Below are 138841 nucleotides of genomic sequence, written 5' to 3' on the forward strand. Positions count from 1 at the left end.
CGCAAAAGCTGTAAATACAGCAGGTTCTATTTCATCAAGGCACTGGTGAGTAGTGTGACTCACTGCCTCAAAATGAATTAGCACCTTCAGCTTATCTTGGATGTTTTCCTTGAAACCCAAGATGTGATTTAATGCTTAGAGAAGTCTGTTTTCCACACTCTGTGCTGATCACTTCAAAACATAAGGAAGTCATGTGGGACTGTGTGGAAAAGGAAATGAAAAGCGTCTGCACTTACGGGAAGGGAATACGAGTGGGCCTTGGATCCTCCTCACCATCTCTCTCATCCCCAGCCCTCATGCACAAGCCAATTGCATTTTTTCACGATGAAACAGTGCTGTGAAACTATTTTGCTTCTTTACAATTGTATTTTTCCCTCTCCAAAAGCAGTAATTCAATGAACTGCGTGATGAATTATTGTTGTAATATTATTTCCAACATCCAGTCTGGTCTCTGAATTGTTCCATGATTCGTCTTCTCCTAAAAATAAGCCCTTAAATCCAATTTGAAATTAACGGTACGATGGCAGCTGCAAGCTGGTGTGGCATTAATTTTGGAACAAAACGGGGAGAAAATAAAAGACAAACTGAGTTAAAAACAGCCAGTTGAGAAAACTGCAATAATTAGCTGAATTCTGAACATTTTTCTCCTGTTATAGAGAGAAAGAATTATGCATCGAGTTTTCTCTGCTTTTTATCATTGTTTTGGGAATATACGTGAACAGCAGAGTCTAAGCATAGAAGAGTTTTCCAAGAACCATCCCAGAGCCTCCTGCGAATAATGTTCCTTCCAGCCACAGACAAGCTTGGCAGAGAGCACGGGGCGTTTCCAATGCTGGTTTTCATCCAAGCCCCACGTCTGTGCTCATTTAAAAATGGAGAGATTTCGGCATACACGTCAGTGCTGGCATGGGACACATAGCCCTGCAAACTCCATCCACCTGAGTCTTCTTCCCACGTGTTGCCAATGGCCCTGACACTGAGTGCTGGGCATGCTCCCACGGAGACGCTGAATGAAACTGAACGTGACTTCTCCTGCCAGCAGGCACCTCAAGGCACAGCGACTACTGGGGATGGTGCTATTGTACAGGTGGTAATCTGCTCATGAAGAGATCTATTGACATAGTTTTACCAGCTGCTAAAAAATATGCCTGCAGAATCACTTATTCTTATCCCTCCATGGGAACAATGCTTATTCTGCATGTAGTAGGGTGTTTTTTTTCAGCCCCGCTATGTTGGTTGGGAGGGCGGAAATGAGAACTAGAACATGCTAACTGATACGGGTCGTATGGAGGAGCTGGAGAAGATTTATGACAGCCACGCTCCTCCCGTCCCGGAAGCTGTCTCATCATGATCAGCAGACAGACAGTTTTCCTTCCAAAGGATTTGTACAGCAAAGCTTTTCAGTGGGATTGAGCCCTGTGGGTGGATTTCCCTGGGGATGAGGAAGATGCCTCATCTCCTCCACCTATCTCTGTTTCTGCTCATTTCCAGCTGAGCCTCTGAGCCCAGCATGAGAGATTTTCCCACTCTGACCCCCAAAAATCCTCTCCCTTGGCTGCCAATACAACTATGACTGAGTCCCACTGAATCATGTGCTGCTCCAGGTTTTGTGGCTTTTGTGGGACAAGGATGCTGAGGTTAGCCCCAGACAGTATTAGCTGTCTTGGGTCACACTTGCTGTTTCTAAAAAAAAGTTTGATTTGTCTGTGGTCAGGTGGCCTTAGCAGAGAAATCTTTGTCTTAGGACAGCTGCACTGCAGATGGCAAGGATGGAAATCAGCAGTGTGCCTGGGGCACTGTTCCCAAACCCTGCAACCCTCCCTGCTGCATGACACCATGAAATGTGAGCCCAGCTAAGTTCCCTTATACAAATGAGAGCCAAGGTAATGAAGCACACCAGCAAGGAGGCTGAAGTCACTCAGGGATGCACAAAGATGCTTGAAGAATGAACCCTAGTAGTGGCCTTGGAAAAGGAAATATGTGTTTGTGCAACCAGAACAGCCTCCCTTAGTCAAGAGGAGAGATGATAGCTCTCTTTCACCAGAACCCACTGGCCAGCATCCCAGCTCCAGGCCTTGAACATCACCCCGAAACTACAAGAAAGCAGCTCAGCAGACGGGGCAACATCAGTCACTATAGCTCCTGACCAAAGCAGCTCATCAGCAGAGCCCTTAGGATTGCAAAGCTCAGCAGTACCAACCCAGAGGTGCACCAACGACTTGGAAAACTACATGGGTTACAACAACAGCCTCCTGTAGAATCACAGCACACTCACCTATTCTGGTGGGGAAGATGTCCTCGTTGTTAATGAGCATCTCAATCCAGTCCATCAGCATACACATGTACTGTGGGGCTGAGAGCTTGGTTGGCTTCTTGTACTTGCTATCGTCCTGCCACCTGTACTCATACTTGAGCCCACCCGACATGATAGGGCAGCTCTTCTCCGTGCAGTACTCCGACATGGTGCCGTAGATGAGGTTGATGCGGTTGAAGAAGTCCACCACGTGCACAGCTATCCAGTCATTGATGCTCTCGCCAGGAGGCAGCTGTACCACAGCTTTTAGGTCCAGCCCTGATTTGAGGGAGGCCTGAGCCTTCTTGTACAGCTCGAAGCGCTGTGTGCCAGGCTCAAACTTCTTCCGGGGACGGAAGGTTTTGTCTTTGTTGAAAACTTGCTTCAGACACAATGCCATCATGGGTTGGGCCAGCCAGTGTGAGGGCACCAGGGTTAGCACTGAGGATCTTCAAGGTTGGAGGTATCTGAGAGGAGGAAACAAATTTTTGTCATCTGTACACCTGAACCGAGATGAGATAGCACAGGGATGCTGGGAGCCAGCTTCTTATCTCCAGGGCTTTTGTCCAGAACTACTGCAATGAAGTACAATGAAGTATGATATCAACAGCATTCACCTACCTGCGGCCCTTTCCTTCCTGGCAAAGGAGCTGTGCCTCTTCCCCACAAAAATAGCCCCAGTGCCATAGGGACAACACTGTGACTGCAGCTGGCTGCTGGTTCACACAGCCCCAGCACCCGGATCAATGGGAAAAGGGGGGATTCTTGTTGTTGTTTTGCCTGTGTGTTTGTTCAGAAGAACAAAACCCACAGCCAAAGAAGGGAAACAGCGTCCAAGCACACCAGGGCCAGGATGTGACACAATGCACGGGAGCCTGTGCTGCCAGCATTCCCCATGGCGCTCCGATCCCACAGCACCCCGGGAACAGGGGATGTGACCTGGAAGTCACTGCTCAGCAGTGCTGAGTTCATCCCTTCCTGAGGCTGCCAGTGCGGATGAGGTCTGCAGCAATTCCCTTTTTTCCTTCCTGAAGCTCCGGTGGAAATCCCATGTGCTTGGACAGGCTGAAACGTGCAGTGCCCTGTGCCCCTCTGCAGCATTAATAATGGGAGAGCAAGGCCACAGTGAGCTCAATGCCCCACCAAAGTCTGGGGAGGCAAAAGACCCCAGGCAGCCTCCCCCAGGGAGGAGGAGTTAAAGCAAAAAAGAAGAAAAAGGTTCACAGAAAGGGGAAGTGATTTACCCAAAGTCACGAGTGGGAGGGAACGGTGTCCAAGTGAAGCTTGGATGCGTGTTCATCATTAAAAAGGCATCTCTTAGCCAAAAGCTGCTCTATGAACTCTGCTTTGTGAACTCAGTCCCAAGCCAAAACCAAATCCTGTTTTATCCAGCAGAGATCAGCCAACCACCTTGCTGGAGGAGCCTGGGTTCCCCCCGGAGTCCCTCCAGGACACAGGAGCTGTTCTGTGGGACTTTCCACATGGCAGCAGGGGAGAGCCCTGACAGGTGCCAGCAGAGGCCAGTGGGGACAAGCCACAGCCTTCCCCACAAGTACAGTGATGTGTTACCACCATCACAGAGCTTAGGAGAACAACTAAGTTATCCCTGCATTAGGCTGGACGGATGCTTTGGAACATCAATGAAACATCAATTAAAAAAAAATCAAAACACAGAGTAAGAAGCCTGCTAAACACCTGCCAGATGTTTTCCTACTCTGCATCTGTTCGCTGTTCCCAGGAATAAGAGAGCAGTACCCAGTGCTGCCCAAATGCAGAGCAGACCCATCCCTGGGCTAGCTGCAGCTAGGCACAGCTGGATAATGAGTGGTTTTGCTCTTGGGATCCTTGCCAGCTTCGCTACTGAATTACTGAGCCATTTAAAGGCCTCGTGAATCCTTACTGGAATCAGGGAGAAAAATGTACTCCAGAAATTCAATTTAACGCAAAGCCAAGAACACATCCTGGGATTTACAACCAAAAGGAGCAGGCGGAGGCACCATGCCAGGAACCAGATTCTTTCCTAACCTCTCTCCAAAGCTCCCACTGCACAGGGTCTGATGGGCAGGAAAATCCACTTGAGGCACAGGGAGCTGCAGGAGGCCAGGAGTGGGGCTTTCAGGGTACAGTCCTGCAATAGGAACACTGGAGCAAGCTGAGGCAGCAGCTCCTGCTGTACGCTGGCACGCATCCCACTGCCGAGGGGCCTGGGTGGGTACCTGCAGCTCCCACCTTCCGTTCCCATGTGCAAAATCAAAGCTCCCCCCCAAGCAGCCCTGGCATGGCTGCAGCCTGCTTTGCAATGCTGCCTTTCCCATAGCAGGGAGGTGCTGGCACCCACCGCCATGCACTAAGGGCTCAGGGAGCCAAGTCTGCACAGGGTTAAACTGTGGGGCTGAGCTGCTGCAGGATGGCAGCAGGCAGGGACATGTGAAATCCTGATTTCCTAGATGGCTGGCAGGTCTGGGGGAGAAAGGAAATGAACTAGATAGGAGGGAAGTGAGTTCACGGTCAAAGGCAGCTGCTAGTTCCAAATCTGAGGAGGATTCTGTTTCTTTCGTTTAAGGGGTTGTTTTATTTTTTTTAAATCATTTGAAATCCACACAACGCTGCCAAACAAAGGCTTTGTTTTAAATTAAGAACAACACTGAACGGTCTGTTTAGAAACTAGCAAAACAAAAGGGGGGAAAAAAAGCAAAGCAGGGAGAGGAGCTTCCTCTGCCTACCACAATCAGTCCCACCAGTCTGAGCAAAGCCACCGGGTCAGACCTGCCTTTGTGACCCCAAATTGGTTTCAATGTGAAAAGCAGTGGGGAGGAGTGGTTGGGGCAGTGCTGAGCTCTGGGCTACAGCAGAGATAGTGCCACACTCTCTGCCTCAGTTTCCCCAGTTTCAGAAGTAATTTCTCCCTGCCGAAGGGCCCCCTGATATTAAGGGCTACAAAAGCCAAGAGTTGGCTTCAGGGGAGAGAAAGTACTTTGTGAGTGCCCCTAGTGATTATTACTGACCAGGGTCAGTGCTAACAAGGAGAAAGGCACTGACACAGCACCTCCAGCTGGCAGTGGGTCCGATGCCCAAGCCAGCCCTGGATCTGGCCCGAGACGCTTACACACTTGCACAAACATCTGCCCTGGAACCGCAGGGGCTGTCAGCAAAGTGCTGTGAGCCGTTCAGGGGAGCACGAGAAGGACTCGGCTCAGCACCATGCAGCAAAGCTGTGGTTCAAAGCTGCCCACCCCACACATCCCACTGTGCTTCCCCAGGCGTTCCCCCAGAGGCTGGACTCCCCCTTGGTGCTGTGGGGGATTGCCTTCTCTGCTCTGCGGGCAGTCCCTCTTGCCACGTCCCTGCATGGCGAGCCTGGCGTCGAGGCAGTGAGCCAGAGCCCTGAGACAGACAGACAGCCTCCAGCTGCCTGCTGGCTAGGGGCTCTGCTGGCTTTTCACTGCAGAGAAGTCCTTTTTCACAGAACTATTAAGGTTGGAAAAGACCTCTAAGATCATCTAGTTCAATCATCATCCCATCACCACCATGCCCACTAAACCATGTGCTTAAAAGTCAATTTCCAGCTTGTCCTGGAGAAGCTGTGCAAGTGGGGCTTCTCAGTGGTGGCCTTGCAGAAATGCCCCACAGCCCAACCCTGCCTCCCTTGAACATCCCTCACAATGCAGGTGACACAACCCTGAGATCCAGCCTGGGGCTGATGGCATGTGATGGCCCAGTCTGGTTTTAGAGGCAGAGAGGTTGGTTTTAAGGGTTTAAATGCAGGAAGAAGATGCTGAGGGCATGGCTTCAGAGCTCTGGCCCCTCTTCCTTTCCTCACGCTTCCTGCTGGAGCCAAGTCCCAGCTGGGCTGGCCATGAGAAACGGGGGTTCTTGGCAGCCAATCCCAAATATAACCCAAACGATAGAACATTCCAGGAAACAAGCCAAGATGAGATGCTGGGAGAGGGATCGAGGGCCAGCACGCCAGACAGTGGGACTGCAGACTCCCACCAGCCCCAACACAGAGTTAATTCGTGTGCTTCTGATATACTCGTGAAGGGCCAGAAGCATCTTCTGGGAAAGCCCCTAGCATCCATTTCTGGAGGGACCAACTCCCAAAGGAGGCTGTTGCTCCCCATGCTGTTGCTTCTCCCAGCACTGCTGACACTCGGAAATCCCCACCTCATGCAAATCAGACCCAGCACAATTTCAGTAAGAGGACACAAAGCCCTCTCATCCAATCCCCCCCATTTTCCAAACCACAGCCAATCAAAGTCTCATCTCTCCAGTGGTGGGACACCCAGCACACTTTGGAGGTGATGCTGTTTGGGGTACCTTGTTCTTAGTGCTGGAGTTTTGCTGCTGCCAACAGGGACTTGCTTGTAGCCAAGGTAAGTCCTGAGGGTGGTCACTCCATCATCAGAGCCGCAATCCCAAGTGCCGGAACTCCAGGAAGACGATTTGAAGGACACAAGCCAGCTGCTGGAAGTGCATCCCCACAGCTTTCTCTGCCCAAAACTTCCTGCCCTCCACTAGACAATGGCAAAGCCACCTCCAGGACTGCCGCCAGCCCTGGGATGATAGTTAACCAGCCAAAACCCTGGGCTCCCTGCTCAATTCCAGCTATCTATGCTAACCCTCAGCTGCAAACCGGGATCCCTCAGCACTTATATGCTCGCAGACAAACTGGAACACCCACAAAACGGGGAAGAGCTCCTGCAAGCACCCATTTTGCTTCTCTGGGGTTTACCCAACCTGCACTAAAAGCATCCCAGGAGCATCTTTAGGAATGCAGGAAACACAGCACCAGCTGGGACACCGATGCTACTCCTTTTTCCAGCCCCAGCACTCACCTCATCCTCAGCACGCCTGGCTGCCAGCACACAATCCCGCTGCACTTTCTGCACTTACTGAGGGGAAAAAAAAAAAAAAAAAGGAAAGAAAAAACATTCAAAATAAAAGCCCAGAATCCGGCAGGACGCCCTGCAGCACAGAGAGCAGCCGCACGCTGACTGAGGTTTTGGTTGCAGAAAGCGGGGGCTGAGGGTTTTTCTCCCGCCAGTGATGTCACATCCTGACCCTGCCGGAGCCACAGCTGTCCCTGGGACACGCCGGCAGGCTGCCCTCCTGCAGCCGGGCACACGCTGATATGTGCACGTTCGTGTGAATTACACATCCCTCTCAACTTGGCACGTTGCAGGGTTGAGCGCCAGGATGGGTTGGATGCCTTCCAAAGGGGGGAAAAAAAAAAAAAAGAGAGAGAGAGAGAAAAAGAAAGAGAAAGGAAAAATGAAAACAAAAAGAAAAATCAACAACAAAAAAACTATTTCAGTCCACAGAGAAAACTGACTTTGGTCAGGCTATGAAGCATGTCATTGGCATGGGGCTGCAGCACCCCTTCCCTGTAGCGTGGGTTCTCAACCACAGATCTGACTTGGAGTCATGAGGATCAGAGCCAGCCTTTAAAAAGCAAGTCACCTGCAGACATCCCCGGTCACCAGCAGGACACGGCTAAGGGCAGCTCAGGGCTGGGTGGCAGCTGGAGACACAGTGAGGATGTGTTGGGTTCACCCATGGTTGTGATTCAGTCTAGCTAGGGGCATGGAACTGGCATCCATTGCAGCATGAGTTTGTGCAGAAAAGGTGACATTTGAAGGTGAAACAGGAGGTTATGACCTTAAGTTGCACAAGAGAAGGTTAAGGTTGTGTATTAGGAACAATTTCTTCTCCAAGATACACTGGCACAGGTTGCCCAGGAAGGTGGTGGGGTCACCATGGAATGTAGCACTGAAGGACATGGTCAGTGGGCATGGTGGGGTGGGTTGGGGTTGGACTGAGTGATCTTAAAGGTCTCTTCCATCCTCAGTGATTCTGTGATTCCTCCCCAAGGACACGGTGAACACCGGAGTCCACCCTTGCCCCCAAGTGATACAGAGAACCATAACACGGAACATCCCAGGAGCTTTTGACTGAGAGGCTGGGACAGATGTCTGCAGAGCAGATAAAGCTCCAAGGGCTTTGCGATGGACAGCACAGATCCCACAGGGAACCCACAACCACGATTTGCATCCAAGTGAAACAGAGACAGAGCCAAAACACTGGTAGGCAGGCAGCAGCCAAAGGAGAGGGGCCAGGGACACAGCCCATCTTTCTGAAGGGGCATTTGTCTGCTGCAGAGGAAGGAAGAGGGCGGCCTGGCCCCGCTCATGCAGGCAGGTGCACTGCTGAATTTATCAGGGGGAAGGAAGCGGGGAAGGAAGTGGGCCCGGAGTGCTGGTGGCTCCAGGAGGCCGGCACTGCAGCAGGGCTTCATGCCAGGACACAGCTGCACAGCAGCAGGGCGCTGTGCCTCCAAAAGATGTCACAAGCGTGGCACCAGGCCGTTCACGTGTCTCCCTGGAGCCTTCCCTTCTTGAGGCTGCACAGCCCCAGCCCTCAGCATGCCCTCGTGGGGCAGGTGTTCCATCCTGCTTATCGTTTTTGTGGTCCTCCTCTGGATACACTCCAAGCGATCCATGTTTCTCCCACACTGAGGAAAGCTATTGCTGAGTTTACTCTAGCCTTGCACCCTTGCCAAGGCAGCTCACGTAGGATGCAAGGCTGGGGGAACCTCCAGTGTAACTCAGTACAGCCCATCACATTCTCAGTGCTAGCCCATACAGGAGAAGCCTGTCCATCTTGGCATTTTTCACTACCAAACTGATTGTTTCAACAAAGCTCTGAGAAGACGGGCTTTGTAAACTGTGTGCTGGTAGCTCAGAATGAGGAAACATCTTCCCTCTAGTGGTTGAAACTGACTGTGCAGAACACAGCCACACTAACATTCATTTTCACCAGCTCTTAGGCTAAGCATAGGTCATAAATGCACTTTTCAATAGCAGAGTTCACGGCTTCCTGGAGAATAAACAGGGATAATGCTTCCAGGAGGGGCTGCATCAAGCTGTTCTCAGCAGAAGACCTGGAAATACCACCAGGAGGTTGTGCAGCATTCAGCCTTCAGCTATCTTCGTGCCACTGCACACACACACCTGCCTGCCTCTTGGCTTCTCTGCTGGTTGGGGACACATGACACAACACTGGGTCATCAGCTGCATGCCAAGTGGTTTAACCCTGACACAAGGAGGGAATGTGTTGTGGTGTACACATCAAATCTCAAGAAAATATCCAAAGAAAAAGGGAGCCCTTGCTCCCTTCATTGGAATCAGTTGATTGATTCCGCCTCTTCTAGGGCCACAAAAGGCACTTGCCCCATCCTCCTGGCAGAATAACTGCAAGTGGTATGATGAGCTTTGCCTTTTCAAATAGGGTCTTATTTAACAACACTCCCAGTACACGCAATGCTTCCCCTTCTGTATTTTGCCAGGATAGTCTTAAATCCTCAGAGAAATACTGAGCTTGTGACTAATAAATTGAAAAAAAAAAAAACCAACACTCAAATTAAAGGTAGTGACTGCTTCCAGCCTTGATCTAGAGACTTCAGTCTTTTCAGCTCACAGGCAGCTTGGGTGTAGATCTGAAATCCTAGAATTTCACTCCTGTTGCCAATTACTCATCCAGGGATGTTAGATTAAACCTATATTAAAAATGAATCCAGCATCTTTGACTTCTTCAAAGCAGGAATTGAATAATTAATCAAAATTGTCATTATTTCAGCTAAGATAAAATGATAAAAGGCGCATGAATGCTGTAAAACAGAAGTAAAAATGCTGTTCAATAAAGGTGATGTGCTGTTCAGGTTAACAGCCCTATCCACACTTCCCATGCTATGCAGACTCTCACAGATCCAACCCAAGCAGAAACCACAAGAGTGCAATAGCAGGGAGCAGCACCGCCTACTCAAAGCACAGCCCTCTTCTAGAAGCCTCCTTTATTTCCCTGAATGGACAACAGTTCACCTCAACACGTACAGGTCACTGCCAGAACAGACCTCAATGATGAAACCTCGCTATCTATCTTCAGCACTCAGGTGAGCATTGCTCACATCCAAAGAATGGGCTGGGAACACATGGCATGACAGGTCTTTGCAGCTACACTAGCAAACACATTGTGTAACTCAGCTAACTCATCAAACCTGTATTGGGTCACAGTTAAGGACAGCCCCAAAAGTTACTCTTCTTCTGACAGACAGACAAGTGGCTTATCTTCTGTGCCTCTGCTTCTTTGGCAAAGGAGGATGCACTGGCTGCCTCTGCTGGGGATGAAAGCAAGAGAAGCTCAAAGCACAAATGCTTTGGGATCTTTCTGTTGAAAGCAGGTTTAAAAAAACCTACCCTGCTGCAGCCCACAAAGCCAGGTTCCTACAAACACTGCTATGTTAAAGCAGCTGCACATATTCACACCAGTTGTCATTTAGCAACTGGGTGGTGGTGGCTCTCTTATTATGCCATTTCCTCATAGATAGCGGCTTTCCTGATATGGGGATAGGAGCTATTTTTTTTTTTTGTCTCTTTAAATACCATTTGTAGAGTTGGCTGAGTAGATACCAGCCTAAGAAAAATCACTCCAAAAAAGCATGTGGTAGTTCCTCTTCACTACTCAAAAATATGCAGAAATAAAAACATGTTTTCCTGTTCCTCAAGCAAAATATCTCTAAGAAACCCAACAAGATGAAATGAATATATCAATTAAGAAGCAAAACACTCGCAGAACAAATCCAAGGCACTTTGTTCTTCATTCCTGAAAAAGGCACGGGCCTCGGCACACATCTGCACAAGGAACCTCACACACAAAGTAACAATGAGGAGTCTGTTTTAGACCATCAGACCTATTCTTTTTTCTTGATAGACAAGTCTGTATAAATTCCTCACAAATTAAAAGCACTAGACCATGCAATTATAATGGCAGAGGGCATTTTAAATGCATTTACAGAGAAGAAACATTGTTTGCTCTCTCTCTTGATGTCTACACACTTCATTACATAGCTGCCCTTTTGACATTTCAGATTTCAAAATAAAATACAGCATGCAGCATAAGTCAGAGATGAGAGAATAGCTCATTCTGACAAAGTTACGCCAAAGTGCAGTGCTTCAGTCCACCAATTAGTTACCACTGCCCAAATGACCCAAGTCCTCATCTTGCATCAGTGCCAGACCCACTTGATGACCACAGTCCCAGCATGTTGCCAGATCCCTTTTGTAGCCAACTCAAATTCACAAAACAAGAGATGAGAAGCATCCCAGATGAGAACCACCCCCCCCTGCCTGCTGCTGGCTCCTTCACTCGCATGGTCAGGCTCTAAGACTTGTCAGAAACCTGATTAGGTCTCAGTGCCTTTCCAAGGCCGCTGTGCTCCAGCTTTGCTATAACTGACATGTATTTAAATTCACTGGATCTGTGGTTGAAGGTCTCCACTAATTCATAGGTCTCAGAACAATCCGTTGCATAGAAGAGCTGCACCTGATTCGCTAAGCACTGGGCTTCATGGACCACCTGCAAATTAAAATGAAGAATTTGTCACTGCTGAGTTTTGTCGTTTCCCATTGAAAAAGAGTCTTTAAGGGCAGAAAGGCTGCAGTCCTACTCACTGTCTTCACAAATCATCTCACCCCTGCTCCTGACCTACTTAGACCCTTGAGCACTGTGCCTACAAACGAGCCTCCTGCAGAACCTATACCTCAGAGGACAAACATGCACCCACCCTTCATGGCCCTTACCCACTATAAGGCAGCAGAGATCCAAAGCCTTGTCTTTCTCTTCTTACAGCTGATTTACTTTGCAAAATTTGATTGCCCACTAAGACACAACAGGGCAAATGTATTATCACATAGTTTCAGAAATGATGTAAGTGGGTCAAATTAGAGATAGGGTGCTTTGGTTATCATCTTGTTCTACCACTCTAATCTCTAGAGCCATACTATTACAGATATGCAAATAAAAGTACACCCACACATAGGGGAAAGAGCAGAGGCACCCAGGAACTCAATGCAAAGCTCTGGAGACTCTCGCTTTGACTAGTTCTACTAAGCTTCAGAACACTGATTTAACTTGTTGGCAGGTGGCGACCACTTCCATTTGCTTCCATTAACAAGATCAGAAATATTTCTGAATTTTCTTAATGTTTCACAAAAATAAACTATAACAACCAGCGTAAGAAAAAATAATGTATGAAGCGCAAATACCAGACAGCCAAAGATTGCTGATTTCCTTCTAAGTTCCCCTAGATCACTAAACAGTTTAGGTTAAAGAAATCTAGTACTATTTGAGAAAGGATCTTTTTAAGACTCTAATTTGTTTTCAGTTCATAGAAACATAGGACCATTAAAGGCCATCTGATCTAACTCCCCTGCAAAGAACAGGGACACCTACAGCTCCATCAGGTGCTCAGAGCCCTGCCCAGCCTCACCTTGAGTGTGGCCAGGGATGGAGCATCCATTACATCTCTGGGCAACTACAGAACAAGCAGTATAAAATGAGGGAAGTCAATGAGCATTTTTCTCTTACCAAGAACTTGGAGTCCATTTCTGCAGTCATTAGTACTATTCCTTTCTCCTCCTGCAACTCAGGATAATGGTACAAGACCAACTGGCTAGGAGCAGCTTCACCTTGGGTCTGAAGGGAGGAAAGAAACCTGTTGGTATCCCATAAAAAACTTCAGCTTTACTGCACATTTTTGGGCTTGATTATAAAACTTTTGAGTATTAGCTGCTATGGAGATGTCATTTTTCAAGGCTTAAGAGTCAGTTCTAATTATTTCTGGCACTTACTGAAAACAAGCAATTTGAAGAGTTTGAGTTTTTCTTAACCAAAGACTACATTTAATATAATCTGCAATTTCTAGGAAGACATTGCATTTCATAGCATCTACTGGTATTCTAAACAGTTTGTGCAGACAACTCTGAAATACTTGCTTCATCTTTCTGTTCTGATACTGCTCAATTTCTACTTGATTTTTTCTTAGAAGAAAGAGACACTTAGTACCTTAAATTTACTGAATACCCATAATTAAGAGCAGTTTTTCACTGATAACTGTTTTCAAGTTAAGCTAGACAACGCATTCATCAAATTATTCAGTAAAAATGATATATATTTCTGGACCCCAAGCCACCTTTGTCTTGTTATAGTAACTACTCACCTGAATGTTTATCAGAGAAGTAAAGTGAAGTTCTGTTCCTGACCACTGCCCCACAAAGAACTCATAGCCTTCTTTTCTTGGCAAAGCATACAGAAACTGCAGAGAAGGGATAAAAAATAAGACTCCTTTTCATAGAACAAAATAAGTCCCAATGTCATACTGGCCTTCAACATAAACTCTTAAGAGAGAGCTACAGCAGAAAATCACTAACATTGAGACATATTGTTATCAGTATTACACGAGACAAAGGAAAGGGCTATAGAGAACATTCACACTGACCTGTCAGCTTGCTTCTAAAAAATTAACAGTACTAGAAATGGTCACAAATAAGATGGGGAACATTCAGAGTTGCCAATTCTGTACAGTTACCTTATTACCTGTTCCAGAACAAGAGGCAAGCATTTTCTCTTTGAGACTTACAGTCTGCTTGGTCCAAGAGGTAGGGACTTGCTCATTTTCCCACACCAAGAGGAAGGACAGTGTAGGAGCAGGAAACAAGCAGGATACTTGAATAAAAGCCAACAGACTGTATAGAAACGCACTCAAAACTGTAACTAACTTCCTAAGTTCCACATAGCTCAGGAATCCAGACATATTTGATCTTGGCAAACAGAACACACAGTACCAAGCCATCAATCTGATGAAGTTTCTCAATCAGACCTACGGTGTCACAAAGCCTAGCTATCCTTTGATTCAGCGAAGCAGTGAAGGATTTAATTTCTAGCTTAGCAAATGCAATCTGCACAAAGTCCATGCTTCACTGCACAAATTACTGAAAAAAGTACTTTCAGCAGAAAACAATACCAATCCAGCAGTACATGGTACAAAACTGAAGAAACATTATCTTGTTAGCTGTTCCTATCCTTTGCAGTTCAACTTCTTCAATGCAACAGGAATTCTCTAATTGAGGCTTACAAGATACCTACCAGCCCCCATGAGAAGCAGTGAACTCTAATCTCAGGAATCCTCAGTATTTTATGCATTGTTGTGCTGTCATACACACACGGCACAATCCACTGAATATTTACTCTGTATGTAACAAAGGATTCAACTACACCCAACTCCCCACTTCCTTCTCTTGTCACAACCCTTGACTTACAATGCTCCATAAAGGAAATTACACAGAACATCATTATTTATTGTAGCTCTCCCTTGAAGTTATTTCTACTTTTATTTACTGCCAGCAAGCAAATATAAGATGAAACAGGAACAATTCACATCAACTGTGAGACAAGAAAACTCACGTTCTCTATGTAGATGCAATCTAATGCCATGGTGACATGTAGCTACAGCTAACAGTTCTTCCAGATTAAAACACAGGCACTTTAAATATTAAGGAAAGATACAGAAGAACATCAATGAAGCTGCCCTACACAAAACTGCATGGAAGAGGTTTATCCACAAGACACCAATTAGTAGAAACCAGATGCATGCTGCTATTTTTACAGTAAGAGTGGTGAGGCACTGGCATAGGTTGCCCTGAGAGGTGGTGGAAGCATTCAAGGTCAGGCTGGACTGGGCTCTGAGCACCTGATGGAGCTGTGGGTGTCCCTGTTCACTGTAGGGGAGTTGGATTAAAAGGCCTTTAAACGTTCCTTCCAACTTACACAATTCCATGATTCTATGAAATCATTCCTTGGGAGATTCTGTGCTCACATTTCTGAACTCTACACCTCTTTTTCAATCTAGACACCTGACACTTGGATCAACTGTTCAGTACATCTGAATAGCCACTGCTTTTATCTGAACACTGTGACAAGCTGCACGCCTGCATTTTACTTATTGAGCCAATACGATACATACGAACAAAGGAGGGTCAAAAGTTTATGAATCAGGCTTTAGACAGGAGAAATGCATTACAACTATACATCACCACACTGTGGATCTCTGCCAGACGTACCGATGGACATTTCTGGGCTCTCTTCCATATTAAATCAAACTTCTCTGCCTTTTGGGAAAGAGAAAGATTATTTTTTCATAATACAGCTGTGGACGTAGTTGCAACTCAGTATCATTTCATTAAACTTTACAGAGCACAACTCCCCAACTTCCAACTACAGCAAGTCTCACTGTGGAAACAGTTAACACCAAATGCACAGAAAATTACACGAGTGCTTCATTACCTAAATGTTACTGGCACCCTACTTGAACAATACTGTCTCCAAGAGGCAGCAGGAAACTTCTTGGATTCACAGCTCTATTTCAGTGGAAGCAGGAGGCCATGCTTTAGGCTCACATTGTGCCCTTTTTAGCAAGTGTGGCATCAACAGTTGAGCAAGATGATGCATTCCAGGCCCCGAATGATGGATTTTACATTACTATTTTCAAGTACTAAAATGCAGGATGCTTATTTAAATATTCATTGCTTCAGTTTGTATTAAAACCACAAACATACTTGGTTTGATGAAACCCAGCCGTCTCATTCACACGTCTTCTGTGCTCCCCCAAATCTTTTGCCAGCTCTCTTCCTACCAGCATCTTGTGTTAATACCTACTCTAAGGTGTTGAGGAAAGAAAACACATGCTACCCATCAATACAAAATTCCTCCATCTGCGCTCTTGAGCGCTTCAGAATTACGTGACGCCTTTCTTCAAGCCAACAAAAAAACTTCTGGCAGAAGACATAGCTTTTTCCCCCTCAATAACCCCACAGACTAATTCCCTTTGTGCCTACAATATGCTTTGCATTATAGATTAAAAAAGCTCACTCCCAGAGCTTCTCTAAAGCAGCACAACAAGGAACAGTGACCCCACTCATGAAGGCCTACACCACCTTAAGTCTATCCCCAAACTGAAACCAACCAACAAACAAACACAACAAGATTTCAGGTTAATGCAGAATAAGAGCAATTAACAGCTGGTAAAGTTATCAGGAATAAGAAATACGATCTTATCACAGGAAGCACCACACATTCTCAATGAACAACAGCACTGCCAGTAACTTTAACAGCATGCAACTGTCATAATTAAGTACAAGTTTATTAGACAAGCACTTTAACACTGCCTTGTTAAAAGTACAAGTCTGTGCTGAAGGGAAGAAAGCAAAGAGAAGAGAAATCTTGAGAAAAAAATTATATGAAAATACAAATGCTACCAAAAAGGATGCTACAGCCTAGCAAAAAAATGTTGGTTACTGTAAAGAAAGAAGCTTGGAAATTCAGACCAGGTGTGCAGAAAGAAGTATGAGCTTTGACAACAACCTTCAGGAGAGGAAAATATTAAGATAAACGTTTTCAGAAACAAAGGCCTTTATTCAATGAAAGCAATAACTCTTCCTGGCAAGAAAGTTTTACTTGAAACCTCATTTTCTTTCGCTGAGTTACTACTTACAGGAATAACAGCATAAACCGTATCTTTTGCAGAAAAGTACTGATTCCAAATCTGTAAGAAACAAAGGAAATCATCTACAATTAAAAAGCAGATATGTTAAATGCTTTAAAAAGAACTGCATTTGTCAACTAAGCTTTGTTAGCATTCTGAGGGGTCATTTTGCAGCCAAGTCTGACCGACAACATCGTAAGTGTGGAACAGAAATATAACCAGATAAAAGGGAACAGTGCAAATAAAAAAGACAGTAGGGAGAATAACTTGATTCACACTGTTCTTAAAACAAATGCACCCTCCTCCTTCTAACCCTAACCACCTTTAGTCTGAGTACAAATGTCCTGCATGACAAAAAACACAAGTGAAGTTAGAAGATGGCCAAAGCTTTGCTTATATTCCTGCAAAACAGACACAGCATAAGCCATACGAGCTACTGCCACGATTCCCCTCTCACAGGGGCTTGTTGATTCCACCTAAACAGCTCCACATTAAATAGCTGCTATCAGTTGCAGCAGTGATACGTTCTGAGCGATCAAACACATGGTAGGTCACCTCATATATATATGTACATATATACACACACATACATACATGTGTGCTTAATATCATTATTAAGCACAGGTGTGGAGCAAACTCCATGCCATTTAAATCCATTACCTGCTTTATTTCCTCTGCTGATTTCTCTTTCACCATCTCAACGTTAAGAATTGAATCAAGTGTCTGCAAGACAAAGCATATGGCATCTGGCACAGTGACAGTTCTCTGATTCAAGTGAGATTTCAGAATGAATGGATGCAATTACAGAGAACAAAATGAAGCAAGAGCGACTTAATTCAATTTGCAATCTTAGTTCTCTGAATTGCCATAGAAACTACTAAACTTAAGCAGTAACATGCTGGTTAAGTTGGATTCACACTGAAGCACAACTTAAGAGATTCTGTCAGGACAAAGAATATGCTTCACTCCAGTTCTGCAGATCTCCAAAGCACTGGAAAAATGAGCTGCAGCCTCTCCCCTTCACCCATCTCACACGTGCTCTGCTGGCAGCTTTACAAAGAAAGTTTGCCAAAATACAAGAAAGTTAAAGAGAATAAAACCATACTCCTGTCCCTCTTCTGGCTGAACTTTGGAAATATATTTGAAGTCTGAAGAGGTAGCTTAACCCTTCTGATTTATTACTGGGAGCTTTGATACTCCTTGGCTAGCAGGAACGTGCAGGACGTCAGAGAGAAAGGATGGGATAATAAAAACAGACTGCCAGGAGTTTTAAGACTTGAACACAATCCCAGTAGTAAATGAATCCCACTAGTAAATGAACATCTGCTGATGAAGTGCAGCATAAGGAAGATTAGTTGTACCTCAAATCTCTTGGCTAAAGCACTGGTGGTAACAATGTGCCAAATTAACATCTACCCTTCACTTGCTAGCACCTGGGTTCATTGTCCTTACCTTATCTCGTGTGAATCCTTCCTTTGACGTCCTTGTACTCAGGCCTTCTGCCTAGAAAACATTATTCTTTAATTTTCTTCCAGCTGCAGTACCACTTATTTGCTCTGCCTGCCATGCATATCATGTCTGCTGACATCTTCTGAGTATGAGCTCAACTTCAAGATGCTCACAGATTGCTGCAGTGCATTTTACTGCAATAGACTGCTGATTTGTTACTGCTTATTGAAGCAATAAGAACAACAATGTGAATTATGAATTAGGTGATCAGGAAAGATTTGTTAAGGCAAAGTATTATTCATTTTGGATCCAATATTACTGAACTGTTGTTGTTTTCGTTTGCATTGTTAAGGTAGGAAAAGACATCTAAGATCATCCAGTTCAACCCCATGCCACCCTGCCCACAGACCGTGTCCCTCAGTGCCACATCTGGAACACCTCCAGGGACAGTGACCCCACCACCTCCCTGGGCATCCTGTGCCAGTGCATCACTGCTCTGAGAAGAAATTGTTCCTAATATCCAACCCAAACCTCTGCTGGTGCAACTCTCTCAAGCCTCCTCTTTTCCAGACTGAACAATCCCATTCCCTCAGCTGCTCCCCATAACATTAGTACTCCAGACCCCTGACAGCTCCACTACCTTTCTGTGCAAGCTGATGTCTGATCTAGCCAAACTAATCTGGAACTAATTAAACACCTAAAAAAGCTCTCAAGCTCAGAAACTACAGCCTAAAAAACCAGCAGAATAACACTGGAATGATATTCTTAGTCATTAGAGAGCAAGATGTGGGGCTCCTTTCCAGCAGGAATGCTGCGTTTGTAGCTTTGTGTTGATCCTACATCAATAACAAAGGTATGGAATCACAGAATCGTTATGGCTGGAGATCACCTGGGTTGATCCAAGAGTCAATCACCTGAGATCACTTGGTCCAACTGCCCGCCTACCACCAAACCACATTCCTTAGTGCTACATCTATGTGTTCTTGAACACCTCCATGGACCTCCATGTGACTCCACCTCCCCGGCTGTGCTGGATGATCTCACGGCCTTTTCCAGCCTTAACGATGCGCTCGCTGATTCTATCAATTACAAGGAAAATCGGCCTTGCCTTTTCTTCCATGCGTCTGACAAACTCTGATTGCTTCGAATACCCCACGGGCTGCTTTTTCACTTCATTTCTTTTTTCCATCCGGGATTCAAACACATCCGGACTGGACCTGAATCAGATAAGAGACCATTAACAGCGCCAAGCGACCGACCCCTTTCTGCCAGCCCCATTCCCTCCCTCCCCAACCTGCGCAGCTCCTGGATCTTATGACGGTATTTCCCGTAGAAGGGATTCTCCTCCAGCACCTCCTCCCCCGATCCCGTCACCCTCCGGCACTGCGGGGCCGTCGCCCCCCGGCACGGCGGGGCCAGCAGCCCGAGCGGGCGCAGCGCGGCGCGGCTCCGCAGCGCGATCCCCAGCCCCCAGCCCTGCCCCAGCGGCCCCGCCATGGCGCCGCCGCCGCCGCTCCCGCTCCGCCCGCAGCAGCGCTCCGCCCGCCCCCGGCGCCCCGCCGTTCCGTTCCGCTGCCGAATGAGCGAGAGAGGCCGACGCTACGAATGAGCTTTTATTGAGATAAAGTTACATGAGAAAAGCGTGTGGTGTTCGGGAGCTACAAGCCAGCTCGCGCGGACCCGGGAAGCCGTCGTACGTTAGTGAAACGAGTACAGCACAGCAGCGAGCCTTGGGTAAACTGAAAGTACAAAGCGGTCCCTATGCAGGAGTCACTAAAAAATAAAACAACAACAACACAAGGTGGAAATGACACCGAGCATCAGAGCACGGGAGTGGCACGGCGCTCCCGCTGCAGCCTGGCACGGCCATCCCACGGCACAGCACGGCTGCAGCCCAATGGCAGTGCTTGTGGCCACCCAGGAGCCTCCAACGTGAGGTCACCCTGCTTGTCCCCACAGTCTCAAATCAGCCTCACAGTGCTCACTGCTGCCGTGATCTCACTGATCTCTCCAACCTTAATGATTCTCTGATTTCACCTCTTGGTTTCCGGGCATCTCCCCTACGACTTGCTGCCATCCACTGAAGTGGATGTTCTTCCTACAGACACATCCCACCATATCCTCACAGATCTGGACAAATGCATTCACCATCCCTCACCTGCGCCCTCTGCCACGAGCACACAACAGCATAGGAAGCACATGGGATTGAGATCAGAGGCACAGCAGGGATCACAGCAGCGCTCCAAGGCTGCAACAAAGAGCTACCAGCAAGCCTAGGCCAAACAGAAGCTACTGCTGCACTCCTACGTGGTCATATTTTGTTAAACTCAAAGCACAAGTCCATCCTACGTGGCAGCAACAACAGCAACCAGCCGCACTCTGGACATGCATCTCAAGCAGCACCACAGACAGCTGTGCCTTTATGCCAACTGGTTACCAACGGAGCTCCTTGGCTGCATACAGAGGACACTGCTATCTCATGCTATTCTCAACAAGCTCTAGCTGACAACTTCACTATTGCTGTTGAAAAGCCTTCAGAAAGTAAAGCATACAGTAACAAAACACCAGTAGGTTCACGTGGCAATACAATAATTCCTTAAATTTTAAGGTAAATTTCGTACAAATTATACTTTCAAAAATATTTTGCAAACTCTGGCATATGGCTATGATACAGTATGTACAAATAAAATACCAGAATGGTTACATTTTATTGCTAGGGTTTTATTATTATTATTTGGTTAAGGAATTATACGGAAGTGTATAAAAGGGTGCAGGAAGCAGCAAGAAGCAAATATTGGCTTCTTGGCCTCTTAAAGCCAAGGTTGGTTGGATTTGTTCTGAGATACTGCGCTTTAAAACGTCACATCAAAAGCATCTCCTTACTGGGTCTGCATTACCCAAATAGGAGAGAAGAGCAACAGTGAGAGAAGCCTAGGCAATGGGTAAAAGGGTTTCATTTTGCACATTCCTCCACTGATACATACTTCCAGAATACAATTATTCACACAACTATAAACATCCAGCCCAAAGTTACATGAAATTCAACAGCTATGAACTGACTTCCACATAAACTGATGTTTCGGTGAGGTGGGTACATTCAATTCACTAATCATGCAAAAAAACAACTCCCAACAAGATTAGTGATATTGTGAGCAGAATCATCTGATTTGGCCCTGATCTGGCCTGCAAGATAAGATGACACCTCCTGCAAAAGTATTTTGTCATGTTCCAGCAGATTACAAACATGCTTGGTGTTTAGATCCACTAGCATAAACACAACTTTAAGTTCCTCTGTACCAAGGAAACCTCACTCACAAAGCACCTGTCAGTAGAGACCCACTGATGCAACCACCTGCCCTGCCTTTTAAATCCTCCTGAAGAGAAGACAAAGGTTAAAGTACCAAGAAGCAATCACATGCATGTTAACCAGGAAAAAAAACCAACAAAAACAAATTCTACTTTAGCCTTCCCCACCTGCTCACAATCCTACTGACAAGGAACTTTACTCAGGGCACTTCATCAGTGACCTCAACAACAGTGGGTGGAAGAAGCCAGCAGCATCAGCAAACCTGATCACAAGGTCTGAAGTATTCAGTCAGCGTGACTCAGCACACCTCTGCACAGAGAGCAGGGTTAGAGCTATTGGGCTGCTACTCAGCAGGCTGCATTGTAAGCTTTTTACTTCTTCAGTATCTGTTCTTCAGTCGCTTTTTTCTTTTTCAAACCAGTTAGACTCATCTTAGAAAATGTAATCTGGATGCAGTACAGCAAAGCTAAAAGAATGCTGAAGTGAAAACCCAAGCACTTGGTAGGTAATTGCTCCTGTAGGCTCACGATATAAAAACACATTCAACTCTTCCCTCTGAAAGTAAGTCTTGCTATAGATGTGCATGGTTCCTCTCTCCTTCCATCCTCTGCCTAACTTCAAACTCATCCATGGATATACTTAGTTAAAACTAGAATTCAGCTGAAGTTCTCAACCACTCCTTTTAGGCTCGAGTCTCTCATTATAAACAGTTTACTGCCAACACAACCCCTGACACTAACTTCTCCTTAAATATGCATAATTTAAGCTATTTCAGATATTTACAAGCAGAAAAAGCCCATCTTTACAAGACAGACTTCTTTCTGCTTTACGTAAAGTGCAGCTCTCTAACTTAAGGCAAATTTCAGTGAAATATAAAACCATAGTTTTATTTTTGTATGTACACATTTTAAATTAAAAACAAGAACTCCCTCGGAAAGAAAGACCAGCAAGTGCTTCTAAACAAGTTTGGGAATTTTCTGATTGTAATACAGTCCCAATATTATGCCATATTGACATCTAAACCTGTAAATTTCTTTTCAATAAATGCAAACGAAAAAAAGAGATGTCATTGTGTACACTCCAAAGGTCAATAAAACACTGGGAAAGTGCAGTTTTTTCATGTCCTGTAGTTTCCTTTAGCTACAGCAGTGTTCCTCAATATCACATTCCTAAACCTCTATCCTATACACCCAAAGCTAATCTCAGTTCTTCTAATGAGTATTTCTCATCACCATCTGTGTCAAACTTCTTGAAGATCTGTGAGTCTTGGGCTGCAGAGCCCAGCAGCTTTTGAAGATCTTCAAATGACAGTTTTCCATCAGCATCTTCATGTGCTTTGTCAAACAAATCCCGAAGATCTGCAAAAAGAACAATGATTTAGAGGTAATCCTTTGAAGCACACAGGAACACTGTACAAGTTACTCTTCCAGTTTTACTGCATTATGTGTTACCACCTAGTCATTAAGTAAATAAAGCATCTCTAAACGTGTAGTTTGCCTTCTGTGCTGTCAATAAGTTCAGGAGGAAAGAAACCCACAAACAACATTTCTTAAGTCTTAAAAAAAAAATAAAATGAAATCCCTATTTCTGGCCACAGCTAATAGCCCATTCTACCACTACCAACTGCATACAGATGCAGCTATCTTTCACAAAAGCAAGCTCTGAATGACTGTTGCTATACCAACAGCACTGATCATATAAAGGAAAAAAAAGTGTCTATTCACTTTCTGATGCAAAGCAATGTCCTTTCAGTAGCTCAAGAGACAGAACAGCAAGATCCAGAAACCATTCATTCCGCCAGGCAGCGCCCTCTTAAAGAGGGAAGAAGAAGAAAAAAAGAAAGACAAACAACAGACACATTCACACCTAATTCATTTTCCTTCAGCATCCTAATTCTGACCTTGACTACTCCCCCAGTCTCTTGGGCGTTTGACACAATACTTAATGCACTCAAAATAAACAATTGACTCTAATGAACACACCTGTTTAAATCTCTGCTGCTTTTTTTTTTTGTTAATACACTTGTTATATCTATGGTTCTCAAGCTTTTCAACTTGACCAAACTTATCACAAAATATCCAGACACTGCCATAATTGCAGTTATACTTAACGCCTCCTGATCATTTACATGAAAGATTTAGAAAAAGGAAAGGTCAGTCAGGAGAGGACACACCTTCTACGCTGGAAACTCCTGGTAAGGACAGATGTCTCAGCTGTCTGTTGTTCTCTGTGCTGTCATCAGCTGACCTTGAAGCCAGCCTTGAAAGGTCTGTGGGCTTTGTCATAGTACTCGGACTACTTTCAACTGTTACAAAACAATTTCTATTAGTCTTTTTAATTTCACAGAATTACAGTTAGCAGAAACAAACAAAAATTCCAGAACTAATTCAAATATTTTTTGCATACAAAAGTCGTATGGGATAAGAATGGTGCAAAACTGTTTCAGAATACAGCAATGTTATGTACTTTTACTAATAACTAGAAGAACAGAAGAAAGAAAACCTGATTTTTGGACAGCTATCCAGCTTTAATCTTTCACACTGTATTTGGGAAAAGCATATTTGTAAACATCATACACATAATGACTGGTTGGCAAATGCTTTTCACTTCCCATTCTGGAGGCATTGAGCAAGCTTTAGTAATTGAATCTACATTTGCCTGCTTGGGTTGCTTTCCCCACCTTCTCCCTCCTCAAGGGATGTATCATTATCTCCTCCCATGACAGCAACTGTCATCTTCAAACTTCTGTATTCATATATCATTTTCCATGTCTAAGAGTTGCTTCCTGTGACTTCAACTGAATTAATCTCCAAAAAATTTAAGGAAACAGTATAACTTATTCACCTCCATTACTTATTCTTTTAGTTACATGGAAAACATTCATTTTTAGAGGCTACTGTTGCACAACATCCTTACCATTCTTTGATGTTTCAATGGGTCGGTCATCATCTGGCTTACTTGCACGAGCATTGAGAAACTGAAGCTTCTCCCTCAGATTTAATTCCTGAGAATCTCTGGTTCCTGCTTCCTGCATATGCAGAAAAGAATTTTGTTACAAAACAGCCCCCTCAATACATGGAGAAGATTAGCATGGCAAAATTAGTTTAAAGTATCCAGAGTACTTTTGAATGACTTTGTGTTTTCCAGGCTGAGCAAGTTTTAAATTATTAACAAGATTAAAAATAAAAAGAATTAAAAAATATATATGGGAACATGTAAGGACTAAATTCATAGCATCTACAACAAGACAATAGAATCAAAAACTAAACCCCAAAAGAAAGCCAGTATTTTGCCTATTTTTCCTAATTTCAAAAGAATGTGACATTTAATTTCCATATTTCTTATATAAACAGGTAAGATACAGAAAAACAGTACAATAAGATGTTAACATGTACTTGGAATGAACATTTGAAATAGATATTTGTTTCAAATGTTTACAGCAGCACTGACTGCCTTAAGGTTGACACTACTATACCTCTGTCAAGCACGACTTTTACATCTTTATCTCTTCTATTCCTTTTATTATAAAGTTCCAGACCACAGCTTCAGTTCAGAGCAGTTCAAGTCTGATTTGACAGCATAGCCAGGTCACTCATCTGTCTTCTTACCAGAAGGTGGAAACTAACCTTAACAGCACCCCTCAACTCCAACCTATAACTTCACTCTTCCATTCAGTCTGTTAAACCACATCACAGCCAGTCATTACATTCTCCACTACTACAAAGTTCCCCTAAGTCACGTTTTGGCTGCTAGCTCCTCAGGCTACTGATCTGAAGTTAAAGCACTGTGCAAACTTGAGCATCACTGTCTTCTTGAATTTCCTTCCCATTATCCTTTCATACTTCCGCTATGCTGAATTATGCTTATGAAGAATAAACATAAGCTCAAGAAAGTCATAAAGACTTCATATGCAGGTAAATACTATAACATCATTTATAGCATGAACCCACAACAGTTGCACCAGCTCTGCTGAAAGCATGGCAATGGGAATTCAAGTTGAGCCAGTTATCAAAGTCTCTCAGTGCAACAGCCAATGGTCTGAACCTCCCTAAACTTTCAGCTACATGAAAGGATATTACAGCAGCTCTGCCATGTTATTCCATACATAATCAGAATGGCAAGACTTTAAACTCCAACTTGTCTTCTATCCTAATTCATTTTCTTTCCCCAAAATGGGGTAGTTAAGCTGTCCTTCTGTACTTTTAAAAGAAGCCAGATCAGATAAGCCTGCTTGCAGATCTTTTCTCAAGTCTCATTTAAAACATGATTGTAAGACAATTACAGGGTCTACTAACCCAGTGTAGTTTGTTTCCTTACTTTACCTTCAGTTCTTTATTTGAATGCGTTTCATTATCTGGTTGATCTTCATTTTCCACTTTTAGAGAGGTAGTTGTATCATTCCCCTATAGTGAAAGTGGAGGAAAGCTGAGTATATTCATATACTTACTGTTTTCTATAATAAAGCTTTTTTCTTTCAAGTTTGCTAGGCATAAAGCCTCCCAAGTTTTATTTTCACTGTAGTTAGACCTTAAGAAGCAGTGTATGTGCTGTGCAGAACTGAAATTAGCAGACACACATAGTCACGCTTACCAGGCTGGTAGACAAGTTGCTTCTTTTGTCCAGCTTATTCACAGCAACAGGAGTGTTTTCCAATAGCATAACCCTCTGGCTGAGATTACCAATGGCTGAATCCACGTTTAGAAGCTTGATGTCATTCAACTTCTGGTTTGTCACTACAGTATTATTTAGCTCCTCCAAAGCTGCGTGGAGTATCTGGCTTTCCTGAAATATAAAACCAAGAGATGTTGGTTTACTTGACTTCTGCAGCGCTACTGATATAAACAACATGGTGGCTGACCCAGTTTAACCAGACACACTTCAGGCTGTCTCGTCACAGAAACACTGGAAACATTCAACGAGAAGCTTCCACAAAGTTATTCCAGCTTTCAAAGTTTGACTGAGATTTTCCTCAAGGCTAACCTCTTTGTTGCTAATGCAATCGATTCAGCTATGCCAGCAAACGCACAAAGCCTATTCATCTCGTCTTCCAGAGCAAGCTTAGTAACTACACCAACTATTTCTCCCCCAAAAAGCAGGTACTAGGCATATTTATACACTTTTAAGGAATATATTAATTATATTAAATATATTCAATATAATTACATTACAAACCATTTGAGGTTTGATTTTTTTTTTTTTAATCCCCTGCCACATCATTATTTCAAGGGTGACTCAACACATGCCACTCCTAGATTTGCCCAGATTGGCAAGTACCTGCCATAAAATCCATTCAATAAAAAGCTTTTAAATCATTTACATGAGCAAAGTATGCTGTAGTTTGTTTGATATTCAATTTTTACTTTTCACTTAGTTAATACACACACAAGAAGTGCTTTCAGGCTACAATACTTTCATGTTTGCACATGCACAGAAACAAACTACAGTAATATTATCTTGTACTTGGTTTTGATGTATGCCATTTGTATTTTGCCTTCATTAAAACCATACTTTTTATGTATACTACTACATAGCTGTATCAATATTCTTTATGCAAGGGAGAAAAATACCTGTCTGCAATTTTCTGTCTGATTTTTCTCAGTCGTCGGCAGAGCAGTGGAGTGTTTCAGTTCCTTCTAAAGAAAGAAGCAGGAAGTGATGCTTGTAACAAATACTAAGCTCTTAAGAACTGGCAGATCACAACTAAAGATATTTTGTGATAGTTATTGTTGCTCATGTCTGTTGTGTGTCCAGTATTTTAACTAGACTAATACAACAGAAGGTCAAATATGTTGTTTTTAATTAAACCCCCAAATTGGCTCTTCTCCTTTAAAGAAGTATTAAGGCACGAATTCCACCACTGCCATACAGTCACATCCACCACGTTTTTGCAGCACTCACTAATTAGTTTCATAAGATGCATAACAAGAATATTTCCAGATAAAATATAATTTAAAGTAGTGTTGTACTGCACTGTAACTGAAAAACTATTTATTTGCTGTTTTTCCACTAGAAGAGAGGTCAGCATAAATACAGTAAGCAATTTCTGGTAAGGATGATCAATAACCTCAGCCTTGCCCACATCCTTAATTCAACCAGCAGATCATCTCAACAATTTCACTTGTAGGACTCAGTGCAGACAGTTACCATAAGCAGCATTCTGCATCACAAAAAGCAGACAGTTCCAAGGCTCTACAAGAGCCTCTAGATTAGTAGCATGCAAAAACCTCCACGACAGGAAGCGTAGTTGTGATCAATTGTGGCACCAGAAAAACACATGCTTGGTATCATACAGAAGATGCTACACAAGGATGAGCAGTATATTAATGTATCAACTGGCATCTACTGAGACTTGGAAAGTGTTTTGAAGACAGAAGGTAAAAACTTCACAGAGCTCTTATGTTTCTTTCAAATGAGGCAGGTAAACTCAGAATACACCCTGTTAAACCAGTACAAATTTCTTACCACATCATTCTGGAGTATTTCAATAGATTTCTTATATTCTTCAATAGCTGTCTGTATGTTTTCAACGTCATGAGAAACACTGGTAAGAGTGCTACCTATGGTTGCTACAGTCTGAAAGAAAGGAAGAGACAAAAATCTCAGCAAAAATCCAATGTTTCAATGCCCTGAACACCATGTTTAGTTGATGAAGCAGCAGGCAGTCTGCCACAGATACAACCTCCTTTGCAAACAAAACAGCAACTATACCCGTGGCATCTTGGCCAAAAAATTAACACACCTACACCATGACAAGCAAGGAAACAACAACTACAGCTTTCAGGTTCCCAAAGCAATGCAAACATTTTGGCATTAAAAAAATAAGTCCTGAGATAAAGATGTTTCTCTTCCCCTTTGCATGAAGTATCAGTATTAAACACACAGATGCTGACACTGTTTATTTACCCTGCTCTAATCAGCTTTCAGGCTACTCAGGAAACATGTCACACACTGCAGAACTGGTCTGCTGAAGGTTGCTAACCTGCTTTCGAAGCCAGCATTGCCTTCATCTTTTTAGTGGAAGAAGAGCACTGAAGCATCAGGAAATCCCCATGAGTTCTGTGGGTCAGCCTACGTGCTGTGACACCACTGCTGCACCTTCATTCTTTCCTTCTCTTATAAGCAGGTGACTCAAATACAGCTGGGCACAAGTTGTTGGGCAGAGCATTTTCTCTGCATTCACCAAAAGCTGGCCCCCCACCTACACCCAAAGCTCTTCTGACAGAACCTATGCCATCACCAAGAGAAGCTTCACCCAGCTATAGCATCCCCCAGAGGCTATAGCATCACCCAGTGTTCTACAAAAAGCCCAAGTCTTGAAATTCATTTATTTTCGTTGGCATGCTACTGAAAAAAAAAACCCAAACATTAAAATTGTTGCATTTGAACACCAGAATAGCTTTTCAACCCTCATAGAATACTTCTTAGTAGGCTTCCAGGTTGTTTTTTATTACAACAACCTTATAAAACATACATGCAAGAAAGATGGCATCAAAAGAGGAAAGGAAACAGATGCCACATCTGACACGTTCCTTCTGTTCAATAGGAGAGACTGAAATGAACTCTGGATGTTTCTGACACTCTCTCTCATTTTCATGAGGTATGACCAAGCAGACTTATCTCAAAAGAAAAAAAGTCTGGCTGCTCAGCAGATCACTGCAAGATGAAACTTGTTGGCCCTAAAACTTTGTACTGATAGCACTGTTATTAAGTACAGCAAGATAACACCAAGGTTACTACATAAATTACGTGCAGGATCTAAACTCTACTTCTGTATGACTTATGACACAGTGGAAATCCAGCATGCTTGTAACAGCTCTATAGTCCTCCCAGAAAAAGAAATCCTAGCAGCCTGGTCAACCAAACCACACTGCCTGCTTTACTTATTAGCTCGTTGATTACATGATAACTTAGTAGGAATAGGAAATGAGAAATGGAAACCTACAGAAGCCACAAAGAGAACTGAACTGACAACTGGCTTTAGCAGTAAATATTTATATTGGGCTAAGTAACAGAACTGCCACGAAAGAAAAGTCGGTAAAGTTTTGACAAACCTTTTTTTTTTTTTAACCATAACGAATGGACCAGTAAAGAAGGCTCAAGCTAAGGGGCACAGAAAAACACTGTATTAAAAGAGGTAATTCTTTATGCTTGTGTCATTCATTTGGGCTTGTCTTTCAAGGAATTGTCAGGAAACATCCCAGTACAATGTATGCTTTGCTGTGCACGTACTGCGAAACTGCAGACAGACTTCTACAAGTATCCTATATGACATTAAGAAAATCAGTAGCCTGAAGGAAAGCAACCTCCAAGTTAAAGAAGTGACAACATAAAGATAATCAGAAACATATGGATTTCCAAAAAGATAGAGCCAAGGCCTTCATTTGTGGTTGTTTTTTTTAAACATCTGCAACACAGTATCTTAGGACCATACACTATCAGTTATATGAACTGTACTTTAAAAACAGTAGAGAAGCCACTATTTCACACGTACAGTTCAGGTAACTCCAGCTGTTCTCTCTGTCCCCAGGAGCCCAGCAGCAAGCCAGCACTGCAGGATGCACTTAGCAATACACATCTATGGTACTTGCCTTCTGGAGTTTCTCTACTGTGACAGGAAGAGAAATCAAATCAGAAGCAGACTTCACATTGGTTTTGAGATGATTTACTGTTGAGGTCAATAGCAATATCTACAAAGAGGAATGTTTACAATCAGTCAGCATAACCCTGAGCTTTCACATAATTAAGAACTTCACTTTTAACCCTGATTATGAACTTTCACATAATTAATGACTTCATTTTTAACCCTGATTATGAACTTTCACATAATTAATGACTTCACTTTTAACACTAGATAGAACTAAATATATATATATATACACGCGCAGACACAAAACACCCTTGTTTCTAGGCTAGGAATCCTGCCTAGGCTAAAAATTATCTGCCTCTTGGAACAGAAGCAAGAAGTTTGTTTTTTAAACTGAATGACAAACATATGGCACCCTCTACCCATTTTATATTCATTCCCTTATTGACAGGTTACTGCTGAAGGAAGATTGTTATTTTATTTTTATATTGCACAAGGAGCCTTTACACAGAGGAAACACTCATCCAGTTCTGCATTTAGCAATCATAAACCTGCCCAGCAAAACCATGCAACTTCTCCAGATGAGTGATGGACAAAGAATGTGCACGTATCATTAAAACATTCTGTTAAGAAGTGGTTTCTCTCAACTGTTTCACCCAGATGACAAGCATTCTATGAGTCTTCAAGACAATTTATTCATTCCAATCAAGAGGCTGTCAAACTACAAGTGATCACAAGCTGGTCCTTTATTGCTGGCATTACCATTTTAAGATCAATTTGTAGCCACCAGTAGCTGAAACAAATGAAGAATCAGTTTCCTCATATTTGAGAATTGGAAAGTAGAGCACATAAAAGCCACTTTCTTCTAGCTGTGAAAAGGAGTTGTTTTGCACACTGATAAAAGGGACAAGATCCTAGCTTTACAATAGGCCAACCTTGACCAGCTGGTGTGCAGGCTCTAGGGCTCTAGCCTCACAGCTGTGAATACTGGCTGAAATAATTCCCAGCAGTGCATCCCAACAATTCATGGAAAAACAACAACTGAATTCTGGCCAAGACTGTGACCAGACCCCAAAGTAATATAAGGGCCTGCAGGAACCATGTCCCAAGTATATTTCTAACACCAAGAAGCAGATAATAGCCTCCTAAAAGTCCCATTAAGCACCTAAACATCTATGGATAACATGTATTGTCAGGTGCCAAAGAAAGCAAGTCGAGTTTTCAGATGTATTTATGCACTTCCCACCTCCTAAGCTCTCCATCACTGCATGGGGATGAAAACAACCCATCTGAGCAGGTACCCCAATGGTCTTTAAAACGAAAAAAAAAAGTACCTCTGGATACCACTAACGTGAGTAGTCATGAACTGTCACTACACTCTAAGACAAGAACTTCAGCAAAAGCCTTCCTGGATGATTTGAAGTGAGCTAATACATCAGCTAAGGAAACAGCTTTCTGTTAAGTGGCTTAGTTCTACCAGAGTAAACAGAGCTAAGATTTACTCCAGCTAAGATTCCAAGTGAGTATTAGCAGATTTTGCATTCACAAAATGCCAGTACCTCCTCTGTAGCAAGATAACTCACACTGATGCAAATTAACTTCCCTTTATGCAAACAAAATGTTTGGAGATATTCTCCTTAAATCCAAAATATCAAATCTGTCCTGGTAAACACCACAGTTATTTGGCAAGAAAACAAATAAATGCACAGTTCTCAGTTGTTTTTTTTTGTTGTTTTTTTTTTAAAGTCTGCCACAAGCCTCCCCACCAGTTGCATAACTTTTCCTCTTTGCAGTAAGTCTCCAGTCTAACTGAATGTTCTGTCTTCCTTGGCTCAGTATTAATACGCCATTCAACTTGAGGAGTTCAGCATCTGGCCACAGAAGTCCTTTGAGAATGGCTCATCAGTGCACTAAAATGAGCTATAAGCTTTTTTTTTTTTCTCCTGCTAGCAGGTTTACATTTTCTGTAAACACAACATTCAATTGATTTTTCAGAATCAAGCACTTAGTTCTCCTCACCTGTTTATTGATCTCTGTGATATTTATCCAAACTTTACTCAGCCCCAGTTCTCCAGTCTCAATTTGCTCTAGTTGCTTCTGCTGCTGCACCAAATCTTCATTCAGTTTAGGAATTTCTTGGAAGGATGTCTTTTGGTTAGACTCCACTAGACAGACAAACAAAACAATAAAACTTAGATATCCAAGTAAACAATGTCACACAGGCGAGGAACAAACTACAAGCAGAAACATCTACAGTAGTTTAAGGCAGCAGTAACAGTTTCTACATGAGTTTATTGCCACTTCTGCACTAAATATCTGCTTGAAACAGCAGCTCACTCCTGTAGAGAAAACCCAACAAGACCCTATTGAATGCAAGGCTTTGCAATAGTCCTGTCACCTCGGCAAACTTCAACAGGTCTTTTTTTAGTACTGTTACTTGGCACTACTTTGACAGGGAGATAGGAAATAATAACAACAGTAAACACAAACTATCAACATCACTAGGGCAAAGGAGACACGTGAAATGAAACTCAGTGCCCCATATAAAGAGGTCAGTGGTGATGCAGTGAATTCCAAAGAGATTAACGTGATTACAGTTCTTCCACATGACAAGAAGACAACTGAGAAAAATGGATAAGCTTACACACCAATATCTGTTGGTAAACAAATCAATAGACACATGCCTTGGAAATAAAGTCAGTCATTACTGCATTTAATAACAGAGAAGGGGAAAACGTGGCTCAAATGAATCCTAGTGAGCCTGAGAAATGCAGCTCTTCCGGGTGTGCAGTGACTAAGCTGTTTAGCTGCAAGTGCTATTAGGCAACCCTAAATCCTCGGGTATGGGAGACATGAAAGCAAAGCTTTTGAGATGGGAATGACAGGATTCTGCACTACCAGCACCTCAGCTCTGCAATGCTCCAGCATAAACTGCCATCTTCCAGAGCCCAGACTGCTGACAGCACTGAGACCTGACAGTGTGTTTCAGGATGAATTTCCACGTGGGAAATTCCATAGGGCCCAAAGGGGCAAAGCCCTTTAAGAGTGCTTGATGCTCACAGAGTGGATGCCTAATTACACCCACTAATTACACAGAATGTGTGCATTTTCTAAAAGCCACTTCACCTCTCTTAAAGCAAGTTCTAAAGTCACTTCTAGGAATGGAGTAACCTACTCTGATCACCCAAGATTCAAATAATGCTTGTGGTTACAATGTTCTTTAAAGGTGTGTTTTAGCCAAATCAAACTCAGAGCTGCTTGTGCATTTGCATACCTTGATGCAATTACATGACACTGAATCTCCTCATGTGAGAGCCTCTTGTAAACAGTTTACTTTCCATTTTGCTACTCTCACTGTGTACAGCAAAACTGCATTTAAGACTTTCTCTACAGTGCTAGGAAGGTTAGATACTACATGCACATTCTTAGCATCACTACTAACAACCAAATGGCAATGCTACAATGATTGCCACCCACTCTAAATGTACTAGACATACAAAGAAGTCTTATTTTTTTAAAAAAAAGCTCTCATTCCACTCAGCTTGCTCAAAGGATGGCAGAATAAGAACTGCCTTAGGAATCTGCTCTTATGGGGGAAAAAATGGAGATGAAGATTCAGAGAAGACTGTTTATTCTGAGCAGCCACAGGAACAATGGACCTGCGTGACTTTGCTCCTCCTTCCACCCACCTGTTCCACCAAAGCAGAGTTTATCTTTTGGAACCAGGCTATTCTTGCTGTCCATCTTTCTGTTGTTGCTGTTCTTGTTTTTAAATGATGCCTCCCTCATCCAGCTTCTAGGGAGCTACTTCTACTTCAGCAACAAGGAAATGCAGGACTGTTTTATCGCTGCATGAAGGATAATGTGCTGTTTTTCTATCAGAGCTATTAAGGAGAGAACAAGCACAGCTGTGGCAGCCAGACAGCGTGCCTGAAGCGAACAACTGCTTTAACAAAGATGCCTGTGTACAACAGGAATGATGAAACTTTACTACACCGAAGCCAACAGATGTCATCACACAGAACTTTTACTGCTAGTACACACCACGGCTTCAAGTATATATCAGTGCATGAAGACCAGCAGTTAGCTTACCCATAACAGGACAAAACCAGGCTCAGCATGCTTAGAGCCTAGAGCCACAAGGCAGTGCTAGCCAGCCTTGGCAGACAGCTCAGCAATCAGCTCCTCCCCACCTTGCAGCAACATTACACACCCAGCAGGAAGCCCCAGACACCCACAGCTGAGAACTTCTCAAAGAACAGCAAACACACTTCCTCAGTATCTGTTTCTACCATAAACAAATGAAGCTCTCTACCTGCCTCCAGCCTGAGCATCCTCAAACTATTCTATTCAATTCCAAGAACTTTGGCCTTGTTTTTAAGATTGTCTCGAGCAAAAAAAAAAAAAAAAAAATATATATATATATATATATATATATATATATATACACACACATATATAAATAAAAAATAGAAATCCTAACATAAAGACCAAAAGTTATGGGACAAAATCTGCACTGAACAAAGATACTCTTCAGGCAAAACTTCAAGCTTTGCTATCTTCTGCTCCTTTCACACAGCTCCTCTGCTTACTGCTGCCTCCTTCAATAAATGGAATTTTTATACACTACTAAAATAAGGTACCAAAGCATACTTTGTATCCAGAGGTAAGGCAAAGAGCACTTCAGGTAAACCTTGTCACTTGTTATACATCAGCACTACAGCAGCAGTTACAGTACTGAAAACTTGAATGTTGACTTAAACAGAGGAAACTTGAGAAACTTCACGTCACCTCCAGTCCAAAGTATCAAACATGATAAAACCCAACACCATATGCAACAGAACACTAAGTTGAACAAACACGAGTTAATGAAAGCCAGATAAACACTCCAAAGATACATCAGAACAACATAAAGTAACGTTTAAATTGCAGTAACAGAACTGCAAGTATTAGAGGCAAGAGAGCTCAAGACAAGAACACAAACCTCCATTTTTTTTTTTTTTTGGGGGGGGGGGGGGGGAAGGGGAGGTAGGAGGGGGGGATGAAGAAGGATGAAAATTCCTCAGGCTGCTTTCTTAGAACTTTTTCTAGCAGTGGCTTCAGAGGGGAGCACTGCCAAACCCAAAGTAGGTCCTTCAGAAGCACACATGCACAAGTGGCTGTGTCCCTCTTCCTTGGGAGGTACCAGCAGTAAGAACACAGGCCACATGCCTCAGGCTTGCTCAGCCTCCAGTTATTTTGGGTTCAGAGGACTCCTCCAGTCACGGCAGCGTGTCAGCTCTGTGCCTGCAGGTGCAGAGCGAGCAGGTGGGCAACCAGAGCTCTCCATGCAACCCAAAGCAAACACGCAGCAGCACAGCCACACGTACTTACTGGTTCGGAACTTTTCCTTAATCACATCCAGGTCCTCCTTGAGAGCCACCTGCATCCATACCAGGCCCACACACGCCACCACGCAGGCGGCCAGAATGACAAAAGCACAGAGCGGGTAACAGAACTTGCAGCAGCGTACGTAGTCCGCCCTGGAGAAAGCAGACAAGCGCTCTAAGATCACCGGTCCAACCTCACCCCTCCATGCCACCGCCCGCCCCCTCAGCGCCGCAACCCCCGGTCCCCGACCACCCATAGGGTCGGTGACCCCACAGCGGCTCAGCCCCCGGCCGAAGCCCCGCTCTCACTTGGCGCAGCGGCCCCGTCCGTCCGCCGTCGCGAACTCGTCGTCCTCGGAGCTGGACTCGGAGTCGGACGCGGGCGGTTCGGTGCGCAGCAGCCGGTGCCCGGAGCCTTTCTTGGCGGGCTTCTTCCTGCGGCCGTCGGCGGCCAGGCCGATGAGGGCGTTCAGCTCCTTGCGCTTCTTCATCCTCTTGTGCGGCGTGGGGGGCGGCGGAGCGGCCGGCGGCTGCCCCTCGCTGCCGCCTCCTCCTCCTCCTCCTCCTCCTCCTTCCGCCGCCGCGGCCCCCGCCGCTTCCGCGCCCCGACTCGCCAGCTCAGCGGGGCCCCGCCGCGGCTACAGGCGCTGCGCGGGGCCGCCGCTGCTCCCCCGCCGGCCCCGCGGAGCCGCGTCCCGGTCCCCCGCCCGCGCCATGGCAGCCGCCGCCGGCGCCGCCGCGGCCCGCCCCTCGCCCGCCAGCAAGCCGCGCTCCCGTTGGGCGGCGGGACCCGCCCCGCCTCTCCGCTGGGGTGAAAGCGGTGTGTGGGACAGCGGGTTCGAATCCCGCCTCCGCCAGGAGTAACCCGTCGCCTGCAGAGTCGCTGAGGGGATAGCGGTGGGAAATATCGCGGGTTCGAATCCCGCCTCCGCCACGGAGGCCTTGCTGCTGTAGAGGCAGCCCCACAGAGCGGGTATTCCCTACAGACAGCGTTTGTGAGCACGGTGAAGTGTGATTTTGATGCCAAGATAGCTTTATACTTGACGCCATTATCTCTCACCCTATGGCTCTCTACAGCTCTCTGAAAGGAGGTCGTGGTGAGGTGGACATCAGCCTCTTCTCCCACATAACTGTGAGAGGATGGCCTTACAGTGCTCCAGGGGAAGTTCTGGTTGGACAAAATGAAAATTTCCTTCTGAGAAAGAGCAGTGATGCAGTGGCACAGCTGCACAGGCAGGTCACCATCCCTGGAGGTGCTCCAGAACTGTGAAGATGTGGCACTGAGGGACGTGGTCAGTGGTTGCACTTGGTGTTCTCAGAAGACTTTCCCAACCTTAAAGATTCTATGTTTCTCCGCACTAAACAATCCTGGTTCTCCACAGCATCCCCTCATGTCCATCAGCCACCCCTGGTGCCCGTTGTTTGTCCCCATGAAGGCACACAGGAGCAGTCCCCAAAGCCTGGTGGTACCACCGTGTGCAAATTGCTGCAGGAACACCCGGCCATCGCTCAGCCATGCTTTGGGCATTGCTTTCTGTCTGTGACTTGCCCCGTGACAGAATTTGTCTGTCCCTCGCCAAGCTCACTATGGAGAATGCACCTCCACATTTTGTGCCGAGTGTTTTTAAGCTACGGCTTAAAATCACAGCTCAGGTCGCGTAGGGAGTCACACGACGAGAGCATCACTGGAGTGAAGCCTTGAAACTCCACATACAGCATTTTTGCCAAATATGCACGTCGGGTCTCCCGAGAAGAAAACTGAATTCACTGGGGCAATTAGGAACGTATATACACACATAAAGGTGACAGGGGGGAACCCGAGGCAGCTCCCCGGCAGTCCGTGCTTTTCCCCTCCTCCCTTAGTGCCAGCACCGCCCGCGCTCCTCCTCCCGTTCTGCCCGATCCCCGGCGCCGGGCAGGGCTGGATGCTCCGCTCTCAATAAGCGCTGCCGTGATTCGGCGGCCGCTCGGACCGCGGGCCCGGCCCCTCCGCCCTGCATCGGCCGCCGGCGGGGATAAGAGCGCCGGTGCCCGCGGGTACCGCAAGGATGAAGGCGTCCTGGTTCGGCGTGGATGTGGCCCGCGTGCTGCACTTAGCCGCCGTCTTCTGCTTGACGTGCGTGCTGCTGAAGGCCATCCAGCTGTACCACCGGCGGCGGGAGCTGCTGCGGGCTCTGTCCGCCTTCCCCGGGCACCCCACGCACTGGCTGCTCGGGCACGTTCAGGAGGTGCGGCGGAGCGAGGGTGGGCGCTGCGGGAGGAGGTGACGCGTGGGGGTGATGTGCGGGAGGACCGTTTTTTCCCCGTGCCTTTTCTCTGCTGGGAGCGGCGTGTGGATGCGATGGGAAAAGATGCGATAGGTTGGCAAGGAGAGGAGGCAGGATTTAAGGCTTTATGAGGTTGATTTGACACCCTGGCTAACTACACGCATGTATATAAAAAAAAGTCATGCTTGGAGCGCATGGCTGTACCTCAAGGTATGCATTTTTCCATGCAGATCAGCTTGGCTGTTGGTTGTTGGCAGCTTTGTGAGTTGGCCAGTGTGAAAGGCTTTTTAATTAAAGCAAAAATGGAAAAGCTTTTGAATTTGTGCTGGAAGCACTCAAAGCCCCATCAGCCTGGCCTTGAGCAGCTTGTTCTGGTGGCATGCATCCCTGCCTTGATGGTCTTTAAGATCATTTCCACCCCAAGCTGTGCTGTGTGTCAGCTTTTAGCATGCTGACCCCTCACCTGGGCTCTGCTGATCCCCTGCCTTGGCACATTAAATAACAAGCAACCCAAAGAGCAAGGCGGAAAAAGTGGTGAAAATGTTCAGCCAGACAGGAGACCCCTGAGTGACCACATCCACGCTGCAGTCTCTCTTTGTCTGACAGTACGAATGAGCTCTTGGCAATACAAGCACGAGGCCAGGCCAGCTTGGGGGTTTGTTGTAGTGCCAGTTAGACTTTAAAACTGCAATTAAACAGAGCATGTTCATCAGATTCTCAGTTGTGCCAGATTACACTGGGACGGAATTCTTTGGTGCTGATCACTCACACACCACACTAATCGTTAGGTTGTTTTCAGTTTACCTTTCACCTTGGACAAAGGTAACCTTTTATGTTGGACATGCTTCTGTCGTTGAAGGAGAGTTCTGTTAGTTTTACTCAGTGCTGCTAAGTTTGCTAGAAGCCAGCAGCTGTGAGCTGGTGAGGAAGCTGTCAGTGCCCTGGACACGTGCTGAAAGCAACATCTGCAGGTGTCTTGGTGGAGGATGTCTGGCAGCTGTATTTGGGAGAGCACTGAGAGCTCCTATTTCCATCTAGCTCTGTCTCACTGCAGTACCATAGCTATTAAAACCCAGAGCATCGGTTCCTGGCTACCCTTCCTCATGGGCACAACTCCTGGGGAGCAGAGGGAGGTGGCCCAGGAGGGTTCAGTCCCTCAGCAGCCTCTCATGTGCATCTTACCTATTTCAGCATCCGGTGGAGGATGCCTATTTTTGACCAAGAGTGGAGCAGCTCAGTGCTCAGATTTCAGCTCCTGTGTTTCCTCTGCTTCATTTGTTATCAGTGTGTGGTCATTAAAAATCCCCTTAGGCACCTCTTCCCAGATGCTTTTAATGCTGGATCCATTCCAAAGCTTGCATTTCAATGTGAGATCATGCTATCGCTTTTCTTCCTTAGAAGAGCTGGGGTTACACTTTCCTCTCAAAACACCCAAGGGAGGAAGAAAGAGAAGTGCTGTTTTATATTTTTTTGTTGTTGCTGTTGTTTTTTTACCCAAAGCCTCGTGTCTGGAGCTCTGGTAAAGAAGCAGGAGCTGTCAGTGGATGTTCCTCTCTGTCCTTCTTGGATAACCACAACAGAACTAAAGGTCATGGCCTTAGGTTTCTCCAGAGGAGGTTCAGTTTAGGTATTAGGAAAAATGTCTTTTCAGAAATAGAGGTGATGCAGTGGCACAGCTACACAGGAAGGTGGTGGGGTCACCGTTCCTGGAGGTGTCCAAGAACTGTGGGGTTGTGGCACTGAGGGATGTGGTCAGTGGGCATGGTGGGGTGAGGTTGAACTGGATGATATTAGAGGTCTTCTCCAACCTCAGTGATTCTTCGATTACCTCTCCTTGCATCTGCCTTCTGCTCTGGGATTACTCTCAGTTGCATTGATCAAACTGGGTTCCAATGCTCTAAAGGTGCAGTGACTGTTACTGGGACTTAAGCCATCTGGAAAAGCCAAGCACAGCGAGGTTTATTGCTGCCCCAGTTTCTTCCAGCATGTTTATGCTTTCTGTTATTGCACCAACAGGAGGAAACACAGGCACCATGCCAAGTCCCCTCTCTTAGACACTGTCTAAGGTATAGGCTGGTGGGGGCTGGGCTGCTGCCGGACCCTCTGGAACAGTGCTGGGGCACAAATACTTGCTTGAGAAATGCCAGCCAAGCAAATAGCTGAACCAAAAGAAGTCAGCACTAAAGGAACTGAGCAAACATTCACTCAATTCAGTAAATAGGGTGACATTTCGGCTCATTTCTACACCGCTATCGAATCTGTTGCACTTCAGCAGCTACCATTTCAGCCCTAGCTCACCAAAATCCTTCCCTCCGCATTGTCATAGCTGGACTAGGTTTGTGCATGAGTTAGCAGCTTTGGCAGAGCAGTTTTTGTTTAAAGAAAAAGCAATTTGTACATGTGGACTTTTTGTCTCTGCTTGTGACTCTTTGCATTAACCTATCTAACCAGTTTGTTGCTTGTTGCCTGTTTTATATACAATAAAACTGCCTGCAAAAGCAATAAAACAATCATTGCTTTCAAAGAGGGAAGTGCCGACTACCACTGCTACAATTATCAACATCCATGCATGCAGCAATAAACAGTGTGCACTTCTGCCCATAAGGGTGTTCTCCATGGCTATGATCAATTGATAAGGAATAATTATTCTATATGATGGTTGAAAGTAATAATCACCTTTACTTCTCCTGCCCTGCAAACCCAGGGCAGCCCCTTGCTGGTGATAGCTCGGTTTTGTGATACAGGAAGACCTTCAGCTTTTGAAAACAGTTGCTAAGGAGATTTTGAGTTTTCACCAAACCTGAGCTTTCTGTCTCTTCTCCCTTCTCCACAACTACAGTTTCTCAAAGAAGAAGATCAGCTGGAAAAGGCAGAGGCCTGGGCACTGAAGTACCAATATGCCCACCCTGTGTGGTTCGGGAGTTTCTCAGCCTTCCTGGTGGTCACCAACCCTGAATATGCCAAAGCCCTTTTTGCCAGAGGAGGTAAGAGGCAATGGTTCAACTGTGGAGCAGCAGCCACAGACTGCAGCTTTCCCATGCCAGGATGGCAATTCTCAGCAAGGCAGGGTGTCACAAACAGAAATCAACTTTGGGTTATTTTACAGAGAGAACTGGCTGCTGCGTGCTTCAGGCATGCAGCTGCATGGCCCACTGAGGGCTGCAAGGGACCAGAGATCCTCGAAATCTACTAGCAGGTCTACCTTCCTTGAGTCCTCCTTGAAAAGGTCCCTTCTTAGAGCCTAATCTCAGCAAGGAGAAGACAGCTCAGAGCTTTGGTGTTGGCTCAGTCCCACTGAGCTGTTGGTTTGGTGAATCCAGTGAGAAAAGCGCTCAACAGTGCGTCTGTTAATCATTTACCCTGAAACATCCCCGTTTGACTTTGGACTACCAGTACTTTTGTTTACTCCAGTCTGAACATCTGCATTTAGACATTTTCTCTCAATTAGGCCCAACAGTATTGTTTTGCCATGAAACAGTGGTCACTTCTGCAAGGATGCCACTAGTTCGGCTTCACACCCAACTGAAAGCAATACCCCAGGGTGAGCTTTCAGGTGCCAACCAGTGGAGCAATGCTGGTGAAATATTTACCATTTCTTTCTCTTCTCCCCTCTTTCTTTTACAGATCCCAAGGATAACCTCGGCTATAAGCACCTTATCCCATGGATTGGTAGGTATTCCCAGGCCCTTGCCTACCGGGAACTATCCTGAGGCTAGTTGAGAACACATTATAAATAAGCAGCATTGCACTTGTTCCTTCCAAAAAATGTCCTGAAGTTATTCTGCTTATTGGAAAAGGTGCTAAATAATGCTAGTTTTTGTGATATTAAATTAAAGTTCAAACATAGCCAATCATACAAATGAGAATTGCTTACGCCTGGAGGTGACCACAATCTCCGGAAATGATCTATTGAGGCAGATCTGGTTGTGTTGTGTCTGTAGAAACCATTCTGCTTGTTCACTGATTGTATTTCCAAAGGGAACGGCTTGCTGATCCTACACGGGCCCAAATGGCACCAACATCGGAAGCTCCTAACGCCAGGCTTTCATTATGACGTCTTGAAGCCTTATGTAGCCCTCATGGCAGAGTCTACCAATGTGATGCTGGTAGGGACAGTGCCTGTACCTCTCTCTGTCCTATCACCCATGATCCTGATTGTAAACATGAGACAAGAGTCTACCTGCAGTGCCCTGGCTGCTAGTACCTGCAAAGATGAGCTGTGACTAGGGCAAGGAGCTGGAGGCCAGTTGTGTCAGTCCATTCCACTAGGTGGCAATCTGTACCAAAGACAAAATTCCATCCACATAAGCGCTGTTCCCCAGCCTGGTTTCATGCTGTGAGAATTCAGGTGCATCCATGCTCCTTTCTCTGTTCCCTTTCTCAGCTTTTTGGTCACCACTTCCTTATGGTTCTAGAAGGAAAGAGGATCCAAAGTAATTTTGCAGCATTTATGGTTTCTCTTAGGATACCCTATGGGAAGAATTGAGCAAGAGCTCCCATATATTTTATGCTGAAAAAACACAGTGGAACAGAAATCATGAGATGCAGGGAAAGCCTTGATTGGAAGCTTGCATCCTAGGCACTTAAGTCATATGTTCTTGAGAGATAAAGAAAAAAGAGGCTGGGGAAACCTGGTGCCAGCACACATTGTTCTGGCTGCTGGCTCCCTTCAATGGACTTTTGACTGCAACTAAGAGATCCTCTTAACTTCTCCTTTCCTTCAGGACACACCCCATGCTGAACACTTGCTTAATGGGAAGGTGAGTGCAGAACTGTCCTTTGCATTCTCATTTTTGTCTCCTTTGCCCACTAGGATAAGTGGGAAAAGGTGATCACAAATGGGAAACCGGTGGAGCTCTTTGAGCATGTCAGCTTGATGACTCTCGACAGCATCATGAAATGTGCCTTCAGCTACCAAAGCAACTGCCAGACAGACAGGTCAGTGCCCAAGTCCTGGCTGAAAGTTTGCAGCTCAGAGAGAAAGCGGGCAAACTGCTTGTCAAAACACACCCAAATTTAGGCTTTGACCTAAATAAACCTGACTCACATTGCAGGGTCTGTTGGGCAAGCACTTGCTCAGTAGTAGTGCAAGCAGCCTTCTTACAGAAGGCTTGCAGAATACTTCCTGATGCCATTATCCCTTAATACTTGGTTAGTCACTACTGATGAACCCCAGGGAGGCTGGGGACAGAACAGATTCCAGGTGGGTACATAGTGCCCTCCCAGCGTATGCAGCAGTGTGAATCCCATCCCTTCTTTCCAGGCAAAACACCTACATCCAGGCTGTCTATGACTTGTGCCAGATGGTGCACCAGCGACTCCGCATCTTTCCCTACCACAATGACTTCATTTACTGGCTCAGCCCCCATGGATATCAGTTCAGGAAGGCTTGCCAGCTTGCTCACGACCACACAGGTATGCATTGTCATTATCCTCTTCCAAACTTTTCATATAGTGTGTCTGAAAGAGCCTTCAAGGAAAAGATGTGGCCAAAGTGCTCTGTCTGCCACATCTGCTGTCTCCAGCCTCTGGCCCAAAGAAACCCATCCAGAGCTGAGAATCAGGCACCCCCATGGCAGCCCTATATGTGAGTCACCTCCTTGCCCATACTGTGATCCTGCAGACCAAGGGAGCTGTGGTGGACAAAAGTTTGTGGAAAAGGATCTGCTATTGCAACAACAGTCACATGTATGTCACTTATTGTCATACTCCTGAAAAAGCAGATCTACCTGCATGTAGAAATACACATCAGTGCATTGGGAGCAGGAGGAAGCCACCTTCTTAGCCAGCTTTATGTTCAGGGGGTGATTTCCAGGATCAGCATCTCCTGCCCTGCTGAGTCTTCAGCTCTTATTTACACAGACAAAGTGATCCAGGAGCGAAAGGAGTCCCTTAAAGATGAACGGGAGTTTGAGAAGACCAAGAAGAAGAGGCATTTGGACTTCCTGGACATTCTGCTCTGTGCCAAGGTGAGCAGTGAGGTGCATGCCTCATCACAGCTGAAGAGGAAACATGCCATAGGGAGCAAAATCCAGTCCCTGTGGCAGTGCCACAAACTCACAGACATCCCCAGGGGACATTATTTTACATCAGCTGAAGGTATCATGCTCAGTCCTACCCAGATGAGGAAGAATGCAGATGTCCCAGTGTTCAACCACTGAGATGCTGGCACTGTCTGGGAAGACAACCTGGAAAGGGATTTCACTGTCTTAATATAAGGGAGACAGATGGATTTACAAGCAAGAGAAAAGTGGCCCTAAATTCAGTCTATGCAGAGAATTATTCAAGGCCATCACCACCTCCTTTTGCAATGTCCCCTCCTAGGATAAATGGGACTACTGAAACTGTCTCTGTTTTTAGGACGAGACTGGAGCTGGCCTGTCTGATGAAGACCTGCGTGCTGAAGTGGACACGTTCATGTTCGAGGGGCATGACACCACAGCCAGTGGGCTCTCTTGGATCCTGTACTGCCTGGCATCACACCCTGAGCACCAGGCACGGTGCAGGGAGGAGATCCAGGACATCCTGGGTAGTCGGGACACCATTCAGTGGTAAGGCTGCGCAATTCCCCATTGCAATCATTCCTAAGTGAGCAATACCTTCAAGTCCTGGGAACTGGAGTGCTAAGGGATTGCTTTTTTCCAGGTAGCTGCATGCATGTTGTAGCCGTGGCTTTTTGTGTTTCACCATGATGTGTTTCATCATGTTGCCCATAAGCTTGCCGAATGGCTATTAATGTTGTTGGGGTGCCTAGCATGCAACGGCCTATGCTCCCTCCATGCCCCAGTTATTGCAAGGGGGAAGCAGGAGGGCACTTGCAACTCAGCATCCCCTGCCTCTGCAGGGAAGACCTGGGGAAGATGACCTACAGCACCATGTGCATCAAGGAGAGCCTTCGCCTCTACCCCCCAGTGCCTGGTGTATCCCGGCAGCTCAGCAAGCCCATCACCTTCCATGATGGTCGCACCCTGCCAGAAGGTCTGTGGATTCTGGTTCTGCTCAGTATTACAGCAGTAAAATTGTGTGTCTGTGCCACTGAGCCTTTATCTCCTCCTCAACTACTTTACAGGCACTGTCACTGCAATAAGCATTTATCTCATTCACCGAAATCCCTCGGTGTGGAAGGATCCTTTGGTAAGTTTTGGTGCTCAAACAGTGGCATTTGTGCTGCCTCTGCATGGGATGTAGCAATGAAATGCTCCATGAAGCTTCTTGTAGTAGCAGGCATGAAGATGATTTTGCTTAGCTTATAGATGAAGAATTAAATTGCATCCATGCGCCACAGTTTCTTAGTTGGAATCATTGCTCTGCCTGATTTGTGTTGGCTGCGCTTCTCCATGGAAGCCAAGGGAGTCTGGCATATGAGTCCCGGTCCACCTCAAAGTGCATCTTCTCTCCAGTGGAGTTGCTCAGAAATTATGGGGTGTTGTACTTCTGAGGGTACCAATCACAGTACCTTTGCTCCTTAAATAACCGTTTCTTTCTTGCTGTACATACTTCATTCCCAGGTGTTTGACCCGCTGCGTTTTTCTCCAGAGAATGTATCTGGCAGGCACTCTCACGCCTTTCTGCCTTTTGCTGCTGGAATGAGGTAAAACACTGGGCACGGGAAGGACAGTGGGATGCAGAAACTTATGTCCCTGGGAATGGCTTAGCCCAATGGAGCATGTGCCAAGGGCTCCTCTCTCCAGCCCCCTCGGCTGTCCCCTGCTCATGTCCCCTGGGTGATTGTTGTCTTTATGTCAGGAATTGCATCGGGCAGCAGTTTGCCATGATTGAGATGAAGGTGGCCCTGGCGCTGATCCTGCTCCGCTTCGAGCTGTCCCCTGACCTCACCAATCCCCCCCGTAAGATACCTCGGATCATCCTTCGCTCCAAGAATGGCATTCACTTGTACTTAAAGAAAATCCATTGATGCTGGAAAATGGCCTGAGCATCAGTGGGAGGGACCAAGCAGACTGGCATGAAACGTTTCCCTGGGATACAAGATTCACAGCAGCTCAGGATACGAGGATTCCTCCGCTCCTGCATGGCTGCCAGCAGCCAAACTTGTCCCTGTGGGCACCCCAGTGCCTGCAGGTCAGCTCAGGGCTGACCTCATCTCTCTTTTCTCTCTCTATGCCTGATTGCACTCAATGCACCGGTTACAGCTTGGGCTTGGAACTTTTGCTCAAGCTGCAAAATATGTTGTAATTTTTGCATTAATAAACCATTGATTCCTGTAACAGCTACTGTTTTGAGTTTGGATTGCTAATGCACACCAGCTCATTCCCACCAGCCAACCCAGCATCTCATAGAATCATTAAGGTTGGAAAAGACCTCTAAGATCATCCAGTTATCAACCCATCCCTACCATGCCCTCTGACTGTGTCCTTTAGTGGCACAGCCCCACAGTTTCTGAACACCTCCAGGGATGGAGTCCCTACCACCAACCTGAGCAGCTGTGCCAGCGCATCAACATTCTTTCCAAGACAATATTTTTTCCTAATATCCAACCTGAACCAATGTTTTACTGAGGTTGTTAAGCATGGGACTGAAAGGTCCTCAATTTACCGCTGATGGGGATGATGGAATAGAGAAAATACTTATTAAAAAAATCCAGAAGTTATGAAACTTGGAGAGTCTGAAAGCAATTTGAAGGGTGGTATTAAAATTTGAAATAATCTTGATAAATTGGAAAAAGTGCTCAGGTGGTTAGGATGCAGCTCTGTAAGGGCACACACAAAGCACAAAAACAGATGCAGGCATTGCACAAAATGTCAAAGGAGATGGCTGGCTGTGCAGCAGCCTCTCCAAAAATGTATTTTGAAGAGATAGAGGACCATAACAGTAATGTGAATCAGTAATATCCTCCTATTGTAATCAAAGCAAACACCAAACCTGGATACACAAATACAAATATTTCTCCAAAACCTTTCCCTGCATCTCCTTTCACTAAATGAAATGAGTGTCCTTCAGCTCTATTCTGAGATTCAAGCATAAGGGCAACTGCATTTATTGCAAAATGTACCTTGCCAGCGTATTCTGAAGTACAAAATGAGAAAAATTTTTAATCAAAATAACTGAAGCCACCAGAACCAAACAATTACATTTCTGTATTGGATGGGGAGGGGACAGAACTAGGATTGCTAACCCAAATCTGCCAAAGGGATATTCTGTACCCTATAACATTGTGCTCAGCAGTAAAACTGGGGGAGCTGGCTGGGTAAAATGGCCATTGCTAAGGGACTGCTAGGCACTGGTCAACTGTTGGCAGGCATTGTGCATCACTTGTTTTGCTGTTTTTATTATTATTACCTCTTGTTTGTTTGTTTGTTTGTTTTCTTTCTTACTGAACTGTTCTGATCTCAACCCACAAGTTTTGCACTTTTCAATTTTCTCCCCCATCCCACTGTAGGGAGTCTGTGAAAGGGAGTCATGGGCTCACCTTCCAGCGTGTGATTTCTGAGAGTGCCACCCCTCTGCCCCAGATAACTTCCTCTTGCTTGATATTAAGGTACTTGACAGTAATAAAGAGACCCAGTCACATGGGATTTTATAACCTGGAGCAATGCCATAAAGACAGCCGAGCTCTAGATACAGAGAGGTTATTACCTCATTCTTTAATCCTACTTTTTGCCAAAAGGGTAATTGCAGAGATGATGAACTGACCTCGGACTCCCTGATTCAGTCTTTTAGATAACTAATTTAACTAGCTCTCGAGAGATGGGCTCTGCTGAGTGCAGTAGGGTATGTATTCATTAGAATCCTTTCATTGCTACAGCTGAACCCCATCTCTCACTAACCCACATGAGCCTGTTGGTGTCACCTTCTCACCAAGCACAGAGGGTGGCACTTTGTCCCCAGGGGATGCAGTCCCTGCACAGGACCCACGTGGCTCTCACTGCAAACCTGATATCAGGTGCTACCAGCAATCCCCAGCCAAACCCCACTGGGATTTTACACTAGGAGCAGCCTGTAAATTAAATAAATATTGCAGCATAGTTGTAAGGCAGCTGTATTAAATGCTTCCAGACATAAATTCCCCCTAGAGATGTGTGTGGTCAGATGGGATCCAGACAGCTCACATTACTCTGCGACACTTGCTGGGCTCTTTCCATCATATCCTCATATATCATGTGTTAGGAAGCCTGAAATGTTATTTCTGTTGGCAACACAGCTACATCTCATCTCTCAGCACTAAGCACTACAGGAATACACAGGGACAGATGGCTCGGACTCTTCTTCCTACCTGAATAAACACAGGCACACCCAGGGAAGCAGCTGCTGCAATGTCAATTTCAGGGGCAAAATATAATTTGCCACCTACATTTCACCTGTTTGACAGAGCAGTCCTTCTGCAATGGATGCTAACAGCACGCACCAAGTCATCACTTCTCTTGAGGTGTCTAAATTAAGTGGGAAGACTCCCTAAACCCGAGAGCAACTTTCATAGCATAAGTCCCCATAAATGAGGGTTTAGTCACTCTGCTCTTTCTTCCCTATCAGCTGAAGGCTCTTCTTTCATTTGACCTTCAAGACAACCCAAGTATACTTGACTCCATGCTCAGCCATTGATACTGGTTATTTAATAACTACTAGGGAACCAGATGGGTAAAAATCCACCCTGCACAGTTACCCATAATCAAACACATTTTCCAGGGACTTTGTCCCAGTGTGAATTTCTAGGGGATTATAAAGTTTAGTCTGACTCCATGCCAGTGATTCCCCAGACAGCTCCCTCCACCTGTGAGTCTTGGGTGAATTCTCTACCATTTTATAGGGGACTGCAGGTCCAGATCAGTCACTCTGGTAATGGGGTAGGTGTCATAGGACACCCCAAAACAGCTCTGTTGGTACCTGCCAGCGGCTCAGCTCCCATCTCTCTCTTCATCCCTTACATGACTCTGGCAAGGCACCCAACTTCTATGCATGTGCTACAGTTCTTCAGCACAAATGACCCACAGAAGCCATCCCACTGCCCTCAGGTCCTCAGCCCCCTTTTCTCTCCCATCCGTAGTCATACGTAAGGCCAGAGGAGAGGCTGAATATTGATGGGCTTGTTTCCTAGAGGGACTCTGACGAGACTGAAGGCTTTTTTAGAACTGGGTGAGAGGTAAAAGCACCTGAAGGAGAGAGAGTCCATGATACACTGGAGGCTGGGAATGGGGTCTCCTGTAGCATGCACTGCTAGAACTTCAAGGTTAACCCCAAGAATCGTGACAGATCTGTCCAAATCCTCTCTGTGATCTCATCTGGTTTCCCAGCCAGCCAGCCAATCAGCGCAAAATGCCTCCTCTCCTAATTACCTACTAATCACAACATTGAAGATGATGGAGGATGATCATAGGAAGAGCTGGAGGTGCTGTGATAGAGAGAAGATGCATCTTCCACAGCCATGAAACCTCTGGAGTTTGTCACTCCTGCTCAGGAGCATGAAAGCAAATGGAGTCTCTCCTGCTTGGGCTATGGATGAATGTAGGATGAATTCCTTCCCCAAGGAATGCCTGAGCTGACATACTGCAATCTTTGGCCTCCTGAGCAACTTCCCACTCTCTGAATATTTGCACAGCTCCATCTAGGGATAAGAAGATACACTGAGCATCATAAAGCTGGCCAAGTGTGTGAAAAGCACTCTGCTCCGTCATGGAAGTTATCCTATCATAGAAGTTATGCCAACAGTTTAATCCTCAGCTTTGCCTTACAAAAAGTATTGGTGTTTTCTTTAAATTTCAGAATAGTTGGTTGATGTGGCTCTAATGATTTACCAGGCTCAAACAATACAGCACAATGACAAATAGCACTCAAGGGATAAGCCTCCTTTTTTCTCCTAGCCTGAAGAACAACAGACACCATCTTAAAGGAGGTTCCAGGGGTGCAGCTCTTTGCAATCCATCTTCCCATCTAGCTAACAAGAGTCCAGTTAGCTTGAGTTATCCCAGCTGAGGAAATGACCCCAGCACTTTTTCTAAGGAAATACTGAAGATTCATGGTGTTACATACAACACTGGAAGACAAGCAAGAGTGTTAGCAGCCCAGGAACAGACTTAGAGTAGCTCATAAATGTTACACCTTTCAAGTCAAAGCAAAAGTGCCCTCCAGAAGCCCTCAGGTTTATGCTGTAAGCTCTCACAAGGGGTGGATAGCTCAGAGACTGTAGTATAAATGAAACCACCCGTACCAAGGGCGCTCATTGCAATCATTAACAAACAGCTCACAAGCCAGCTGAGGGAAAAGTCACCCTGTTTACTAGCCTTCAAATATTGTCATGGAGTCAAGTAATACGTGGACAGTGAGCCTTGTGGGATATTTCCTTACAAACTTTCTGTCCCAAAGGTTTAAACATTCTGACTAGGGCTGTGTACATTCAATAAAATGATTCTACCAGCAGAAAACATGGGTTTCAATTGGCCATGTTCTAAGCCAGACTAAATGATAAAGAAAGGTGTCTATCCATCTGAAGACCTTTGTCTTGTGACATGTTAAGTCAAAGAGAAACACTCACACAACTCAGGAGCCTCATTGCTTTAGCAGGTTGGACTGACTTGTCCAGCAGCTGATGACCCATTTGATCCTTGTAATATCCAAACACCCAAATGGGAAGTTATTTCAGCCCAGCTGGAATCCCTGTCTTTACAATACACCTAGAAATCAGCCAAAAGTAGCAAATTTTCAGCCCAAGCCCTCCTGCAGCCCTGCGGGCAGGGAAAGGAAGACTCACAAGGACTGTGGAGCGAACCATCACATTATCACCCCTTCCCTTCAGGTTAGAGGTCCCTCAGTGTTACTGCAGCTCTTTTTGCTGCTCTCCCACTCTTTGATTTATGTATTGACAGAGTCAACTCTTCTAGAAAATGCTTTTGTCTCCTGGCTCATCTATATAGGACCACTTGGAAAGCATACCATGATCCCTTGTCTGCTGGTCAGGTTTTGGCTGTTCCTCTGATTACAGTCCAGCTGTGTGTTGTTACAGTCACTAAGAGCACTGTTTTTACAGCTGAGGGTGGCTGGATCAGTCCAAAAGAAGTAGTCTGTTTGCTTTTCACCTCATGTGGGTGCACTGGGGACTATCAGCACTGAACTTTCATCTACCTGGGCATATGTGAGGGGGTCAGAGCTGGAGTTCTGTGCTGCTGCAAGCATTTTCACTCACTGTTGGGATGTAACAACCTTTAGAAAAAGTAAATATTTACAGGATGTTTGCTAACAAGCCATTTCCATCCACAGGTTATTGCAAGTGGGTAAAAGGGTCAACAGGGAGTGTAGGAATTCTGGCTGTGGGTCAAGCTGACACATTGCTTATTGGTACACTTCTGCTATAAAACTCATCCAGACCTTGCATCAGCAACACTTGGCCAGCTCCGCTGGAGGAGCTCTAGAAGAGAATCAGGGAGAACAAGGCAGTGTCAGGCACCTCAGACTCAGGCCAGCATGGTGTCTCTCCTGGACAACATAGTCAGACCTTCTGTTGTCATTCTGCAGTTGTCTGTGGTGCTTGGTGTCATCTTTGTCCTACTGAAGGTGGTCAAGTTTTACCAGGAGAGGAAGAAGATCCTCAAAGCCCTAGAAGCATTTCCTGGTCCCCCAGCACATTGGCTCTATGGCCACAACCGTCTGGTAAGGACAGAGCTGGGGTGGGTTTGTCCCAGCAGCTGCTTTCTCTGTTTCCCAGGAGGAGACAACTTGCATGTGGTTTCCATAGGAAGATAAATTTAGCATCTGTTCTCCCTGCATATTCTTATTTTTCTGCCTAAATTCAGCTTTTGCTTTGCTATCATTGCAGATAACTGGCGATAAAATGTTAAGTCTGGTAGTGTCACTGGGAGAAGAATACCCCTATGCCTTTCCCAGGTGGTTTGGACCAGTGCTGCCAACTCTAGTAATCCACCATCCTGAATATGCCAAGACTATACTTGGACGAGGAGGTAATTCTCTTCACTTGGGTTTGGGGATTACAGTCCTCCACTCTTCCCTGGGAAGCGTGTCCTTCTACAGCATCAGCCACCACAATATTTGTGCTTCCTAGTAAATGCAGGAATGTGCATGATGTGGCACAGCAATTCAAAAGACATCTGAAGACTTTCTCTCTTCTCCTTTTTGTGGAGTAGTCTGTGCTTGGTGAATTCCCAAGAACTTACATTCGTTCTTCTCAGCTTTGAGATTTGCCATGGTTATTTATTTTCCACACATGTTCCTACCCAGTTTTTCCCATGTTCACTGAGATCATAGACGTAGAAGATCACTTTTAAATTCTACCTCTAGCGTTAGAGTTTTTTACACTTGGAAACAAGACTGATTCTACAAGGGCAGCTCCAAAAGTAATGCCTCCTATTTCATTATGTTGGTCCATACAATCAGAAGAGGATGTTGGTGGTGTGGCCTGAACCTTCCCAACAACATTTCATTACATTTTGTTGCCATACAACAGTTGGCAAAGTAGAGAGGCAGCATGACAAAAGTGAGTTTGACACAGAAGTGTGTGCACAGAAAGAAAAGGTGTGTCACTGAATTCCTGCATACAGAAAAAATGGCACCTGTTGACATTCATTGATGCTTGCTGAATGTTTGTGGAGAACAAACAGTGGATGAGCACAGTGAGGTGGGTGGTGCATTTCAGCAGTGGTGACAGCAGTGTGAAAGACAAGCCACATTCTGGATGGCCGTACACAGCTGTCACTCCATGACATTAAGGGTGTCCCAATCAGTTCATCTCTGGATTGCAACCAGGGTGCTGCATACAGAGCCGAATATTAGCTTCAGTGCATTGGGAACTATGGTGGAAATGTTGGAACATTACAAAGTTTATACCATGTTGGTCCCAAGTGATTACACAGGAGCAGAAAGAACACCATATGCAAGTTTGTCAGGACTTACTGAACAAAAAAAGAGGCTGAAGGTGACAGTTTTCTGAATCACATCATTACCACTGACAAGATATGATCTCACAACTACAAGCCCAAGTCACCACAGCAGTCCATGGAGTGGCAATTGGCAACAAGTGAATACTCCATCAAAGAAAACGTTCAAGATGCAGCCCTCAGTGGGTACAGTGATGTTCATTGTCCTTTGCAATAGGAAAGGGGAGATCCCTCTGGTTTTCCCAGAACCCAAACTACTCATCAGCTCTGACTGCTTTATCATGACGCTATGCTGAAGGTTTGAACTTTGAGAAAAAGACAACCGTTCTCTTGTAACACTATAATGCCAGGCCATATGACAGTTTGAAGAGTGTGCAAGAGGGGTACTTTGCCAGTTTTGGCAGGCATTCTTCTGACACCAACTGTGTAGTCCAGATTTGGTGCCTTCTGACTTCCATCTGTTTGGGCTGATGAAAACCAATAATGTCATCCTAGCAGCTGTGAAAAAGTGGGTCAACCTCCATTGGTGCAGATTTTTACAGGCGTGGCATGCAGGCTTCTTGTTCACTGTTGGCAAAAATGCACAGCTAATGGTGGTGACAGAGTTGAAAAACACTGATTTGTATCTAGAATTTGCTCTATCAGATAGTGTTATTGTGCTCTTTGTAGCACAATATTTCCATGGAAATAAATAGGAGGCATTACTTTTGGAGCGACCTACGTACATTGTGATAAAGAGGAGGGATTTTACTGACAATTTATCCTGAATTTTCTTGATGCATTGAATTCATTAGTCACATATACTGTTCTGGTCTTTATTTTGCTTTACAGATCCCAAGCCTCCTGTCCCTTATCAGTTCTTAGTTCCGTGGATCGGTGAGTAATTTTCTTCCATTAACCCAGCAGCCACCTCACGTTTCATTATTCTCTTGTCTTCCTTTATTTCACTTTTTTCCATCCTAAAACCAGCAAGAGGATTAGGCTGTGAGCACTAGCACTGCAGTTGTCCCCATCACTGAGTAGCATGTCTTCCCCCCAGGCCCTGCACATCACCTGCTGCTCGACCATGAGCAGCAGTGAGGCTGCTGGAGCCATGAGCAGAGTGGAGTAGCTGATGGCTGTTTCTGGTGTCTACAGGCAAAGGGTTGCTGGTCTTGGGTGGAACCAAATGGTTTCAGCATCGGAAGTTGCTCACTCCAGCGTTTCATTATGATGTGCTGAAATCTTATGTGTCCCTGATGTCAGAATCGGCCAAAGTGATGTTGGTAAGAGAAGGGAAGAGACTTAGATGGTTCCTAGAGCTCTGTCATTTGGGGGGGATTCTTTTCTTAAGTTTTCTTTTTAGTTTTGTTTCTCTGAAATTGCTTCCTCTGGCTGTTGCACTTATTCTCTCTTTCACCTGCTTCCCAATGAAAACAAACCATAGTTGAATATCTGTTCATAGCTCAGCAATGGGGCTATGAACAGAAAAAAAAAATGCAAAGAATGGTTTGGTTATGTTCACAGGATACGCAGTGAATTAGGGCCTCTTTTTTTGGAGAAAATAATTAGCTATGTGGATTGAGATAGAGACAGGAACCATGACTTGATACTGTGGCTGAGTCTGCTCTGGAAGTCTGTCTCTCCTCACACTTTCTCCACCACTAGGATAAATGGGAGAAAAAGAAGTCAGTAGAGCTCTTTGAAGATGTCAGCCTGATGGCACTGGACAGCATCATGAAATGTGCCTTCAGCTACAGCACCAACTGCCAGACTCAGAGGTCAGCGCACAAACTTCCCAATTCTGGGACAGCAAGTGCCCCTGTTTACTCCACTCGCACTGCTAACACCAGCTCTGACCTTGGCCTCTTACAGCAACTCAGACACTTATATCAAAGCTGTTTTCGACCTGGGCTACCTCATAAACAAGAGAATACAGAATTTCTCCTACCAAGATGCCTTTTATGACCTGACTCGCAGCAGCCGGGAGTTTCAGGATGCCTGCAGACGGGCCCATGCCCACACAGGTATTTCTGCTCCTTGCTCTCCCAGCTGCACTTCTTGCACACTCGCACTGGGAGCAGCTCAGTGGGGTTACAGCAAGCACTGGTCAGGGAGTTACAAATTAAACAGGGTCCAAGAGGCTGAACAAACAGTTGTGAGCTCTCTGGCAGGATGCATCTAACACTGATTGTTCTTCTACACAGATAAAGTAATACAAGAAAGAAAGATGTTGCTCTCCAATAATGAGGAGCTAGACAAGATCCTGAAGAAGAGACACCTGGATTTTCTGGACATTCTTCTTTGTACCAAGGTGAAGGTTTGAAATAATCCCATCAGACACCATAGATTGTACTTCCATGGCACAAGGGTTGAACCAGCATCTCTATTTCCTAGCCTGGGGAAAGGTGGACAAACAGGAAAGGTAATAAAGATGCTTGAGATGCGGTGACTGAACATAAATAGCTCAGAATTTCACTTTCCTTGTTCATTTCCATCAAGTACGTTCCTATTTTGAAAGGTGTGGGCTATCAGAAACCTGAAGACAGACCACTGGGGAGGTTACAAGGAGGCTGCCTTGGCTGCAGTCCTCTCAGGAGGTTTTGCTCCTCCCCTTCTGTAGTTCTACCTTCACAGATGTCTTCAGAAACTCTAGATAGAGTTTCTGTCATTTGCTGTTGAGGATGAAGGCACTGTGCTCACTGCCCTTTGTAGGGCTTCTGCTTTCTTTTGTGCCACCATCTTAAACAAAAGCAGGAAAAAAAAAACCCAAACTACTAAAAAACGTAATGGGGGAACAAATGGGTTGTCCTGCAATAGGCTGTCCTGCTGAAGGGCCGGAGCTGGTATTGCAACAAAACCCAGCTCTGTTGACTGCAGAGTCAGCAACCAACAGCTCAGTTCTCACGTATACTGGATTTAATTTCTACTTGCTTAGTTCTTGATATACAGAGAGATACAAGAGAAACCAAACCAGGTCCTTCTTGGGCTGTTTTTAACACCCAGCAGAGCTAGCCCAGTTAATGAGAGCATGAGAATGATATGTTCTTCTCTTTGCCAGGATGAGAATGGAGTTGGCCTGTCTGATGAGGACCTGCGTGCAGAGGTGGACACATTCATGTTTGAGGGACACGACACTACAGCCAGCGGGATCTCGTGGCTCCTGTACAGCATGGCACTGCACCCCGAGCACCAGGCACGGTGCAGGGAGGAGATCCAGGGGATCGTGGGGAACCGGGACACCATTGAGTGGTGAGCTAGCAGTGCTGAGTTCTTTACCTGAAGCTTTCTTCAGTAGAGGTAATTGCCTTAAGTTGTGCCAAAGAAGGGGCTCAAGTTAGATATCAGGAATAAATTGTTCTCCAGAAGAGCAGTGATGCACTGGCACAGGCTGCCCAGGGATGTGGTGGGGTCACTGTCCCTGGAGGTTCCAGAACCCTGGGGATGCTGTACTGAGGGACATGGTAAGTAGGCATGGTGGGGACGGATTGGGTTGGATGACACTGACAGCCTGAGCCCTGGTTTGCTTTCAGGGAGGACCTGGGGAAGATGACATACAGCACCATGTGCATCAAGGAGAGCTTGCGCCTGTTCCCACCAGTCCCTGCTGTGTCCCGAAGGCTCTCTAAACCTGTCACATTTTCTGATGGGCGCAGCTTACCTGAAGGTCTGTGTTCATCCTTCCTGCTGCTGTCCATCATAAGGGTGGAGGGGCTGGTTGGGGAGCTTCCAGTTTTACTTCCCTCTCCAAAAGGCTGCACAGAGCCACCACGCTCATTCAGCCTGGAAGGGTGACTGGTGAGGACCCAGGCACATGCAACAGGGCACCAAGTGTTCAGAGCTCAGAGTGGACCTGCAAATACTGATCATGTCCAAGAGTAGGGGTTCACCCACCAGTACCAGAGTGGTGCCCAGCTTTGAGACCATTATTTCTTCTATGGGAAGGATTCAGAGCTGGTCCATGTGGACAGGCTGAGAAATGTTTCCGCCAAATCTTCTGTCACAGCCCCTGCTGAATCCAGCGAAGGAGAGCATCCTCCAAACACTCTTGGTCTTCACTCTTCATACGATGAGTATTTTCACATCATGAGTATTTTTTCAATTTCAGGCTCCCAGGTTTCGTTGAACATATTTGGTATTCACAGGAACCGGGATGTGTGGGAAGATCCTGAGGTATGTCACCTTCATAGCAAGAATGCGGAGATGATCTCAGAGCCCAGACTACTACTGTCTTTGAACAAGGCAGCTTGCACCTCCATGCCAAATTTTTGGGGTGGGTGGGTGTTCTTTTTGCCTTTTATTCCAACAGTCCGTATCCACATGTAAAGTTCAGTGATGTTACCAAACACCCCAAAGGCTTTGAAAAGGGTATTTAATAGCTTGCCTTTATGCAATGGAGCTATTCTTCCTGCCTTCAGCAGCTCTGATGAGATATCTCCAAGGGGAAGATCAGCAAAGCCACCAGCACCCTCTTTTCATCCATCTGGTAGCTTTGCAGAGGAATGAATGAATGTCAGCTGCAGCTCCCCTGGAGCAGCAAAGGCCACTTCCAGCCCTTCCTTGGGAACCAGAGAACCTGGTGCTTCTCATGGTTGGGCCAATGTTGACCAAATGGCCTTCGTTGCTCCCACAGGTATTTGATCCCCTGAGGTTTTCTCCTGAGAACTCAGCGCACAGGCATTCACATGCTTTCCTGCCTTTCTCTGCAGGACCCAGGTAGCAAATCCTTCATCCCTTTCCCTCCTCATATGTACACGGGGTTGTGCTCCTAAGCCTAATCCCCTCAGCACACCTGGGTCAAGTTGACTTGGCCATCTCAAGAAGTCTCCATGGTGGGATCTCTACTGAGCTTTGCCAGCTCTAGAGCTCTTCCCACACCCAAGGCACTGTGGTCTTATAACTTGCAGGCTTCAACCTGAGCCTTTATCCTCTCCCCAGGAACTGCATTGGGCAGCAGTTTGCTATGAACGAGATGAAGGTGGCTCTGGCACTGACCCTGCTCCGCTTTGAGCTGATCCCCAATGCCTCCAAGCCTCCTACACTGACACAGCAGCTCATCCTCAAGTCCAGCAGCGGCATCCATCTGCATTTGAAAAAGATTCGCTGACCTTATGAGGTGACACAAACAGTTCCCAAAGACCACTTTCCACTCAGATGTGCCAACCTGCAGCCTTCCTGAACGCCGGGGCCGAGGAGGGGGATACCCACCAGACCCACCTTATGTCTCATCCACACTAACCCTGCACTGAGCACCTTGTGCCCAGCAGGTTCAAGTCCCCTCCTTGCAGCAGAAAAAGCACAGCTGAGGCTTTTTGGAAGGTTGGCAGGGATCTTCTGCATTCTCCTCATCTCTAGCCTGTCCTGCTGGGATTTCTATCTGAGCACCTGTACGTTAAGCTCAGGGAAGAACCCTGACTTGATGAGCTGCAGGCTGGCATTGTGCCTGGCATTACAGAAATGAAGACCAGCAGGTTTTCCCAACCCTCACCCTGGAGCTGAGGGTGCTTAGACACTGGGTAGCCTGGAGAAAGCCCTCAGCACCACGTGACCTTAGCTTCATCCCCCTCTAAATTGTGAATAAAGTCTTGCCAAGATGGTCAGGGAACATGGCCCTGGATGCTTTTGCACCTACAGACAGTAGGAGAGGAAGAGGCCAGCTGAGCTTCATTGAGAATGAGCTGTGCCTGTTGCTGTGCAGTGCAGGAGGGTGCAGCCCTGGCATTGCATTTCCCCAAGCCACAAATGCTACTGAAGAAATTTTATCCCCTGAGAAGAGAGCTTGCAGCCGTTCTGTGCAACGGGATGCCAAGCCCTTGCCAAGCACCATGTTAGCTTTTCTGTGGTAAGGAAGTAACCGCAGCAAGCTGCCTTTGAAACAAAACAAAAGCAGTGGTAGCAATGACAAAAATCCACGGGCAGAAACAAAGCATGGGTTGGTCCCAGGACTTTTCCTGTACAGGCTGAGAACTGAGCACTCAGTACACGAGTGAAAGGCAAAAACCGCCATCAGAGAGCGGTGCCGGAGGAGTTTAGGGGAGGGCACGGGGAGGTTCTCTATGCCCACCCCTCGAGATTGGGGGCCGGGTGACGGCTGTAGGACCCCCCCATTTCCCCAGCTGAGCTTGCAGGTCCGCGCAGCTCCGCTGGGTGGCACTGGGAGAACCGGGATGCAAACAAATCTGCCCTTCAGGCTCTGAGCGCAGCACAGCCTGGTTCTGCCTATGGGCTCGCGGGAGGGTTGTTAGGGTCAGGAAGACGAGTCATTGCCTGTTCCCGGCACAGCGAGCACCGGGGAAGCTGAGACACAGGGGCTGCACGCAGATAGAAGTGCTGATGCTGTCACCCTTGCAGCACCCATGGGCTCACGCTGCTCTCAGAGATCTGCCCTCCAGCTCTCCTCCTCCCCCCCAGCTTTGAAAGAATAAAATCCCACATCCCCAAGGGGCCGAGCTGTTATGTGCAGGGAATGATTTGGTCTTTCTGCTCTGCATCAGACATTTTCCCTGTAAAAAGGCTGCGCAACACAACCTCCTTCACGGACCCCACTGCAAAAGCAGCACGAAGAGAGAATGCTGGAGACCACGTCTCCCAAGCCCTGTCCCCAACATCTCCTGCCAGGCAGTGACAATTCTGTGCTGCCTCATCTCTCTCCATCCATCACCATGGATACAGCATCCGGATGGGCGATTCCTTACCGGGTACCACAGCCCCTCAGGGAGATGCCACCAGAGCCAGCCTCTTTGGCAGGGAGATGCTTTAGACTGTACACACAGCACCAAAAATCCCTTCCCCCCCCACATCCCCCCCATCTTCCCTTCCCTCCCCTTCTCTTTTTTTCCTTATTATTATTTTTTTTTTTTTCCAATGCACAAACAATGGAGCTAAAAGGTTGGGTATCAGGCTGATAATCATGAATGACGTGTCGTTATTACACGCCGCACATCCATTATCTCCCACTCCAGCCATGTCACAGACGGCTGGAGGAGGGCAGATAACGGGGTGCCTTCATGCAGATGGCTTATTATCAGGATGTTCCAGGAGGGGCTTTAAGACAGTTAGCAATGCTGTTTGCCAGTTAAAGATTAGAGACCCCAGAGAATAATTAACAATCCCCAAACCTGTTTTTTTTTTTTTCTCCTGGATTCTTCTGCTTTCTCCCCCCTCCCCTGTCCTCTTTAATCTATTCACTCTAGCAGGTGTAATAAAGTGATAAGGACCGGCTCCAGGGATGTTTGTTTGGCTACTAAGGGTGTATGAACCAACAATGGATGGTATTTTACTCCTGGCTCTCAGTACCTTGAACCAAGACCAAAAACTTTGTGGCCCCATTGCCCACACGCATCTGTCTCACGTGCCCCGCTCCCGTTTGCACTGATGCCACCAGGCAGCACCCAAGGGGCTGTGATAGTCCCCTCCACGTGCTCTGCCACTGTTACTCACTCCCATAGTGGTGCCAAACCCCTCTTTGTGCTCTGCAGGTCCAAATCCCGTTGCTTGGACACTGATGAGCCCAGCACCAAGACATCAACCCAGGCCTGCACTGCGTGGGGCAAGGCTGGAACAAACCTCCCATTCTGCAACACTTCAATCCTATACAGCAACCCCTCAATTAAACCACCTGAAATAATTTACATATCCTTAGGGTTAGGCAGAATTAACCTGCCTTTGCTAGTGGTATCACCTGGGGCCAGCAGGTGATTTTAATGGTTGGCAACCTTGCCCATAGCAGGAGATTGGTAATAGGCAATCTTTGAGATCCCTTCCAACCCAAGCCATTCTATGATTTGATGACCCCAGGGTTTCAGGTGCAGCTGGGGGCTCGAGGGCATCCCCCAGCTCATGGGGTCAGTGCAGTAGGTGCCAGGACACAGTCTTCCTCACCGTGCTTTTCCACCAGGAAGGGATGGTGCATCACTGTGCTACAAACAGCATCCCCAGTCCTATCAGTGGGAGATGAGATATCCTAATTATGGCAGCGCAGGTGAGGATCCAGGCCATATCAGCCAGCACAGAAAGGTAAACAAGAAAGACAACAATAGACCCTTAACACTCATTAGCTGCGTCAGATAATACCTCTCTTTTCTCCCTTTGGGGCTTAAAATCTAATTAAGATTTTCCAACAATAAATTTCATTTATGCTTGCTCCGTTTTGTTTGTTAGAGACCGCCGGGGTTCATCCCAAATCCCCATCCCTGCCCTTGCCCAGACCTACACCTGCCTTCCTCAGGAATGGGATGCCACACACTGAGCAACCACAGCATCCCTGCATCATAGAATCATTAAGGTCGGAAAAGACCTCTTAAGATCATCTAGTCCAACCATCCACCTGCCACCACTGCCCATCCCCAACCCATCATGGCTCACCCAGGGTGTGCATGCAGTCGAGGGCAACTTGTTACTCATTATAAGGCCGCTGTTTTGTAACTTCTTTTGCAACGGAGAGGTAAAAAATTAATGGGTTCCAATCTTTTTGCCACTCCTCAAGCCACGAGCCAGAGTGCTGATGCAGCAGGCTACAAAATGAGTAATCCTTGTACATTCTGCTGAGCAAATCATTACCAGGAAGATCTGGGAAGCTTGTTTGTCAGAGCTGTGCAGCGTGGCAGCCACCAGAGAAAAGCCAGGAGGTGTGCTGGGGATGGGCGGGGGGAGGAACAGAGGGAGCTCCTTCCCATCCCTATGGCCATACACCCCCAAAATTCCCTGGGCATGAGGCAGTGTCAGTGACACTTATCTCAGAGCAGCATCCAGATCCTGCTGCAGCCCTGCATTCATAAAAACACTTCTAGCACAATGCAGCCTCCATCTGCAAAAGGAGAGCTGCACCACAGGGCTCAGCCCTTCTGTCCCATCTTCCACCCCATGCAATTTCCCTGATGCCATTGTGATTTCTCAGCATTGGCTCCACGATGTTTACCTTAATGGGGAGATATGTGGCATGGGGACACTCCTGTTTTGCACCATGCCTGAATTTCTGTCCCCACCCATCAGGGACATCAGCAGCATCACCTACAGAAGCTGTGGCTGCAGAAAAGGAGCTTGCAGCTGTCGGTGGCACCAGGACACAACCTGTACACATTATCACAAGCTACATCCCCTGGTGCTAAGGAAATCTAAGTTAGGAAATAAGCAATGGATCCCATCCATGAGGTGCTGACCCCTCTCTGAGCACCCTTCTCCATACTGTCCCACCCTCCTGAAGTGCCCAGGGACCGGGAGTGCCATGAGGTGCTGGAGAATCCTATGGATCACCAGCAGAATGAGCCTGGATGGACAGCAATTCCCTTTATTGCTGGCAGAGAATATATGTACAGGGGAGGCGGTTTGTTCTGAGTTTGAAATGCATGGCATGGAGCCTTTGTTCATAAAAAGGAGGATGAGATGTTGACATGAGAGTGGGTTTTCCATTGACTGTTTCCCAGAGGGGAAGGGATTTGGGGAGGGAACATGGGGTCCCATGCATGCAGCAGAATCTGGAATGGGTCAGCATCCCCTGGTCCAGGGGGTGGGGGACATCAGCTGGGCTGAGAAGGTGAGGGGGTGGCCACAGGGCTGGGGAGGTGACAGCCCCAGACCTCTCTTAGGGTCTAACAAAGGGACAAAAGTCTGAAGGCCTGGGACAGAGGAGCTGCCATGCATGGGGATGTCAGTGCAGAGGGTCCCACCACGAGCTGGTGCTACATGGCAGTGGTGATCACCTTCTCCTCTGGATCCAAAGTGTTTTCATAGGCGTGCTTGTTCTCCTTGGACCTGTCAGAGGGAGAAGCACAAGCTGTCATTGTGCCCCAACACTTGCCAGAGGACAGAGCAGGACATGACTCTGCTGAGCCTGAGGGTCACAGGGAGGAGTCCTTCACCTGAAGTCCACTGCAGAGGTCACGTATGTCCCTTCACGTCCGTTGGGCACAACAGCCTCTTCCTTGGCCCCAATGCTCACCACTGTCTCAACGTTATCCCTGGAGGGGAGAGGAAAGATCCCAACAATGGGGGCTGTGCAGGGGTAAGAGGAGAGCAGCAGAGAGAAGGAAACAGCTGTGACACCACGGGGATGATATGGGACTCTCAGCAACGTGTGACCCTGGCTAGATCTGGTGGCATCTCAGCAGGGTGCTCCTGCTCATCCATCCACACACACACACAAAGGGTTGTTTTCTCCTGCTAACTGGTTTTTCCAGTTGCCTTCTGTGTACACCGTTGCAAAATGATCACCCACAGCCAGGAGTGACAGGGAAAGATAGGCAGGGCAGTGCCTCCCCTGGCACAGCACAGCGTTTGTGTGCATGTGTGCACATCTCGGCCCTTCAGCACTTGTCCTCATCAATGCTGGGCTTCCAGACCAAGTCCTGCAGCCCAGCAGGCAGGCAAGGGGTCAGGCAAGCTGAGCAGTGGCCCCACACTGTATCTCCCATGGGTTGAGTCCACATCACCATGCTGGTGATGGACAGGATAGCCCCAGGGCCCCAGCACTCACTGCTGCTTCTTGCACCAGAACCTGTTGACCACGAAGCAGATTGCCACCAGCACCAGAAACACCACCACAGCAATGACACCTTGTGACCAAGGCTGAAGTTTGCCCCTGGCTGCAGGGAAAAAAGGAGAAGAAGGATTAGAAATGCATTTATGTGCTTTACCCATTTGGGTGAGATTCTCCAGCACAGTGTCAGCAAGACTCAGAAGGCAGCTGAGTTCTGCAGAGCCACGTCACAGCCACTGCTAACAGGCACCAGTGGGACCACGTCAGCCCAGTTCCAGAGACTTATATGGCTGAACATGCTGTCCAGACAAATTTCTGCTCTCAACTACAAATAACCTTTCCCAGAGGCAATAAAAGTGGACTGTGCAACCTGTGTTTGCAAACCAGTCCGTCACAGGCATGCTGCTTGTGCTGCCGGCAGCCTTCTCACCCTTCCTCCTGCCTGTGCAGATGTGCTCACAGCAAAACCTTCGGATCGACACTCAGCCAGAAGGAATCCAGACGGAAATTCCCTCTTGTATCCACATGCCTCAACTGCAGCCCCTCAGATCAGTGCTGAGCAGTGCCACACGGATGGCAGCAGGACTTGGTCACCACCTGCACTACCCAATGGGCAGGAGGTGCTTCTACCCTGCAGCACAGCCCCAAAGACAAATGTTCCCCCTGCCCTGGGGGCCTGACAGCTTCATTTCCTCCCTCGCTCAGTCCTTGGCTGTTATCTCTGCTAGATTTATTTATTATTTGTGTTTTATTTTCCTGCTGAGGCCATGGTTTCCAGCCCTCAATGAGGTTTGTGATGGGGCTGAGGGAGTTCAGGGTCAGCTTAGGAATGGATTGCCGTCAAAACAGCAGGAAGCACTTCTGTGCTGCGCAGGTGATGGGGCAGCAGAGCACGTTTCTCCTTAGAGATCTTCAAAAGCTGCCTGGAGCTGGGTCTGGACACCCTGTCATAGGTGTTTCTGCTGGGGCTGAGCAGGTGACCTCCAGAGATCCCTTCCCACTTCAAGTGATCTGTGGCATTCAGCAGCGATCAGAACCTCCAAGTTCTCTTCTCTTGGTCTTCCAAGAAGGAAGGTGAGAAGATAAATGGTAGGAGAGCTCCTTCAGCCAGCTATGCTCAGGAGATACAGGTTTTGCAAGCAATGCTTCCTTCAGACTGTTGTTCCCATGCAATTTCAGAGCACCCAGAGCTAAAGGGATGAGCAGCACACAAGAATGGGGCAGTTCTGGCTTCGAGCAGCCTCACAGCCTCGTGCCAGAGGGTACAAGAACACAGTGCACAAATATGAGCAGAAAACCAGAGCAGAGGCAAAGTGCTCAGCAAGGTGCATGACCCTGGGAAAGAGAGACCCCTTCCCAAAAAAGGTTTTAATGGAGACATCCCTCTTAGAGCATCCCTGCCACCTCATCTCCCTTCTGCCCATAGTAATGATGTTTTTTTCCATCACACAGGAACTCCTCAGCCAACTAACCAGTGTGGGATGCAGACTCTGCACTCCCTGGCAGACACACACCCATCCATCTGCAGCTATAAACAAGACCAAGGAAAACATCAGTGCCAAAATAAGCCCTTTCAAGTGCTGTAACTGTTTTCGTGCTCCAAGGCTGGTCTGAAGGCACATCCAGGACTTCTGGGCCATCTTCCCCAAGTGTTTAGAAGGCATCAGCCGTCCCCTGAGCTTTCATACAATCATAGACATTGGAAAAGACCTCTATGATCACACTACCCCAACCCCACCCCACCATGCCCACTGACCACGTCCCTCAGTGCCACATCCCCATGGTCCCTAACACCTCCAGGGACGGTGACCCCATCACCTCCCTGGGCAGCTGTGCCAGTGCTTTGCTATGGCTGAGGAAGCTGTGCCAGCTCTGAAACTTCGCTAAAGGATTTTCTTTTTTTTTTTTTTCTTTTTTTCTTTCTTTCAAGGCAGCAGCAAAACACGCAATCCTGCTGACGGTGGAGACCCCACACTGCTCAATCTTTCACGAGTTGGTAAACAAATAGAGGAAGAGCGGTCAAGGCCGGGGCATTAGGAGGAGAAAGGGGGAGGGAATTTTCCAGCTCTTTGGCAGGATCTGATTTGCTTTAATTACTCCTGATTATTTGTAGTGTCAGACAAGTCCCGAGTTTCGTAAAAATAATGTCAGAGCAATAGGAAGTTTCTCTATTAAGTCTCCAGGAAGGGAATGAAAGCGTGATTTGCAGAGGAAAATATTTGGCCCTGTCACCTCCACACAGATCAGAACTACAGATTAACAAATCCTGCCACTTTGAGAGCAAGAAGCAGAGCAGTGCCTTCCAGGGGGAAAAAAGAAAGCAATTTGTAAGAAAACACATCGCCCATCTCTAAGTGCTGGGGATCAGCTGGAGCTGCTGCATCACCGTGTAACCTGGCATCAAGCTAAACAGGTAAAGACTGTTCTGCCTGCAGCCAGATCTACCACTGAGCTCACATAGGAAGGCAGAGCTGCAGGGGGAGCTGAGGCATTTTTCCCGTGCCCAAGCAACTCTCCTGTCCCAAAAGCCACCCCTACCCCTCGTGCCTCAGTTTCTCCAGGAACGGAGCTCTTACCTTCCTGGCAGCTCGCGGGCTCCAGAGCCAGGAGGAGCCCGAGGGCGAGAAGCCGCAGGGCCGGCATGGTGCGGGGTTACGATGCGGGGCGGTGGGGCTGCGGGTGGCGGTGCGGGGCCGGGAAGAGCCGCGCTGCGTTCGGATCCCTCCGGCAGGAATGAGCCGGGTAAATTATCAAACTCGTTAACTCGAGGGTGGCTGATGCTCACACCTGGGTATTCAAATCCGACTCCGGGAAGGGGAGGAGGGGTGTGGAGGAGGTGTCTCTTTCTTCCGCCCCAGAGTAGAGGGATTAAGGGGAATTTGGGGCAAGGTGACTTGAACCTGGCTGTTCCCTTAGGGCTTGGAAGGGAGCCGAGATACACGGACAGCGATTGTACGGGTGCGGGAGGAAGAACTGACGCCCTCATCGGTAAATCCCTGCTGTGGTCTTCGGGGAATGCGGCCGAGCAGAGAGCTGAAATCTCAGCTCTGAGAGCTTCCCGGCAGCACCACTGTTCCACAGTGCAGGGGTTGGGGCTCCCCTAGGAACCCCTTCCCACCCCTGTGCCCTATCCCAGCGCTGGAGTCCTGGGGAGCACCCACAGAGCACGGATCCCACACACAGCACAGCTCAGCAGGGAAACGGAGTGCCAGGTGCAGGAGAGGAATGCTGCCATCCTTTGCACCAAGTGTCATTAACAAGCTGGGAAAACACATTTGTGGCTTAGAAACATCCTTTATTAAACTGGCCTCACTGCTGATTGCTGCCTCCTCTATCACAGCCGTTGCTAGATAGAGCCTATTAAACGTCGTAAACAGAGCGTTGGTTTTATTGAGCCTTCAGGGCTGATCCTGAAGTTTTTCTGACACCACAAGAGATAGAAACACACGACAGCAGTGCTGTCATCCTGCTCTTCATTCCCCCGCTTTCCCCAGACCTCAAGCAGTGTCATTTATCCTGGAAATGTGTTGGAGGTGCACAAACCCAGCCCCCAGATTTCCCCCGAGTTCCTTTGCACACTCATCTCCCCATGCCTCAATCCCCCATGCAGCACAAGGTGGGCTCAGCCTCAGCCCCACCAGCTTTGCTCTCCAACCAAGGGCTCTCCAAGGAGGGGACTCTCTCCGTGCACCTGGGAAGGACCTGCCCATAGTGTGTCCCTTTAAAAGCAATGCTGTTACAGACCAAAAGGGATGAGCTGGCTTAGGAAGAAATAGTAATGAGAGTGACCTTTGGTTTCCCAGCAACTTATTTGCATGTTATCCATTCCAAAGAAGCACTCAGATCTTGTGCTCTTGGCACAGTACAACCCCACCAAGGAAAAAAAAAAAAGCCTGCCTTCAGCAGAAAGCCTCACCAGCACCCAGTCCTGGGGCTGTCTTTAGAAAGTGCAGCACCTGTGACATCTACCATCTATTGCTGCTGCCCACCCTGCATCCGCATCACTCTCAGCCCCTCCACACCTGGGGACTTCTTCTCATCTTGTCTGCTCAGCTCAGCTCAAGGGACAGCAGGGCTGATTTCCAAAGAAAGAAGAAACTTAAGGCAGGGTTCTTCTTCTGCCCTTGGCCATGAGGGCAGGGACTCATTCCTTTGCTTATCTCAAAGGTCTTCTCTGCTCCCAGGCATCTGCTGAGTCTATGGCAGCTATTAGGGAGGTATGCACAACTGTGGCCAAAGGGCCCAGTGGCACCTGCTTGGCTGCACGTCACTCAGCCAGGCCTGGGGGGGAATGAGGAACAGCAATGGCAATGGATTTACTGCAGGGACAAGATCAGAAATTTCAGCAAATAATTTGCCACCGCTTCATCCTTTTGTGATTCTTGCAGTGGAAGCATGCAAAGCAGAGACAAGAAGCTACAAGTTCCCACTGCAGCACTTTGGATGGGTTGTCATCCCTCACGTTTATGCTCTCAGCAGCACAGGGATGTGGCAGAGCAAACCCTTTTGGAGCCATTTTTCTGAAGGGGGAAACTGAGGCAGGGAAGGGCAGTTCTGTCTGCAGCACTGAGCCCCAGCACAGCTTTCTCCAAGGGACTCTTAGGAGCTGTTTCCTATAGAATGGGACTTGGACATATCCAGGTCTTGGCATTTCAGGATTATGTTGATATCCTCAAAAAAAAAAAGATATTTCTTCCTCTTTTTGTTTTTTATTTTTATTTTTTTTTATTTTTTAGCCAAAATTAACATTGGCTCAGAGCACATTCCTGAGCCTAAAATGTGTTCCTGGGTGATACGGCTCAGAGCAGATGCCAGTTCCTCTTTGAGAATCGTTGTGGGCTTCAGTGTTTGTATGGAGGTTGTTTTTCTTTTTCCTTCATTTCCTTCCTCCCTCCCACCCTCCTCCCCTCTTTCACCCACCTCATCTCTCCCCCCATTCACCAGAAAGAGCCATAAAAATAAATAAATAAACAAATAGATAAAGTAGATAAAAGCAAGCCTGAACAGTGCAAAAAGAAAAAATATATATATACCTTTTCTTCCATTAAAAACGTGGGGTTTTGCCCAGACTCCCCAGCAGGGTCAAATCAGGGCTGGCAGGACGTTCCCCTCCTGCAATGGGTAAGATATTTCCTTGGCCGGTTATTCAGTGGCAGAGTCACTTGGCAGAAGGGTTTTGCAAGGTCTGGGAAGCAGGGAGAAGGACAAGGGACATCCAGAACCACCACCCCCCAGAGGAATTTCATGAAACAGTGTCCAATTGGACTGTGTAATAACCAGTGCTCAGAGGGAGCTGGCACCCTGCTGCCATCATGCAGTAGAGCATGTCTGCCCCACCGTGTTCCATGGGGCTGCACCCCACCCTGTGCTTTATTACATGGCTCAAAGAGGTCCCACAAGAGCTGGTAGGTGGTCCCTAACATCGGTGTTGTGACCCTTCATCCACCCTAGGGCTGTGCTACTCTCTTCATTTTCCTCTGAGATAACAAAATCATTGGGTTGAAAGGGACCTTAAAGACCACCTAATCCATCCCTCTACCATAAGAACACCTGCCACTAAACCTCAAAGCTACGTCCAGCTCAGCATTGATGGAACATCCACAGCTTCCCCGAGGAACCTGTTCCATTTCCTCACCACCCTCATCGTGACAAATTTCCTTACATCCAGTGTAAATCTACCCTCATTCATTCTTAAACCATTGCTGCTGCTTCTCTGCCCACCAGGTGAAGGAGGCTGGTGGGGCTAATGGCTCTGGGGCTCCGGCTCTGTGTTCATGTCAGCCTGGCCCCTTGCTTCTGCTCTTCCCTAATACTGCTGGAAGAGCAGGAGATGCTCAGACAGCAAGGAGGGAGCTGACTTTTGCTTGGATATTCCCTCCTGCCCAGAGATATCAAGTGGAATGAATAATTCACTATCTGATCATCTCTAATCTTCATCCCGCAAAATCAGCAGCAAGCTGGGAGTGTTTTGAAGCCTCCAGCTGCATTTGCTGATAAGACACAAGGCTGGAGAGATTGGAAGCCCATAAAAATGATAATCTCAGGCTTCAGCGTAACTCAGTGGAAGGGGTTTCTCCTGTCCTTTCATTAAGGATGGATTTCATGATCTTCCTTAAATAACAACATGCCTTCTTACAAGGAATCTCCAGCCCGAAAACCAATTGCATTGCCATTAGAAAGCAGGAGACCAATAAGGCTGAGAAAAGCAGCAGGACTGTGGGTTGTGGCAAGTCTACACAGAGCAAAAGGCATCTGCATCTATAGGCTGGGAGGAAAGTAAATAAGTGATGAGAAGCAATTCCTGAGCGCAGAGGAAAGCTCTGGGCATTAGGTATCCCAGGGCATTTCCAGTCTCCTTAAATGTTTTCCCAGTTGCGCCATTTTGTGAGTGGGAGCAAAGGGCATTAGCACTGTGCCATGCTGCTGGCCACTATGCCAGCCATGATCCCAACAACTGAGCAAAGCTCCATCATGTCCTACACCTCCTTGGCATGATGGGAAACACCGCATCTCATTGTAGTCAGGCTCGGCACAGCATCCTCCCCTCCGTCCCCACATTCCCTGAGTCTGGCTATTGCCTGGGAGAAGAACAGAAAGGAACAAAGCCAGCTCATCAGCCATTCCCATGTCAATCACTACCAACATGACCAGGAGGAAAAGAAAGGAAGAGTTGGCTGCTTGGTGGGTGTGGATGATTTCAGGAAATAATTATCCCAAATGCCAGAATAAGAGAAAATTGAAAGTGTAAACTATAAATCAGATGTTAAGTTGCTTTTCTTCTGCTAATTGAAATAATGTTTTCTCTGCTACCCACCACTCTACCCCTTTCAGATGCTAATCCCTATCAAACACGGCCTTACAATTACAAATTCATAGGCATCTTTCCCAGGAGCAGAAATTGCTTTGCCCTGTAACCTCTACGATGAGGTCTTAATAGGAATTCATGAGCAGTCTCTGGTAAAGCTTCATTAGCTGGAGAGAATAGGCAAGGGCAAGTTGCTGTGCTCCCTAACCACTCTAGGGAAAAATTAATTTAAATTACTTTGTAAAGTAACAAGGACAGATAATGTGTTTCCTTCTTGGATTATTGTTTTCCGACACCCTAATGCGCTCATAGATTAGGTTACTTTGCCTGTCTTGATGGTGGTCCATACTAAGTTGTGGGGTATGGAGAGCAGCATCCTTCAGAAGGAGAAACACCAACAATGCTTCTGGGAAGAACTGAGTGTAGAAGAGGTGCAGATCTGGCTGGTGATCAGTGTGGGATTATTGGGGATGCTGGGGCAGATGGCAGACATCTCCAGCAAAACTTCAGCTTAAGAGAGCTGTCCACTGAAGGTGGATGTGGCTCTCCCTGTTCATTGCAGGGGAGTTGGACCAGGTGACCTTTAAAAGTCCCTTCCAACTCAAAGGATTTATAAAGATGACAGCTGAGCATTTCCCTGATGGAAGGAATCCTCCTGGGTTTGGACAGCTTTGGATTTGCTTCCAGCAGGCTGCAACCTGAGCAGTGCTTCCAAAGGGCTCAGCATCACAGCAAACCTCTGCCAGCAGCCGCCATCCCTCAGTTTGGTTCCTGACCAACTGAAACCAAAAAGGCACTAAAATGTGCTAAAATAAACACTTTCACCTATGGATGTTGTGACTTTTCATCTGCCCCAGCCCCTGTTGAGTCTCCGCAAGGGGACTTTTAGCTTTCTTCTCCCAGCACCAGTTGTATCATTCCCTGGATGCTCTCATGCTGGCTTTGAGCCCTACTTGCTGGCCACGTTTTGTGTTTTCATGGAAATCTGCAGCGTGTGGGAGCACCGAGGAGGAGACATGGGAAGATGCTGTGATAAGAGGCTTGGCAGCGGGGCTGTGGCTCTCCCTACCCTCCACACTCACTGCAGGATTTCAGTGGGTTATTAAGCCAGGAGCTGGCGTGCAGAATGGGCCAGACTGGCAAAATCGTCAGGGGACTCCGGGATCATTCAATAAAGACACAAAGGGTTCAAAGGGCTTTTCGGCAACTGGAGAGCGACAAACAGTGCTGATCATCCGAGCTGATTACATAGGTTCCCAACTGCCCCAGGAGTCCTAGGAGACCACGCTGAAGCTGGGAAGATTTATGAGGAGCTACCTGAATTAGGGAGAGAAGGCATTCATTTCGTTCCTGGCTTCGGAAAGGGGATCGTTGCTTTTTATTTCAGAGCAGAGAAAGGAGGCTGGAGGGACGTGCATCGAGACAGAGGGAGAGATAGGCGGGTAGATAGAGGGATGGATGGACGTCTCCCAGGCCAGCTGATCATTGTGCTGCCTCAGTTACCCTGGGGAAGGCGAAGCACCCTTGAAACACGGAGTCCGAGCTGCCAGAGCCCTGCCGGCTGCCTCCAGCCCTATTTATTCCCTCCACCATCAGCGTGCTGTCAGGTGGTATCTCACTTCTCCCTCCCAGCCCCGCAGATTCTGCCTGGCATCTGAAGGGAAAAATAACGGGGCCATCGGCATCGAGCGAAACGCTCCTAATAACCTCCACTTCTTTTCAATGAGCTCCAGTTGTTGCTCGACAAGTGTTCTCCAACCCCGGCGAGTGCCAGACAAAAGCTCCCCTCTCCTCCTCTGTGTCGGCTCAACAGCCGCATTATTTCCTCAGCCCGCATCTGCCGGGTGGCAGCCGTGATTTCCATAACACAGGGCAGGGTTTGGCCCGGCTGCTTCGCCTCTGGGTTCTGCAGCATTTGGCTGGCTGCAAAATTAAAAAGGAAAATAATAGTAATAATAATAAAAAAATAAAGTCGCTGTTCTGGCTGTGACCCAAGCAAATTGGTGCAGGTAGTGGAGGGAATGGGGGAAATCGCAGCACCTTCTGCCTCCAGTGGAGCCCTATATGGGGCTGAAGTATGAAAGGTGAAAGCTTCTGGAGGTGTCTTTGCCATTTCCATTGGTGTAGAGGGGCCGTTTCAATGGGTGTGAAGAAATGGGGAGCCTGGGGAAGGGGGGGGGTGGGGTGAGGAAGAGGAGAGGAGAGGAAGGGAAAGGAGAGGAGAGGAGAGGAGAGGAGAGGAGAGGAGAGGAGAGGAGAGGAGAGGAGAGGAGAGGAGAGGAGAGGAGAGGAGAGGAGAGGAGAGGAGAGGAGAGGAGAGGAGAGGAGAGGAGAGGAGAGGAGAGGAGAGGAGAGGAGAGGAGAGGAGAGGAGAGGAGAGGAGAGGAGAGGAGAGGAGAGGAGAGGAGAGGAGAGCGGGAAAATTAAAATAAGAAAGAGGAAAAGGGGAAAAAGGGAAAGGAAATGAGGAAAAATGGAAAAGGGGGGAAAGGAATAAGGGAATGAGGAAAAATGGGGAAAGGAGGAAAGGAAGAAGGGAAAGGGAGAAGGAAGAAGGGGAATAGGTTAAGGGGGAAGGGAATAGAGAATGGGAAAAAGAGAAACGGAAACGGGGAAAGAGGAAAGAAAGGGATGAGACGAGCCGTTAAGATACCGGGCAGCGCCGGCAGCCCCGGCCGCCGTCACGAAGCAGCCCCCGCCCGCTCGGGTCCGGGCCGTGGCTGCGGCCGTCCCGCAGCGCCCTCTGCCGGCGGCTCGGGGTAGTGGCGGCTGGAGGCGGCCCAGGGCCCGGCAGCAGCCGCAGCCCCGAGCGGCACCGCCGGTCCCGGCCCCGCCGGAGGGCAGGAAGCGGGTGCGCTGCGGTAGCTTTGATGCAGCGCTTATCTGCGACGCGGAGTGCCCTGAGCCCGTTCCGGGGAGGCGGCAGCGAAGGATGCGCGTGCAAAAGTGCGGGCATCGAGCGCCGTATGTGAGTGAGATCGGCACTGGTTATGAGATGGGTGATGGGAGATGGGATAGGAGACAGGTTGGACCCTGTGGACATACAGGGTAGCGTGAAAGAATCATCCCACGCAGTTTGAGTGACAGAATCACAGAATGGTTTGGGTTGGAAGGGACCTTAAAGCACACCCAGCCTAACCCCCTACCGTGGGCTGGGTGTCCCCACCAGCTCAGGCTGCCAGGTTCCATCCAACCTGGCCTTGAGCACCTCCAGGGATGGGGCACCCACAGCTCTCTGGGCAGTTGTGCCAGGGACTCATCACACCCTGAATACAAAACTTCTCCCCTAACCCGATCCACGTGGAGTGCTAGAAGGGACACGAGCGAAGCCCCCCTGGGTCTCGTAGCCCCATCCCCGCAGCTGTCCCGGCCCGGCCCGGCCCCAGTCCCGGCACATCAAAGGGCCGGGGCAGATTGAACTGCGCTCCAGACGCTCCCTCCCATTTCCTGCTGGATTCCCGTCTCGCTCCCTTTGCCCGCATCAGCAAAACAGAGTGTAAAAATAGAGGCCGGGCTTCACCAAAACACAATGGTAAATTGTTCCCCGAAAGGTCACTGGGGCGTCTCAGAATAGCTCGAGGAGAGAGGAAAAATCGATGTGTCCGAGGGGTGACAAACCTGGAGACGACGGCAGGACCCCTGACGTGAGGCTCCTTGGAGCCCCGTGTGCTTTGGAGCATCCCCACCTTCATTCCTAATAGGGTTGGCCATCACCGTGAGCCTTATCCAGGGCTGTGACAACTCAGTGAGCCCCAAGTGGTGTTCAGGTGTCGGGCAGCAAGAAGCAAAGGGAGAGATAGGAGAACCAGGCAGGCAGGGGAGGGATGGGAGGAGGACGGCTCTGCCCGTGACAGCATGCGGTCCCCTGGGCACCCGCAGCCTTTGTGTGGCTTTGTGTGAACCCTGGCAGCCGAGGGATGAGCAGAGAGCAGCTCTGCCAGCAATAAATTGCTGCTCCCAGTTGTCAATGGCTGCTAATAATGAAGGTGAAGCTTTCCCATCGCCTGCATGGGTGGGAATATTTGAGGCCTGTTGTTCCGTGAGCATATTTTAATCTGATAATGTGGGAAGGCACTGAGTAATGCAGGTACTTGCTTTTTTTCCCAGTCTAGGCTGCCCTGAAGCATAGCTTTCCTAAAAAGGTTGTAATTAAAGCCAGATGATGAGACTGGACAATGAAAGCTGCACAAATTTGGGGTGATTTTGCTTTTTGGTTTCTTGTTTTGTTGGCTCTAAACACGTGCTCCTCCCACCTTCTCTTTTCTTATAGTTTTAATTCAATTTTATCTAAATGCCACTTCCTCTCCTTCCTAATTTCATCTGTGCCACAGCCATTGCAGAACCACAACGTGACCAGGGGATTTTCTGCCCCTGGGAGCCTTCGTATGACCAGGGGCACAGGAAAAAGGTGAATGAACAAAATACCTTTCAATGCCACCCTATGATTCGCCAAAAAATTCCCTGCAGTAAAAGATGGATCAAAATCCCCATCATTTCTGAAGATAATGTCCATAACCAATTGGCTCCATCCGACACCAATGGTGGTGAACCCAGGTCTGAGGACCAGAGCCACCCATAGCACCCAGCCTATTGTCCTCTGTGCAAGGGTTGGCCCTAAGGAGCTTTTCCCAAATACAGAAAATATTTGGGGCTGGGACAGTGTTCATCACTTTCTTTGCAGTGTTGCAAAGAAACACCATTGTAAACAAATAAAATTAACAAATGCTGAAAGATAAATTGAATTTTCCACCGGGAGTGGGAGCATCAGGGGTGACACAGTGAAGGATTGGCATCACTCCTTCCCAGCACTTTCCATAGAGCTGAATATTCAGTGTAAACACATAGGGAGTGCTTATAAACTCACCTTGGGTGCATTCAAAGGCTGCACGAAGGGGGAGGAAGAGGGAAACTTGTCCTGGGCAGGGAGCAGAATAGGATGTGGGAGGGAGAGATAAAGGGTGCGAGAGCTATCAGCTCCATCCGGGACAGAGTGGGGATGGGGTTGGAACATCTGTGCAGCAGTGATGGGGTTGGTAACAGATAACACCCAACGCCTCAACTCTGGGGCTCTGCCCACCCTGATGGCAACTGCCAAAGTCATAGGGATGGAAGGGAATAGTGCTGTCCTCCTGCTCACAGCACGCCTGTGGCATGCTGCAGGCATTCACCTTCAACATAGCCTATAAATGATGTATATGTGTATATATGCCATCTTCAACATAGCCTATATGTGTATTTATGCCATCTTTAATATTGCCTATTAATGATTTATATTTATGTATATATAAATATACACTTATATATATGTATATAAATGACTGATGTCACCAGCTCAACTGTTTTTTAGTGTGCACCAGGCTCTGACATTCGTTTCTTTTTTTTTTTTTATTAAAATAAAGGAAGAATTCCTATAACTACCCACCGTTGCCTATTGCTGCCTATTGAGCCATAGCCAAACACTGCTCAGCTCTGAGCAGAGCAGCATTGTCCCCAGCAGCCCCGTCCCCAAAAGAGGGACAAGGCCACAACTGAGGGACCTCTGGGGACATGCACACAGCAGGTGGCAGTGCCCAGGCGCCCGCCCAACACGGGGGATTGCTCCACACCACCGCTTCCTTCCTGCTTTCAGGATGGGGAAATGGTTTTGCAAGGGATCTGCTGGCTGTTGGCAGCTTTTCCCAGCTGGGCACAGAGCTGAATTGCCAATGGGTGCGAGGAGGGGGAGAGAGGAAAGCGAGCGGAGGCTGCTTTGTAAAACTTTATTTAGAAATATTCTTGATATATTCATTATATATATATATTTATATATACACACACATTACAACAAATGTGTTTTCTAAATAGCACATCCACAGTGGGTCGAGAGTCAGGGTACCGGGTCTGGTTAACTTGTTTCTGCTGAAAAAATGCAGAAAGCCAAAGGGAGGGTGGCAGAGAAAGGGACGGGAATGGGAGAGAAAATAATGGCAGAGAGAGAATTCAATCACACGGTACGACACTGAGCAGCAGTGCTGTTCCAACAGAACCGGGGCGATGTTCCACACACGGAGACGTGAAGCAGGCAGGGGGGAAGGTGGGTGGGTGGGTGGGGGAAATGTACCATTCAATCACAATTAAAGGACAACTGTACATACCCCGGGAGGACGGCAGCGTGCTATGGGCAGGTGTGCGTGTGGGGACCGAGGAGGTTGTACCATTGGCCAACTGTTCAGCTACCAAAAAGGGAGAAATTAAAAAACAAAACAAAACAAAAAACAACCAGAATTCTGGGGAATGAGGAATCTCAGAGTGTTGGTGGGGTTTTTTTCTTGCAATAGTTTGACAAAAAGTGAATGAGACCCCCGCCCTCCCAAGGTCACCGATCAGGTGCCCATCCCCAGGGACAACAGTGACTACAGCAGCCCCTCGTGCTCAGCACTGCCCCATGGTAACTCCTTCACTTAAGCTGTCGCTGTACACAGGGTCTGGATACAGGAGGGCATTGTCCTCCTTCTCCCCACTACACGCTGGGGGATGCTGTTGGTTTCTGACATTTTGGGGCTGAGCTCGAAACCCTGGCTTGGGCTGGGAGTACATCCCACCCAATGCACCTGCTCCATGCTGAGAAAAGTCTCAGACTATTATTTACAAGAGGCCCTAAAACCAAGTTCAGAGGCTTTCACCCTTATGAAGGACATGTTTGGGTTGTGGTGTAACACTGCAATTTCTTTGCCTTGGAGCCTCCACGCATGAAGGAACCAGAAACAGAGGAACCACAGAGCACTGACACTTGGTCCCAAACCAGCTCTGCAGCCCCTAAGCCCTTGAGGTGATCCCATCAGTGCTCTTAGCATTCACCCCGTGCCAGGAGATACAGCAAGGCTGTGGCTCCTACCAGCCTCAGCCAATCAAGGTCCTCCTACTGTCTAATTGTGTCTGTGGGCGCTTGCAGAGGTGCACTACCACCACTACTTTCACACAACAAAACCAAAAAGTTCAAAGCATACCACCGAAACCCTTTTATAACCCTATGTACACGCAAACTGTTGATGCATCGTTGATTCCTTTCGCTTTTTTTCATTCGAAAAAGTCCCTGGTTCAAGGGGAGGCATCACTGGTCACCTTTTCTCTCCTTAACCAATTCTGAGTATCATCTTCCTTGAGGGAAGCTCAGCCCTACTGAAACCTCTGGGGAAACTTAGGAGACCACTGTAGGGCCTCACCCGCTGTGTTACAGCACAGGGTTGGGGGCTCAGGGGGCGGTGGGGAGCACAGAACACCCTATGTACCTTTATGTTCAGTGGATACTGCATGATGGCGTTGAACAGAAGGAATCTCACGTCATAAATACAACACCCCAAACAATCCAACTTTAGGTAGAAAGGAAAGGGGACAAAAACAATTAAAAAAAAAAAAAAAGGAGAGAGAGAGAGGAGAAAGAAAGTCTCAATCCTTTTAATAGTTCTTTTGCTGAGGGCATTTTTCACCTCGTTAAAAAGATACAGTCAGAAGGTCTTGGTCAACAGGAGCGTGGCTCGGACCAGTTGCTTGTGCTCCACAGCCCTATGTTTCATTCCTCACGTCCCAGCCTCACGACTGCTTGAGAAGTGACCCTCAGGCGGTCCAAAAAACCCTCAGAATGCTGGAGGGGTGCTGGCTGCATTCCCCTCCCATCCTCAGAGTCAGTATGTACAACGAAGACGACTTCAACGCTTTTCTTCTTCGTACGATCCCGTACCTAAACACCGAGCGTCCGTCCCATCCTGTTGGCCAACGTGCCAACCTGAGCCGAGCAGACGGGGAGACAAAGGTCCCAAATCCCACCCGCCTGGGTCTCGCCACCCTCTGAGCGCTCGGGGAGTGATTTGGGGTCATCACCGCTGCGCGCTGCCTTCGACGGGGAGGATGGCATGGTGCAGGTTCCGTGCGTGCTTGGAGTCGAGCGTGTCGTGCTCCTCTGTGAAGCTGTCCGGGCTCGCTGCTCCATCCAAAGAACTTCCACAGCTGGAGTTCGGAGACAGCATGTCCTGCAGGAGGTCTTCCTGAACTATCCCCGAGTCTTTGTTCACTTTGCCCCTTTGGTTTCCTTCCTCCTCCTGGTCGTTGAGCAGCTTGGCCAGGAAGTTGATGTATTTCATAGCCAGGCGCAAAATCTCATTCTTGCTCAGCTTTTTGTCGGGCGGGTGCGTGGGGATGAGTTTGCGGAGCTCTGCGAAGGCTCCGTTCACGTTCTGTTGCCTCCACCTCTCCCGGCTGTTGGTGAAAATGCGGCGGACCACCTTCGTGTGAGGACCTGCAATTGCAATGGCACACAGTTATTAGCAGCGCCCAGCGGGTCATAGAATCATAGAATCACAGGATCGTTAAGGTCGGAAAAGATCTCTGAGGTCACCCAGTCCAACTATCCAACTATCACCAATAGTGTCCAAAACTGTGTCCCTCAGTCTCCCATCTCCATGGTTCCTGAATCTCCACCATCTCTCTGGTCATTTAATAGTTTGCTCATTTCTCAAGTTAATCTATTTATTTTAGTCCCATCATCAAGGCACAGGACCAGGAGTATCCAACTAGCAGGAAGCTAACCAAGGAGTCACAGCAGCCACAGCTCCTGTTCAGTGGAAGGGAAAAGTTGAGTTGCACCTTTCTAGATTCCCCCTGAGATGCCTAAATTTAGCTCTCCAAGGAGAATGGCTCACCATTATGTGTATTTTTAGGGTATCTCAGCAACAAAGATTCTATTAAAAGGCTAGCTCACCAGATGGCTTTATTTTTCTCTCCCAAAAGTCACATCGCTGGGACAGGGGGAAATTGGCCTGAGCTGAGGCTTTAACAGCTCTGAGATCCCAAGATCTTCCTTCTGTCCTGATCCTTCTACCAGGATCAGGAGTTGGCAGAGATCACCAACCCTCCAGGTGCTTCATGTGATGGGGCAACAGGACTCGCCCTGGTGTAACACAGTGGAAGCAGTGTCCTTGCCTCAAGGGTGACCATGGGAAGAGGACAAAGCAGCTTTCCAGTTGGCCCATGGAGCTCTTGCACCTCTTGTCCATCAGTGCAAGGACTTTCCATCAGACACTGATTGGAGAAGGGTTTCCCAATTGCCAGAGATGACCATTTGGCTCTGCTATTGTCGATGCCAGCTAAATTTCTAATTTTACAGCCATATTCCTGTAGGGCATGTAACAGAGGAGGTGTTCCTGCACTCAGGAATGAAATCATCCGTTCTCCCTCTATCGGTTCTCCTTTCAGCTCATCGAGTCAGCTCCTGATAGCATGAGGTGACATTGCCTCTGTGCTGGGCAGACCCAAAGCAGAAGTCTGCCCAGAAGTAAAATCAGGACTGCAGGTCCTTGGATCCACAGAAAGCAGTGTGTGGAAGGACACACTGCCATCGGCCATCTCCATCCTCATCTCCAGGACACATTGACAATGGAAGGACACAGCAACCACAAGAAACTATGGGAGAATGACCATGCTGGAAGGAATAGGGAACATCACAGGCGGTGAAAATCACCACAGATGTTGAAGCAAAGTGTTCAATTAACATGCTGATGAGTTGCACCCTGAAGGATGGGCTGTGGGATTCCCATCACACACTGTCTCTCCTCTGTGGGGACCAAAGGGACCTCAGCCACCAGAGCTGCCTGGCTCTGCTGAGTGCAGTGACAACGTGCTGCCATCTCCTACAGCAACACAATTCCTGCTCTTAAATGCTCTTTCTGGACAAAACAGAGCACACAGTCCTTGATTTAGGAGGTGCAGCTTAACATCTTTTTGCACTCATAAAGGAATAAGGAAAAGAAATGTGTTAATCATCCAAAAATCTCCATCTTCACAGGCTTGCAGCACATCTCATTTACAGGAAGCTGCCTACTAAGAGGCAATGTCTCACAAAATGCTGAAATCAAACACTGACCTGTCCATTTTCCTCCCCAAACAAGATCAAGAATATAACAAATTCTGACACCACTACAGTGTTTGATTCTTGCATCAGTGCCAGCAACTGAATTAACCATATTTTTAAAAGAACAGGTTTGGGGCAAAGTGTGTCAAGCAGTGGAGAAATTTAAAATACCCCTTAGCTGCATTATAATGGAAAAACTTCATTTCTCATAAAGAAGCCCCCTAATTAAGCCAAGCAGTTGGCTGCAAACTTATGCCTGGATTTTGTTCCAATCAATGAGTTGATCAATGCTTGTTAAATTGTAATTGTAATTACAGATCCGAGGAAAGCCAGCAAGAAGACGAGCTTCCAAAATTACAGAATATCCTCTCAGATAATTTTTCACATCTCTGTCTCCCTGTGTCTGTGTTTTGTACAGGGTGGCACCATCACTGTGTGCTGTCCCCATTCCCTGCAGTGTGCCATCACCATCTGAGCCCACAGGAGCACAGGGACAGCCCAGCAGTGGTGACACGTGCTGACTCCTCATGTCCAGATCGCACCATCCGGTACCTGTATTCCCCCTCCAACTGCTCCTAATTTTGCAAATTTACATGAGGTGGGATCTACAAGATTCAGCCCTACCTGTACACACCTGGAGCCAAAAATTTGGATACGATCAAATATCGTCTACTTATTAGAATACAGCATGTCAATTTCTATAACCACAGAATCACTGAGGTTGGGCAGGACCTCTAAGACCATCCAGTCCAACCACCAACCCATCCCCACCGTCGGACCCCACACCTCAACACACGGTGCCTTCCTCTGCCGTTCATCTCAGAGCGACCTGTGAGGCCGGCTGCCCCCAGCCCAGTGGCACCACCCACACTGCACACAGACCTGTGCTGTGCCTTCCCCGAGCTGGGGACACCCGCCGCATCCCACGATATTCCCCCGTCACATTTTGGGCTTTTCCCCGTACTCACCGTCGGTGATCTCCATCTCGTAGGGCGACGGTCTCCTCTTCACCCGGTTGCTGCCGTACATGGAGAAGGAGTCCGGCTCGCCGAAGAACCCACTGCAAACAGAAGCAGAGCGGCGTGAGGCGGCCCCGACCTCTCGGGAGATGCTCACGGACCCCGCAGCCCACGGGGGATGGAAGGGATGCCCGGCGTGGGATCCGCGCTGTGCTCGTGGGGCCATTTTCCGTCTCTGGGACTGAGCGGAGGAGCTCGAGGAGCACCTCACACTCAGCCTCTTTCTTCCCTATACTCCACTACAGGACCACAGCGAAACGCCCCATATCGGCTCAGCCCGTGGTATTTTTGCCAGGCTTTTTTTTTTTTTTTCCCCCCTATAGGAACGACGGTTTTTCGTTCCGTTCTTTTGCTTTTTTTTTTTTTTCCCCCTTTCTTCCTTTGCAAAGTTTGCTTTTTTTTTTTTTTTTGGGTGATGACTCAGCCCTCCCCCTACCCCCCCCAAAACAACCCCCCTTCCCTCCTCTCCTTCCCCTCAGCCCCGGGGACGCGGTGGGGGCCGGGGGGAGGCACGGACCTGCCGATGGTGCCCAGCGGTTGGCCCAGGTTGTAGAGCATGGCCCTGCCGGGGGGCTGCAGCGGCAGCGCGGGGGGACTCAGCTGCACCATGCGGGCTTCGCAGGCGGCTTCGGCGGCGCGGCACGGCTCGGCGCCCGGCGCTCTCTGCATCGCTTCCCCCGCCGCCTCTCGGCTTTTTATGTCCAATGAGCCCCCCCGGCGCACCAGCTCGATGACGGGCACGGCGGCGGCGGGGGGCCCGGGGGAGGGTCGGCCCGCCTCTTTGGCCGCCCCGTTGAGCAGCAGCTGGGGCTCGGCCGGCGGCTCCATGCCCCCGCGGCTGCTGTCGGGCTCGCTCGTGGGCTCCGCTTCGGGGTCGTGGCGGCGGGCATCGCGGGGGTCACTGCTGGGGGGCGGCGGGGCGGGAGGCCTGTCCATCGTCCTGCGGGGAGAGCAGCGCTCGGGGCGGCCCGAATCCGACAGGGGGGTCTCCCCGCTTCGGCGGCGTGACGTCACGCAACGGCGGCGTGACGTCACGGCAAGAACCCCCTCCTCCCCCCTACCCTCCATTGTACCCCTGTACCAATGACCCTTGGGGGCACCGCACCCACAGGCACAGGGACCTGGAAGGAGGCCTGGGGTTCTCCCACCTCCGTTTCGAGGACATTTCGGCCCACTGGGGGGGAATTTGTACTTTATTCGTATTAGAATAATTGTTATTAATTTTCAACATGGAAACCAAGCTCCAGGCGCTGCCGAATGGGGGGGAGAAGCGCTCACACAAAGCCCCGCACCCCCATGAGCTCAGCAGGAAGGAGGAAGGGGCCCCGGCTCGGAGCAACCGCGGCCGCACACGGCAATTGTCTGCGGCCCCGCTCCCTTCTTTCTCCCCAATAACGAAACTATCGCGACAGAGCCGAGGGCGGGCAGCGCTATCGCGACTGTTTCTCCTTCTCCCACCGCCCTCCTAGCTCTTTCTTTCTTTCTTTCTTTTTTTTCTCTCCTTATAAATAACGGAACAGATCCCATTCCCGACATCCCCGCTGCTTCTCTTTGGGTCAATTATTCTCATTTCTGGGTTGCTCCAACCCCAGAGAAAATTATTATTATTATTATTTTGTTCACATCTCTCCATCTATAATAATAATAATAATAATAGTAAGAATAATATCAACCGTTCAACCCAAAGCTTTACTGCCTCCCCCCGCCCTGCCAGCCCTCCAGAAAGAGCATCTAATTGCCTATTCCCATATTGTATAGGAAGAGATTACTCACATGTGTCATATTTAAGTAGGGACACCGCGAGTCTCTCCCGTTTCAACAAAAGCGCTCTCAGTGTCAGGCTGAATGTACTCCTCCCACCTCGAGGTACTTACGATTTTACAGAGAGGAAGGACACCCGCAACGGGATAAAACTGCTAAAGCCTGGGAGGAAGAGAAGGGGGGGAGAGAAAGGGAGAGAGAGGGTGGGTCTGGGGGACACGGGAATGGCACCGCGGGGACGGGGACACCGCGCACGGCCCCGGTACGCGGCCCGAACCTGTGCGGAGCGGGGAGAATTGGTGTCTATGGGGGAAAAGGATGATAAATTCAAGGGGAAAGCTGGTTTATTTAGGGGGGAAAAAAATAATATATCTAGGTGAAGCATTAATAAAGAAAAGTAAAAAGAGAGAAAAAGGAGAAGAAAAAAAAAAAACATATTTTGGGGCTGAATCAGGTGGTTTTTTGGATTTGTCTCCTCGGAAAGGAGATTCCGGATGGGGTCGGGGTTTTGGTTCGTTCCGATGGGGACGCGAATAGCGGCGGGGCCGCTCCCGGACCGCGGAGCACAGCGCGGAGGATCGGGGCCGGTGTCCGCCCGGAGCGGCCCCGCTGCGATCAACAGGAAGGAGAGAGGCGTCCGTGCCCCCCCCGCAGCGAAATGCCGAGCGGGGGCTTTGCTCTTCGTTAAACAACGGAATAAACCCGTCGGTTTCTCCTCTGGGCTGTTTTTTTGTTTGTTTGTTTTTGTATTTTTTTTTTTCGTTAAAACGAAATAAACAACAACAAAAAAAAACGCCCCGAATCTGCGGGGCTTTCGTTTCGTTTTGGGGTAAATGTACGGAGAAAATGGAGGGGGGGGGGGTATGAAATCCCCGCCCGTTCTGTTCTTCGCCTCCAACTCCTTTTGTTTTGCGGCCGTGGATGGGCAGGAAATTTCCACCCCGGCCGCGCACCTCTCCCTGTGCCCTTGGTGGGGAGAATTACCCCCCAAAACGGAGCGGGAAAGGGATGGGGAACGGGGTGGGGAGAAACCCCCCATGAGCCGTCCGACGGTCGGTTCATGTCGGGCCCCCCGGCGGGGCTGTGGGCATCTGCCCGCATCGCCCTGCATCGCCCTGCATGGCCCCACAGAGCCCCGATAGTGGGAGACGCACCCGGGTGGGGGGACAGCAAGGAAAGGCAACCTCAGCCCCCCCCACCCCTATCAAAGGAGAACAACAGAAAAAATAAAGCCCAACCGTGGAAAAGCCGCATTTGTTTCTTTTCTTCCCCCCTTTCACCTGTCTTTAACACACTGCAGAAGACCCCTGCGTGCCCCAAAAATCCCCCCCTCCCCCCTCCGCCCCCCCATCGTGCCCCCCTCCAGCTCCGTCCCGCTGCGGGGCCCGATCCCTCCCCACTCACCATTTGCTTTTCATTGGGAAAAGTGAGTGGAGCCATTTTGTGGCCTACGCATGGCGGCTATATTTGTAGTAATGTGGGGTGGCTTCAGCTGGGGAGGCTCTAATTCCACATCACGTCCAGTTTCCTATTTAGTATGGAGAGCGGAACACTACTGCAATGTGGCCGAGAGAGATAAAGCCCCAGCAGTGGCCCGCCTGCCCTGATAAGCTTCTAAACCCATTATTTATGAAATGATTCATTATTATTTGGCAATTTTATCGAAGGAAAGCGGAAAATTATTGCAGGGATATGCATAGGAATAACTCCGGAATGCCTTCTAGCTTTTTATGTGTGTGTGCTTAGATGCTCTTAAAAAGACACTGCAAAAAAAAAAAAAAAAAAAAAAAAAAAAGTAATAAAACATTGCACTGTGCTGCCCGAGTCTGAATGGCGATTCGATTCTTTATTTTAGTCCTCTCAGAGGTTATTATTGCCCCCTGCATTTTGTTGGGTGCTTTTTTTTTTTTTTTTTTTTTGATGGAGCACATCCTCCGTTCTTAATTAAATTTAATGAGCCAAAATAAATTGGTGGGGATGCTGAAAGAGAGAGGGAAGGGGTGTGGGCTTCTTTGGCCCCATCTGCAGCCTTCATCCCCCGATGCAGTGAGGGTGCCCTTTATTAGCGTCCAGATTGGGGTGGCTGAGGATCCCTCACGGAGAATGGGGACGGATCGGGCACGGCTCGACCTCGGGAAATTTGAGATGGGAGAGTTTGGGAGAACTCAGCGCCTCAGGGTCCAGGGCAGAGCATGCAGGAAAAAGGGGAAAAGGGAGAAAGGGGGAAAGAGCCGGACCCGGCAGCGCAACCGTCGGGGCTGGGGTTCGTGGGGACGAGAAGCTGGGAACGGGAACGGGGGAATGGGAACCGTGCCGACCTTCCCCGTGCGGGCTCTGGGGTACGAGGGTGGGGGTAGGGGAACATGAGGGCACCTCTCCACGTTGCCCGGCGGAGGAAGCGGGGAGAGATAGGGATGGCAGAGGGTGCCATTCGTCGTCTCTACGTCCATCTGTCCTAAAGACGGCGGCAGAGAGCGATTTTCGATCCCTCGAAAATCAACGAAATTACAAAAGAAATGGCACGGGGAGGCCGGGATCGAGGCTGGACCTGTCTCGGGAAGGGCCTCGATCCCCTCTACGGGAGAGTGAACCTCCGCCGTGTCATCTCCGGGGGAAAAGGGGCGGACGGGTCGGGCGGAGCGGCCGCACCTGCCCGCGGCGATGCGCTGGGGTTGCGCGGGTCGCTATTGTGTCCCCGCCACCTGCACGCACACGGGCTCGAGCGGGGAAATGCCGGAGCTGTTATTCTTCCTTTCACTCCTTCCCTTCTCAGCTTCCCTCTCTGGATGCGGCCGTGGGAGAGGTTCGCCCCCCGGGTCGCCGTGCGCTCACGATGCCGGCAGTGCGTGTGCGGGTGCGTGCGGCGGGGCCGGTCACGACGCGTTGAAGAGCTCCGCCGTGCCTCCAGCCAGGAAACACGACCATTTTCAAGCCGGCTCCTCTAACCAACAGGAAGTGTTAAAGATAGAACAGCCGGGGCTGGGCTGGGGAGATTAGGAAGGCGAGCATCTTCTGCGCGCCCCCAGCAGAAGCCCCCCGGAGGGGTGGGAGCTGCATCCACGGGGTTGTGAGGGACCCTCGCTGGACAAGGGGCTGCCCAGATCAGCTGGGGGTGCCCCATCTCCCTGGAGACATCCAGCCCAGGTTGGATCAGCCACCAGCCTGTGCTGATGGGGGGCAACCAGCCCACAGTAGGGAGTTGGAATTGGATGATCCATAAGGTCCCTTCCTACCCAAGCCATTTTGTGATTCTATGAACTGTAAAGCCTCGAACAGGGTTGCCCCCTCCCCACAAAACACAAAGCTTGAGTTTGGTTACAGCTCCAAAGCGGAGCATCCTCCAGTTGCTCAGCACTACGTTGTGAAAGGAAATGCAGTTTTAGGGAAGGGTGGTTTATTTTGTTGGTTGGTAAATTAACAGCTCAGTCCATTTGCCATCAGCATGACATGATTTGTGTAACTCAATGCAATACCACACCCTCATCCCGAGCTGTGGGCAAGCAGTTGGGCTTTTGTTTTCCCGTTGGTTCTAGCTCTCAAGCATCTGAAGAAAGTCTTCAAAATATTAACCAATACAACTGTCATCTTCCTGTGTTTCCAGACATTTTACAATAGGAAACAAAGAACAAAACCCTACAACAATAGCTCAGAGGTATGAATTGCCTCATTCATCCCAGTGGAATGTCCAAAAACATTTAACTATTTTTTGACTACTTCAGCAGAAAACAGGCTGCCAGACAGCAGGCCTGGATCTAAGCCACCAGACTGAGCATGGCACAGGCTCCCTGCTTTTCAGCATAGGAAAGTAATAGCTTCTGAAAGGCAGCAAATATCCATATTGATGGCAGAGGCTGCTGCAAGGAAAGGAATTTTGACACAGCTCAATACAAGCTGCTATTTTCTGTTCCACATCCAGGCAGTTAGCCTTGCTCTGAAATAGCAAGTGGCTTTTTTTTCCCCAGTTCTTTAGCTCACAATGGCCTAGGAGGTGGTAGATGCTAGAAAATACTCTTGCTGGTATAATTAATGAGTTAGCAATTACTACACACTCAAACCTACCATGAACTCACAGAGTTACTGTAGTCCTTTGGATCTGAACAGGAAAGACCTGGGACATTAGTGTGGGTTGCTTTAATTTCTAGTTTAACACCCCGTGAGCAGGAAAGACAAGGTCAGCAGCAGAGGCTGAACTTCTGTTGAGACAATGCCATCATTAACACAGATCTGAACAAACTTTGTTTTAAACTCAAAGCATGTCGGTGTAGCAGAGCCAGGGTGAAAACAGATGGCTCTGCTGTCATTCAGCTCTGGCTGAATGTTATGGATGGTGGGAACTGGACTAAACTGCAACTTCCACTGCTGCTGTCTCATTTCCAAGTCCAGGAGGTCAGAAGGGAGCTGTGTTACACCACAGTGATGCTGGCTGAGCTGTGGCCTTAGGCAGGACTTGCCAAAGGAAGCAGAGCTATCAAGTCCAGCACTGAACACCTGGGACTTCCAGCAGGAAAAAAAGAAAGTACAGACATGTCTACTATACCTAAAAATTCAACCAGGAGTCAAACTGTTAACAGAAAGGGAACAGTTAATTGATAACTGAATTCCTCAACTTGTGGAACAGCCCTTTTCCATAATCCTGTAACAGCAATTTCAGTAATAGACTGTAATGCTTTCACAGACTAATCTGTATGTTAATAAGGAACAAAAGTAAAACAATTTTTTTTCTTATTTTTGCTTATCCCACCACCCAATATTGGAATTGCTGAATACCAAGTGACAGTGACTTTGTCAGCCATGCCACACAACAACAGGGAATGGGCAAGTTCATGCATAAATATCACAAACAACTCAAGGTAGTTTTATTTGTTATTTTTTTAATGAAAACTTGGACCTCCATGAGCAATATGTACGTTTTAATAAATAGAAAACATACAAAATAAAATCACAAGAACGATAAAAGTGCTGGTTTTTCCAATTTCCTTATAAGATCCCATGATACAGTCTGTTACATGTGTCATCTTGCCTGAAATCAAAGTAATTTTAAGCACAGTAAAGCCACGATTACATGGCCCTTCCCACCCAACACAACCCCACACAGCAATCCAAACAAAGCTTCTGGAAATTGGTACTTTTGCTCCATTACCCCTGCTATGCCACACAGGATCTATGGCTTCACAGTTGGCACAAGCAAGTAAAAGTCACTGTTTAAAAAAAAGTCAATTAAAAAGCATGTAAAAACAAGCAGCATTATTATAGCTGAGCAAAGAGGACATCTTGGGTTCAAGTCAATTCATCTTTTAGATACTTCAAAATCATGTTTAACTGTAAACAAAAGTGCAAACATACTGCAGACACCTGGAAGTGGCTGTCACCAACCTGAACCGAAAGCTCAGTTTTGCAAGCTTTATGTTGCTACAATAAAGTGACCTCATAAAAAGATAACTTAATCCTTGGTTTCCTGTAGTCTTTTACAAAGGGGTCCCTTCTAGATTTGAAACAGTATCTGCTACTTATCTGGGGAGATGCTCAGAACAACTTCGGCAGCTGCCTGAGTTGCTTCACATCAAGAATGGTGCCAACAGAATTCACACTGTTTGACTGGCTTAATGTTCCAAGGGCTGGAGCATGCAGATTTCCAGCAAATACCTGAATATCTCCTCCACCTTTCCTGCCAGGTTGTTCGGTGAATTCAACCTTCCCAGGTAACAATTTGTGCTTTGACTTCAAATCCTTTAAAATCTGAACTGAGTTTTCATTTGCTTGTTCTGTTCTGGGAAGAAAGATTTCATTTGTAATGTTTCTTAATATAGGGCTGTTCAATTCTGGCAGAAAAGCATTAGCAGTCAACTCTCTGCTGGGACTTTTCAGATGAATGGGGGTTCCTTCATCAGCTCTTTTGGATAATTCAGTCCTGTGGTTTAAGCCATCCAACAGAGGGGTAAAGTTTTTGTGCAGCACACTTTCACTTTCGACAGTGCCGTAATTGCCATCTTGAACATGCAGTTCCTCTTCATCTTCACTACTGTCCCCTCCCTGTATCAGTCCATACCGTTTCATGTACTTCTTGGTTGCAAATGACATATTGTTGGGTGAAATCAAGCTAAGACCCACCATGCTCTTTTCCACATTTGAATGCAAGATGTCTTGGAAACAGCAATCAGTAGGAAGATTTTGGCCCGAGCGACTGAGAGAAAGCCTAGATAACTGATTTTCACTGAGATACTTGAGTGCTATAGCATTTGCTTCCATGCTGAGATCAGCTACATTAGGAGTTAAGCCACACATGCTAACATTGGCAAACGACATGTAATTTAGTCCAGGAACCACTGCTTCAGGATTTATGCATGCTAAAATGCTGAAATAAAGCATCAAAAAATTAGTTCAGATTTACAAGGAAAGAAGTATGCATTTCACAGAATGATCTGATAAATTATTTTGCTCACTGTATTGATTTCTCCTCCTTTCCAAACATTACAGCTCAGACTGTGCAGTGCTGAGACCAGACATTGTGCATATACTAAAGAGCATCTCTGCAGCTAGTCACACTGATAGCATTCAAACAATATCTTGGAACACTGGTGATATTCCCTCCTGATTCAGTGCTAACCACAGCCCTGCTATTAAGAACCAACTTCCAGCACATTTCAGAGCTGTCTGTTCACAGCTGATTTGAGTTGTTGGCCAACTCTCATTGCTAAATGAGAAGTTACATGCCTCTAACTCTGGGCTCTGGGTGCTAGCATCTAATTCCAAATTTGTATTGCAATAGAAGATGCAAATTCAGTAACAGATATCAAGGACCCCTCATGTTCCCCAATGCCAAGGTTCTAGTTTCTGAAGACATCCTTCAGTAGGAGGCACATTCATTTTCATGGTTGCCATACTAGTTTCTTGTACACATAGAAGTATCTGATGAACTTAATGTGAAATGGAGAGAAAAGAGCTTAGAGACTGTACAACTAGAAACAGCTTTTGATATATAGCTGAAGACTCACACTACTCTGCTTGATTCTACTTCTGTTCTTTTGTTGGTTTGTTTCACCAAGGCATCTTCCCTGCCCAGCCACTACAGCCTCCCTCTACTTTAATTCGAAACATTCACAATCTAAAGTGATTAGGACAGAAGCCATTTTGAATATATGTGGAAGTTATGAGAACAGTTTCACTTACGCTGGCGAAATGCAAGATGTGGGTTAAGAGGTTGTGATAAAAATATCTAATGACTGCTGCTTAATGTTCAGCCTCACAAGTTTTTAAACGGTGTCTCTCTGGAATACTCTGACATAGCCCAGAGGACTGAAATTACTCAAGCATTTTTTCTAAGGAATTATGTGCTTCCACACACACAATACTTAAGAACCACCAGATGCTCTAATGGCTACTTGTGTTACATTAAATTGAATTTGCTAACAGAGCTCTCACACCTATCTGAAATACCCATAGCATGAGCCAGTGTTTCATCTTTGTGTAAGAAATGCAGAACAAGCTGACAAATAATCCCCACTGGCAGCAAATACAGTCCCTTCTTTGCTCACTAAGCTGATCCTCATTTGTGGTTGGATCTAGAAATTACTGCTCAAAACAGTCAGTATTTTACCTGGCATTCTCCACTTTGTGTGTATTTTTCTTCATTCTGCTGGGCGACTCAATTGTCACTCCAAGACTTCTCAGCTGTTTGAGTGTAGCACTAATCACACTCTCTTTATCCACCACTTCTGTGTCAGTCCCCGAATCCCTTTCTGTTCCATCACTGATACTTTGATACTTTGCATCATCATCATTAACAAATCCTGCTTTTACAGGAAAGTGATCTTGTTCTTCTGAAGACTTTAAGAGATGGTTTACTTGGCCCTAGAGAAAAAAAAAAAAAGGGAGCAGGGTAAGAGCCCACATTGCCAGAATTGTGACATCTAGGAGTTGCCATAAAACAATTCTGTTTTAGTTTCAAGCAATTATTTTGCAATGTACAACTAGCTGAGCTAACAACTTATTCTGACAAATACACCGGACTCATATTCAGCTTATATACTCAGCTTATATACTATCAAGTAATATCACAAAAGTGTACACAGAAGTGTAGAAAAATACTGGAGTATCTTACATTTCAAGTTTTCTGTAAGCACCGATTCTCAATTTAAATGCAGCATAGTTCCAAATTAAAGCCTCCATTTAAGGGGCTTGAAGGTAAAGCATTGTGATATTCTAAAGGCTAACTGGGGAAAGTTATCTACTGACATCAACTTCTAACTACATAATTAATTTGGCAGTAGATGGTACTCCATATATGCACAGAAGAGTAAAGTAAAAAATGGCCATTTAAACCTCAAAGGGAAGACCTGAAAACTCAGAGCTTTCCATAGCATGTAACATATGACCTTGAAAATAGCATACAGTTTTCTGTGATGCTAATACCACATTGTGACTTCAGTGTGTTGTTGTACTTCTATGCAGTACAGACTATCAAATTTAAATTCATTACCAGCAAATCCTGATAAAGTTTCTGATCCTCTGACAGATGCCGGGCCAGCACGGAGATGGCTGGCTCCAGGTTTTGCTCACTTGTTGCCACCACGTGGCTGCTGGCTCCCTCTGTTGGTTCTTCCTGTAAGCACATGCTAGCACTTTCCTCTAAGGATGAACTGTGAACAAGTGCTTGGGAGACATTTCCAGTTCTGAAAGAGACCAATGACATAACTAGATGTTTCCTTGAAGAGAAGATAAAGATATCACTCCTGATCTCCTATTGTGAACACCAGAAGAGAAGATATTGGAAAGTGTATTGGAAATAGGATCTAGCATTTCTTGATTTGTTTTCTGCCTAAGACTTTGAAAGAGAACAACCACAGCAAGGAGCCTTTTGAGGACTGAAGAAACAGCTTCTAGAGTAACATTACAACAGCCTCATTGTTTTTCCAAAAGATTGGCTTCTCTGGATTAGTCAAAACACAATGACGACACAACCTTAAAGCAGATTAAACAAATCACTAAAAAACTGGAATTAGTCTTCAGTGTTTTCATGGGCACTTCAGGAGTAATGTGTTTTCCATGTGTTCTGAGAATAACTTACTCAATTTCTTTATTTTAAACCAAAGCAAATAACTGGTAACAAAATTGCTGTGGTAGTTTAAAGCCCACATAAGAACTTCTCAAAGATGCTGTTACAAGTACATACATATTCAGTACACACTGAATATGAATGACTTGAAAACAAACCCATAGCTGAAATATTTCTAACAACTGTGAAAGAAAAAACAATAATTTACCCTTTTTATTCAAAAACCCTGGGGTAGATATTCTAGAGTGAGCAACAATGCATCCTCTCTCACTAGCCAGAATCTGCATCTCATAAACCTTCTGAGATCAGATACATCAATAGTACCATCATCCCAAAGAGACTGTTAAGCAACCCTCCTTCCCCTGCCAGTGTCTCCTCAAGAGACAAATGTAAGATAACACAATTTCAGAACCCAACTGATCAACTGCCTGTGTTGAAAGTGATAAGATTTAAATCACGTGACATGCCAGATAGTCAATGTAGGTTATCAGTTACTGTTATATTAACAATTAATCATCATTCCCAAAAGTGTCTCCTTCCTCTTCAAAGGAATCTGAGTGATGCTGCATACCCTCATATAAGAGGGTATTATTATAAGACACTTGCACAACTGTCTCACAAGTTTATGAATCCAAATTAAAGAGAACCTTAAGACTGTATTTCTTTAAAATATGATATTCAAAAGATTTATCTGTACCAGTAACACTCATGGTAACAGTATAGTGACAGTCTGTAGATAAAATTGTAATCAAGGATATGAATATTTAAATTCTGCCTTCATTATAATTCTTCTTTCCCAATATTACTATTATTTTAGAAATATAATCTAACTGGAAGGATATTTCACCTCCTTTGTTTTTGGTTTTGTTCCCCCCCCCTCCCCCCCAAAATAAACTAATATTCCCTGAGCATTAAGTACCAAATTGTTGAGCTATTCCATACATAAAACTAACACTGATGTAGTAGATAACTAAATATTTTAGAAATTTCCTCCCAAATCAGACAGATTAGTTATTGTAACATGAGGAATCTGACCTTAGAAAATAGTGGGGGAAAAAAAAAAACAAAAAAAAACAGTGAAGTTGGCACCTGCATATACAATGTAATTAAGCATAGAGGAATTCAGAGGACAGACATAACCAAAAACTTTTTGTCTTAAGCCCCTCAAGAACTGAAAAGCTTTGGAATGCTGCAGAGGAAAACAAGTAGCTACAGCAATGTCCCCTTTCTGCTCAGGAGTTAAGGTGAGAAAGGGAATGCTGCCAGCACTATACATGGTTTTCCAAGCTGAAGGCTCCTGCCATCAGCTGCTGCTGATAGGTAAGTAGCTAAATGTGCATGACTGATAAGTGCAAACTCTAAAGACAGCTGTGTTTTGGCGAGCTGCACAATTCCAAGCATAATCAAAAAAACAAAGGGGAAGAACATAGCTGAAGTCAGGTGATTATTTATAATTCCTGAAAAAAAGAACTACAAAGAGGTTGTAACTTCTGAAAGGCAGTTCAGCTTATGTGAACACCAGATATTTCTAGTTACTTACTGGAGAGTATTCTGATGAGTTCCTTCTTCCACAAGACGAATACTGTCTACAAAGCTGGGCATGTCAACAACCTTTAAGGAAGAAGCAATACTGGTGTTACTTGCATCTTGTTCAGCATTAATTGAAATGCTTATATCTTCCTTAGAAATCTCTGCATCCTCTTTCTTTCCCTGTGGTATGGTGTCATCTTGTTTTTCTGAGGATGTATTCCAGAATAAGCTAGCACCTAGAAGAGAAGAGAGATTTACCCATTTAGGAAAGCCATTGGTATCTTTTGAGATCCTTTGGTATTGTAAAGCTAGAGGAATTACTTGTTTGCATTCATTTTTTTTTCAGCATCTTATAAGTGATTTAAGGCTTAGAACAGCCAAGAACTGCAAAAACACTGCTTGAGTGCTACTTTAAAGTATGCTCAAACACACTTGATGAAAACAAGTGGGCCATCTTGAAATTACTAAAATTATATTTTCCTACAGATTAAACAGGAACCAATACAGTAATATGTAGCCTTAAAGTAAGATGCAAAACTTGCTAGATCTGAATAGTCTTCCTTCATGCATACACCTGTTTGAGTCACAGATAAATATATTTATTGCTTATTGTGTTAAGATAATCAGATAAGGTAATAGCTATTTCTTTTCAAAACAGTGCATTAAAAAAGTGGCTGTTTTCTTTTTCAATAATTTTTCTTTTTAAACAATTAAAAACAAGACACTGCTAAAGCTATCAGAAAAATAACTCTTCTTCCAATGATGGAAATTGCTGCCATTGCAGCCTAAACTCACAAAGAACACTCAGAACTCAGCTGGTGCTGGTATTGAGGTGCACGCTTTTGAACATTCAGCATTTCTGCAGTGTGTTACCTCTCTTACAATCAAAAATCACAGAAACATCCATGAAGTGATGACTGTTTTCTCTTAAGGAATGACATTCTACCTGTGCTCACAGCAATGCTCACACTCTTCCTCAGGGGTAAGCTTGGTGAGGACTGTGTTTCCATAGTAACAGGTTCCCCTTGCTTCTCAGGCTGCAGAGCACTGCTAGCTGTGGCTGCTTCAGAGGAAGAAACCTGATGAGCCTGTGCTTCCAATAAGCGTTGGATCTGCAATGGTTATCAGAATGGTGTAATTTGTACAATGAAATACAAAGTATAATAGGCAGAAGTTAATTAAGTTTGTATCCTTTAAGATCTGGACTCAAATCTAGGATGCACTGCCATAGACTTCTCATAACATTCCATTCTCAGCAGCATGTGATGGCAGAGCTACCAAATAAGAGGTTTTGTGCATGCTGGCAGGACTACATCAAGAAAACCTGAGTAAAAACCTATTTATGCAACACTTGTTGGAAGAATTTTCTGTCCCTTTTATCCATATGCAAAGCTATCATTCACCAACCAAGCATTTTATATGCCAGCTGTCCATATATCATGTCAAAACAACTTCGTATGAAATTATAAATTCAACAAACAAGCACTTAAATGATAAAATTACAGCAATCCAGGCAGCCTTCACTCAAGTCTTCACCCTGCTTGTTGATTACTCCACAGCTCCAATGTGTTTGTACAGTGAGGAGTGGTTTCCTTCCCTGATGCACAGTTCATGCTTTGAGAGCTTGATTTTACATACAGGAACTACAACTACAGCCTATTTCAGTTTTCTCATTTAGGCAGGAGAAACACATATTGCTTATGATTGTACTGATTTTTTCTATTCCCATCATTCATCACTAGCAGCAGAATTCAAACACTGGCTCGTCAATCCCAAGTCACACCCTGCAGAACACAGGGCTAGCATTATAATTCAGGAAGTGGGCATTTTGAAGGCACTTAACCTGCTACTGAAATAAAACTTAGTGAGAACAGCAAAACCCAGTTTTCCAACCCAGCAAACCTGATGAATCCTGCAGATTTGGTACAAATAAATTTGAAAGCAGGAGGCTGCAGACTTGAAGGTGGACAAAATAACTCATGAGAACAGTCCATACTTCACCTGTATGTTTACATTAATTCCAGTCTCTAGTCTGTATATACTGAGAAACAGTAATTTACTTTTTCTTTAAAAAAAAAATAGAGAAACAATTATATAGAAGGCATGTCAGTTTGCATTATAAACCAGTCTGCTGAAAAAGGAACCTTCACATTACATTTACTGTTATAATTCCAGAAAGTTTAACTAGGGAAGGATCAAAAAGTGTGTTTTGAGCAACATCAATTAACAGAGCTAATTCCGACCCCAGACTGGACCAGGTATGACAGGCTCTCTCTTCCTGGTGAAGCTCAATGTTTACTTTATTCCTTCGACAAGGAAAGTATCAAAACAATCACTAAGAGGGCAGAGGAGAAAGAAGTCGTTTCAACAAACCTGAGCTTGAAGTAATTTGAGTTGCCTATCTTGTTCTGTAAGAACCCGGTAAGCATCTGGAGATAATCCCATCATCCCATTATCTGATCCTGTTGTAGAAGCAGGCGTGTGCAAACAAGGTGAGTGAGCACCACAGCACTGGGGACTAGAGGGGCTTGCACTTGAAGGCAGTCTTATTCCAGGTGACAAGCTATTTTCAAGAGAACAGCTCCCCATTTTCCCACGATACCCCATACTTATAGGGCTACTTGTTGTATAACTGCAGCAAAGATTTGGACAAATGGTATTCTGATGGAACATTGTGCATGGGTTCTGTTGAGCTATCTCTGATTGAACTTCTGTTCCATGTTTGGGGTTCATTTCACCAACTCCTTGCCACGAGATTATTGAATTATATTGGACTGAAGCAGGAAACTGACAGTTGCATGCACTGGCTGGACAGCAAGGCGGAACATGAACTGGCACCTGCAGTTCTGGTGGTCTTCTGCAGCTCTGCATTGAAAAAGTAGAGGAGTTGTAGAGAACTGGCTGTGTAACAGCAGGAAGCTGCTTGGAGTCAGATACTGAGGTTTTTCGAACCAGAAGTTCTCCCTGCTGTGCAGCTCCCTCAGGATTTAGTACAAGTCTTTGTGGTGGCCTTCTGGGTTGATGCACAGATGTATCTGGGGAAGGTTCAGTGCAAGGGGTTGAAGGAGAAGATGATCCAGAACTTTTTCTTGATTGCGGACAAGATTTCTTACAGTGCAACTGTTGCTGTATTAGAGCCTGCTTTCCCCAGGAAGACCTTGAAGTTGGAATTTTCTGGTTTAAATGGTTTGGTAATTGCCTCAAAGAAGGATCTCCGATACTAGCAGAAAAGTTTTGTTTGTCTTCAGAGCAGTGGGTGGGATAATAAACAGATCCTAAGTAGCATTTCTTTTTAACAGATTGATGTAGCACTTGAGGAAGACTTTTAGCATTTGAAGTCCCTGCAGGCTTAGGCAGTTGTCCTGATTCCACAAAGCTCCCATCCAAAACAAGGGACAGTTCAGGAACTGATGGAAAGATCCTGGTAACCTGAAGGTAATTACATAAGCAAGTTTAACTTTTCTCTAAAATACTGTTCTTCTGCACTTCACAAGCAGAACTTCCTAGCATTTGTTCAAGATATTGTTTCCATTCAAAACTGTATGACTGTTACCAGCTCCAAAACAGCTATATAAGGAATACCTTTTTAATGACTGGAGAGTCCAGACATAGAAAAAGCAGAAAAATCTATAGGATCAGTCTTAAAGTACTGCCTCCATATAGCTTAATAGCTGTATCTACCAAACAAAAGCCTTGTCATCCTGGAACTGCAAGGCTACATGTCTCCTCTTACTACTCTTAGACCCAGCAGACAGCACCACCCTTGTGGATTATCAAATACATTGTTGCAGGTACTCTGTTATAGTTGTATGTGCTTCAGTAAAAAACAAGAAACAAAACAAACCCACCAAGATAAACTAGCAGATAATCTTTTCCCAAATACTAGCATATGCAGGAATTGAAGTGCCTATGATCTCAGCACAAAAGCAGGCTGACTAGAGACAGGAGCTGGGACTCCCTGGAACACTTCAGTTCTGTTTCTGTTAGCACTTTGAGAATGAAGCTCTCATCCCCTTACAATTAGCTTTGCTGCTTCAGTTATCACATCTTCTAGAACCTGAGAAGTCTAAAGACATTATTTAGTTACCTCTTGACTCACTGGGTGAGGACTTGGAATTGGCCTTGGGGACAAATCCTCATCTTCTACACCAGAGTCATGATCACTTGCTGACAGCTTACCGGGTGAACAACCATGAAGAGGACTAAAACAACATAAATCAAACTATTACTGCCCAATCTGACAAGCAGTTTTCATAAACATTCACATCTTTCACTGTGAAGTCTACAATGAAATATCAGCTTTTTTTTTTTTTTTTAAATAATCAGCAGTTGTAAGTCTCCCTGGTTAGCCAGAAAGTTCACATGGCAAACAGCTCTAGGACCAAAAAATGAAAATACAAATGCTGTTTTGGGGCAATAAATATACTAATCCTCTTCTTTCCACATCCCTGAACATACATCTTTTAAATGCCATTCTAGAAGAGAAGCATTGATTTATGTTAGGAAGATAGGAAGTACTAAAGTAAAGAGTAAATATTGTGGCATTGTTTAAAGAATAAAGACAACAAGGGCCATCTTTCAGCCCTAGATAAAAAGCTGATGGATAAGTCAGGTTTCCCAAAATCCTTAAGTTTCAACCTATCCAAGTCTCAGCTCTGAAAGGTCAGAAGAAAATAAGTTTTTACCAGTGTAAGTACATTTCAGAGATTTGAGCCAAAGGACTCCAAGCTCTATCAGTAAAGAGGCCTCCTCAGAAACATCTAATGTCCAAATTACAACCACCAGTATCAAGAGTAGAATTACTAGTACTTTCTCTAGCAATGGAGAAAGAGTTTGACCATCTTGCTTGAATGTGAGCTCTAAGAACAAACAAGCCCATGCAGATTTTAATGCAAAATCATCACTATAGTCAGAGCTAGCCTGACAGCCTACATAGAAGATGTAAAAATAAACTGATTAAATAGATATTTGATTTTTGTGCATAAATGACATCTGAAAGATTTACCTTTTAGTAGGAAGTTTCTTGCAGATTCTGCTGAAGAACTCTGTTTCTGCATTTTGTTTCTCTGCACTCAATACAAACTGGATAGGGCTCTTGTCTGAAGGTTCAATGTTCTGAAATGAAGTTTTTTGTATTTGTGAAGCATGCCAATGTGAAGCTTTTGATAACCAAGACACTGCTCCCAAAGAAATAGTTTCAAGGAAGTTTGTAGCTGATTACTTGTTGCTTGTTCTTTACTTTCAATTCTCAATTCTTTCACTACTACAAGTAGGCAGGCTTCCTTTCCTGTTTAACACTGTTCCCCTTGCTACTCTAGTTGGCCTAATTATAGCCATGAGCAGATGCTTCCTTGTTGTAACTGCTTAGATAGTCTTCCACAAAGCCTTCATCATCATAGGAAACAACAAATGCTCCTATACCAATTTACACAGCTGGGAACAGCAGAAGGAAGCCTCAGTTACTAAAGGCCTTCTGTCTTCAGAAAGCCTTTTCTGGAGAAAGAGCAGAGCATAAGAGCACAGGTCACATTACCCTGTGTGTTGCTTTACCAGAGCATGCAATGAACAAGTGTTCAATTTCAGGTTCTGCATTTTCCCAGGAAAACATTTAAAGAACAGATTTTCTAGGATTTCCTCAAGCCCTTTGAGTACTTCCCAAGTACTGTATGAAATTTTTTCAGAAAGTTACCTTGCACAAAAATAAAAATTTCTCCTGCTTTGTTACTGCAGCACAGAAAGAGGTTTGCAAGTTACCAACCACTGAATGTCATTTTGCATTCAACTCTGAACAAAGCATAACTAGCTAGGCCTTGCTCTTCAGAAAACAAACAAGTATGCATCAACCACAGCAGCTGACAGAAGTTTAAAGAGCACTAGCAAAGTTCAACACAGCACACTGCATTTTAAAAAGCAGATTCTTAAATACTACTAGTAAAGTCAGCACCTGCTGAGGTTCTCTCTCACTTTGATACATGCTCAACTTACGTTTAAAACACTGTCAAAACAGAAATAAGTAACATTAAATAGCTGTCATTTATAAGCGGTGCAGTTTCATTTGGGTCATATTATTTGTCTCCTTTAAATACTTCAACTAGCATTGATTTTTTTTAACTACTGTGATGCAGTAAGTAATCAAGCCACTTACTTTGAAGAGGTGTACTGTTTCGTTGCAAGTTAAGAGCTGGAACCCTAATTCAGTCTGCCCTCTGCAATGACCACATTCATAAAATTCTGGTTCTTTGTGTGTCAATGAATAAAGCACAATAAGAAAACTTCCAGATTCTGAGAAAACCCTAAAATAGAAAAAAGCCCACATCGTAAAAAAAAAAACAGGAAGAAGGTCATTAGCTTCTCAATATATTGGACAAGTTATCACACAATTTATCAGACTGGTCACTTAGTGCATTTTGAGTAGCACTGAGCTATAAATAGGTAGAGCAGAGAGACTTGTGACTGATGCCATATGTGAGAATCAAAGCCAAGTACAGAGATGGTGGGAATAATTTCTTTGCTTTCTACCTCCTTTGGGATCACTTATTACTTTGGCTGAATTACTGAAGGACTTCAGTAATTGTGTAGAAGAAAACATTGTAAAAGTGATGGTTGTTACTCCTCAGCATTCAAAAAACACTCAATGTTAAAAACATTTCTGAAGAAAAATTATACTAAGTTTTTGGGTTTTTTTTTTTTTTCTTTAAACACAAGTAGAAAATAGTGAATTTACAACAGTCAACATTAACACAGAAGTCCAAGCAAGGTTAAAGAAAACAATCTGCATTTTCAGGAAATTGTATGACTACTTCCATACTACTTTTTTTTAATTTCTATTTGTGATAGAAAAAGCAGTAAGAATCAGATGCTTGAAAAGCACATTCAGACAGAACTTCAAAATGATTCTTGAAGATGGATGATGTACAGATTAAGCAGTTAGTCTGCAGAGGTAAATTCTCTTTGCATGATTTATCAAATCAACTCAATTCATTTCCAGGATAAAAATCACAGAAAGTTAATGAAAGTCAAGCATCTAACTTGGCTACACAAATCTAATCATCTAATTGGGCTCTTATCTGCATCTGTGTGTATTTAAATTGCTTAAGGAAAAGTCTGTTCAGTAATTACAAACATCTGTTCACCAAATGTGTTTTCATTTAATAATTGAAAAGCAAGTATGATTGAGCATAAAAAAAAGTGGTTAAATACAACTAAGGAAAAACCACATCAAAAAATCAAACAGAAGAAAAGTCCAAAAACAAAACTAAAACCCCACCTCTGTTTAAATGTCCTCTGCCAATTCTTATTTAAACTAAAAAAAAAAAAAAAAATGCAGTGACCTTGATGATATTAATATTTACCTTCTTCTGTCTTTGGGATGTTTAACCCAGCTTGCTAACACTTATCAGTTTCCAGAAGATTTGTGAGGCATAAGTCAAAACCAGGAACAACAACAAAAACAGACAGACCCAACTCCTATACAGCATCAATCAGATATTCTCTCAAATACCCTTGAGCAGAGCACATGCTGTCATGCCTTCTGGGCAGGACACATTTATGGGTAGCCAGTAATTTATGTTTTGTAGATAGAAGTGACTTGCCTTTCTTGAATTGAAGAACTGAATAAATATCGCAGGCAACAGGCCCAGACTTGAGGACTATAGATATGAGTAACTCCACTCATCCAACTAAAGTAAGAAGAAATATCTAATTAGAGATCATTACATTACCAAGTCTCCTCTACATATTCCATCAAATACCTCTTAAATCAGTAAAAGTATTAATCTATACAGAGCCAAATACTTACACTCCAACTAATGGCAGAGCATATGCCTTTGGATCAGACTCAAGCAGCAAAAGTAGCTTTCGTGTCTGGTCCATAGTCAGGTAGCTGAAACAAAGATGATTTATTTATTTTCAATATTTGGTAAGTCAAGAAATCCTGAAGAGACAAATGAAAGATTATAAAGTATCAAAAAAAAAAAAAAAAAGGTTGGTGGAAAAAAAGATCAAAACCATTCTTTTTCCATATCTACTGCTTTTCACCAAAGCCCTGTGCATAAAGAATTAGCAAGCACAATCCTGGCTTAATATTCTTTTACTAGCAATGAATCCAGAAGGGCAAGTCATAATAAATTTAACAGCAAATCATAGTAAATTTGAAGAATAACTTTCAGAAATGCATTCACAAGGTCACTCAAACTAAAACAGCATTCAGTTGCCTCAAATTCTTTCCCTGTTGTACCCTATTAAAACAGTTACAAGTCAGAATGCCAACTCTTCGCTGTCATCTTTAAAAGCATGATTAACAGAAAAAGCTTTTTTCACATTTATCTGATGCTCATTTTAGCATCAGCACTGGAATTGTTTAAACAGCTGAATGCTGTTTATAGTTGTTTTGTTAATTATGTATACCTCAGTCTGCCCTAGCAGGAAGGTGCTCCTGAAGACAAGAGCCAGAGATTCTACTGAACAATCTAAGATTTTTCTCTTGACTCTGTTTCCTGTTTATAAAGTTTTTCTAGGTACCAGAAATTATGTCCTTTTGGTGTCAGTTGTTTTATTAAAAAGAAAAGCATTATGATCTCCACCTCCCTTTTTTAAAGGAGCACAACATACTGGCTGGCCAATTAAGGATTATCCTTTACTTACCCACACTTATAAGTTCCTTGAACTTGTGCAATATTCATAGGGCTGTTCAAATTCCTTGCTAGGGCTGTGGGAATAATTGGGACAGACTTCACTGGTGTATATTCCAAAATATTTGCTGCTGTAACAGAAGCCCAGTGAAAACTAAAGTTTAGATTATCCAGGTTTTCTGTGAAAACAATGTGAGCTCTGACAGTGAGCAGTTTAGAAAGATCCAGTGAATCTTTACTGCACAGGCTGTCCCGCAAATCCTAGAAGCAGGGAAAAGAGAAAGAAGTTAAAGAATGAAGTTGTCTTCATATTATTACTACAATTCAGTTTTTATTACAGTGGAAACTCAAATTATTCATTACAGCTAGTACTACAGTAGATACTATAGAAATGAAACCTATTAAGTCATGTTTCCAAAGCTCCTGGCTATACTGAATATAATGAATAATAATGTAAAATGTATTTGAAATTAAACTACGCAGATATTAGCACTGCTTTATATTATGTTCAGAAACCCAAGGTTACTTGAATTGTATGAAAATTAATGAAATCATAACAGGCAACTAGAATCCCAAAGCGAGTTGTTAGTTTTCAAGAAATTTGTATTTTAACACATGGATATATCACCCCAAGGAAAATTTAGATGGAAAGTAAACATTACTGGTGGTATAAAATATGAATGAGTATTTTAATGCATTTATCACAACAATAACTACAGACAAATAATTAATGAAATTGATAGTGCATATACTAGACTATCTGTCCATGGGGTCCAGATGAGACATATTTCAGATATAAGTATTAGCCTATAGAGAATTAACAGGTTTTCTTGCATGTCATTTGCTTGACAATGGTTTTTATGAGCTGTCATGTAAATACTGCAACTCACTCAGATTTCAAAGAAAAAAATGCTCTTTCTTGTTTAAGTCTGTTGCTACCACAGATGTCCTGCTCATTTTGCTGAAGATTTATTGTCACACAGCAAGAATTTAGTCCAAGTTTAAGGGTTACACTCTCTTTAAATTTCTCTGAAGACTACTGATTGCAGTACTTTTCAACATCCTTTTCAATGACATTCAAACAGCTCATTTCACATAACCAACTAAGCGATCTTCTTTCAGCCACTACTTTTGTGTGTTTGTTTTAAATCAGTGGGGCTGGAAATCAAGCCCTATGCATAGTCTAATCTTCCACCTAGAAGGCAGTTGACTGTTTGAAAAACCTGAAGGCTGCCAGCAGTCACCTACCTTGAAAGCCAAGCTGATGTCTTCAGCACTGTGCACTATAATGCTGTCTGAAGAAGGTCCCCACGCACTAACTGTACATGTAATCAAGAAGTCTCCAGGAAGAGATGCAGTTGGAACCTTGCCCGATCCGCTGGCAACTTCTCGTCCAGGATCAAACCGGTCTATTGTTAGCGTTATGCCTTCCCCATCTTTGAAATAAATAAAGTTAGCATCCAAGATCAACAACTCAGGCTCCTTGATAAAGGCTTATTCAACCACTATTGTCTGTGCACGTGATATTTAAAGTTACCTTCATCTACTGTGAGAGTCCCAAGCAAAAAACAGGCAAATAATTTTTTGTCGCTCTGCTTAGCGTGGCGATAAGCAAGTCGCAGGGGTTTCTCCATCATAGACAACTTTGGATTTCTAAAGAGACAATAAGCAAGTTTAAGACCCAAATTACTTTCACTGTGTCTTACTGCAAAAATTTCCTGACTTTTATAATCTTTTAGTTAGAAAATGTTTAAAGCTTTAGGCTGCTTCTTTACATCAAGGTGATAAAGTTAGTGTTTTGTACAGCACTGTTAAATGTTATCTTACATTCTGTGCAACATCCCAAAGATCCATATTCAAGAAGAACCTATTTTAAATGGAGCAGAACTGTACGATCACCTCAACACTTATTTACTTGACTAGCCCAGCAAACATTTGAGAGCTTTTTTCCAGGGAGATTAAACAAGGAGAGAGAAAAGCTTTTTGGGCTGGAGGGCAACGTTTTTTGCAAGAACTAGAGATGAACAAGTGAATTATTTTAGTATCAGGAGTACCTGCTAGAAACACTAAGACCAAAACACAGAACCTCCAAGGAGTTTCAGAAACCAAAAGAGTAGAGCAGGCCACAACACCTAAGTAATTTTGAGTCCATGTTCTCCCATTTTAGCACAATATTTACTGGGGATTCTAATAGGAGGAGTAGTGTGGACTCTGTGATGTAGGAATGTAAGTCAGGAAAAGAATTAGATAACTAAAATGACTATTCAGTAAATAAAAGTAAGAAAGTAAGAAATCTGGAATCTTGGTTAGTAAATACATCAGCATCATTTTAGCTCAATATAGCAATTTTGAGTTGGAGAAAGTTCAACGTTCCAAGTAAAGCTGTGGGTTTACACAAATAGTGATGATGATGCATATTCTACCTGCTCAATAATCAAGTGTACTCATAAAAAATAAAAGTAATCCATTTAAAATTTTGTCAGAATGTGTAAAATCAAGAAGCATTATGCAGCAAGGATATGTGGAAGCTGCTCTGACCTGTGTATAAGGGCTGCTTGTGATCACAGTTTGTTTTAACTCTTTGCTGCTTTTAAAAAAGAAAAAAAAGGCTATCCTTACCTGTAATAGGCAATATGTGAACCAATGACATCACCCACGGGAACTGGGTCCCAAAGAGCATACTTTGACAGAGGGAAACTGAAAGGGACCATCCTATCAGGAATAAACCTGGGGAAAAAAAGATGGCAGAGAAGAAGAAAGTAAGGTACTACGTTCAATAAATTTTCAAATAGCATTTGTCAGGAGGAGCAGGAAATAACTCACTAAGGAAAACAACCAACTGGACACATGAACAAGCTGTGCTTGATACAACACATGCAGTGAAAAGGATTAGAAACTCCTGATGTGCACACACACAAATATCACAATTTGCCAAGCTTAACATTAGACCAGCTTCTAAATCCCCACACGGCTCATCGTTTAAAGTCAGCATGAAGCCCATTTAAATGTGGAAGGCTTCAGAAACAAAGCAGTTGTTTAAGTAAGGAATATAGAGGGAGACTGGCTCTCCTGCTTCTGAGAGGCTGAGAAAACCACCACACAAGCACACAAACGGATTCCCACGAGCAGCAACACCTTTGTTATCAGGTGCCTAACCGACTGCACTAACCCCTATGTAAAGGGCAGAAGCCACGACGGCCTGCAGCAGGTATCTCACTGCTGTTTAACAAACAAAACTTCCTTGGGAGGCACTGGAAATCTCAGGGCCGGCCCAGCTGCTGCCTCAGGAAGGAGCTTCCATCGCTTTAGGGCAGCTCTAGCAGCAGCTCCCCCACCTCGCTCCTTAACTGATTCCCGTGGAGTCCCCGCCGCTCTCAAGGAAGGGCTGAACGGACCCTCCCCGAGTAGTTACCTAGGCTCTGCTCCAGGCAGAACGGGCTCCATGCAAGGGGCTGCCTCACGGACGCGGTGCCGGCCCGTCCCAACCGCGAGCCAGACGGATCCAGAAGCGGCCCTGAGGCCGCACAGCCACAGAACAACACGACGCTCCGCTCCCCGCCTCACCTCCCGCCGTTCGCACAAACCCCTCGCTCCGCGCCGCCAACTGCCGCCAGCCAATCACAAGGCAGAACCAGACGTGCTCCCGCCCCCGCTGTTCGCTCCGAGCCAATCGGCGCGCAACAGGGATGACTCTCTCTACCAATCGGAGCACACCCCGGGGAACGAACCGCCAGCGCGCGCGCAGGGGGGTTTAAAAACGGCCCCATTCCAATAAACGGTCCAAGGAGGCGGAGTGCGCGCATGCGTAGTCCGGCGCGACGGCGTTGCTATGGCAGCACGGGGCGCCGCCATCACTGGGCCGGGCCTAGAGGAGCGGAGTCGGATCCTAAGAAGCGAGGCGGCCCGCCCCATCCCGGCTGCCTGCCTCCAGGCGCGGGGGGTGGTGGTGGTGATCCGGCGTACGCTACACGCTGAGTTGTAAGGAGAGAGCGGCGCACAGCGCGGGGCGCTGCCCAACGGCCGAGCGGCTGCCGGCTCCGCGTGCACGAGCCCCGCCCCTCCCGCCCGGCGCGCGCCGCCGGGGACCCGGAAGCACTTTGCGGCGGCGGGGACACCTCAACGGCTGTCGGCGGTTCTGCTTCAGCCCCATCACCGGTCCCGGCCTTGGCGCCCACCGCTGTCCTGCTGCTGCTCCGCCGTCGCCTCCTGCTCCTCATGAAGCCCGTCGTTGTCTTCGTCCTCGGCGGGCCCGGGGCGGGTAAAGGGACGCAGTGCGCTCGCATCGTGGAGGTGAGGGCGGCGGAGCGGGCGCTATGCTGGTGGGAGGGGGGAGGGGGGCGGGGGGCAGCGGGACTACATATCCCAGCATGCCTCAGGGCAGGGCTACGGGGCGCTCTGCGGGCGTTGCCGCGGGACACGCTGGGGGTTGTAGGCTGCCGGGGGGGGGTCCGGCCCCAGCCGCCCGCAGAAGCGAGGGGAAGGCGGCTGCCTGCAGCGCCTGGGGTTGAGCCGAAAGGCCGCGGCGCTGGGTGGCGGCGGGTGACGGCGCTGCGGCTCGCAGGGCTCGAGGGCTGCGCCCCGTGCAGCTGGCAGCGCGACGTGGCAGGGAGGTGGCTCTTGTGCTGCTGCCAGCGCTGCACCTTCTGAACGGAGGCTGCTCGGTGCCGTGGCAGAGGTCAGAACGTGTTCTGTAAGGTTACTGCTGCTCTTGCTTTATCAGCTGATGCTGTAAATGCTGTATTTTACGCATTTTCAGTTTTCCAAGTAAATTTTGACAGCCCTGTGAGGTAGAGCAAATGCAAAGGCAGGAAGGTGCATATTGTATTCGGGCGCAAAAAACAAACCCAGCAGTAATTGCACAGTAATCCACATTATCAGTGGATAATTACAGAAGTATTTAATGCCTGGATGCTTCCAAACACATCTATGTTGGATTTTTATGCTTTTTTTTTTTTTTCCCTTGGGCAGCTGTACATTCTTTGTCTCATTGAGATCTGCAAAGGTTTGACGTTTGTCCATACCCATGCTGAAAGAAATTACAGAGCTGCAGCAGTGCCCATGTTTCTGAATCTATTAATGGAAGGAAGAAACCAACCAAGGCACAAAGCCCCAGTGTCTGGCACAGGCATGTGTGTCCTAGTTCTAATGCTGCAGGTTCCCTCTGCTATTACATCCCTGTCCTCTGCATGGAGGATCTCGTTTATGTGAATTTGATCCACGTGACCAAATGATGGCATGAAAAATGCCATTATGCAGAGTTCTGAAGGGCTTTAACCTCAAATTATAGACTGTTATTAAACTGGCTTATTCCTTCCATTAAGTGGTGGGATGAAAGGTTCATAGCATTTGTAAAGCCTTTTTGGTAAGGTCAAATTCTGTCTCTGGTACATAGCAAACAAATGAGCTTAAAGTGTAGGGAATTTTTGTAGGCTGTCATTAAAGGCTTCTGCCAAACCATAAGTGGAGCCTCAGGGCTGAAATGCCTCATGTGGCTGTTGCCATGTGTTTAGAAGTATAAATGTCTTTGGCTTTATAGGTTAATATAATTTGGTAAGGACCGTGTTGATAGGAATGAGTCATTTCTACTCAAACTGGAGCTGCAGCTAAAAATGGAAACAGAAAATTCACTTTGCTAGTACCGTGTTTATTTTCTTTTTGAGGCTAACAAGAGAAGTTCAAAAGCTAATAAATGCAGACTCCCTCTAAACCTGCACATCCCATTCACTGCATGACAAGAAGCTCCTGACATCCTGTGCAGGAGTCGCTGGCTTTTTGGGAGAGAGGGTCTGAGGAGGCCTGGGCTGGATGAACCTGGTAGAAAATCTAAAAAAGATCTCGAACATGGACACGTGGATGAAATGCAATTGAGGTGCTGTTGAGCAACAGATTTTCTAAGCACACACCTTTGGCCTGGTTCTCACAGTCCCCGTGAGAGCCCTGATGCAGGCAGTTGAACAGCCTTCATGAAATCAATGCTGCTTTCAGGTTGAAAGTATAGTTTTGTTTGGATTTTAGACACTGTTGGCAGCTTGCCACAGAGAAAAGGAGCTGTAGCTGAGTCATAATAAACCTCATTCATCCTTGTTGTATAAATGGACTGATTAATATTAGTTTACATTAGGAATGAATCTGATCCCATATCTTGCTCTAAATCTGAAGTTTGTGCTCAACAAAAAGTCAGTGTGCGCTATAAATACTTCTCAGTTGCTGTACATTCTGGAGATCTGGGACAGAGCACATCACATGCAGGAGGCTCTCTTTGCTGAGGAGAGATCTTGTTTGATTTTAGCTTCAAGTGGTCTTATTCAAAAACAACAGCAACAGTGGAGTAGAAGTCATATTGGAATCAAAATCGATAAGGTTGGAAAAGACTACTTAGATCATCTAATCCAACCATCATCCCATCACTGTCATGCCCACTAAACCAGGAACAATTTCTCAAAAAAGTGACATGATTCTTTTACTGACTGTTTTACGTTGCCTGAAAATGAAATGGCATCAGTCATAGTGTTTGGGAAATACAGATTTCACCCACAAACCTAAATCTCAGCTTGCGGAGCCCCTCCTAGGGATGTGTTCTGTCATATTTGGACCAAAGTGGAGAAGTGATGTGAGGGAAGAATTTGCAGTAACAAGTGGGAATGAGTATTGACACAGTGTACAGAAGGGAGCAACAGGTAAGTGATGAGGTTTTATAATCTTTGCAGTTAAGGTTTAAAGAGACAGCTGAACCTGCCTGCTTTCTGCTGATAGGGAGAGAAGCCATAAATATTCTGTATGTACACAGTGTTGTCACAGAAATGTAAATGCAGTAGAAATGTTGCTCTAGACCAATTCTTCCTATTTATGAAGAGATTAAGCAGAATTCCTCAAGTTATTGTTCTCTCCCAGTTCTGCAGATGAACTCCTGCCACTTCCCACAGTTCAGGGAGCTTCTGACATCACCTGAGACTGGTGCATAGCTTGTTGGGTGAGGCACAGTATCTGAGAAGGTAGTTCAGATGGTATCTGAATGCAGGTGCTTGAGATAAACACCATGGAGTGCATGAAGGTCATATCTTTTGTGATGGTGAGATTACTGTGTGTGTGCAAGACAAAATGAATGTGTTTTATTGCTGATTTCTGAACTTTGCCTCACAAAAACATTTATGCATTTATGGTACAGTCAAGGAAAAAATACCTTATTCCTCAAATCTGAAAAAAAAAAAAAAAAAAAAGCTTTTGTTGAGTTCAAGTTTAAATCTTTACAAACTTTACCTGAAGCACAAAGCTCTCTTTGGGGGGGAAGCATGATAACTAAGGATTTAGTCTTCATTGTATGCAAGATTTCAACTGATAGGGTTCTTTTTTTTTTTCTGCTTTTTCTTTTTGTTGTTGGGTGATTTGGTTTGTTTTTGTTTCAAAGTGACTGTGGAGGTTTGGGGTATGCATGACATCTTTCTCTGTGCACACAAAAAGTAATCAGTCTCCACCACAGGCTCATGCTGGATGTTGGTGTTGAGTTCCACAATGAATCCCACCAAGTGGGATGCTGAGCTTTCTCCTTTTGTAAGAGTTTCAGTTGGTATCCAAGTGAAGAAAGGTGTGAAGTTGTTTTGGGATGTACGTTAAAGAGGTTCTCTAGGGAGAAGAGAACTTTGGAAAGAACTCATTGTTTCAGGAGTGCTCCTCTGGAAGCAGCAGTAGGTTTAACTTTTGTTGTCATGTGTTAATTGTCTTCTGGAAGTCTGTTGAGAGACAGCATTAACTTTCTTGAAATAAAAACGTTTTATAAGTTATTTAAACTCAATTTCTCAAATCTCTTCCAAGAGTGCCAAGTATTGGTAGCCCAGTTAGCTGTGAAGTTCTCATCATTGTTTGCTGGAATGTGAGTTCTTATTCCTGAACTTTGGAGCTGTTTTGATTATTTAAATCTGTTTTTCTCCTCTAAAGATTTATTCTCTATATGCTTCCATTTCACAGAATGCAGGCTTCCTCTCTGGGCATTGAATTTTGGGCTTTCTCAACCTTCTCATTGAGCTCAACATTCCTGCAGCACTGGGGTGTTCTGTTTGCCCCCTCTTTCCGGAGGCTCTGTCAGTGGGATCTCCTTTGTGTGTTTTGTTTTGTTAATGTGGTGTGGGTTTCTGTTTTTTGTGTTGTTTTATTTTGCCTTGTGTTTTGTTTTTCCCCAGAGGCAGGAGCACATCTCTAACTAGGAAAATAGCTTTTAGCTGGAACCAGGCAGATAGGAGGGCTGCTATTGCATATGGTTTATGCCCTAAAGTTCTCTTTCCACGTGTTGATGGCACAGACAAAACATTTTAGATTAAAAAAGTAAAAGTATGAGGAATATGTGTGCTTTCCAAGGTTCTATTTTTATTTTAACTAGTTCTCCAAGAGCACACCTGAGAAAATACAGCGAACTGTGGTTGTTTAGTAAGATTGCTTAAGGTATGGCAAGCTGGAACTGAGGCAATAAAAGTTTGTGTTTTGTTTGTTTAGCCCTTTGACTTTCATTTTTTCGGATTAACAGTGATAAGCCAAGATAGGATTCAAGGTCAGAGTGGTAATTCGTTTTGCTTTTTCTTAGCTTCTGCTCACTATGGGAGCTTTCATACTCTGGATGCTGCTGTGTTGGGAAGAAACTCCTGTGCCCTGTGCGAGGTTGGCTGTGGGAGGAGTCCCAACAGCAGCTGATCTGTGCTGCTGATCCTGTCCTACTGCATGGAGAAAGTTGCTAGAGTGAACTCTGCCCTATTCAGGAGTGGCATAGATATGACTCATCTGTTCTCATCTGTAGTTGATATTAATCTATTTATTGTATTTACAGTAAGTAAAACTTGTTCTGTCTACAGACTGTCAGCCAGGATTTGCAACTTCTCCATGTTTGCCCTGCTGAGTGGGGACGGCCTTTTCCAGGTCTTTGTATAAAGAACAAGCAAACTGTGGTTTCCTCTGTTTTATAGAGCACTGCTAAATGCTGTTCTAAGGAAAATTGCTCAGCTGGGATTGTTGGAGATTTGGACTTGCCTTTCTACTCCGCTGTGACCTTTGAAAGCGAAGGAGAAAGGTGTCTACACTGGTGCTGAAGACGGATGAGATTTTGTCTTTTGTTGACAGCTAATTTTTGTAAGAGACTGGATTATGGTTCCCCAAATATAAAAGCATTTTTGAAAACAACGAAAACAGCTTGTTTAGTAGCTGCATACTGATTTAGTGTTTTGTCATAGAAGAACATGTCTGCCAGCTAGCATAGTGGAAAATTTATCTATGAGATATATCTTAGAATATTTTCTTGTCTGTTCTCTAGTCTGAAAATCTGTTCAGATTTCAGGTGCTTGACATCCAACTCTTTTGAATTTTTTGGTTTAAGCTAGTTTCTGACTTAAGTTGTCCTTTCAGCCCTCTGCTAACGTCATGAATCTAACATATATGCATTCTTTAAGAACTGAAGAAACTGCTTTTTCATTACTTGGAAGCTACAACCATCCCTTTCTAATTGCGAGGAGAAGGCTTAGGCAGTGGTTGCTGTAATCCCCAGGATGGAGCTTGTTGCAAGATGTACTTGGCGCTTCTGGAAGTTGTGCTGGCACAGCGCAGGCTTGTAAGACGTGAGTGCCTTGCCCCAGCTGTTGTGCAGGAACATTGCAAGCTCTTGGGGAGGCTGAGATTCGGTCCAGCTCAGGATGCTCGCTGAGGGTTTGTCTTGCCTGAGATGAAAGAAGACATTGTGTCCTGGAAACGTGGCTTCATTCAGACTGGCGAGGGCAGCATGAGCCTCTCTGAAGCCTGCTGTGTGTGGAGCAGCAGTCCAGCCTCTGTCTGTGCTGTTGGTGTTGTTTAAGCTGACATGTTGTCTTTGGCTCCCGTGCTCCATGCAGTTAACAAATAGATGTTTTGCCACTGAAGGAGAAGTTTGTTTATCTAACTGCCTGGCTAATACATTCTGAAGGTTACTCTGGAAGACAATTTACTATTATCTAAAACAACTCCATTTATACAATAGCACTCTGAAGCACTTCTATCTTTTACTTTCCTGTTCAGCCCTTAAGAAATAATCCAGCTTGCTGTTGCAAATGACAGAAAATTCCAAAAATTGCCTGACTCCACTTCCTTTTTCTGCATGAGAAGGGACATGCCAAAGAAAATCAAATGGGTTGGTAATCCTCTGAAACAGAAGGGATTATATTTTCCTCCTGTTTTCTTCTGCATAGGAATTTAATGTTAAAAATATCATCGTTCTGTAACTGTACAGAGAAGTCCGTGTTAATTTAGGGTTCGGCAGGGTAAGGTTTCCTGCTTAAGAGAAGAGATTTACTCTGGCTTACAGTGTCTGTAGTCCATAGTTAATATGCAGATTTGTAGTTAAATAAGCATATCCAACTGCAATGCACATGAAAGCAGGAGTACAGTGAGCTTACAGAGGACGTCAGTGGAGGTTTTTCTTCACAGCTACTTAAAGCAAAATCTTGTTTCCTTTTCTTTCCAGATGTGTAGCATTTTAGAGATTTAGGTAATTATATCCCTTCTTAAATTACGACTATGCAGAACAAACTTTCCACGCTTTTGTGGGTGAAATTGGAAAGCAAATGAAATGTTTCTAAAGCCACTTAGTGGGTTGTGTAATATTTCTGTTGTACTTAGTCCAGTCACCAAGTTTGTAAATCCCAAGTTCACAGCCCTAACATGCATTTAGTCACATTGATTATCCTGTTCAGGCACCATTTTTGAAATTTGCTTTGGAAGCTGCTGCAGCCAAGCTGATAACCCTGAAGTAATTTGCTGCTGTTTTTGTTTTGTGTGAAAACTTTAAGACAAGTATGTATAGGTGTACTCTGTTTGTGGTGTATGGCTAGCTTAGCTGTTTTATTGCCAGTTTAGTTTAAGTATTCATCAAGGAGATGTCTTTATGCCTGTTTTTATGTAGTATACTTGCCCAAGGAGTGTGCTTGGTTAGTTTTCTGGTGGTATTAAATGAGCTGAGCAAAGGGTTGTTTTGTGCTCTGAATTTTCCATTACAACAGCACATCTGTATTTTTTACATTAACACATTTGTAGCTTTGCACTAGTTGTCTATTCATGATTGTACATGCCTGAGAAATTCAATTATAACAACTTTCACCAGCATTTTGCATTAGCAAAGCTTTCAACTTTTCTGTGAGGTGAAAGAAGAGGGTTGTGGTGTTGGTTGTTTTCCTGCATGCTGATCACAAATCAATAGACTTGGACCTGATCTCTGCTGTTTGCAGGGTGTGGTGTTAAAATGTTTTAGTGGTTATTAGTCAATAGATCAAGTCATGATTTAGCAAGTGAAGAAGCTAAGCAGTAAAATTGTGTAGGAGGGGGTGTAGCTCAGAGAGAATCTGGAGTTTGTTAAAGGCCTCATTGTACAATGCGGCATTTCAAGAAACACCCTGGGGACTTTGAGACCGTCATATTTCCAAATGTGACAGTGCTACCTTTGGAAACAGGACATGACTGTCAGTCCGAGTCCCTGCTGACTGTTTTGCCCAGGAATCTCTCATTGTGCTTTCTGTGCATCCTGAAGGTGGAATACATCTGTCACTCGCAAGCTGCTATTTCCTGTATTTTTCTGTTGCAATACAAAGATAGATGTGGCTGATACTGTTGACTGATGTAAGTTTGCACGTGCACTAATTCAAGGGTATCTGTGTCTGTTTCTTTTGCACTTTTCAGAAGTATGGCTACACACACCTTTCTGCTGGCGACCTCCTTCGAGACGAACGGAAAAGGCCAGGCTCACAATATGGAGAACTCATTGAGAACTACATTAAGGAGGGGGAAATCGTACCAGTTGAAATAACAATCAGCTTGTTGAAGAGGGTAAGGAAAGGGCTGTTTCCTTGCTGGTTCACCCTTGCGGACTAAGTGACAAAGCAGTGGCAGTATTTTGAAAGAACTGTCCCTGTTACCCCTGTTATCAGAATAGTCAAGCGAAGGAGAGGAAAGGAGAAGAGCACCTGCTAATGTTCTGTGGATGGAAAAGTTCCAATCTTTATCCTTATTAGATGTCCAGGAAAATAATCAGAATATCTCTTTTGAGATGGAAGAGGCTTCTTTTGCTCGTTCAGCTGAACTTCTTTGGAGTTCTTTTCATTTGCATTAACTCTAGACCAGGAACAGTTTAGCATCTTGTACTGCAATGTGCTGTTACATAATATTGTAGAGTATAAACTTCTAAACTTGGGCTTTAAAAGATTTTAAGCATAATGAAATAGTGTAGTCAGTTTGAAAGGAAGCTCCATTGCTGCATCAGTGAAGTAATTAGAATGGGTTGAAGATGAAACAAAAAAACACATTGTAAATTTGCAAGTTCTTTACACAGAGAGTGGTGAGGTGCTGGAACAGGCTGCCCAGAGAGGTTGTGGATGCCCCATCCCTTGAGGTGTTTTCAAGGCCAGATTGGATGGGGCCCTGGGCAGCCTGATCTGGTTAGTATTAAATGTGGAGGTTGGTGGCCCTGCATGTGGCAGAGGGGTTGGAGATTCATGATCTTCAAGGTCCCTTCCAACCTGGCCATTCTGTGATACTGTGATTCCGTGCAATAGTTCTACAAGAAATGTTTCTTAATTTAATATATGAATACTTTGGAGGTGATGAAGGAATTGATAAATGGTTGCCTGTGCAGGAGGTCTTGATTTGAATTCTTTTATCAGGCTATGGATCAAACAATGGCCGCAAATTCCCAGAAGAACAAGTTCTTGATTGATGGCTTTCCCAGAAACGAAGATAATCTTCAAGGCTGGAATAAGACTATGGATGGAAAGGCGGATGTTTCTTTTGTTCTCTTTTTTGATTGCGACAATGAGGTAATGAAGTATGTTAGGCTGTAACTTCCTTTCTTGCTGTATTGTGAGAATCATTCAAGAAGAACAATAAAACTGTTGGGTAGTGAATCTTCCAGTATTAATAGACTGGTGTAGGAGTAGAAAGAAAATGTGGTCAGTGAGTTTCGGGGATTTTTGGCAGCCTGTTTTTGCAGATGAAAAACTGCAGGCTTTTGAAATAGCAAGTGGATAATTACACTTGGTATAATCTTGTGCAAATAAATTACATTGAAGAAACAACTCAAACAATTGCGTTCTCAAGGAGAGTTTATAAAACCTTTAAATATATTAAACAATTATTTGATTCATTGTCAGAAGACACTGCTGTGTTTACTCTTAAGGATTTCAGAGTACTTGTTCATCAGAAATCAATTTAATAGCAATGTTTGCTTTAATTCTGAAGTGGTGACAGCATACATCTTAATTTTCATAGTTGTGAGCTGTGGTGGAGGTACCCAATGATCAACACTTTACTCAGCAAGTCATTAGATTTTAAGGACTTTTTGACAGTGATACAATTAGTCCTTTAATAAATGCGATGGTATGCTGTCTTTAAAATATGGCAGTGCCCTTGAGGGATAAAAACTGATGCAAGAAAATCCAAACATCTTAATCTTTCTTCCTTTTTTTGGTCCAATTTTCTCATAAATAGATGACTGTTTAACTTAATTGCATGCCACAAAACTTGATGTTTCTTTTGTTTTCACTATTTAACTCTGTGTGAATTCTGGGTTACTTACATCGAATCTGGACAGTATTTTGAGCATCAGGCCTATTTAGATTTTTTTTCAAAGGTGTACTATTAATTCAGGTTTTTTTGTTTGTTCCTGCTTTTCAGATAGCATGTTATGCTCCTCGTTGTGATTGTCCTTTTGATGCTTATTTTGTAGATATGCATTGGTCGCTGTCTTGAAAGAGGCAAGAGCAGTGGCAGGAGTGACGATAATCGAGAGAGTCTGGAAAAGAGGTACTGTATCCCAAACATTTCAGTTCTCTTTTCTTTTACTTCTATTATGTAATGCTTCTTTTTTTTTTTTTTTCCTCCTTTTCTTTCTCCTAGAATTCATACATATCTGCAGTCTACTAGACCTATAATAGACTTATATGAGAGAATGGGAAAAGTTAGACGAGTAGACGCCTCTAAATCGGTTGATGAAGTAAGTATATAAGCCAAATAGCAGGGTATGTACTGATGGTGTTTTTCTTAGATGTGTGTATGGCTGGTGAAGTCAGTTTGTTATTGGTGTTCATTGCTGGTGGAGGCTGTAGAACTTTCAATTTGGCTCTTGAAGAACCGATTGAGATGGGAATAACTAAGAAATCAATTTCTGCTTGAACGTGAGCTGGACTAAACAGATTTTTGTGTAACAGTTTGTTGTTCTTGGCTTTTTTTCCACTTTTATGAACTTTGAAATACTTAATATTAAGTCCCCATTTCCTAGAACTGATGCAAATTTTTCTGCTTAAATAATCAGAAGAAATTCTAAGAAAACCATCTTTAAATGCTATCAATTATTGTGTTCTGGATTAATTTCAAGTGACTGTTTACCTAACACTTCATAAAATTAATGATCTTCTCTTTCTTTTTAGGTCTTTGAAAAAGTTGTACAAATATTTGACAAAGAAGGCTAATTACCAGCTTGGAAAATCGTTTAAATTTGTGCTTGAATCTTGCTTGAATAGCTGCTACTGCAGTCCACACTTTGTAATTGTTTTATGCTGGGGTTTTTTTGGTGTTTTGTTTTTTTTTTTTTTTCTTTTCACATATCAAATCACAATTGGAAAAGCAGTTAATTAAAAATGAATCTTTTTTTTTTATTATTATTTTAAATAGAAAATCTTTTCTTGTGGCTATAGTTATGAGTTTTGTGGTTCTCCATTACTATAAGTTCAGTTGCTCACACAGCAAAATCACAGTTAAAACATCTCTCTGAAGAGACTGTTGTGTCACAGTTCTGTGCCTACCACAGGCAGCCCTTCTTGTTCCTTATTGCCATACACCTATTCTTCTTAATGATCAATTAAGCAGCAGCATTAAGCAGTGCCCTTGTTTGTCTTTTGGATGCTTGGACCAAATTGAGGATACTGGGTTTTTTTTTGTTTTTTTTTGTTTTTTTTTTTTCAGTGTAATTTTTGTCACCAAGTTCTCTGTTATCCCCAGACATGGATTCTGTAGGTAAAGTGCAGTTAGTATGAGAATCTGCTTTTGTAGTTCTCACAAAACTATTTAATATGCAGTTCAGCAATAGACATACAGAGTACTTAATGGAAAATGGTGCTGTCTTATGATTCTGGGTGTAAACTGTCTTGTAAATTCTTGACTACCTGGATTGACATGGCCCTGGGCTATGCCTTGTCTTCATTTCCAAAATGTTGAAGGTATCAGTTTTTAAGTCAGGTCAGTATTTCCATACTCATTTATTTTGAATGATAGTTTTGTTCTTAATTGGAGCACAGCCTTCACGAGGTGCAAAACTATTAAATAGTGTACATTAAGCAAATTCTTCTAACAGTTCTGTCTTTTATAATAAGTAGAAGGGATTTTCTGTATTATAATTATTGCAATACTGTGTAACTGAACGCTTTAACGTTTATTACCTGGGGAAATATTTTTATGGTTAAACTTGTGAATTTGTTTCCCTAGAATTGTATAATTTTAATAACTGTTTGTTTGAGAAGATTATAAATTATTGCACTTTTGTTATGATGTGGCCAGCAAAAAGGAAGATATCTTGCAGAAGGAAGCTCTGTTCCCTTAAACAGATTTGATCCTGCTTTATCACATTCTCTTGAATTAGTGCAGCCATTATATTTGGGAGAAGCAGATAGCAAGCTGAAACAAACAGTGTTTTAAATATTTGTACAGATGTGTAATCCTGCCTTTTGTTTAAAGTAACCCCCTCTCCCCACCTCCCATCAGACTAGTATGCACAGGTCTGTGGGGGCCCAACCACGCATTCCTTGCACACCCTGAGCTTTCTCTGAAGAAAGCCCCAGAAGACTTGAGGATGGGTGTTTTAACTAATTTTAGTGATACAATTTGTCTTGCTACATTAACTGACACTGTAATTGGTTTGTGATATGCTAATGGATATTGCCAATTACAGCTTGGAAATGTCGGGGTTCAGCTTTTCTTTATTGATTACTCTCTATTTAAAGAAAGCTTTAAATTTAGCTTAGCTCCTAATGAGAATCAGATGTGTTGGTCCTCATGCTGTGATCTGTTCTGTGCTGGCAGATTTGTATGTGCATGAGTTCTCATTTTGCTGAGGTTCTTGAGGCTCTTGGACTGGGTAAGAGAGAAGTTCAGAAACAAAGGGTAAACTACAGTATCTTTTCTGGTTCAGTGGTAGTTTTAGCAGAGTACTGAGCACAAATACCTGTTTACTGCTGCAGAATATATGGACCATGACTACTGCTGTGAGTGTGGGAGGCTAATGCTTTTGCTTTACGGATTTTCCCTTAAATAAATAAATCATGGAATGTAAATCTTATTCTGTATGTATGCTGACATAGGATAGGATCCAGTGAAACTGTTTTAATGTGAAGGCTAAAATCAAGATTTTTTTCAAGAAGACTTCAAGCAGGATTCCTTAATCTACTTAGAGATTTAATAACTTCTTTCTAAGTTACTGTCTCTTGCAGATTCTGCTGAGAACAGAAGTTTTCTCATCATATACTTTTGTGTATTTAAGTGCTGAAACAAGCAAAACCTTTATAGCAAAGTTGGTTTTGTTTTGTTCACTTTGTTTTTTAAGAAATAATGTTTCAGCAATATTGAATTTGGAGTGGATTGTAATGTGTCTGTGCAAAGGCTAGATATTTTTTTGTCATTTTATTTATTTAAGATGCCATTAATTGTTACCAGTTCTTTCAAGTTGGAGTTAACATTGAAATGAAGATTAAAGGTAGTATGCCAATGTGTCATGCCCATTTAGCAGCAAAACTGTACAAAGAATTTGAGAAGATACAATAAACTTTGTTCTGTGGCTTAATATAAGTGCTTGGCTTGCAGTTCTCTGCCATAAGGGGTATTTTTCATATAGTTGTGTGTGTATGTGTATATATATGTACACTTTATATATCTGGCATGCATGCATGCATACATACAGATCACTGTCTACAGAAGTTCAGCTTTCCCCATCAAAACTGAAGTCCTCAAGACCTTTTTTGGCAATGGATAAGATCAGGCCAATGCCTGTGGAATTGGTATCTTCTTGCCTGTATAGTTTTGTCAAATTTATTCTTACATTTTCACAGTGGTAGTGCTGGAAATTGTGTGCTTAAGGGAGCTTTTCTTCATTTTACAGTACTTATCAAATGTGTTGGTTGAAGACTTGCTATTGGACACTGGTCTTGGTTCTACTTCAGGAGCAACAGAGCTGTTTTGGATATCAGTGCAAGCAGGACTGGCACTTTATGACAAACCTCTATTTATTCACACGTAGGTTTTCAGTAAACAACGTGTTGGTGTTAAAACTTTATTCTGGAAAGATTTGCACAGCAGGTCTGAAAGGGACTGGGAAGAGCAGGGAATTTTCCAGCAGTATAAGTATCTTTCTTCTGGTAAGACAAGTTAAGCAAATGTCTTTTCAGAAACTTGCTGAAACCTGAGGGTGTGGAGTCTCAGAGGGAGCAGAGGAAAGGGGCAAGGCTGCGTTAGCTTGACCTACAGCAAGCTTTTCCCTCCCATGAAGACTTGAACTGAAAATCTCTGGCGGAACAGTGCTGGTTTGGTGGGTGTGTGAGGGCAGGAGGAGAGACCAGCATGGAGAAAAACTGACACATGGGGTTGAGTATTGTGTCAAAGTAAGACATTCCCCACAAGCAACGTTTATTTTTAAAAGGGTTTCTCGAGGGTGTTCTGAGATCTTATGCAAAATGCTGTGTCTTAGAAGGAGAAATCTAAGTGCTACTGCCCAGGCTGAGAACGGGAGAGTGAAGTTGAAAGATCCTCAGTTCAGACTTGGGCTGCAGTTCTGTTGGCAGTTCTGAAGCTGCCAGCAGTTAGGATCCTACATTACAGATTAGTGAATTACTACTGTACTTTAAGTTCAGCACCAGTTCACTCCCTGTTCTGAAGCAGATGTCTTTGAAAGCTGCAATCTATGACCGTGCAGCTGGCAGCCTGTTTAGGTGAGAAGAGCAGATTATTGGAGCTGCAGCAGTGCTTGGACACTGCTCACCTGGGGCTGTGTGCTCGCCATAGTCTGAAGATGCCAAGAGTAACAGCTGAGAGTGAAAACTGCAAGATGATGCAAAGACGATTCAGCTAATCGGATAACAAAGGAGACAGCAACAAAAATATTAAGACTTGATTTCATAGAGCAGCAGCTCTCACCCTCTTTTGATCTGCAGACCTTTACAAATCTTGCAGTGCAGATATGGTGGCATAGATGAATTTAATCCTGCTGCTCTCAGCTATTTTTCATGGATTGCTTAGTTTAAGATGGTGGTTTTCAGCCTGTGGTCTGTAGAGTATTGCTGTTGGTAACAATAGATGTCTTTATTGAGTCTGCTAATCTGCTCAGCTGAAGTATTCTCTATCCTCTTTGCTTTTTGCCTTTTAATGTCTTTTCCTTACCTTTCTGAATTGCAGATTCTATTTGGGATGGTGAAGAGTTGCTCTTACCAATCTTTGTTCCTTGCAAAAGAAGCAAAATCTTTATGTACCTTCAGCCTACGACTGTTTCTACCAGTGAGCTAGGTGCCTAATCTGCTACAAAACTGACATTGTTGAGCACATTGTGGGTTTTTTTTTTTTTTTTAACTATAAGAAATCTTTGTAGTACCTGTGTGCTTTTCTCCTGTGAGTGAGATCAGATCTGTCTATCAGGCTTTTAGCACAGAGCTTAGCAGCAATTGCATGTGAAAATCTCAATCACTAGGCACTGAACTAGCAGCGACCTGTTATGCCTTGGTGGAAGTGAGTGAGATGAATGAGGAGGGGAGTAAAGATGCTTATGGAAGTTCAGTCAATTCTGCTTCACTAATCAGACTTCAGCTTTAGATATACATCTATCTATTCTATTCAGCAGTGATGCTTGTATTTAACCTAGCTCATCTTTTCCCAATTATGCTGGAGAGAAATTCATACAAATGCTTTCCCTGCCCTGAAGCTGTTTCTCTTCCCTTGTTGTCATTTCCACCTGGAATTCCAGGAGCTGCAGGGATGAGAATCTGTCTTTAGGGTAAAGCTGTAGAAGCAAAGCTGGGCAGAATGAAGACAAGTGAAGCCATTCTTGTGGAGAGCTAGATACACAGCTTTTTTTTTTTTTCACTGTGAACAGCAATGCCAGGCTTCTTTGTCATCCTGGTTTATAACTGCATTCAGACAGCAAAAGAGAAATGTTCTCTTTCCCCACAGATATTTGGCAGAAAGCTCGCTTTTGTCTAAAATGCTCCTTAAGCACTGTGCAAAACATTCAATCCTAAACCAAATACCAGTTTGAGTTGTGCTTTTTCTTTCTTATTCTCAAATAGGAGGGTTTGGGTCAGTTTCATGCTGTAGTGAGAGAAACAAACAAACAAAAAAAAAAAAGCAAGGCACCATCCCAAAAGATATTATCTGCTTGATTCTGGAGGGCTTTTTAGCACAATGCAGTTCCTTTATGGTAAGAAATGGCAAAGGCTGCCCGATTGCTGGTCAGCTGTCAGGGTAAGTGTAATGATATGTGACAGTACATGGAAATGGTGTCTTATGCAGCAGATCTGCTTGTGCAAAGCTAAACTCCTCAGCACACTTCTTCATTTAATCCTGTGAGATGTGAAAAAGGAATAACTTGTCAGTTGGATCAAGTCTTAGGAGTGAAGCTTAATCTACCATGGAAGCTTCAGGGACTGCCAGAATCTCTTAAGGTATTTGGAGGATGTAACGTGTGGTGGTGGTCTTTCCTGGCTGAGCACAGAGCTGTCTTTTCAGGTGAATGCTTCAGGCATTGCCACTACTGTGGCAGCCAGACCCAGCTGAAATCACCAAATATCCCAGTGTCCGTGGTGCGTTTTAACCCAAATACCTCTGTTGTTGGAAACAGGAATAGTTTTACTGTATTCTTTTTCATTTAAAATTTTCTAAATGCATTTTACCACTTCCTTGTGACCTAGAGCTCAAGTTTGAAGTGCTGCTCCTGAAGCAAGTGTTGCACTTGGCTCACTAGGTGTGACTTCAGCATCCAAGGAAACTCCACACGTTCTTGTTGGTGAGAGCAGATTTCTTCCAGCAAAAGACATCCCACAAATTCATGTTCTTTAAGAAAAGTACCAGGATTTTCTGCTAACTGCAGAAATTCATGAAGGATGCTTTCACCATCTGTTATTTGTCCTATAAGCAGCCTTCATTCAAAAGTAACCTTTAAGCAAACATCAAGATCAAGTAATTTAGCTGTTCCAATGTGTCACACACATCCACACTCTCCTCTTTAATTATGTTTGACACACGTGCTTATATTTGACTATTAGTGAGAGACAGAATCATTCCTGTCTCTAGCCTGTAGACATTCACAGAGTGGAGCAGACAATGTTTGGAGTCAGAAGTGAAAAGCTGGCTCGGGTTTTTGGCTCCACTTTTTTGGGAAATGGCCCCACAGGCTCCTGGAAGTACGATTTGTGCTCACAAGGCAATTGCTTCCATGTACCACAAGGAGGGGTGCAAGGTTCGCACAGAGGAGGATGCAGATTGGAAGTGTCACTCATAGGCTGTGCAATGTTTCCTGTGGTTTGAAAGACTTTTTTTTTTTTTTACTTAAAAAGCATGTTTATCATTTCAGTGGTGTAACTTAGTTTCTTTATGGGATTTTTTTCTTTTGTTATTATTTTGGGATCTGCTGCGTTGGTAATTTGACAGCAGTGAATGTTATGCTTTTTTTGCTTTTTTTCATCAGTTTATTTAGTTTTATCTAATGAGAACAACTAGATGGGGCCAACTTAATTAGCGTGGATGTTCTGTGCCACTGCATTCATGATAGCTTTGTCATCTTCATCCTGAAGCAATGAGGTAACTTTATAAGGCTGGCTTGGGGGAGATCTTTCTGTTCCCAGGTCCAACCCCCTGCTGTGGGCTGATTGCCCCCCCAGCTGCCCAGGGCCCCACCCAACCTGACCTTAATCACCTCCAGGGTTGTGTTCCTGGTCTCTGCATCCCAGAGAGCCTCAGAATTGAGTTCTGCCCTGGGATGGCAAGGGAATAAGAACTACAGGTGATACTGCTAGGGAAAGCCAAGCACTAAGCATCCAAATCCAGTTTACAGGGCAATTTTAGAGGAAAATGTCTGTAGCTACATGGTTAAGAACCTCAACACACAGAGAAGTTGTGGGTGCCCCATTCCTGGAGGTGCCTAAGGCCAAGTTGGATGGAGTCCGGGGCAGCCTGATCTGGTGGGGGGCAGCCAGCCTACAACAGAGGTTGGAACTGGATGCTCTTCGCTGTCCCTCCCAACCATTCTATGATTCTACTGTATAGACTATTTTACTCCTTCAGCCATAGCTACAAAGATGCAATACTACCTGGCTATCCTTCAGCAAGGAACAATAATGGACCCATGCTTCCTGAATGGCCTGCTTAGCACAGGACTGGGGACAGCTCATTTTGTTCCATACAAACCCATGGTGCTGGACAGGAACAGAGGAGGAATCTGCAGGCAGTCTGAAAACCAGAAACTATTTGGGAGTGCTTCCCCTTCTGGGATGTGGCATCTGTCAGTACTTTGGTCTGCAGCAGAGATGGACACAAAGACCAATTAATTATGCTTCAGATAACATGTTTTGAAAAGTTAATAAGAACATCATTTAATTAAAATAAGGCACAAATGACCTTAATTATAAGAAGAAAGGGTGATAACATTTGTTTTGAAAATTAGTTGAAAAATGACTCATCCATCAGCTGACAGCGACAGAAATTCCTCTGGGGAAGGGAGATTTGAAGAGAACAGGTAGGTTCCTGCCATCTGAGTACACACAGAGGCAATGCAGCAGCTAACCACAGTAGACAGGAGGCATATTAAGAGCCTTAATTAACTTTGTTGTCACCTTTCTATCACAAGTCATTAATGAACTCTTGTGTTATCTATCCTGCTGTCCCCGTCTGATCATAGTCCCCCAAAAATTGAGAAAAGAAAGGGGTAAAAGTAGGGAGAGCCCCACAAACAGCTAAGGAAATGAAGGATGCAAAAAAGAGTGAGGTCCTTGGCAAAACCCCACAGGTGGCAGTCCTTGTTGCAAATGCAAGGGTAATGCTGACCAGCTACTGATTGATTGCTGTAATTAGTTCCATCTGGGCACACAGCCCAGGTGCTCAGGGCTCTGTGGTGAGTTCGGGGCCCTACAGAAGGAGAGATGCCATTTTTGCAGTCCCTGCGGTGGGAACTATGGAAGGAGCAGAGGTAAGAGCTCTGGGTTTGGTTATTGCTGTGTTGCTTTGCTTGTAGGTGAGGATGTTGGTGCTGTTGGACTGTCCTGGCTGGGCTGTTTGGGGCAATGTGCTGGGAGTCTCTGAGCAGTGCCAACAACACACGGCTGAATTCTTTATGTTTTGTTGTGGATTTGGATTGTGACAGTACAAAACCTGCAGTGGACTCAGGCTCAGATCTTTGACATCTCTCAGTCTTGGGAGTTTTATTTAAATGAGGCAGCTTGTGTATGTTTAGTGGGGAGAGCAATACAAAACCCATCCCCAAACCCTCTAGTTCCAGTATGACAAGCCTTAAAGAAACGCTAGCTCCACTCACTTAGAAAAATGTCCCCTGTGGTCTTTGTGCCTGTGGCACGTGTGTACACATGGAGCTGACTGGGCTTTGTGTTGTAGGGGGTGAGCATCCATGAGGACATGCGACCCCATCTGAGCCTTGTAGACACTGGCAGCCCCCAAAATGGCTCCTCTAGGGGTAACACTGCAGGCAGCCCCCACATCCCCAGGTGTGATGTTACCATCCACAAAGCCAAAACATAAAACATATCTTTATGAAGGTGAAGAGAACCCCAAGCTGTTCTATTATTTAAAGGAGCTGCCTCCCTCATGTGGCCTCTAGGTGCTTGCTGATGGGTGCCTGCCACCAGGCAGTTTAGTCTGGACCCAAATCCCCTTTCTCTCTGCTTTTCTCTTCTGAAATGGGAGCTGTCATCGTGCTGCTCAATCTTTTAAGTCGGCTGGAATGCCACTTGTCTCTCTTGCTTAATAAAAGCAAAAAGTCTCTAGGAATCTGCATGAGGTCATGGCTGTGTTTTAAGGTGTGCTCTCTCTCATTCTTTACTATTTGCCTGGTCTCCTTTGCCTTGGGATTCAGGTGGAGGCACATTGCCCGTGAAATAGGGATAAAGCAAAGCCTGTAGGGCTGTGAACACGCCTGTGAGGCCATGGTGGTCCCCAAATGGGTGCCCTTTGGTTGGAGGGGAGGAATGATGGGCACTGGGGTGACTGCAGATCCCCCCTTGGGCAAGGGCACTGCTTGGGCTGGGTGATGGTGGGTGCTGGCTTCTTGATGGAAAACACAATGGTGAAACTGTGTGAAATACTCATCATAAAGAATGAAAATCCATCAGCTCTTGGGGTGGACCAGCTGTGATGTGTCTGGAGAGAATGGGATTGATGCAGTGGTTAGATGCAGGTGTGTGATCCTTCTGGAACAAATTCTTGCAGCTGGCACTTGTACTTGTTGAGCTGTGGTCATCTCTTAGGCCGCAAAGCATGATCCACTTGATGGGGGCATCTTTAAATAAACTGATCAAAGGGTGGTAGTGGAGAAGAAGCTGCCAACAGGAAGGGCAAGTTCCAGAGTGGGGGGGAGGGGTCAATCACCAAAGCGTGCTTGAAGTGCATGGCTCCAGTAATGACACTTGATCAGTATTTTGATGAGAATGAGGAAGGGGCCAGTCTGGCTCCAGACAATACCTGGTGACTTGAGAAGAGAGAGAACCACCAGTGCGTGACATTGATCAGAGGTAACCTGGGCTGGTCATCCAGAAAATCTGTTTGTCCAGGTAGGGCAGAGCAGCAAATCTTTGCTGTTAACCTGAAACTGCCAAAGAACTTTGTCTCATCTTCAGCATTTTTTTATCAGGCAGCAACTCACAGTATGTGTGAGTTGGAAACCTGCTCATCAATACGTGTGTGTATCCATTGGTTTAATATGGGAATGTGTGTATTCCTAAGGTAATCACAAAAGTGTATCAGTTTATTGCTATTTTTAGTGACTGTAATGTCCTGGATAGGAGGGACCTGCTGAATAAGCAACCATTGCCTTTCTTTGTGAGGAGATGGTTGCGTTGTACTTGCAGAAATTACTTCTGCTGTCATGTTTTGCCTTCTAAAAGCAACACAAGCAATAAATAACAAAAGCATCTTGGACGTGATGCCTGTTTGTAAGGAAAAATCAAGTTTGCTATCATGTGCGTTGCTCAGTTTACTTTATATTAATTTGATCTTTTTTCGGTGTGGCCTGATTAGTTCCACATGTTTTCCCCCAAGATTTGGCCAGTAAAACTGCTGCTCTGAGTCATCAACTAGATAAATAATTGGCAGCTTCAAGGGCCCATCTCCTAAATCACTCTGCAGTTGCTTGTGGCCCTCACAGATCCCGGTTGCTCGTGCACTCGAGTCAGCTGTAAAGTCTAATCTGGGCTTTCATGGGCCCCAGGAGCCCAACAAACTGCTGATGGAGGAGCCTCACGTCAGCTTGTCTTGGCACAGCCACTGGAAGAACACAGCATGCTGTGGGGACTGCGTGGCTGGGGCTGGTATTTAGGGCTGGGAAGCCAGCTCCAAATGGGCACCTGGCAGCTGCACAACGAGCTGGCACCAAGCCCTACATGGTGAGGCTTGCTGGTGGGGTTTGGGTTCCTCGGGTGACCTGCCCATGGGGATGGTGTGCTGGTACCTGCTATTGAATGGGATCATCTGACATTTTCATATCTTTGTCTTCTCCTAATGGAGCCACCAGTCCTAGGTCTGGCTGGCTGAGCTGCAGCCTTGCTTGGTGTCCTGCAGAGCACAGTAGGTGTTGAGGAGCACAGCTGCCTCCTCCTCATCATCATTGTTGGACCATGTATGTATAGTGGTAGATTGAAGATGGATATGAACCTGTTCTTCATATGTGACCATATGGTTTCTGAGAAAGACTTGGTTCCATCTGTTGATTCCCTCTACAAGAGAGGTGCTGGCCATCAGCTCTCTGTCCCAGCTGATCATTTATGGCTTGGGTTATTTTTCAGGTGTGCCATGTGGGGTTTATGGAAATCGGATCCAAGATGTAATGCCATCATGGTAGGATCCTGAGAGTGCAAAGGGAGCTGAATGAGGTGCTCCCCTCCTTGGTTTTGGGTTTGGATGGTAGCAAAAGCAGGGATAGCTCAGCAGTGGTCTCTGAGCTTGAAGGAAAATAGTGTAAATCTGAAATATCATCTTCAGAGCTGGTTCCAGGCAGCTCAGCAGGGAGGCACAGCTTCTGCTGGCTGAAACAACAAAGCAGCCCAAGTGCTTCTTGCTTGATGTCCTGGCCTTTGGCTTGTGTTAGGTGTGCTCAGAGCATGTGTGGTGCCTTAGAAAGACGGGCACCTTCCCACAGGGACTAACCCTGCCTGGCATGGTTCTGTTGCCTTTTGCCCTCTCTGTGCTTCCCTGTTTGCCAGGGAGAAAGCCCAGATGAGCAGAGCAGTTTCGCTGCTTGAGAAGAAGCAGAGAGTTGGAAGATGCCTTTTGTTGAATCAGTGCAACTGGGCAAGATGAATTATGTTTTGAAGTCTGACTTAATGTTTTAAAGTGTGTTGAGCAGTTTGTACCATTATAAAGTTTTAGGAGCCCCAATGTAGATTTTTTTTAATATAATTTACGTGCTGAGATTTGAGAACTTTTCTCATAGAAAATTCACCATTCAGTTTACTGCGTGCATGCTATTATTATTTTTTTAACGTGTAGTGGAAACAAGCATCTGAAATCATTCCTCTCCTCCTGACAGCAACATCTGTAAAACCTTAACACTGGGAGGAGGCAGGAACCAAGAGATTTATAACCCCCCGCTGAAATATTGGAACGACCTTATTTCCCAGCAATTAGCTCTGCTCAAAACATTTTTGTTTCCTATTAGAAGCAATCTACTAACATTTACATTCATGTGTTTAATAGCTGTTGGCCATCTCGGGATTCCAGCAGGCAGGAGGGAGGGATGTGGGCTCTGAACTGTGAACTGTTTGCATTGCATCGTTTGTTGTGTTTGTTGATAGTGGTGAAAACATGCATTATGCTACACTCGAGGATGGGGATGACATCGTTTAGGAAATAGAAGGGATCTGGTCTTTGGCCAATTTTTTTCTATGACTCCAGTGTATCAAGATGAGCTCCAGCGAGTTTGCTGGGATTTTGGTTCTGCTGAAACTCGTAAGGAAAAGTGAAGGGGAAGCACACCTACCTGCTGTAGGAATGAGAAGAGGCTCTGCTGGAAGAGTGGTGTTGGGGGGGGTGTCCATTGACAAGCCAGAGAAAGGTGTGTGTCCAGCCCAGTGCCTGGCAGATTATTGCCTGTAGGCTTCAAGAATAATCTAACTTAAAAATTAGGAGCGGATGGATCCTATTTTAGGCTATCGATAGCACGATGTCATGGGATGAAACTGAGAGCTGAGTTGCAATGTGAGGGAATGAATGCATTCATAGCTTGGGTGGGAAGCTGCAGCAAATGCTGTGACTTTTGTCTTGAAGGAGGAGGAAAAAGAAATGCCCGCTTGCGCCTTGGCTTTGAAAGCAGGGAGATGAATGCTGTATCGAAATAGGGTCCTGAGTGGATATGAAAAAGATGAATGGTTTAATTGTTGGAAAAACACTGTTCTGGGAATGTTGAAACAAAGTTGAATTTGAAATACTGTGGATGTTTGAGGGCAGTGTCTTGTTTCTTTGTTTGGAAATGATTGATTTGCTTCGAAATTTGAGGGGAGGGATGGTTTTGGATGTTATCAACCCACTGTGGAATGTTCCTGTGATGGGCAACGTGGAGCAGAAGCTGCCTGGGGAAAGGCTGTAGTCTTGTGCATGAGGGATTGTCACCCTTGGTGTTCGATAGGATTGTGTTGTTTCTTTCTGGGAGATATCACTTGGGAAGTTTTGCTCCAGGATGGATAGCAGATGGTGTCAGCTCAGTTTTTTTGTTTTTAAGTACATAGATGATTCACTTGATTGGCTGGATAAAAACAACAAACTGAAACCATTCCTGGCCCAGCTGCTTCCAGCTATGCTGCAGTTGGCCATCCCCTATGCTGTGCAGTTGTGACTTCTATCAGGCTGTGCAGTTAGCTGAATAACCAATGCTGCAGGATAAAAACTACTGGAGATGCAGCAGGAAAAATGGAGTTGCAGGAAATTTCTTAATGATTTTACTTTGGAAGCTAAGACTTCATACAGTCACAAATATGAGCAAAATCTAGAGATGGTCTGCAAGTGAGGATGCTTTTAATCTGTAAGCATTGCCTAGGTGGTTGCAGGATGCTTTCTGTCACCACCCAGTGCCATCAGCTCCTAAGAGCAACTAGGACTCAGGTGGGCAGTTCCCCTAATCCAGCCTGGCTAAGTACAGGAGGCACAATCTCAAGTGACCTTGTGGTGGAGGCAGTGGGGTTTGAAGATGATGATCCACTTATACCATACATGGCACTAGGGATGCTGCCATGGCACCGAGGCAGAGTCAGACAGAGGATGCCCTGGTTCTATGGACACCTTTTCAATGGTGGATGGTTTGATGGAGATGCCATCGTTCAAGCATGTCTGAAGGAAGGTGTTTTTGGGGTTGCTGTGTGTGTGGGGGACTGTCCCTGCTCTCCTTTCCTGAAGGACGAGTTTCCTTGCCACCCACCTGCAGGCAAGCTCAGCATGTGGAATTAGCTGAGGTTGGAGATGTGTGCTTGCACGTGTTTATTTTTTCATTTCTTTTGAAACAACGATGTTGTGGTGGCTGACAGCTAATCCTAAATTTGGGATACCTGACATTGTAAAGAGAAAACAAACCTTCACTGCACTTAAAATGAGTGACAGGGCAGGTCTGGCCCCAGCAACCTTCAGAACTCATTTGACCTTGCAAGCAGAGCTCCGAGGCTGACTGACAGCCCTTTACAGCCGCATTAGAGCCAGGCTGACCTTTTTTTTATCTGGGGATTCACCTGGGAGACAGCAGACATGTCCAGGGATATTAAGTCTCAAGCTGAAAATGTTTGCTCAGGTATTAGAGGGAGAGTTAATTTAGACTGAATGCCTCCTCAGTGGCACCAGCTCCTGCTCCAAGGGACAATGCACCCCTTGGCCGATGACAGTCAGAGACTTTCTTTAGAAATTGGGCTCCTTAGGGTAGAGATGGAGTGGAGCCACACAGTCTGAATTTCCTTTTGTGTGTTTGCTATTTTTGGATAAAAGTGAGCCCAGGTGAAGGTGTAGAAGCAAATGTTACTTCTCCCTTTGTCCCTGCTGAGGCCAGGTCTTCTTCATCTGCTCTTTGGGTTGATCTTTGCTACCACTCAACCTTTACGGACATTTATGCCTAAATGTGTGACTTGTGCTAGATACTAGAGGATCCATGGGGATGGTTCTCTCTGTGAAGTGCATGGGGAGGTGGCTATTGCTATGCTCCAGCAGAGGAGGCATCGTGCTGGGCTGCAAGAATAGGAAAATTAGAAGTGGAAATGTTGAAAACCGTGTGCTGAGCTAACTGGTGTTGACAGTGCAGGTGTCTGTGGTGTGACATCCTCCCAGGTGGCAGCCCTTCCTGGTGCTGAAGAAAGTTGTGCTTAGTCTGTTCCTCCTTGCAAAGTTGTCTGTGTGTGTACCTCGAATCCTGAGTGTTTATTTCTCTTTCTGCCCCCACCTTGCTCGTCTTCCCCTTCTCAGACTCCCTCCTTGGAGCTGATGGCCAACTCAACCCATAAGTGATGTCTGTGAGCTCAGTACAGCATAGACACTGCTGTCTGTCTGTATGTCCATGCTTAGCCATCCCAGCCTGGGCACTGAGCCTGGCGTGCAGCGGTTTAACAGCAGCCCCTGCGGCTTCCCCATGCTGGCGGGGCTGGGATTGTGCTGCTGAACTATTTATTTAAGAAAAAAAATATTATCATTTCAGGCGTCGGCAGCGTGGGCTGCATCAGCCATTGTATCAAAGATGTGGTTTTAATGCCCTTTCCTCCGCTTAAATGTTATTTGCCTTCTCCTTCAGGCAATTGAATTTAAGAAAACTGCTCGCCCAGGTTTGGATGGACAAATTGTCCCCTCTGCACAGAATTCCCAGGAGGAGCCAGCTCTGCAGAAATGCCAGGAGCTGTCACTTCAGTGCACGGCCATGCTGGGCTGAATGGATTACCCAGCTCTGCATAGTCTGCTCTTTTATCTGTCCCACAGTACTGAGAATCCAGGAATAACCCCCCAGGGTCCCTCTGAGCAGCAGTTTCTGTAGCAGAGGGTCAGATAGTTGTTATTGCAGCTAAAGGTGTTTAACCCCGATTGATTTTGACAAGCCCTCTTAGTAGATCCCCCAGTTACTTATTGGGTATTCAGAGGAACGTTGTCAGTGTAAGGCTTGGCTTTGTGCTCTGACCCCAGTGCTGCTGACAGGATGTGCCTGTACCAAATCACAGAATCATTAAGGTTGGAAAAGACCACTGAAATCATCTAGTCCAACTGCCAACCCATCAAGCCTACCTCGATGGACGGAGGAAGAAATCCCCATTGATCTTCAGGGCCAAACCGTGACCCTTCCAAAAGGCACCTTGGAGATGGCATAGGCAGACTGGGATGCAGTGCTGCTGGTTTAAGGAACGGGAGTTGTGAGGTCCCCCACCCTTGGGGCAGCTAAAGTTAGGAAAGACCCCAGTTGACTTGCTGGCTGGTTGGGGATGCACAGCAGCAGCTGCCAATGGTAGATCACAGGGGAAAAAAAAAAGATTAGGCGCTATTTCTGCATGCCCAAACCTTGTGTTTATGACCAGCGTGGTTGAATTCCCAGCCCCAAAGCCCTGCAGGCTGGGGCCCTGGCTGGGCAGACAGGGAAGCTGTCCGGAGCCTCCTGTCTGTGAGAAACGCCAAATGCTGAGCTCTGAGGCTCACATCCCAAAGACGATTGAGATCATTTGGAAGTGAACGAGAGTTATGTGCTTAAGTAATCTCAGAGGATCTGGGCATAGCAGCACTGGTGATTTAAAATATATGTGATTTTTTTTTTTTCTTTTCTATCTAAATGCAGCCATTGGGAAAGAAAGCATTATCTGGCAAAGGAAATCACTGCATCAGACTAGTGTATACAGGTGGGATGAGGGTGTCAGGGTCACTGGGGCTGGGCACTGGGGCTGTTACACGTGCAAAAATGGGCTTGCTGGAAGTTGCTTTGGGCAGCAAAGCAAACAGCTTCCTGGAAGCCCTGCGAGCCCCGTGCTTTGCTTTTGCATTACTGTTGCTCAGCGATGGCAGCCGCGCTGCCTGCGGTGTCCGATGCTGCTCCCAGCCAGCGCCTCGCTGCCGCTCTGTGATGCTTGGTGACAAACACGCTGTAAAACGGTTGAATTGGAACATTCACCAGCGGTGTGCCAGGCCAAGGGAGAGCAGGGAGAGTTGCTGCCGGTGGTCTTTTTTTTTTTTTTTTGTCAATTGTTTGAAAGACCAATGGACTTGAGTGTTCTGCAGAAACAAAAGCATTGAATGTGCTGCTTACAGCCAATTCCCTCATCCTTCAATGAGTGGACAGGTTTACAAGCCACTTATTTAAAAAAGAAGAGGCCCTCATTAATCAGCTGCACTTTTATTGTTTCTTAATCATTTGACAGCAATTCAGAATCATTTCTTGTTTTCTATTATGGGCATATTTGCGTTGCTGGTGCTCATTCCCCATCTACTATCTCTGAAGATAATTTTCATTTCGAGAACCACTCGTATTCTTCCAAATAAAGGATGGTATTTACTTGGAAAATATCTCTTTCAGATGACTGCTTTCAAACAGCCAGTTCCTTACCCTGTTTGGAGTCATTAAAGTTTTTGTTTGTTTGTTTTATTGCAGGCCCTTTTAGCTCAAGCCTCCAGAAATATGGGCAGCAGAGGCTGTTGCTGTAGGTGTTGGAAACACGCAGTGGAGATTTTGGCAGCTGGCGTCCTGAGCAACTTTGTGGAAGTCACCCAATGGTAAGGAGCACTGTTTTGCTGATTTGGGGAAGGTATTGGTGATGTGGAGAAGCAGTTGTGTTTCCCCTGCTTGCGTGTGGGGTGGGGACAGTAGTGGAAGGAGATGTTCTGCTCCATGCTCCGTTTTAGGGACGTGGTTAGTAGGTAACCTTGGTGGAAAATGGATGGTTGGATGGGATGATCTTAGAGGTCTTTTCCAGTCTTAATGATTTCTATGTCCTGGCTGGCTTCTTCCACACTCCTGTAGATATGGAGCTGGTTGGTTCTGAGCATGGGACATCTTATGCCTCAACCTCAGTGTTTGGCAATGCCCTGTGAACTTCTCAGGGTTTGACACCTTGAAATGAGCTCAGTTTGTGCTGTTTTCTGGCACCACAACATTTAGAGAAATGCTGATGTTGATGTGAAAGCTCCTGGTGATGGCTGGTGTGGGTCACGGGGCAGAAACAAATCACTTTCCCACTAGGGAAAGGTCATCTGTGAAATGTTACAGACAGTTCTCCCGTTCTCTAAATATCCTCTTCCCCCTGGCTTTTTTTTTTTTTAATATAAATTTTTTATTATTTTTTTTTCAGTGTGTCAGCCCAAGTGCACTCAAAATGTGAGCAGGGTCTGATACAAGGAGGGTGAAATGAGATAATCCATGTTTTCACCATCCATAGGCCTCTCTTTTCACAGCCCGTGGGCCGTACTTTATTAGGCTGAGCAGCTCTGGGCCTGCAAGAAAGAGGAGGACTTTCTCATCCCGATGAGAATGGGGCAGTGAATGGATTCCAAGTGTTTACTCAGCATTTGTCTCGTGGTTTATCAAAGGCATGAGGAGGAGGTGCCGACAGACCTTTTGTCCCGCTGATGTGTTATGACAATGTTCCATGAATATGCAGAATGGCAGAAGGGATTAGAGCCAGTACAATTCCCCTCCGGCACTGCTTTTTTTCCTTTTTTTTTCTCTCTCTTTTTTTTTTTTTTTTTTTTGCCTGGGATGTTCAGGGGTTTAAGGGTGACCTGCTTGCAGTCAGGGCACTAAACATCAGATTTCCCTGCAGATAGGGGTATAAAAATCCCACAGTTGTCCAAAGCTGTTAGCATCTGGCTTGAAGGTTAGGCTGCTGTGGTTGCTGCTGCTCTTTCTGAATCTCTGCCTGGCTGAAAGCTTTGTGTTGTAGGAGACAGGGGGATATTCGGGTGTAATTAAAACCTGAGTCAATCAGTGACACGTGAAGCCCAGGCCAATGGTGATGTGGCTGCTGCCTTTTGGTTTGTGGCTGTTGGTGTGGGCTGTTGGCAGTGCACTGCAGTGCTCTGCTGCATCTCAAAGCCCTGGTCCCAGAATTTCAGAGCTGTGCAGCCAAAGGTGCTGGCATCTGTCAGTGATGCTCTCCGTGTGTCCCTTTGTGCAGGTTAATGAGTTCATGCACCTCCAAGGCAAATTATGGGTATTTTCCACAAGGGGAGGTGGGAGTGTTGGGTATAAGCTCATACTATCCTCTTGTTTCTGATCCTTCCTCTCCAAGTGATGCTGTTTAGCAATGGTCAGCAGCTGCCAGCTCCTCAGGTGCATTCTGTGTTGTTGAGCAAAGATATCCCACCTGAAAAACACCCTCCAGTGGTTTCCTAATTCTTAAGACTCTTTCCCATCCTGCTTCCCAAATGGTTTGTCAGGGAGATCCCCAAATATATGAGGGGAATGGTGACTCTGTATCCTGCTTGGGCCACTGAAAGAGGCAAAGCCTTCTGGCACTGCACTGCTGCAGCCTGCTCAGTGCTTGCTGGAGTCCCTCTTCAGCCCCTTGGGAAACACAGGCAGTAACTGACTTAATGAATTTTGATGTAATTAGCCCAATGCCAGCTCTCAGCTGGTGGCCCACAAGAGCATTTGGCAATGGCTTCGATGTCTGCTGCGCCTGTGCCTGCTGATGGAGGATGTGTGCTGCTGTTTGGTTAGTTGTTTGGTCTCCTTTTGATGGAGAGATGACAGTGTGTCTCCAGCAGCCAAGGGCCACAGTCTGGTTGTGCTGACATCCTCTCTGTGGGCTCTGGCCAACACTGGGCTGTGCTCCTGGCAGCTGGCCATCATGGACCCAAAGCTTTTCAGGCTTCTCTCTCAGGCAGCCAAACTCTTGAGATTAGCTTAAAAAGAAATGGGGCATCCATCCCATCTGTCTGCTTTTTTACCGCCGTGAGCAATGCTAGGTCATTCTTTGCCTTCTGGGTTGTGCAAGGATTGTGGTTTTCACACTGTGCTTTGCAATCAGAGCTTCTCAACCATGGTCCAAGGAAAAAAAAAATATAATAATAATGTGAACAAATCCTTGCCTGTCTGAGAAACCTGTGATGGAAGCATGATTGGCAACCCTGGGGCCAGCCCCTGTCTGCCAGGATGCTTACAGCAAGGCCACCTGCCTGGTGAAAAGCTTTCCCTGCTGCTCTATTTATTGTCCAACCCCTGGGTTTTTGTTGGCTGCCCACATCCAGCCCCTAGCTCCTTAAGAAGACAGCAAGCAGTGGAAGAACAATTAGCAACTGCCAGCCTTGGGTCTTTATGACTCTACAAGGCAAAGCCAGCTCCGTGTTGGCCTATGGGATTTCCTAACACAAGTTGGGCAGACCAGTGAGCTGAGTGTCGGTGCTGTGGGGTGAGGGCTGTGAGCAGGAACAGTGGGTTGTGGAACAGCTCTGGGAGCTGCAGGCATGACAATGGAAAGCCAATAGGAGATGTTGGAGATCCAAGCCTCTCTTACAGATAGACCAAGCCTGGCATGGACTCATCCAAGCAGAAGCAATTAGGCAAATCCCACATCCTGACGAGCCAAGATGCAGCTGGGTTTGTATCCACTGAGGCAGGAACAAAAGTGATGGGTGGGGATCTCCAGAACTAAGCAGTGATGGATGAACCACAACTGCTTTCCCTGTGTACCCAACTCTGATGGGATCTGGTGCTGGTGTCAGCTGCCTCCCTGCATCCAGTGCTGCTGAGATGTGGAGGTTCCCATCCCAGGTGGAGGATCCCACTGACCACAGTGCTTCTGAAGTGGAGAAGACTTCAGTGGGTTTCTGTGGACCTCCAAAATCATGAAAAGGTTTCTGGGTCAATACTCCCAGCCCCAAGCAGCACTGGGCAGGGATAGTTTTGGCTAGGAGGAATGTGAGACAAACACTGTGATTCACAGTTGTCCAGTCTGATTTGAGTTTGAATTGCCTCTCTTGTCTTATCATGGGGAAATTATGTGATGAGCAATGACTTGTTGTGGCTGAAGACCCTTTTCCTGAAAATTCTTTCTGTATGAAGTTTTAGTCATCATCTGTGGAATGTTCCCAAAACCAGATGAGGTCTCTACAACCTAAGCCAGGTTGTCTCCTCTCCAGAAAACCAACTTCTCCAGCAGCACAGATGTATGACAAGATGTCCCCGCTTTGGGCAGAAGGGCTGGGGAACGTGGAGGCAGATGTCCTGCTCCAGGCCTTGTCTCTTCTCCTGCCAGGCTTTAGGATGTGGGTCTAAGAGACCTCTCTCCAAGCAAGCCTGTGGGTTTGGGAGGAACATCAGACCTGATTCCACCACCTCATGAGCATCTCCATGTGAGATCCTTCCTTTGCCTGCGCCATCAGGATGGGACTGACAGAGGTGCCTGGCCAGGCCAAGGGGGATTAAAGAGCCTTTGTTTCAAAAGCATTTTAAACAGAGTGAAAAAAACCAACCTGCCAGCCTGGCTGCAGGCAGATGGGGTGGAAGGTACAAGACAGAGGGAAATTCTCCATGACAGAGGTGTGCTCCTGGCCTAAGGGGAGGGAAAAAGCCATTATGTTTGGAGTGAATGAAATCACTCCTGGCAGGAGCATTAAACAGAGGAAAAAGAGAGTGAGTAGGAAGCAAGCAAGATGGGATTTCAGCTGTCTGCCTGGGCTTGCAGCTAATCAGTCTGGTGGTGAGAGAAGGTAATGAGCCTGGTTGCCTGTTTCCATGATGGAAATGCCAAAATTCCATGTATGAGCTTTGCAGAATGACCCTGCGGGATGACAGGTTTTAACCATCTCCCTGCTCTAGGAAACCTGGACAGTGTGCATCAGGGCTCTAATGGGAAGGGATGGTTTCTAAGTGATACTCTGGAGTTCCTTGCAAAGGTCTGCTTTGTAGGGGTTGTTCCCAGTCATGCTGTGTGATGCTTTCTTCACCATTTCTGTGGACCACGTAGCTGGAATCCTTCATGAACAAGAGGGAATACATGGGTGTGCTCTGCTCTGAGCAGTGCATTGTTAGGGCAGCTTCACCAAGAGACACTTCTCTGATCTGTGCTATGATTGCAGTAATCATAGTGGCCTCTTAGTTTTTTTGTTAGAGTACTTACTATTTTATGAGAACTGATATCTATGTGTTCCTGACTAACCCTGTGCATAACTGTGGCTTTGCTTTTCTCAGTGTGTTAAAGGCACTGGGAGGGATTGCTAAGCCACCAGCTTGGCCTCGCCTTGTGCTCAGGTTTTGGAAGTGGGATGTGGGGATGGGGCAGAAAATAGACTTTTATAAATTATTTCAGGAAAAAAGTAAACTTAAATATTGATGACCACCAGATCCTGAGGTTTTCCTTATAAAGAAAGTACTGAAGTTTATGGAAGTCAAATCTCTAAAACTCAGAACCAAATTTTGCCCTTGGAAGTCATGGTTTTCAGTAACTTAAATCTTTTTCTATATCCCTTCAGTTTAAGTAAATTCATGCTTCACTTAACAGTATTTTTTGGTAAATAGGCAAGAAAAAAGAAAAAGTTTTGGGATCATTATTTTCACAGAAATGAATGATAACTTCACAAATTTAATTTTGGGAAAAAAATCTTAGATAGCCATCTTGGGGAAAAGCTCCACAAAGGTAAAGAGTGGCTTATAAGGGGTTGTTTTTTGGGGGTTTTTTTGGACAATTTTACCAAGCTGGGGAACACTGGGAAAACACTTTGCCTATACTCCCTGTGAAGAAAGAAGAGCTGTGATGTGATGGGAGCTTCTGTAAAGTTCTCTGCGTGGCAGCTGAGAGCGTGACTGGATTCAGGCAGCAGTGTGATGAGGGTGGGAGTGGGGATGGGTCCACCTGCTTCTATATCAAGGCAGTACCACCTGGCCAGCTTTCAGCAAAGGAAACCCACCTATGTTTGGTTGTTGCTGAAGTATTTCAGTACCAGGCTGTGTGTCATGGCAGCATCCCCCAGGAAGCCTAGCTCAGATGCTGGGGGATGCTTTGGGCTGCTTGCTGCAGCAATTGGTGGGAGAGGAACTGGAGAGCTCCTCATTCCCATACCCATAACTTGTCCCAGGGTGGCTGACAGAGAAAGTCAGGTGTGTTTTACTCCCTCTGCATTGTGTCATTGTAAAGAGAGACTCATCCCATCTGTGTGGTTGCCGTCTTTATTACTACACTGTATCACCCTGAGTGATAAAGCATGTGTGGGAATTAGTGTCTGTCCGTTTTGGATTTCCTCGCTCAGTGCTACAACTCGGTCTGTTTCCTGCCTGTGTGCTCCTGCCCACCTCTGCCCTGCTGCTTTATCCATCTGTCAAAATCAGTCTGACATCTGGGCCCCAAGGCTGTGAGGCTGGGAGTGGTGTGAACAGTCCCAGCAGCTCCCAGGTGACCCCACACCAGCTGGAATCAGACTGAAGTCCAACGGGAGGCTTCTCCCACGATGGATACAATTACATCAGAGCAGGGCCTTGGGCTATGAGCACCCCTATGGGTTGGGTCTTTGCGTCCTGTTGTCCAGATGAGATTGCTTTTCCTTTGCAGGTGCAGGTAGCTCCAGACCCAGCCGTGGTGTTGCATTCTCACCTCCAAATCCCTTTCTGATGTTTAGGCCACTAAAATAAAGAGGAAAAGAGTGATGTGATTGCTTGTGGGACCAAATGAGAAAAGCTTAGTAAAGCTTTGTACCTTTTAACTCTTTTTCCTCTCAATCTGCTTCTTGCTGTATCGAGATGCATACTGCTCTTTGTCACTGATCTCAGCAGTTTGAGTCTGCAGAACTGGAGGTTTCCATCCCCCAGGGAGTAATTTACCATAATTCAGACACAAAAGTTAAATACATGCTCCTGGAAAAATATGTATCTGTGTCCTTTTCCCCTGGTTCTCCTGGGGTGAATGAATGGTCCATGCCACGCTTTCACTTGCTGCCCTCACTCTGAAGAACTGTCTTCCATTTGAGCAGAAGAAAGCTATAAGGAAAGAACTTTTATGTACAGCAAGTGCTCTTCCTGCTTGTGGTGTTGTCTGCATTTGGCAGAAGGGTAATG

The 138841-nt window shown here is 45.6% G+C and overlaps 9 protein-coding genes across 18 annotated transcripts in view; 3 read left to right on the forward strand and 6 right to left on the reverse strand.

The window, feature by feature from the left end:
* The window catches only part of MOB3C (MOB kinase activator 3C), a 15835-nt gene extending 8588 nt beyond the window's left edge, over window positions 1–7247 (reverse strand). Inside the window, exons 1-2 of one of the 3 annotated variants that reach the window (XM_090146630.1) lie at window positions 7129–7247; window positions 2276–2760 (exon numbers count right to left, since the gene is read on the reverse strand). In XM_090146630.1, the coding sequence (XP_090002756.1) occupies window positions 2276–2696 (421 nt within the window). In that variant the 5' untranslated portion in view covers window positions 2697–2760; window positions 7129–7247. Of the gene's footprint in view, window positions 1–2275; window positions 2761–6610; window positions 6721–7128 lie in introns of those variants that run through there. The other 2 variants (XM_090146629.1, XM_090146631.1) reach the window with 2 other exon arrangements.
* Window positions 7248–9770: 2523 nt separating this feature from the next.
* On the reverse strand, window positions 9771–19622 carry ATPAF1 (ATP synthase mitochondrial F1 complex assembly factor 1). Of its 2 annotated transcripts, XM_031601989.2 has the most exons (9): window positions 19411–19622; window positions 19225–19333; window positions 18120–18170; window positions 17328–17390; window positions 16677–16727; window positions 15247–15294; window positions 13347–13442; window positions 12716–12823; window positions 9771–11704 (listed from the first exon to the last, which is right to left on the reverse strand). In XM_031601989.2, the coding sequence occupies exons 1-9, from the start codon at window positions 19611–19613 to the stop codon at window positions 11510–11512; spliced, it is 924 nt and encodes a 307-aa protein (XP_031457849.1). In that variant the 5' UTR covers window positions 19614–19622; the 3' UTR covers window positions 9771–11509. The 2 variants fall into 2 exon arrangements, with proteins under 2 accessions (XP_031457849.1, XP_090002754.1); XM_090146628.1 differs by lacking the exon at window positions 19411–19622 and having other exon boundaries at window positions 18120–18166.
* An 87-nt stretch (window positions 19623–19709) lies between these two features.
* EFCAB14 (EF-hand calcium binding domain 14) lies at window positions 19710–36020 on the reverse strand. 2 transcript variants are annotated; one of them, XM_031601966.2, is made up of 11 exons: window positions 35686–36016; window positions 35381–35529; window positions 32027–32172; window positions 30012–30110; window positions 27886–27996; window positions 26991–27056; window positions 26014–26205; window positions 25746–25826; window positions 24340–24451; window positions 23597–23728; window positions 19710–22781 (listed from the first exon to the last, which is right to left on the reverse strand). In XM_031601966.2, exons 1-11 carry the CDS (start codon window positions 35865–35867, stop codon window positions 22606–22608), a joined length of 1446 nt encoding a protein of 481 aa, XP_031457826.2. In that variant the 5' UTR covers window positions 35868–36016; the 3' UTR covers window positions 19710–22605. The 2 variants fall into 2 exon arrangements, with proteins under 2 accessions (XP_031457826.2, XP_031457835.2); XM_031601975.2 differs by lacking the exon at window positions 25746–25826 and having other exon boundaries at window positions 35686–36020.
* A 1249-nt stretch (window positions 36021–37269) lies between these two features.
* Window positions 37270–45868, forward strand: LOC116234398 (cytochrome P450 4B1-like). Of its 2 annotated transcripts, XM_031602001.2 has the most exons (12): window positions 37270–37604; window positions 40483–40627; window positions 41268–41312; window positions 41622–41749; window positions 42457–42581; window positions 42907–43058; window positions 43506–43612; window positions 44004–44194; window positions 44488–44621; window positions 44713–44777; window positions 45152–45234; window positions 45390–45868. In XM_031602001.2, exons 1-12 carry the CDS (start codon window positions 37425–37427, stop codon window positions 45556–45558), a joined length of 1524 nt encoding a protein of 507 aa, XP_031457861.2. In that variant the 5' UTR covers window positions 37270–37424; the 3' UTR covers window positions 45559–45868. The 2 variants fall into 2 exon arrangements, with proteins under 2 accessions (XP_031457861.2, XP_090002758.1); XM_090146632.1 differs by lacking the exons at window positions 37270–37604; window positions 40483–40627 and adding an exon at window positions 41080–41184.
* Window positions 45869–50947: 5079 nt separating this feature from the next.
* On the forward strand, window positions 50948–60526 carry LOC116234410 (cytochrome P450 4A6-like). Of its 3 annotated transcripts, none has more exons than XM_090146633.1 (13): window positions 50948–51239; window positions 51406–51547; window positions 53312–53356; window positions 53618–53745; window positions 54128–54240; window positions 54335–54486; window positions 54667–54773; window positions 55521–55711; window positions 55993–56126; window positions 56568–56632; window positions 57093–57175; window positions 57398–57575; window positions 59938–60526. In XM_090146633.1, the coding sequence occupies exons 1-12, from the start codon at window positions 51054–51056 to the stop codon at window positions 57564–57566; spliced, it is 1515 nt and encodes a 504-aa protein (XP_090002759.1). In that variant the 5' UTR covers window positions 50948–51053; the 3' UTR covers window positions 57567–57575; window positions 59938–60526. The 3 variants fall into 3 exon arrangements, with proteins under 3 accessions (XP_090002759.1, XP_090002760.1, XP_031457888.1); XM_090146634.1 differs by lacking the exon at window positions 59938–60526 and adding an exon at window positions 58954–59592; XM_031602028.2 differs by lacking the exon at window positions 59938–60526 and having other exon boundaries at window positions 50949–51239; window positions 57398–58064.
* Window positions 60527–61091: 565 nt separating this feature from the next.
* Window positions 61092–65794, reverse strand: PDZK1IP1 (PDZK1 interacting protein 1). Its single transcript, XM_031602013.2, has 4 exons — window positions 65510–65794; window positions 62931–63039; window positions 62317–62415; window positions 61092–62209 (listed from the first exon to the last, which is right to left on the reverse strand). Exons 1-4 carry the CDS (start codon window positions 65574–65576, stop codon window positions 62137–62139), a joined length of 348 nt encoding a protein of 115 aa, XP_031457873.1. The 5' UTR covers window positions 65577–65794; the 3' UTR covers window positions 61092–62136.
* Window positions 65795–77156: 11362 nt separating this feature from the next.
* Window positions 77157–84148, reverse strand: TAL1 (TAL bHLH transcription factor 1, erythroid differentiation factor). Of its 2 annotated transcripts, XM_031602041.2 has the most exons (5): window positions 83806–84145; window positions 82414–82563; window positions 81158–81580; window positions 80590–80681; window positions 77157–78010 (listed from the first exon to the last, which is right to left on the reverse strand). In XM_031602041.2, coding segments are annotated over exons 2-5 (936 nt in total). In that variant the 5' UTR covers window positions 82416–82563; window positions 83806–84145; the 3' UTR covers window positions 77157–77591. The 2 variants fall into 2 exon arrangements, with proteins under 2 accessions (XP_031457901.1, XP_090002761.1); XM_090146635.1 differs by lacking the exon at window positions 82414–82563 and having other exon boundaries at window positions 83806–84148.
* Window positions 84149–87252: 3104 nt separating this feature from the next.
* On the reverse strand, window positions 87253–105628 carry STIL (STIL centriolar assembly protein). 2 transcript variants are annotated; one of them, XM_031602059.2, is made up of 16 exons: window positions 105178–105628; window positions 104233–104340; window positions 103151–103266; window positions 102862–103049; window positions 101627–101874; window positions 100782–100865; window positions 100576–100662; window positions 99129–99276; window positions 97989–98098; window positions 97071–97185; window positions 95357–96412; window positions 93930–94095; window positions 92994–93219; window positions 90878–91070; window positions 89996–90249; window positions 87253–88753 (listed from the first exon to the last, which is right to left on the reverse strand). In XM_031602059.2, exons 1-16 carry the CDS (start codon window positions 105414–105416, stop codon window positions 87925–87927), a joined length of 4167 nt encoding a protein of 1388 aa, XP_031457919.2. In that variant the 5' UTR covers window positions 105417–105628; the 3' UTR covers window positions 87253–87924. The 2 variants fall into 2 exon arrangements, with proteins under 2 accessions (XP_031457919.2, XP_031457926.2); XM_031602066.2 differs by having other exon boundaries at window positions 105026–105291.
* Window positions 105629–105656: 28 nt separating this feature from the next.
* CMPK1 (cytidine/uridine monophosphate kinase 1) lies at window positions 105657–118443 on the forward strand. Its single transcript, XM_031602071.2, has 6 exons — window positions 105657–105903; window positions 113293–113439; window positions 114273–114425; window positions 115334–115410; window positions 115504–115600; window positions 116034–118443. Exons 1-6 carry the CDS (start codon window positions 105829–105831, stop codon window positions 116073–116075), a joined length of 591 nt encoding a protein of 196 aa, XP_031457931.1. The 5' UTR covers window positions 105657–105828; the 3' UTR covers window positions 116076–118443.
* Window positions 118444–138841: the final 20398 nt, after the last annotated feature.

This window comes from Phasianus colchicus, chromosome 9 (genome assembly GCF_987193195.1).
Source record: "Phasianus colchicus chromosome 9, bPhaCol1.hap1.1, whole genome shotgun sequence".
Classification (NCBI taxonomy): Eukaryota; Metazoa; Chordata; class Aves; order Galliformes; family Phasianidae; genus Phasianus; species Phasianus colchicus.

Bases quoted from the DNA above. Each gene is read 5' to 3' on its own strand.
- CMPK1 (XM_031602071.2), top strand. From the start codon at position 105,829: ATGAAGCCCGTCGTTGTCTTCGTCCTCGGCGGGCCCGGGGCGGGTAAA. The intron at 114,426-115,333 runs GTAATGAAGTAT...CTTATTTTGTAG, and splicing joins TTTTTGATTGCGACAATGAG to ATATGCATTGGTCGCTGTCT. The intron at 115,411-115,503 runs GTACTGTATCCC...TCTTTCTCCTAG, and splicing joins CGAGAGAGTCTGGAAAAGAG to AATTCATACATATCTGCAGT.
- LOC116234398 (XM_031602001.2), top strand. From the start codon at position 37,425: ATGAAGGCGTCCTGGTTCGGCGTGGATGTGGCCCGCGTGCTGCACTTA. The intron at 41,750-42,456 runs GTAGGGACAGTG...TTTGCCCACTAG, and splicing joins AGTCTACCAATGTGATGCTG to GATAAGTGGGAAAAGGTGAT. The intron at 44,622-44,712 runs GTCTGTGGATTC...ACTACTTTACAG, and splicing joins TGGTCGCACCCTGCCAGAAG to GCACTGTCACTGCAATAAGC.
- ATPAF1 (XM_031601989.2), bottom strand. From the start codon at position 19,613: ATGGCGGGGCCGCTGGGGCAGGGCTGGGGGCTGGGGATCGCGCTGCGG. The intron at 19,334-19,410 runs GTTGGGGAGGGA...TATCTGATTCAG, and splicing joins AAGATCCAGGAGCTGCGCAG to GTCCAGTCCGGATGTGTTTG. The intron at 13,443-15,246 runs GTACGTCTGGCA...CCTTCTCTGCAG, and splicing joins GAGCCCAGAAATGTCCATCG to TTTCTGTATGCTTTGCCAAG.
- STIL (XM_031602059.2), bottom strand. From the start codon at position 105,416: ATGCGCGCACTCCGCCTCCTTGGACCGTTTATTGGAATGGGGCCGTTT. The intron at 98,099-99,128 runs GTAAGTGGCTTG...ACTTCATTTCAG, and splicing joins AAACAGTACACCTCTTCAAA to AACATTGAACCTTCAGACAA. The intron at 93,220-93,929 runs GTAGAATGTCAT...CTTCTCTTCTAG, and splicing joins GAGCATTGCTGTGAGCACAG to GTGCTAGCTTATTCTGGAAT.
- TAL1 (XM_090146635.1), bottom strand. The intron at 80,682-81,157 runs GTCCGTGCCTCC...TTCTGTTTGCAG, and splicing joins CCGCTGGGCACCATCGGCAG to TGGGTTCTTCGGCGAGCCGG. The intron at 78,011-80,589 runs GTGAGTACGGGG...TTGCAATTGCAG, and splicing joins CGAGATGGAGATCACCGACG to GTCCTCACACGAAGGTGGTC.
- LOC116234410 (XM_090146633.1), top strand. From the start codon at position 51,054: ATGGTGTCTCTCCTGGACAACATAGTCAGACCTTCTGTTGTCATTCTG. The intron at 53,746-54,127 runs GTAAGAGAAGGG...CTCCACCACTAG, and splicing joins AATCGGCCAAAGTGATGTTG to GATAAATGGGAGAAAAAGAA. The intron at 56,127-56,567 runs GTCTGTGTTCAT...TTTCAATTTCAG, and splicing joins TGGGCGCAGCTTACCTGAAG to GCTCCCAGGTTTCGTTGAAC.
- PDZK1IP1 (XM_031602013.2), bottom strand. From the start codon at position 65,576: ATGCCGGCCCTGCGGCTTCTCGCCCTCGGGCTCCTCCTGGCTCTGGAG. The intron at 62,416-62,930 runs GTGAGTGCTGGG...TCTCCCCTCCAG, and splicing joins TTCTGGTGCAAGAAGCAGCA to GGATAACGTTGAGACAGTGG. The intron at 62,210-62,316 runs GTGAAGGACTCC...TCCCTCTGACAG, and splicing joins ACCTCTGCAGTGGACTTCAG to GTCCAAGGAGAACAAGCACG.
- EFCAB14 (XM_031601966.2), bottom strand. From the start codon at position 35,867: ATGAAGAAGCGCAAGGAGCTGAACGCCCTCATCGGCCTGGCCGCCGAC. The intron at 23,729-24,339 runs GTAAGGATGTTG...GTTTTGTAACAG, and splicing joins CATTGAAACATCAAAGAATG to TTGAAAGTAGTCCGAGTACT. The intron at 22,782-23,596 runs GTGTGTCCTCTC...TTCTTTTTGCAG, and splicing joins AGGAGTTTCCAGCGTAGAAG to ATCTTCGGGATTTGTTTGAC.